We start from the raw sequence: 142756 nt of genomic DNA on the forward strand, positions 1-142756 counted from the left end.
CACTAGAAAAAGGAAATAGGGAGAGCTAAATTGGCGACGTGCATGTAGACATAGACTGCTTGCATGAGGCGTGAACCACGCCTCGCTGCTATTGATTTTTAGGGCTCGTACGAACTGGAAGTTGGCCCACATAAATGGAAGGTTGATATATATATATATTGTGGTGTATATGTAGCTGCAGGTGTGCCCCGAGTTGCCTGATCCAAATTGATCATGATGTGGTTCTATTTGGCCGTTGGCACTCAGGAAAAGGCACCTGGGGTGGGATCTTGGAGAGCTCTGCCTTATCAATGCTTGGCCTACTCGCAGCAACTCAGCAAGGGAAATAACATGACAAGATTTTCAGTGGACAAGATACGGCCTATTAATCAGACAAAGACTCCCTTTTCCATACCTTATCTCGTTGGATCTAAGATAAGATTTGGAAAAAAGATCATATGAGATTGGACCTTATATTTTATTAAAACCGAAAAGATAGATAGGGATAGGAGTTCTACTAATAGAGTCGGTCAATCCGTAACTTTGAAAGAAAAATAAAAAGGAAAAAATTGCATTCGCCGAGAGAGATCGTCCATGAAGAGACCGTTCATATTCTTTTTTTTCTCGTCAAGCCTCTTCGTCTATCCTCTTATCAACCCATCTATCCCATCAGCCAAAATTTCCTTTCTCCTTTTGAATCCCTTTTTCGTCCTTCCAAATCCCTCTCTTTTTTTTAAGGATCTTTGCACCTAAGAGTTCATGGAATCTAAAAAATGGTATACACATAATTTCTTATGTACACTACGTTCTGAAAAAATATATCGATTTATCTATATATGTGTATTTGCTAGATGACTAACTTGTTTGATGTGTCATCTAGCCATATAGTATGTATTGTTAAAAAGAGCGTTCTGCAAACTGTATATCGATTTATCTTGAAGTGTGTATTGGATCACTACTGGATGTGTATCAAATAAAGTTGCAGTATACATCAGAAAATCAACGAGTGTGGATACTAGTGATGTAGCATGTGCTAATGAATATGATGTTCTGAAAATTATATCAATATGCTTGGAGTCATGTGTTGGATTACTAGATAACTAATTTGCTAAGTACTATCATCTTATCGTGTATTATATATTGATGAATGCTATGTTCCAAAAACTGCATATTATTTTTTCTAAATGTGTGTATTGGTACATACTACCAATAAAAATTATGTTTTGAAAATGAGGAAGAAAGAAAATGGCACGCACTATTTTTTCTTTCTCCTTAGTTTTCTTTAGTCATGGAATTGACGCCTACTTTAATAAAAAGAGCACGTAACTTTTGACTTTGTTCTTTAAAATGGGCACTAGAGAAGAAAAATAGAAAGCCGACCCCCCAAATATACTTGGCTAGTAAAGCACGAACTAGTTCATAGGTCTTTGAGACTTGACAAATAAATGTATTGAGATTACTTGGTTCAATGATTGGCTTGATATAAAATTTAATTGACCTTTCGCAACTAGTTGTGTGATTCACATAATTCTTTTATGATGTTTCCAGGTTCATTTTGGATTAGTAGCACAGCACTTATAATGTCAATATTTTTCATATTACTAAACGGCCGTGCACCATCATCTGGTATCCTTTCATCGGCTGTAATTAATGATTATCCAGACTATTATTCAGGACTATATTTGTCCGTCATCAATCAGCAAGTAGTTCTCAAAGTTTAAGGATCTTTTGCATATTGTTCAAATTTTCTATAATTGTTTCTCAAAAAAATTATTATAACACATAACATAAATGAATGAACAAAAAGAAAAAAAATTAAGGACAAAGCCATATGCCATTGATGAGCAAGTTCCTCATCCTTCTTAGGTCCAACAAACACTTGGGGCCCATGGAAATACTCAAACCAGATACGTAAAGAGAAATGCTGCCATAATAAATATCAACTTCATGCATGTAATCTCATATTAAATGCCTTGACCCAAAACATGGACCTGGAAAACAGTATTTCCTGGAAGAGCCAAAAGTTCATCAGACTATAGAAAGTCTGGTCGTTTTCATAGCTTTTCTTCTATATTAATTGCTTTGTCTGCCCAAAAACAAGTTAATAGTTTTTGGTAAATCTAACCATTCTCTAAGGAATTACTTGGCGTCAACCCTACAAGCCTTATATTGATGGCCGGCACATTTTAGAATAAACTGGACAGGGATCCGCCTTTTCCTTTCCTCTGCCTGTTTTTGGTTTTTTATTCATACGATTTCTTCTCGGCTTAAAGAGGTGTTTATGCTGCAAATATTATGCAGAACGAGATCTTAGGATGAGAGAATTTATGAAACCAAATTGTCAGGGTAAATGTCAGGAGCTTTTTCAAATTGTATTGCTTTTCTTTTTCTTTTTTTTTTTTGAATATTAAACTTAACTATTGGAGAACTGAGATAATTCCATTCTGTTCCATTATGATGTGACAGCTTCCAGCCAACATAAAACTTATGAACCTATGATGAAGAACAATTAGAAGGCCACGCTGAATACTTGGGTTCAACCTTGTTTGAGATTTATTCATCTACCTTTAGCTTAGTTCCGCAGAATAAATTAAACAATTAAATTATTTATCCAGCAAAAATTATATAATTCAGAGAATTTTAGACTATGCATCAAATGATGAAAAAATAGATATAAATTAATTTAATTTTATATAATTTTTGGTACTTAAGCAGTTAGAGGTAGTAGATAATATTAAATGATTCGGATCAGATCATCTAATATAAATTTGACCGAATTTTTGTGTGTGCGTGCGTGCGTGCGTGTGTTCAAAGTCCAATTATCTTTTCCTAGCATCTAACAAAAATTAAGTCGAATTAGGCTTTAGACTGCACAGGAGGCATATAAAGCATTTCCCTTGTTAGTCAAGCAAATGGATCTTTCAATGGCCTATCAACTTAGATAGGAGGATGATAGGACGAACGAATCACACAAATCTAAAAAGAGTATATCTATCAAAGTCCAAAACAAAATATCTCAAAAAAAGGTGGCAAGGCTACACGTTACAAGTCTACATCCATAGCATTTCGTTAGAATGATCAAAAAAAAAAAATGTAATCCAATCTATAGTTCTATTAGACACGACTCATTCTGAAAATAGTATAATTCTTTGCACAGTGTCAAATATCCTAAAGTATGTTCATCCAATTATAGTAGCCGAGTCTATCTTTCAAAAAAGGTCATATCCGCAGAAGTCGTCCTTCTCAAACACATTTTTGAGTCCACGCACTGGGCTGACCTCCCTAATCGTGAAAAGATTTTGGCACTAGGTAAGGCAGCCAACTTTGTCTTTAAAAAAAAAGGGGGGACAGGAAGGCACCTACCTTAAGAACAAGAGGGTGGATTTTATTTTTTAAATCAACGTTCATCACGTTGCGCTTCAAATCACCGACTACCTCAATATGACGGCGTGCATGGTCATCATCCGTACTCTTTGGTCTTGACATTGCAACAAACACCTGTCGTTGCAATCAAATTAATGACTGCATTTGTTTCTTTCCTGCCGTTCCACCAGATACTAGACTCCATGAGATGGGAAGGCCAAATTAGAGCGTAATTAGGTGCCACCAGGATGGTAGTACGATGAAAACGGAGCCTTAATTTTATCAGCGTTATCTAAATTCGAAATGCGCAGATGCCGATTAAATATGAAAACTAGATTCCTCCTATCTGATTTGTCGAGTAAAATCGCTATCTGATCTACCGGTACCGAAGTGGTGTTGGGATGACGTACTCACACGTGAGTGTTGATCCCAGTGGAAAGAGCTCACGGGTCGGAGAAGGCATGCGAAAACTTGCGATCCGCATCGAACATTTCCTAATGGAAGAAGGGCCCAGTGGGGCTGCTACGCAGGTGGGTTCGTCCCTCCTCCTTATTGTTTCAGCAAAAAAAGAGAGTAGTTAGTTATTCAATCATGGCTCGAAAAATTTTTATAACAAAATTGGATAAAATATTAAATATTTAATTTTCAGAATTTTTTAAAAAAATCATATGTACATAAAGGGTTTTTTTTTCAACAAAAATAATATAAGGTCGCAGTAATATAATGCTCTTGTTCTCAAATAAATGCATATATTTATTTTAATCAATATATAGATAATTGATGCATATGTAACATGCAAAAAATATTTTAATAAGCAATACATATATATATATATATATATATATATATATATATATCTGTTTGGTGGTCACTCTTCATGCTTTTAGCCAAGCAATCTTGTAGTTGGGTTTATGATGCTTTTGCAACTTAAACCTAATTTTATTGCTTGCACGTGAAAAGCTGTATTCCAGCGGAGCTACTTGAATTTGTACGGAAGGGGAAGAGTACTGAAAAGGAATTGGCATGGAAGCCGTTTGTTTAGCCGTGTAATCGGTGACCTTGCATGTTCAAGGCATTAGATGCCACATGAGACTCTTTGGGATTTTTGTACCATTCTGCTTATGCTTGCATGGCCTCCATTAAAATACAAAGGGATTTGCACATATTGCACATCACAAAGTTGAGAAAAATTATTCCTTATACTACATGCACCATACGACATGCACACGAATAATCGCAACGCCTCATTTCTACAGTAGTACATTAAGATGAGCATTTGACGGGTAAGACTGATAGAAATAAGTGGCTGTGATTGACTGCATATATGGCCATATGGGTGCATACAGTGTTGAAAATAATTTTGTCAAAATAAGAAAGATAGTGTAGCTGAAATACTTTATATAGTTACTCAAATTTATCAGTTATTTGCTCTGATGTGATCTGTATCCAACCTGATTACCAACTCTACCTACCATAATAATCAAACAAAATTTAATAAAAAAATTATATTTTTTCCAGAGAAGGCCCGAGCAATATAAGACATACTTCATGCTAGATCCGCATGGTTGACTCAAAGGAGTATAAAGCAATTGAGCCATTGCTTCTTTGGATACCTCAACGGGAACATAATATAATAAAGAATGACTTAATATCTCAATAATTCATGAAATATGTGGTACAAACCGATATGTCATGGCTCGGATTTCTTTGTGGCCAAAAAACGGTAGGTGGGTTTGCAATTATCAACGACCAATTGGCCCCTCCTACCTAACCTGATACTCTGTTAATCTAATTCGAGGGAATACTGGTTTTAGGGAAGGGGGAGAGGGAAAAGTTTTTGGATCTTGCGAAAAGACCCGAAATTGATGTTTAGATGTGTCTGCCTCCGGAAAAGATGTTTAGCTGCACCGTCCGGCTGATAGATTTTTTCCATAAATATTGAGCTGGATTCAGAAGAAGTACCTAGTGTAAACAATTGAGACTGCAGCTTGTTGTCTCTTTCGTCGTCTTTTTCTCTCGCATTCCTGCGGCTTAGCTGGCTCTGATGTGAAGCACCAATGAAGTTAAAGACTGAAAATGTTACATTAGTCTAGTTCAAACAGTAACTTTGAGGAGTTTGGCTGTTGGTCTCCCAAGCATAATTTTTTCAGACCACAAAAAATAATACACATTTAATCAGGATTTTAGCATAAATCATTAGGATGCTGCATCTATTTTGGTTGGTTTCAGCTGTCTATTTCTATGTTAAATGTTTGTGAGGACAATTTCTCCAATAGCAATCTAGCCCCGTAGAGGCTTTCGGATTCCATGGTTCGCATGTGAAAGGCAGCGTCCGTGTTTCCCGGACCGTACTATAATTGAGAACGATATTTTGTGAAGTTGTAGTTTGTAACCAGGAAATAAAAAGAAGAAAAAGATGCGTATCCTCCAATCCCATGAGATTAAAAGATTATATTATCAAAAAAAATATTAGATTATGGTTTTCTTGGAAGGATAAATGAAATGCGGCAATAACTGTGGTGGCAAAAACAAAAAAAACAAAAAAACAAATCGCATGATGGTTCTAAGTAGGCAATAATTAGAGTTCTCCTATTTGGTTTGGTCAAACCGAACCCAATCCAAGCAAATGAATTCTGACACGAGACTAGAGTCACCCAATAGGCATCGTATTGGTGGTTTTAATTCATTCAACAGGACACCAACCAGATTCGACCTGATTTTTAAAGATCAAATCGTAGCAAGCTAGGTCGCTTATATTTACAAATCCGAACTCGACTCAATTTTGTCTCCCATTTTTGATGCTCTACACTAAGACCATCTGAACGTACGGATCTAAATGTGATTCGACTATGGCCTAGTTATAAAGCCTAATAGACTACAATTTTCTTTTTTTTTGTGTGTGTATGGAACTGTGTTTTTCCGACAAGATATATGTCATCCAGGCAGGTCAGACAAAATTTTGCATCCCCAGCCGCCAATCCGAAGAAAAGGCAATACCGGAAAGGTTTTGAAATGCACGTATGATAATGTATCATGAGAGCAGAGCGTAACTGAGTGGATCTAATCAGCCTAAGCTGTCACTCCATAACCAAATATGAATCAACCGGAAAAAAAAGGGAAGTAACATATTGACAAAAAATTCAGCAAAGTTTAATACGAGGATCTTGACAGCATGCAGAGCACCATCTTGTTAACATCGTCAAATGAATGCTATATTGCCTCTCGGCAGACCAGTAGAGTTTGATAAGCGTCTTCATCGAGCCTAGAAGGTGGAGCTGTCAAGCAATAGAAACGCGTGACAAATGAATGATTAGCCACAAATTAGGTCCAGCATTATAGCAGCAAGAAAAGCAGCCACAAAATGGGATCTACCATGTTGATTTAACCATCGACCTCAGATGGTTGGATTTGACATGGCATCCAACAAGACAGAACCACAAATACAGACATATATAAAACAAAGAATAGCTAAAGTCATCCAAACAGTATAGATTACAGAGCTCCAAAAACCTTCCAAATGTTCTAGCCATATATTACCGCCGCTGAATTTTATTCATTACACCCAGAACTAAGATTCGCTGTTTCAGTACCAGATTTCATACCAGTGCCATACTAGCACGGTATCGATAAGATACAATATGAAATTTTTTTGGTGTACCAACATCCATATCGATACCGGTACCAAACCGATACAGTATGCCCCATATCGTCCAGTTCGGATGGTACAATGTACCATGCTCAGAACTCGAGAAAGTAGTTTAGCACACCTCCAGCACAAATGGTTGATAGTGACATCATACAAATAGAAGAATGGTGTCTATAATAACCCTTTAACCCGCTGCACATGAACATAACAAGATCCTTTAGAGGTGAAAATCTCGCCATCTATCCACATATGGCAACCCAGAGAGGGCAGAAAACATTCCAAGGAAGGTTTCTACATCAAGAAAATAAAATCCAGTAATGTCACAAAAAATTGCTTTCTTAACACAAGTAAATTCTGGATCTCAGCCCACTCTGTTGCTTATGGTTTGGTACAGGGACCGGAGTTGAGTATTCCATTTATCTATAGCAGTATACTTCTTGGTTCCTTTTGACCTGCAGAATGCATTCACAAAGGATGTTAGGTTTGAGACTCCGCCAATGGGAGTGTAAAATATAGCCACACCAAATGATGACCTGTCACTACGCTCCAATAGCCTGTTGACTTGGTCAATGTGACCCTGAATACGGTTATCGAGAATCAAGGAGACCAAGAGCTGCTCAACATCTTTCTCTGGCACGTTCAGTTCCTGGACATTCAAATCCAATGTTAATTTAACAAGACAAATTTTGCTCGGTTAGACAAGGGTTAGGTCCAGGCATGGTCCAACTCTTAAACCAAACCAGAGAACAAATATAGAAAACAATCATTAATCTTTGAAAGCATTTCCGAGTGCCTCCTAAGGATTAGTAACTCAACAACAGTCTTATGTCTCCCTGGAACACAATCTAATACTGACTCAAGATGGCCTGATCCAGCCTTAACCTGATATTTCACTTCATTTGCAAACTTGAGACATCTTTGGGGAATTAGGCTGAATCAAGGTAAAAAGGCTTCGTTGTAACCACTCAAGAATGGGGAGAAAGGGGGATTTCTACCGAAGTCCCAACTGAAATTTCGGAAACCCAGAAACAGTCTGATTTGTGGGTTTGGAAAATACCATGATATCTTGCTTCATATGTTCAAGAAAAATGACACGTAAAAAAAAAAAAAAAAAAAGCAGAATGGCTAACAGCTTATCGCAAATCTACATTAAGTGTGCATGTTTAGAAGGCCCAAAAAAAAGGGACAAGCTTTATCAGCACAGAAGCACCATCTTTTTTTTTTCGAAACCAATACGACATATAGAATAGGTAGCAGAAAAATGACAGAAGGACCAATAAAATGGGTCAAGAGAATCACCTTTGAAATGAAAGGGATACGGATTCTAGTATACGGCTTAATGAGCTTAAGTAGAACTTGAGTTCTGATGTTCTTCAACAGATCCTCAATGTAGTTGCGGATGAAAGGATCATCCATAATAGTTCTTCTATTGCTCTGCAACATCACAACAATGTCCATTTGACAGTAAATATAACATCGTAACATTGAAATCCAGCTACTAGAAAACCATAAATTTTAATGGATATCAACCTTCAAGATTTTTTCAAACTCAAGTATCTCATTTCGCTGATATGCTGCAATGAGGTTTGTCATTGCTAAGATTTCAGGGTCATTTTTGTATCTGTTCAGAAGGATGAAGTATTATTAACAGGGTAGGAAGCAACTGTCCAGATATTATTAACCTACCGAAGTAAAACAATGTTCTAGTGATGACTTACGGCTTGGCCTCTTGCCCATCAAATGGATTCACTTCAGATTCCATCAACATGTTGGCCAGGACCAAATACCTGATGTTAAAAGACAAATGACATGTGGAAGAATGAGAGAAAAGTCAAAACAACTGATAAGATACATTTGATCTCAAGTAAATGAAGAAATGGATTTGGTATCTATATACTTGAGGCATTGGATACGACGTTGATTCCCAGCTTCATCATAGTTCTTGAATGCTTCAAAGAAATCAGTGGCGGCTTCAGCCCACTGTCGTTCAGCCATGTGCATTTTCCCACCACATTCATGGATTATCCCCATGATTCGCGGATGTGGTATTGCTGATTTTATTGAAAGGGCCTTCTGGTACAATTGCTGTCATTAACCATATTGTTAGATGAGCTCCTGTGAACTGGTTCTCCAAAAGTAACATTAAGATAATGAGAAGATGTAAAGAGTACATAAACAAGCTTCAACATTGAATAAATTCCACTTAGAATTGAACAGATTATTGATCATTTTTCATTTATGTCTTTGATCGCCTAAGATAAATGCACCACACATAAATACCTCCACCCACCCTGCATGTCTGCATGTGGTGTCTGTGCTTGGCTATGCACTTCGCAATTATATTTCCACTGAAACATTTGGTTCTAATTGCTGTGGAAGGAAATCAATTTTGGGTCCATGAAACACGCTACATAATAATCCATATTTCGGATGCATGAAGAAGACAAATGATTAGTAAAAATGCTGCACATGTGATTCTAACTGATGTACAGCAAAATTGAGTTTAGGAGCTCCAACAACTCCTTGCTTATGCAGCCACCAACCTCCGGCGTGGACCTTTCTTGTTTCCCTTACCGCTGAAGGATTGGTGGATTGGACACTTCAGGACGGAAGTGAGGCTAGGCCGGGGGGAAGCAACCATGGAGGAACAAAGGATGAAGACAAGTGAGAGGGGTCGCTCTGTTTATTGGACAAAATATCCCCCCACCCATTTCTTCACTGAGAGCAAAGAAGAGGCACCATAATTGATGGTAAATTAATAATGCAATAATCTTCTTTTGAAGAAAAGAGAAAACTCCACAGAGACTTATTCATTACAACAACTATCAATGCTTGTTACCTCTTCTTTTTAATTAAGAAAGTCAAAGACATACATGTTATAGTTTTATGACTAGGGGTGTAAAAGAACCGAACAGAAGTGAGGTAGACTTTGTTCGAGCCTGGCTCAAAATTTTAAAGGAGGAGCTCCAGCTCAGCTCAAATATAATCAAGCAAGCTTGAGCTCAGCTCGTTCAAGCTCGAAAACTAAATCAAGCAGAGCTCAAGCTTGCTCAACTCATCTAAGCTCATTGCCCACAGCTGCTCCTTGTGAACATCAATGAGCAATGTTGCTTGAAACCACCCTCATTGTGCTTGATGAGATAAATAGATATCCAGGACCATGATGTTGAGGGATGAAGCCTTGTGGCCAGTGGCTGAGTACATGCAGGAGCATGGAGACAGCAGTAGAGGAGAATGTGGTGGTGGAGACCATGCGGCTTGGGAACAAAGGTAAAGGAGAGGGCCATGAAGGGGAGATCTAGGAGACCCCTGAAGGACCCCAACTTCTCGAGCCCAAACACCATCGGATCTGCGACCAAAATCTCTCCTAGGTTGGAGACCTAATGGAACACAATTAGTTTATGCCATTGGAGACCATGAAATCTCCAACTAATCTCAATCAAGAATGAAGGGGGAGAGGAAAGGATTGGAGGAAGGATGTGGAGGCGACCAACAAGGGAGGAAGAGAGGGGGATTGAGTATTTGTGGAGGCGTGAGTAAGAGAACCTTAGGCTTCTTGGCTGTAACTGACTCTAAAGATCAACTGTTGGATTTTGATCCAATGACCGAATAATAACTAAGTGATTCAACCACCGAATTAAAATTTGACAGCTAATAATATTTTCAACATATTACATCCATAATGTATATTATTTGTTCAATTTGTATTTATAATATTTGTATTATTTTATTATAAAAAGAATTTCAAACTACATTGAGCTAAAACCAAATGAGCTGAACCTAGCTTGAGCTCAGGTCATTTATATTTCGAGCTCAAAGAGAGCCTAAACAGCCTAGAATTGCCTAAAAGTAAGACAAGACAAAACAAATGCCCCAAAAAATAGTGAAAGCCACTGTAACTGAGAAACTTCATATGCATGAACAAAGACCCAATGCATATCGATTATTTAAGAATCAATACATAATAAACCAAGAATTTAAGTGCCATGTATAACATATCAAGAATTAAGGGTCAATCAGCATCATGCCATGCCATAGAATATGTACTTTCACATACAGTTACCCTCATATTACAAGAAGAGCTTGTCATATACCAAATTATATAGGTGAGTAGCTATTGCATCATCTTACATTGTGTTGGAGAAAAATCGCCATGCAAGGCAGTGCAACTTAGTATCCTATATGAACAGACTTGTATATAACTAGAAGCTTCCAATAACTACATCATTTTACTTGGACAAGTTTGATTTCCAACACTCATCTAAAATTTTACTCAAGATTAGAGGGGACTAGGCTCAAAAGATTGGAGGTAGAAAGGAATTTAATTGAGCATTTAATCTAAGAGGCATTCTCATTTATTCTCCTTCACAGCTATTATGCCCGAATACTGTTGGTGCATCTTTGAGACAAGCAAGTCTCAGATCATTCCACGTAAGACCATTGATGACATTCGACGTTAGAGCCAGTACTTTTCTTGCTTTGCATCATTTATCCAATGATTGTGCAATTCATGCATATATATTACCCTCTGTCAAAATTGTAGTATTTTAGAGCAAGTTATATTTTACAGCTTTAGCTTTGTAATTGAATTCATTGTCTGCCTTCAATTATTTAACTTAAATTTATGCAACTTCAGTACACAAGTAGATTCTTTAAATAGCAAATTGCTATATGCACAAGTTGCGTATACCAGCAAATAAACTTGATTAATTGAGGCCCCATTTGGTATTTACTCTCGTTTTCTATTTTTGTTTTCAGAAACCTAAGAAGAAAAAAGAACTAGACTTAACATGTATAATGAAAACCTTTGTTTTTTTTAAAGGAAAATTACTTAAGCACCTCCTCAACTTAGGACCAGTCTCACTTAGTACTCCTAGAGTTTAAAAGGTTTCAAAACGATTCGTGAAGTTAGTTAAGTGATCCAATATAATCCCGGGCCCCATCCAGGCCAACGCTATTAAAACATCATGACAAAGGACAATTTTGCTCTCACTAGAATGGCTTATTTATCAAAAAATGCCCTCTCCTTTTCTTCTCAGCCTTCCTCACTCCCAACGCCTCCACTTCCAACACCTCCTCCTCTCTAAACTCTGCTGCCATCCCTTCTCTCCATCCCTCCTCTCTATCTAACCTAACTCCACCCGAGCTCCATCCACTCCCACCACCTCCTCCTCTTCCAACACGTCCTTCTCCGAACTAAACTCCATCATCTTCCTCATCCCTCCTTTCCATCGAACTTGGACCCGAGCACCATCACCTCCCCTCTCAACTCAGCCGTGTCCTCATCCCTTCTCCATCTAAACCACTCCTCACAAGGGCATTTCAGTCCTAAAAGTCTATGCGACTATCACGTGATAGAATCCCGTAAGCCCAAGTAAATAAAGATGGACGACGGGACCACATTGAACCACTTAACTAAGTTGAAGGACTACTTTAAAACTTTTAAAACTCAAGAGATACTAAGTGAAACTGACCCTAAGCTGAGGGGGTGTCTAAATAATCTTTTTTTTTTCAAATTGCTTCTAAAATCATTAGAGATTTTGATAGCAAAGATTCATTGATTTCAAAAAAAGGAGAAAATAAAAACAGGGGATAGCAGAAGTTTTGCACAAATGTTATTTTCAACATCAATCTCTGTACGATATTTCACTGATCAAGCAAGCACAAAGACAACTATGATGCCAAACAGGCCCTAAGATGCTACATTTGCATTGGAGCAAATCTTCTGCTCAATCAATTAAAGTTTGTTTATCACTATAATGCAATCAGAAGAGGTCTTGAATTAAAAAAGGGGTTCACCTCACTTATCTTAGTCACTAGCATATCTTTGGGCATATATTTTCATACTTTGTGCTTGTCAGTTTCCAACACAATATGTTATATTTTGACAGCATTTGATCTGCATGCATACTATTTGGAACCATCATGCTTGTTCCAAATGCAATACATCAGGTGCTTTTCTGTATAGGAAGTCATATTAGAAGGATCTGAATTTCATCAGTGCTGGCAATTTAACTGCAACTCGCCAATCATTACAGGAAAAGGTTGAGGAGGTACCAAATCATTTTTTTCCTCACAAAAGTGCAACTCAACTAACATAAAGAACATTCTAGATAAAGACGTGATAGTATATAATGATAGAGATGAATCAAAAGAAGAATTTTGTTAAAGCATCAAACTGGAGAACCATGATTCAGAAGTAGTATATGATCAAATTGCATTATTACGTTCCTAAAGAAATTTAATCAAGGAATCTTATATGAATCAGTGGTCCAAAATATTTAGTTAATACACCAATAAGGATATTTACTATCCACTAAATAGCATTTCTATTCAAGCTCATATCTAGCAAGCAAAAATTACATCTCATACGGAAGGGATCATGTAACAAATGATGATCTACGCACTTTGAGTCATTTGCATTCTAGAACAGTAATAGCCAAGGGAAATGGCCATTGAGTGAATGCAAATTTAAAAAACAAAAAAAACAAAAAATCAAACTGGTTGAGTGGCACTACAGTTTATCTTACCTTGAGTTTTTTGTTGTTCTTTGTTTCAGTGTACATCTGAATCTCAATAGCATAAACTTCCAGAAGCTGGGTGCCCTTCTTATGATCATCAGTGCCATCCTCTTTTCGACAAGATTTGTGAAGTTCCTTCAATATCTGGGTGTTCCCAAGGAACAAGTACTCAAACTATGCAATATTGAGAAAGATATGGAAGATATAAAAACTATAACAATACCTTGTTCATCCGTCCATATTCACCCATATCAAACCAAATTTTACATAGTTTAAGATTTGTCTTAAACCATAGTCTCTGCATAGAATTCAGGTACAAAATAAGAAATACATTAAACCCTGATAAGTTCATCTGAGAGCCTCTCTAACATGTGTTTGTGTGAGAAAGGTATAAGCTTTTGGAAAGTACAAAATGACTCCTAACCTCATTCTTTGCCTCTTCAAGAGCCTTCAGTGTAGTCTGATAGAACTCTTGCAAAAGACTGAAATTCTGGCTTGCTGAGCCAGAAACAAAATCCATTATGTTGTTTATGCATTTTTCGCTGTAGTTACGTGTAACAGCTGATTTGATGTATGTCAACATCACCCTGTATGCCTCCATCATCTCTTTATACCTCCCCAGTCGATAGTAGAGTTTGACAGTCTGCTTTAGAGCTTTGAATCCCCTGGTTGATAAGGGTAAGAAAGTTGCCAACTAAGCAAACAGCGTTACTAATAATGTATTGATTTTTTTTTTGACCAAAGAAGAAAAAGATCTTTCCAGCATCAATATTTTATCACCCACCAAATCATTAGCAGATTATTGATAAAAACAATATTTCATTATTCATACATGCTCAAGAATACATGGAATGTGAACCTGGTCAGAGTCAAATTTCTTGATGAAATGGAAGAGAAGTACATATCCAGATAGAGGCAAATTATAAACAAGAGAAAGATGAACTTCAGGTAAAGTTCGTGTTGCATCAGAGTGCACGGCTTTGGTATATGCACACATGCACGCAAATGTGACAATAAGAATTCCTGATTGATAAAAGGCATCATACATATGCTGTTGCTGAGGCAAGAGCGATAAGTCCAAATAAGATCCTAAACATGCTTCCATCATTGCGGTTGATCTTACATCAGTTAGAACCTGGGATCACGAATAACATTCTACAGTGCTCACCATTCTGCTTTCTCAGGTTCCATACGAACTACTTCAGCAAAACCAGCAAGTGCTCCCTCTGGATCTGTTTCTACTAAACCTGTACAAGATTATATGTAGGATACATAAAGGCAGATGTGGACAAAAATCTCACATTAACTTTAAAAAAAGCCACATGTGCAAAGAATGAAGCACTACATTGATTTTTAAATAGTGTGTTCCATAATCTTGACTTACACATAATCCATTATAAATAAATAAATGGCAACATGATTTTGCAATAAATATGTAATTTCAAGAGGCATCAGATATGCACACAGAACTAACAATGGTAAAAATCACTTAGCTCCATTTGCAACACTTTGAGGTAGAGGAAAATAAACCAATATATGGCAAGAGTTACCTAAGCACCTTCTAGTCCACGAAATATAAGGTCTTAATTGCTGAAAAATATGTTCACACCTAAACCAGGATCTTCGGATTGATAGAAAGACCAGCAAAACATGACTCAATATTTTCTATTTATGAACATTTAGATTAATCATGCATCTCATTAACAGACTAACTCAGGTCACTGCAACAAAAAAAATACAGCTTAAAGCACTATCCAGAAAAAAAAAATACTGTGATATTGATATATTCATATAGATAGGATAAGAAAATGTGATACTATAGTCCTTCTCCGGATTGTTGAACATGAAATATGTGAAAAAAACCTATAAATGTAACTTTAAAGATCTCCACTAAAACTTGGGTATGAATCTCAATCGAAATTTTAAACATCAATTGACACTTATCATTGTTTTGATGCCCTTGAATTTTATTATTTCCAGTTAAGATATCCACATATCCAAAGCCATGCAAGGCTTTCAAGGTCTCAAGGCAGTTAAGCTTCATTACCCAAGGTTGTTGTTGGTTAGGAACTCAGTGCCAAGTTATTAATAGTTAATGTCAATCTATGGTCATAAAAGATATCAATCTATGGTCATAAAACATTCACAAAGATCCATGAATTATTTAAACCCCTTAGATTCATATAGCTAACCCAAATAGAGGTCACGATAAGATTGACAATATGGAATCCATGTTTATTGCATAGTTTCTGATGATCATTAAGTAAATACCGCAATACAAGGTCAGATATGCAACATAAAGGATTTAATAAATTTTGATAGCACTAACCACATAGCTCACTTTTAGTTAATTTAATACCTCATTTATTACATATGCTAACTGCCACTCTCACATCTCTTATACATATATTATGGCTGCCCAAGTGAACCAAATTCTCGACCAGATACCATGTAACAACGTCATGTACTTACCATGATGATTTTAGTAACCTTTGACATCCTCTATCGCTTTTACACCTCTTCAAGATTTATTATGTGGTACCTTTACTCAAGGTGGTAAACAAAGTCTAAAGAAGCTCAAGCATGTCCAAGCTAGATGATGGTAAGATTTCTAGGAACTTGCTGACTCAGCAATTTTAAGTTGTCTTTAGTTCTCCTTCAAACTATTATAGAAAAACCCAGCCTTCTAGAAATCAATACACTAACATCATGTCCGATTTTGCTGTCATCATACAGCAGATCAACCAATGGTCACATATGGCCAAATAAGGATTATTGGATCCACTTGCAACCATATCTACTCAGTTGGAAAACTAAAGAAGTTGAGACATTTTTGAGTACCCATGAATAGACACCAAGAAACCCGACCTATAATTATATGCCTCTTTTGTGTTTTGACAGTCCTTATCTTAGTAGCTGGAATCTTCTACATAGGGCGACGCACCCACTTCCGAATCTTCTCAAAATCTCAAACTCGCACCTGCTTCCTAAGCACTTGCTTACTTCATGTGTTTCTCAAATATTTGCTACCCCACACCTACACTTGCACATGCTCCGGGACCTATTCCCAACTCTACTGACATATATACATACATATAAATATATATATATATATATGAAGACATATTTCCATCATGAATAGGAAATTCCTTGAATATCAGTACATGGTACTGATCAGCAAAAGAAAGGTTCTTTTGCATCAAATGACAGAAGAGACCAGTTCATTAAGATTAAGTTAAATTTATGAAATTGATTCAAAATATAATTGAAACATTTGAAACATCTTGCTAAGCTTAATTACTAATATGTAATTTTTTTCCTCAAGCATGCAAGGCACATGCCTACTTTATTTTTTTGAGTAACATGGTGGGGACACCACCCACTAGAGTTTGAATCCTAGACCTCTCCCAAGTGCAGATGAGTGCCAACTAGCTGGAATAAGGCTATAAATTGCCCATGCAACCAATTTATTACAAGACTAAATTACACCATAATGTTTGACCACATGAACACATCATAAATCATGTGTCGACTCATTTTGTATTCCTCCAAGAGCAAGCAAAAGTTGCTAGTTTTTGGACATTCAGAGAAACTAAAAGAAACAGACTCAAAATGATGACAATATAGGAGAGTCAATTTCAGCCAGTATGTTAAAATAGAATCTGCACAATAACTTATGGACAAAAAGGCAGACTTTAGGGTGAATCTACCAAGGGCAGATGTTCAGCTATAAGTATGAATAAGCAAGAAAAATGATGAAAAATAAAAATAACTATAGGAAAACAAATTAAGATATCAAGACATGCTGATGAATGAGGAGCACTCGACAAAATGAAAAAGATTCTAAAGGAAAACAACATATCGAATAATTGCAATCACAAATATCTAAAAATGGTACAAATACAATAAGATAGAACTATAATCAGGACAAAGAGGACAACAAAATTGATTGTAACAGTGAATGAGAGTGGGGGCTTTTTGGAGGCCTTTTGGTTATTCAGATATTTCACAGAATGCAGACAACCACATTAAACACCCTCGACCTTGATCCTATATATTGCAAAACTTTAATTTGCAAAAAAAAAAAATCTTTCTAAAACCTTCTCTGCTAAAATAACATGAGTACTCTCCAGCGAGAACAATGAAGGAAAAAGAAAACAATAGCCACTAAATGCAAAGACATTAAAAATATCAGCATCTGATAATGGCAAAAAATAATGTAGCATGGGAAACAAGATGGAAGTGAAAAACGAAATAAGAACACCATTTTAAGCACAAATATAACAACCTTTAGAATTGTAGTACTGGTTCTCGATATCGACATCCTGCTCCTCGGGTTCATCATCTGAGTACTCGAACCCATAGTCCTCCATATCTGCATCTAAAACCGCAACCAACACAAACGTCACAACAATCACCACGATTAAATTTCAAAATTAAAAAACGGACAGCAACCATCACTGCGAGATTAGGGTTCGACATAGACGTAGATATAATTATAAGTGCCAGTTCTATAACAAGCTTCACAGTAAAAGGAAAAGACAAGGATAGCAAAACCCTAACCGGTGATAAATAATTGACATCGAGAAAGATTTCTATGAGATGAACTGAATCGAGCGATTCCAAGAGGATCGAAGATGCTAGGGTTTCTCGAGAAAACTGGGGATGATGTTAACGAGGGAAAGATCCCTTACCGGAACCCATGGCTGGAGAATAGCGCCCCTACCGCCACACGAGAACTAGAGAGTCGAGAAGGAAGTAACGATCTCGAGATCTCCGACGGTCGCGTTCTTCTAGAGCTTGGAGGCGAGAAAGAGAGAGAGTGAGAGAGAGAATAAAAGGGGGAGAGGCGGGGCGGTGCGAAGTGGGGGACGGAACTCGGAGGGATGTTTAGAAGGCTAACGGGGAGGATCACGTGCGACACACGTGCATGAGTCACGCCATGAATGCCGTCTCCTGAAATCAAACAAACCTCCACCGTCCCCCAGTTGTGCTGTGATGGATGGAACTGAGCTTGAAAAATGTAGCTCTGAACTCGAAAAATTAGCATCCGAAGCTAAACGCTTATTCCGATTTTGTTATCAGGGCCGAGTTCGAGTGTAGTGGCATCTTCGGCAACTCGGTTCTAGAAGTAGAATTACCGACGATTTGGATGAGATTGCATTATGCACGGCATGTACTTCGGACGAACTCCATTCTCTCGAAGGATGATTCGGCCACGGTGACCATCTAGATCCAAAGGGCTCCGAGCAGTGATGGAGAAGTTCATCTCCTGCTCTGTGATATTTGATTGATGGTGAGAAAGGATATGCATTATATCATAAGGCTAATGGGGCGACGGACTGGATGGCGGCATATGTAGAAAGTCACTCAGGAGGCATTCTATAAGTTGGGAAGGATGCGATGTCTGATGCATTTCGGGATCTTTTCTTTACCGATTATATTTGATGTATTCGTACCATTGATGTATGATATGCCCGTCTCAGCGGAAGAAAAAACGTCTATTCTGGCTTTGTTGGTCGTACCATACACATATTGCTGTGTACTAAAAAAAAAGAAAAAAACAGCCAAATGCTTGTCACAGCAACTCATGGACCTGATATCTCTACACAACCTAGTCTTATACATGACTTACCATGCATCTTGTGCATTGTTTTTCTTGTGCGTATGATAAGGATGGCTTGCGATACAAAAATTGAAAATTAAATGGGGACTTAAATTTTTCTTGGTTGACTACATAACTATTTTTTTTAAAGTGAAATTTAAGATATAAATGAGTCACTTCATCAATCAAGTTTAGTTGAGTTATTTCAAATTGTTTATCTGGTTTGAATCAAGCTTATACCATGCAAACAAATTATTTGAGATCGGCCTAGCCCAAACTTGTAGGCAATGGCTTATATATTGAGCTCAAACCATACATTTTTGGTTGCCAAACAACTTTGATTTGAACTTTTACCTAACTATTTTTTGTAATATAAGGATAGCTTTTATTAATTATCATTATAATCTAGCATGATTAATATGCACTAATTCGTTCATGCAGGTTGTGGTGGTGTGCCCTTTGAGGAGATACCCCATTGTATACATAATGTGTTCATGTATATACATGCTTGGTTAGTCATCATCAATTGAATTTTTGAGAAAGTATATGCCATGGCTTCTAAAGCTCCAATGAAGGTGCCTTTCCATTTCACGATTTTTTCTCTCGTATGGTTTGCTTGGTGGAATCGCTATCCGATCTGTTGTTACTTAGGTGTTGCTGGTGTGACGTACTCATACGGGGATAGAGTTGTCATACTGGTGGGACTCTGCCACGGGTGGAGAGGGTATGAGTAAAAAATATTCTACCTGCATCAAATATTCTCCAACGGGAAGAGGCCAGTGGGGATTGCTACGCGGGTGAGATTCTCCTCACCCCCCATCTTCTCTTTTTTTTTATAGCATAAAATAAAATAAAATATACAATAATGAATGCCATAAGCAACAAAAACGGATTGAGGGGAAGACTAACTAGAACCTAAACATCTTGTACCTCAATACAAAGAGTTGTTTTCAATATGCATTGGCTACATGCACAAGCAACTCACACATCCACCTCTAAGGGCATAGTTGAGCAGTTCAATTGACTATGTATATGTTAGATAGAAGGACACTAGAGGAGGGTATACACAGACATAAGCAAGCGCGAGCGCAGAAAAAATATAGCTATGTGCAGAGACAATATAACCATGTAAAAGAACTATTATAAATGAGTGTAAATTCTATGTCAGTACAGGACTAAAAATTAAATGCTAATCATCAAAGAGCCGAGTGTTAAAATTTGGTAACAAAAAGGAATGGATATTAACTTCCTCTATTATATAACAGATCACCTAACTCAGATCACTTGCCATGTATTACGATTAGCACATTAGCCATATTTTCGAGTAAATTAGACATAAAGATATCAAAAGGCACAACCATCCGCAACTCGCATATTACATGGACTTTCATTTTTAGCATTTTATGGGCTGGGAAACATGCTATCAAGGCAACATGACACCAGGAAACATGTGGGTGGACAAATGCTCAAGGCAATATTCAAATAAAAAAAAGAAAAATTGAAAAATGCATGAAACAATCTTGCAAGTAGGGAGGATAGATTGATTGCTGCAGGAGAGCGACACATCTATGGTACGACAGTCATAGAAGCGGAGTTTAGAGCGGTATGGGAGGGCATCACCCGTGCGAGGAGCGTCCTAGGGGCTGGCAGGATCACTTTGGAAGGAGACTCCGCTATGGTGATCAAATGGATTCAGAACGCTAAGTGACATACAGATGACCATCCTCTTCTTAGTGATATACGACAGATGGTAAGAGATTGTGACTCCTTTCAGGTTGCTCATGTGTACTAGAAGGTGAATAAGGTGGCTGATTAAGTTGTTTCCTTTACTGCCCGTCACTCTGGAGAGGTTTCATGGACATGATTCGAGAATGTACCTACATCTTTATGCCATGTATTGTATCTTGACTCAATTGGTTGCACTCACGCCATATTAACGTGAACGGCCGGTTTACCCAAAAAAAAAAAAAAAAACTAAGGAGGATGGAAGAGTTTTGTTTTGACAGTGGAACAGATATCTCAAGCAGAATCAAGTGCAATGGTACAATCTATTGTCTGAGAACAACTCGGCTGAGTGCAAAGTTTTAAAACTCAAAAGGAAAGTAAAAAAATTCAAATAATTTGAATATTGGAGATTGATCCATGAAGGGCTTCAGGTGAGCGAACTAAACATTCGGACGGTCAGTGATCGACTTACTCGATCCAAAAGCCGTCGCCGATCGTCTGATGACTCTAATCCCCAACGCTCTGTGTCCCGAATCACGACATGATGCGAGCCTCCTGCATCCCGCCAATAAAATGCTATCCGCCTCGTTGCCACTCTTGCCTCCCCACTTATTCCCTCGAACCTCTATTTGCTCCCGGCTCTCTTCGCGTCGCCCTCTGCCTGCTCTTCGATCTCTCCTCGGATCCGGGGCTCTTCGATCATTGCGTAGGTATGCGTTATCTTCTCCTTCTCTCTCGCTCTTCGATTTTTTTTTCTTCCGGTGTCTGTGGAGTTTGATGCGTTTTATTTCTTCTTTCACGTATTTTTGTGTATGCACTTCTATTCTATATTTTTTGGATTTTTTTTTGGGATGTGATGTGGGAATTTAATGGTTCTGCTGGTTGTTTGATGGAGATGAAAGTGGGATTTTCTTCAGATCTGAATTTCTGGCGGTTGTTCAGGAAATCTGGTGTTAGGGTTTGGTATTTATGATCGCTAGAGGCTGTTGTTTGCGAGTTTTTGTTTTGTTTCTTTGAATTTAATGTCTATAGTAATGATGTCGAAACGATTGAGATAGGCGTTGGAGTTCGATCCAATGATTCTATGCTGAGAAACAACTAAATTTTTAACTATTACAGATTCAACTTTGTATTATCTTGTAATGTTAGTCAGGTTTATCTGTTACTCTCTGTTCCCCGTCCCCCCCCCCCCCCCCCCCCCCCCCCCCCCCCCCCCCCCCCGCCGCAAATCTGCATATTTTATTTTACTTTTTCTGTTCGGCTTTAGATGGTACCTCTGTTTATTTGTAGTGTCTGTGAATGATCGTTATACTATCATTTTTCTTGTCCAAAAGCGATTGTTGCTTGATTATTATGCTCTTTTTTTTTTTATTCTTCATTTTTCTGTTGTGCTTGAATTTTGATCAACCAGATCAAAGGGAAATTAGAGCCATGATAAATCTTCTTCCATCTTTCACGGTTGACTTTGGTGTAAGAACGATATTTCCTGCAACAAAACTTTTGATTTAGAATGATTGTTGCAGTGTTCCTTCGCATGCACGGTCAGAGATGCAGCAGTTTGCATTGCTTCATGCTGAAAACAATGCACAATATTTGTGTTCAGAGCTGTTTTGTTGAACTTCCTTTCATATGTTGTTCATGTTATATAACTTGCCTTTTCTTCTATTTTTGTGAATAATGCGTTCCTTGTATCAATATGTTCATTCATGATAGATGTTGTATTCATTTTTTTCATACTTGCTCACTTTTATGTCGCTGACCTCCTTTGATGTGGCCTTTTTTTATTAAAGTTGTTCGCGTTTACTCTTCTCTTTTGATACTGTCATCCTGCAGACTTTTGCAATTTGAACCCCCTTGACCCATTCAGGGAAAAGAAAAAAGAAAAGGTTTTGCATCTCTTTGCTCTTGAGGTTTATGTGGTACTGTGATTTACCTTTCAGTTATGTAATGAGGTGGCAGTCTTTCGCTTAGTCTTGTAGGCGTTAGTTTTAGAAACTGGCAGTGTAAATTGCTTGAGTAAAGGTTCAAAATGCCCCGAGAAGTTGGAAAGGCCAAATTATGTATCTGGATAGAAAAAACAATTAGATGACCTGGTTCAACTCAACAACGTTAAATTTTCATCGATGCAAAAAACATTCTTTAGCAATTCTCTGCTATCATCATGTAGTCTACCAGGTAAATGTTGCCTCTTACTGAACATGAGCATGGTTTTTTTTACTTATGCTTGTTTGAACATTAGCTAGGGCAAGTGTGATGGTTAAGACAACTGACAACGATTGATTTTGTTTTCTGATCATCACTTTAGCATTTGAGTTCTGTAAACCTTGATATTCCATTGTTGAATTTGGGGCTGCAATAGAGGACATAGAAAGTGTAGCAATTCATAGGTCAAATTGTGAGTGATTCTTAGGTTTGAAATTCAGTGATTGGAAAAACATAAAAAGTTGTAAATGTGGCACACGAGAGGGCTGACTTCTTTCCTTTTTCTTTGTTACATGAAAAAGGAAAAACATATTCTATATGAACAGTTATAATTTATGGTATCTATATGAACAGTTATAATTTATGGTTCGTGATTCAAGAGAAATTCAGGACAATATAGGAGAGAAGTAAGCCAACAAATTAGGTATGATGAGGATGAATTTAGTTATTTAAAAGGAGTAATTTTAGGGGCATTCAAATGATTTTAAAACCCTATTATAGAGACCTATTCAAGAATTTATACTTAAGAAATATGAATTAACCAATATTTTTGTATGTTACAACTTACAAATACTGCACCATTGGCAAGAGCAGCAGAAGGGGGTAGGTTTAAGATATAATAGGTGGAGGTGAGCATTTGATGACTCCAAACTAGACTTGTCTGCTAACATTGTTTAGCATGATATCTCCTGTAGGCATTTCCAAAGATACAATTCATTCATTTAGAGAAAAGGACAAGATATTGAGAAAGCCGAAACTATTCACAAGAAATAGACCTAAATGGTGCTCACAACAATAGGATAATCTAATGTATATCTTAATGAATCATGGTCCGGTAACTTACAAATGAAGATACAAAGAATGAAACACAGTAACAGATTATAGAAAAAAGGATGCACCTCAACAAGTCCACACCTATGTGGATACAATTTAGCACAGCTCAGCTCAAGTCAATGTCTATCCACTACCAGAGATCCATGGAGAACATGTTGATAGCCACAAATCTAAGGGCTAGTGACAAGTCTTCACCCTGTATGCAACTAGATGCTTGAGCAAAATATATAATAATAAAAAAGCTTGTTAGATTGATGCATGCCATGCTAATGCAGCAAAAAGAATTAATAATGGCAGTGATTTTCTTTCTTTAGTTTCTTAACCAGCCCTTAGCTCTTATAGATACCTTTAAGTAATTGTTCAGTGGTCTAGACTACCAACTTTATAAGCAGTACATTAGATTTAAAAATATTATGATACATTACTACAATAACAACTTCTCTCAGCATACCGGAGGTCTGCATTACATATAGAGCACATAGTAGTCAGATTATGGATATCATAGACAGAACGATATGAGATACGCGTTGAGTTATCAAGACAACTGAAGCCCCAACGACAATTGGGTAAAGTTGTTGCTGATGCCCCAGAAAAGACCACTGACCCACCTTTTAGTGATGTGGTAAAATAATAGTTTCCTCAGTCCTCACATCTGCCTAAAAGCCTAGAGCTCAAATCCACATTCACATATATAAGAGCAAAGAAATGTCCAAGCATACTGATAGGCAACTGTGTCGAACTTGAGAATTCCTTTTAAAACATTGAAATGAATAGCTAGCCTTAGTTCTGGAAATGTTAGAAAAGGGCATAGGATAGAAGGCAAATAGTTGTTGGGTTGCATTAGGGACATGCAAAGATTGCTAATGTGGCTCCACTATCAAATGAACACCATCCAACATATGCTGTGGAGAGTGGTATCAGCATGGTGGTGGTTCTCATGACTTGTTTTTCTATATTTAGATTGCTTTCCATTGCTTAGACCTTAATCTTCTGCTCTGGAAACAGCAATGCTGTACTTACGGGTAATTTTTGTTTGCAGCCTTCAATTTCCAGCTTAACATCATTGAAATAGAAGCAGAAGCAAAGTGATGGCTACACTGGTTTCCCTATGCGCTTCTAATCTTCTTACTGTAAGAAATAAAAGCACGCGTAGGTATATCGGACTGAGGCCGGTAATTCAACTCAGATGCTCACCTCTATCTCTTAGTCATACAAGAAGCCAAAGTCATCTTGGTCGGCAATCAAGCATACTGCTACATAGGCTTGTTGTGTTGGCTATTACTAAAGGTTCTACAAAATCAAGCCAATCTGATGAAAAGATTCCCTCTTGGGCTAGACCTGATTCTGATGAACCTCCTCCTTGGGCTCGGGATGAAGGCAATGACAGCACTTCTCCACAAACAATAGAGATACCCTTTTATGTTTATTTAGTTGCATCAGCTGTGACGGCTATAGCAGCAGTATATTTTCTACATCATCCTCATTCAAGTCGTTCCACGAATCACTCACATTCTAGGTGCTAACAGGATTTTTTTTTTTAATTTACAGGTAGGTTCTGTGTTTGAATATGTTAATCAGAAACCTGTTTTTGGGGTCCTGAGCTCTGACAGCGTGTTTTATGCACCATTGCTTGGATTCTTTGCTTTTACTGGAATACCCACATCAGTAAGTTGTGATTTTACTTTCATTTTTGTCTTGTGTTTGCATGTGCTAATGGAATTTTAGCATTGATTTATGTTTATTTGCTTGAAATTTTGGCTGTAGGCCTTCTTGTGGTTTAAATCTGTACAAGCTGCCAATAAAGCATCTGAGGAGCAGGACCGCCGAGATGGCTATCGTTAATACTAATGATGAAGCAGCTTTTTTCCATGATCTTACACATTGTACATCTTTTAATAATTTTTTGTTAAATGCCCTTGTGCAATCTAATATTTTCTATCATATAAAATGGCTTTTCCACATGTTTTTTTTGCCAGCTAGCTTGTGTTAAAGATCAGTAATGCACTATGCATTTTGTCATTTAACAGAATGCTGGATTGCATTGCATCAAAAATAGAATTAGCCTGGGGTTAATAATAGTACTTAGTGAAAAGTATAAATGTAAAATTTACCTTTAATATGCCTGCTAATACTTTCATGCTATCCACTTTTATGTAAGAAGCAACACTAAACTTGATTCACAATAATTAGAACTTTGCTTTGGTCAATCATGAAAAATCGAAGTTGCACATAAAAGATGCACTTTTTTCATGATCATCACCCATTAGAAAGGGTTGTCCTTGTGAGGTTTTTCAATGTTCTTCTGTATGATTTTCAAACAGAGGAACATTTGCATTCCACAAACTGTTCAATGGATGTTTCAAAAGTTCTTTCCTGAATGCTTGCCTGCTGAACTCAGAAGTATACTGTTACTTGGTAGTTTTCTTTATTAATTTTTTAAACTAACTCCAGATGGGCCTTTAATTGCAAACATGAGTTGCTAGAGGAAGCGTGAGGAGACTAATTGCTGCACCAAAGATCAACTCGGGACTAGAAATATTTTTATGGATGGTTGTATCCTTGCTGAATTTACTAGAAAAATCTGACAGCTTATGTCGGTTCTGATTATTAGGGTTTATTGGACTTCTAGGTACTTCTTGATTGTGGATGTTAAGGGGCTGGATACGACGCTTAATTGAACGCTGGGGACTTCTCAGTTGTATTGACTAGTCCCTAGTAGTTTGGCTGCTGACATTTTAATTTGTGGCAGTATTTTCAGTACCGTGTGATGGTAACCAGATTATGTAGTGCGACCTTGGGTTCCAGTTTCCAAAAATGAGCAGGAACTTCAAATGTTTGAAAGCTTCTTCTTTAGATAAAAAACAATTTAATGGAGTCCTAGGAGTCCCACAAGGTTTTCGTAGTATATATGTTGTTTACTAGAGTTTGACTAGGAAGAATTCAAGTTTATGTGTAGGGCTCCTCGTTTATACTCCCCATTCAATTGTTAACCTTTTGTTATATAATCATTTACTTCTTTCTGACTTTTCCTGGCTGCAAGTTTTTTCTCTTTCTTCTTGTATAAGCATTCTCAAAATTCTTTGGATAAATCCTAGGCCCATGTAACACCATACATGTAATATTAATATAGACACATATTAAGGAGTTTATGTTCCTTTCTAAGATCTGTTTGCTTCTGTGATGGAAATAATGATGTTTCCAGAAGATGGGGAAACCTGTTTCTAGGAATTTGAAAGTAGTATCAGTTAAAAAATTAAATGTCTATTTGACAGTTGTAGTGCTTGTAACCTGATTTGCATAACCATGTGGAATTCAACATGGGGCCGGGGGAAAAATCAGGAATCATGTGTCATGGACTCAGCAACTAATAAGCCATCTTGTTGGTTTACTTTTCACGTATTTGACTAGCGTTGGTAGGGGAGCAGACTCCAAAGTATGTGTTGCTAATGTTGTAATTTTGTGAAATTCTGAACTCATCGTTATCCCATGATCATGTTTGTTGCTTCCACTTCATTTTCTTCCTTCGGACTGCCTTTGTTGAAATGTATGAGTAATTTGTTTAAATAGGTTATCTGGTATAATAAGAAAATGTTGAGCAGTATGCAAGTATGATGATCAAATGAAGCAACTATCTGGCATTGTTGATCAATTAACATTCTTGCAATATTTCACTTAATTCTTGGTTCTGACAGAAAAGAAAATTATACCTGTTCTATGCAACTCCTAGTGGCATAGATGTGATGAGAATCTGTAAGACATTAAGATCGATCTACTTTTTTCTATTTTTTTTTATAGCTGGTAAAGTTGACCAAGCTAAACTCTCAGGTGCGCTGTGAAAACTGGGTAAAGAGATGTGTGACGTTCTCATCTGCATGCATTTGACCCTGTTGATCAGATGGAAGAAGAAGAAGGATTCTTGAGATTCTCCTTGTTGAAGCTTATAATTTTGAAGGCTTCTCTGGATTTGTTCTAAGTTCTAGTGATGATCGAGAGTTTCTTTAATCTTCTCATAGTAAAACTACCTTCTCTGCCTTCGTTGTCTTGTTTGCTTTCATGTTTTTATGCTCTTCGTTGCTATAAATTTGTCAATGTCGCATTTGAATAGACAACAAATTATTGAAACTACTTCTCAAAAGCGTAGCAGAGAACTCTATGCAACAGCGATGGGATGCATTCAGTTATAGAAGTCCTTGATGAAAGTAGAGGTTTCAGTTCCTTTAGAAGTGACCATATCTTTTTTTTTTCTTTTCTTTTCTTTTTTCTTTTGTACAACGGCAGTTCGCACCTTACGGATGTGGATATGTCTAATAAAATCAGAAAACAACAAAACAGATAAAAAATCCGGCACTCTAGCACGCTCCAGCCAAACGAAGCTTCTAGAGTGGTGAGCCGCATAAGAGGCAATCCAATTCGCTGCACCATTCGCTTTCCGGTAGGTGTGTGTGGCCTGAAGGGTGCCACACACCTGCCGTAGTCTGCGAATGTCGCGCAACGGTCTACCTTCGCTAGTACAACCTCGACTTTGGATCAAATCGATCACTGTGGCTGAGTCGTCCTAAAGAATAAGGTGATCTGCACCTAGTGTCCGTCGGACAACCGTCGGACAAAGGAGATGCCCTTCTAGGCGGTTCTGAGCTCAGCAGACACCACCGATGATTAGAAAATCAGCTGATCCGCCGCCGCCACCAATCTGGACTCGTGATCTCTGATGACAAATCCTACGCCGCTGACCATATCTTTAGGAGTTGAACCGACTTCATTTCTCTATCAACCTGCAGATGCATCATTTTGTGCTGCAGAACAGCCTTCACGCAGGCCTCTTCAATTTTTCATATGCTTCCTAGCCCGTCAGTTTTGACAGCACAATATGCTTGTCCTTCGCCCTTCTTCTTTCTTCCCTTTCCAACTGATTTTCTCTCTTTCTGAAGGCTCTCCAGACAGTTAGAAGAGGACCTTATAGATCCCATGCAGACCTCACAGGGGAAAGATCAATAAAGAGAAAAGATTGGATTTTAAGGATAAGGTGAATCTGTCATGATAGAACAATCAGCCACTGGTGGCATCTTTAACAATCACCGAATTTAGCCAATCAATCCAACACTAAACTCGATTCTCTTCTTTTTGTCACTTGGGAAGTTTGTCTTCAAAAATCGAGTCATTATAACAAGAAATGCGAGTAGACTCTGCTGGAAAATTCATTTTTGCTACTCATTTATTTTATAATAAGTATAAGATATACTTCTAAGAAAAAAAAGTTAGAAAAATACCATTCGGTTCGAGGCACTCTGTAGGTGGCCCTCCTTTTAGAATAGAATCTGTGCTGATCGTCTTAAGGAGAGAGTGAAATGGGGAATAGAAATAATGGAAGATTCTTACAATCTTCTTATCTTTGGTCGGTCAATTTAATGCTTACCCTATTATCTTCTGTTTATAGGTTTCAAATGGTGCAGTGCTTGCAGATGTGATGCATCTGCTCTTTATGAAGGTATATCCCTTTTCATAGCAAGAAGTCTTCATGAAATAGAACGCATCTCTTGGTAGAATAATTACTATTTTCCAATAGATGCAAAGATGCGTCTCTTCGAGACATCCCCACAAAAAAATCAGTAGAAAAAATAAAATATTTAAAATTTTGAATCATATATAAAATAAAGAACATAAATTGAGTTATAAAAACACGAATAGATTGACTAAGAGAATCTTTAATTAAAAGTGGCATTCTGAAAACAGAATTTCCCCCAAGAAGTCCTGTTCTTCTTCTAACAATCTTTCATGGTTGTTTGTGTGCAACTGCCACCTACCTGGAGCCTTTTTGTGGCATTCCAGTAAAACTAGGAGGATGAATTGGTATGTCGTCTTAGGCGAAAAACTTGTACTGTCTAAACTTTTGCCAATTGTAAAAAGATAAATCTGAAGAACCGTATCAACTCTCATTCCTCAGGTTTCTCATGCTATTGTTTGCCCTCCCGAGGGAAGGACCGCAACCTATTTTCTCTGGCCAAAACTTCAGCAAGATCCTGTCTCAATCTAACAACTATTTAGATGACTTCTCTTTTTGTCCCTCAAGATTTTTCTTTGTTAGAGCTGCTATCCATGAACTTTGATGAGTCATCTGATTTCTTGTTGCCATCTTGCAAGATTCATCAAACAAATTTGTTTCTCACAGCTGATTTCTGATTTCCATTCTTGACTTCATTCAACAATTTTAATTCCATCTATATGGTTGGCCTTCAAGTGTTAAGGTAGTTTTCATCAAGGTTTGATGAAGTATATTGTTGGTCTAATCGCCACAAGTCTACCTCTTAATTGCTGTCATTGGTAGGATCTGGGATCACTGCTTGGCCCCTCTCCTTGGTGCATGCGAAAAATGCATTGAAGAAAAATTCTCCGAGTTCGAATCCAAAAGGTGGCATTCCCGCGATCTTTCTAAACTAATCTCCTACAAATGGGTGCCATTCTCATCTCCTGCAAGCCATTGCTCAACACTTCTTGCTACTGTTTCATCCACAGCTTCTCATAGGAGGCCCATGGTTTAAACTTTAAATAATGCTCTTCCCTGCAGCATTAATTAGCACCAAACGCATGCGAATTACTTATCCATCACTGCCTATTCACATCCCAAAACATCATTTCATCTGCACCTTAAAAGACCGGCATAATTGAGATCTTTGAGCACTCCAACATGTGGTGCATTTTGTATTATTACTGGCCCAAAGCAGTCACTAACTGCCATCTTTATTTAGATGGTTCTTCTTACGTATTGTCTTTGGTTGATGTTTAAGGGGTCCAGTCCAATTTGATATGAAGGGCACGTATGAGAACTTCTAGGCAACAAATCCTCCTTTCTCTTTCTATATGGGTCTTGGATCAGACAATGTCTCAAGCAAGTAAAAAAAGAATGTCACCCACATTGAAATGGACAGCTAGCTTCATGAAATCATATTAGTAAACTACTAAAGTGCGGCATATGATTAGAATTTGGGGTCATGAACCTTGTTCTCTCTTGCACGCAATTGACCGATCTTTTTCCTTTCATCACCAAGGGCATATGATCTGATAATATCCCTAGCAATATGATTGGAGTAGCAAGAGGGTGATAATAGGCCTTCTTGATCTCATGATGGTCCCAACAATATGGCATGAATCGGTTGTTCATGGTTGTCTCCTAGCACTGTGGAGGATCCCCACATTACCTACTCAAAAGCATAGCAAACATTCTTTTTGGGGCAGCATGCAGAAAATAAAGTTTCTTCCTGTCCATGCATGTGAGTTTCGACCAATATTGTCGGAAAAGATTAGTTGAAAACCAAGTAAAACTAGCAAGCCATTTACTTCTTTGAACTAGAATATTTTGGTGAGCTTGGTTATAAAGAAAAAGAAAAAGAAAAGAAAATAATATCACATTAATCTCAAGATTTTAGGAGATTAATCTTTTCCGAGAGGGTCCATTAGTCGAACAGTCATAATGGTTAGGACTTGAATCGTAGGTATGCCTATATATGATCGAGGCCCACAATTGAAGGCAAGATTGATCCCCTGTCAACTAGATGTAATTTCATCTTTTTCATAATCTAGTGAAGTATAAGCAAAGTTTCATGAACTAATGCCAGCTGTAATTCTCCCTTCTCCCTTGTCTAAGTTTCAATGATGCTCACATCAAGTAGATGAAGTTCTATCTTTCGGTAACTCGATGAAATATTAGTAAAGCTTCAATGACATTGGAACCAATTGGATATCTTTCCATCTTTTTCTTTTTCAATTTGTAGAGTGATAGCAAAAAATTGGTGATATTGATCTTATATATTAATGGATGCTATCCAAATTGTTATTTGCAGCTATAATAAAAATAACAAATATTATTGGTCTCGACTGGTTTTTGATTGAATTACTTTTGAATGAAGTTGTTTGTCAGCTATAGTATTGATAAGTAACAAATGATAACAATGTTGTCACCATATTATATCATTTTATTTTATTCTATTTTTACTGAAAATGGAGACGTGAAATTGAAATGGGAAAGTCATTTTGATCCTAATGGCTTGGGAGGATTTGTGTTTTCGCAAACTGCTGGTGCTACTGTTAAATACAACAAATATATTACTTAGATACGGGTGTCATTATATTTGTGGCAAATAAAATTTTCCATTTCTCGTTATCAACATCCTTGAATTTCAATTTGATGGAGATTTACTAAAAATATCAAATAATAGCCATCATTTTACCATGCCCGCTTTAATAAAACTAAGCTAGTAAAAGCATAAAAGTTATGTTAATGAGAAAGTATTGATTATAATTGCCTTATCTAATTAATGAACTCCCACATTTAGTTGCTGCTCTTTTTCCGTACCTTCTATTTATTACTTAAGCAAGAGTTAATTAGTAAAGACATACTTCATTAAAAAGAGAATGTAAATAGAGCATTTTAAAGATGCATTTTTTATTAAGACCAGCAAACTAGCATATGCAATTCATATTCTATGATAATCAAAAGAAGGTACTATTATATTAGATTATTTAATAATTATATTTCTTTTATATTTTTATTGAAATAAATGTAGAAACCCCAAGGAAAATAGATAACTTAAAAATTAAAATATGATCAAAAAATTAGAATGAAAATAAAATTGTACATAAAATAAAAAAATAAATAAAACAAGAAAATACATAGAAGAAGAATGAAAATGGATCATTACAAAATATAGTAAATAATTAAAATGTAATAAAATAAACTAAATATTGAAATATAAAATACATAGATAGATAATTAAAGATGAGTGAGTTTATACTAGAGGTACAAAATAAAAACTCAGAAATTAATGTGAATAAATTGCAATCAACAAAATTAATTTAATACAATAGAATCAAATAAATTAAAAAAAATAACCAATTGTTATACTATATTAGAATTTCTAAAAAAATGATATAATAACTAAAAATATTAAAAACTTGATATAAATCAGATAACATATGTTTTTGGGGAAAATAAAACTAAATGAAAAACATGACGACTAAATTCAAGAAATAGAATAAAATAAGAAATTATAAGCATAAAGTATAATAAAAAATAAACAAAAGGTAAAATTTTAAAAATATAAACAATAGTTAATAAAGCTAAAGAAAATGAAACATCTAAAATAATAAAAGATATAATAAATATAAAATGGTACGATAAAATTTTGAAAATAATATCTTCCATATTAACTCGATGTATTATACGGAGACCGATTGAATATTAATTTGTTGAGTTATTATTAGTAGATTTTGATGAATTTTTTTATGTACCTTCAATGGGTGCTCCGAACATCTTCTATGATGCATTTGTATGTTACTATTATTTTATTTTTCGATTTAAGTGGCAACTAGAGATTTGTGTAACACTCAAATATAGGTAAATGCCGTGCCATGTCAAACCATAAAATAGGGTAGAGGAGAGCATTTACGATGCCACGAAAGTCAAAAAAAAAAAGAAGTAATAAAACGAGAGTGATTTAACACTGTGTTGCTGCTCAATTTGGTTGCATTTGGCAATGGAACAAGAGGACATAAAAGTCATTTAATCCGTTAATTCACTCTTTCAGCCAATCACTTTGGAGCATCTTGATTAAACTACTTTTTTAAAAGGACAATTTATTACATAGCAAAGAAGAATGGAAGTTTAACCCATTTATTTTGATCAACTTATTCAGCATCCAAAACAAATCTTTGTCCCAAGCGACAGTTGGAGATTGGTGCAGCACAAGGACATATAACCGTTAAGAAAGATAACTGCTGCTTTAAGATTGGTGTACCTTGCAGCTTCGGCCGGATGATACGCGGAAACGGTAGCCAGGAAGCGTGAGCGCATGAAAGCCGTTGGGACGCGAGAAGGAGGAAAGTATAAATCTCGAATATCGCGAGAAATCATTAAATGCGAACAATCTCGTGGCCGGTACGTAATCTCTCTCGCTCTCGCTCTATTAAAAGAGCCGTCACCAGGGAGCGAGAAATAAAGGCAGAAGTCGGAAGAAGAGGAGAGAGAGAGACCTCCGGAGGGAAAACGAGTCCACGGCAGAAGACCAAAGAGAGAAGAGTGGTTTGCTGATTACCACGAAGAAGAGAATTCCCCGAAGAATATTTGCGGGCAAGGACGGACGGATGTGCTTCCTCGAACCACGATCTCCACCTCCCAAGTACACCAAGCCCTAGCACCGATGGAAGGTAACTAGCTCGTCTTCATTCCTGTCTCCCAGTCTTTCTTTGTTTCCATGTTTTTGTTTCAGCGAGGAAGTTTGGTTGCTGCTGAAAAGACGGGAGCTTTGCTCTTCTTTTGTGCTCTTTTTTTTTATCCTATTGGTTTTGGGGTTTTTGGTTAAAGATGGTTTCTTTAATCTTTTGTGTTGGATTTGCTCTTCTTTCCAGGTTCTGTGGTGTTTGGTAATAATTCGAAGTTAGGAGTGAGAAGTTTGTTGATTTTTGCCGTAGGAATCAGAGGTTGGGTGCGGATGGTGGTGTTTTGGGATGTGGGGTTGGGTTCTGGTGACGTCTATTTGACGGGATTGGGAGCTAGGGTTTTGGATTTTTGGGTGTTTTTTTCGGTGGAAAATTGGACTGGATTCATAAAGATTTGATTTTTGTGATTTTGGGGGGATTTGGTAAATGGGAAGTTCGGTGGTGTAGAATTTGATGGAGATGTTTTGCTTATGGAATTCCGATGAATTGATGTATGGGGTAGTGTCGCGGAGATGTTTTGTTTTGAATACGTGTATAACCAGCGAATCGGGCTATCGTGTTATGAAATGGCCATTCCAACTGAACGTGTCGCAGGTGTCCTTAATCACTGACAGTTATGTCTTATCAGTTCTAAATCAGGCAGCTGCTACTGGAACACGACAGTGATTTTTATTCTGGTGGAATACGGTCCTGGTTGGTCATTGTATTGTTGTCAACCAACTGGATCATTGGTCTAAAGTCTAAATGATGGTGCAGACGAATTTTCTTTTTCTTTTCAGATATGTTAAATAGAAACACCTGTCAATGAAATAGAAGTAGAATAATGCTGATTCCTAGAAGTGGTGACTTAATACCGGCTCTGTATTATGTGATTCTATAAAATATTGCTGACCTGGTCCAACATGAAGGGAATTCTCGAGTCATTGATATCTGAAGATTTGTTAACATGAAGGTGTTAAACTTTATTGAAAATATAAGCACCTGCTACAATAGCTTTCTTTTACTATGAGATCAAGATTTTCAAGATCTATATCTGTTCACAAAAAAGATCTAATTCAACTTTTTTGTTGAAACGGTCAGTTATTCTTTGGTTGAAGGGGAGGAATCTACCAAAGCAACTGCAGTCCCTTTCACTAAGAAAACCATCCTTTATGATCGACATGGATCCTTTTCAATTATCTGTTGAGGAGATTAAAGCTGAGGAGTTGCGGCTGCTAATTGCATCACTGATCCTTTTCAATTATCTGTTGAGGAGATTAAAGCTAAGGAGTTGGAGCTGCTAATAGCATCACTAAGTATAAGTTGTTGCCTCATTTAATAAAGAGTGATTAACATTGAGCTTAAGGTACTAATTGTGACCTTTTTTCAGCATTTGTTTTTTCAAATTCTACAAGGTTGAAAAATAAACTTTTCTTTTTTTAAGGCAGCACATGGTTCCCATTTTTATTACTAAGTTTAGTTTCATCACCATCCCTTCCAAAAAAGTGATGGCCGTCAGACATTCTTAGGTATCATAGAAGAATGAGTATATTATATATGGAACTTTTCTGCCACAAAAGAATGCCTATTCCTAAAACATGGGATTCACATCTTCTAAGAAGGCAAAGTAAGTTCTAGACTCACGCATTGGTACTTGAGAAAAGGAAATTGACTTATTGTAGTTGATCAGAGGTTGGCATGCAAGTTTTATGCTCTTGTCATTAGCATGTCGCTACTTTTCCATATGAGTGGGTAGTTTGAATGGGCCGTTGAAATGTTAGGGGATGACATGTTGTCTTTCCTAGGAGATTTTGATAGAATGACTGAAAACGTGTTGATGAAATCTTTTGGTTAAGGTTGATAAGTGATTTATCACAATCGTGGAAAGGGGAGGAGTTGCCATAGTTGAATGAAAGTTAGTAGCGGCTTCAGGATGATTCTAGTCTTGCAATTTTTCTAAGGCCTTATTAGCCACTCACCAGCTCGAAGTACTTAGAAAAACATTGTTGTGGTGGTTGACTTGGGTGAGACAATTTGCATGATGATTTGTAGGTCTCAAGGGCCCACCTTGTGAAGGACATGAGAATACTAGTGGTAAGGTTAAATTGGCTCTTTTGTTTCATTGATTTTGAGTGCTTGTCACCTTGTTGTTTCTTGTTACTCCCTCCAACTTAACTTGAATTTTCTCAACTCCGGCACTTGCTTGGCCGTCGCATATCATCTCAATATTTGACTTATCAAGTTGGAGACGAATTGATCAATTTTTTTTACCTTTCTTGGTGCAAAACATTGCAAAGTAGGCATCCTTTATCTGGTTTTTTGTGATTCTATTGGTACCGAAGCAGCAGCAGCATAAAGGTTTGTATTCAGGTTGTTGATTGATACTTATTAGGTAGAAGAATGAACATGTGGGTCACTTTTGGTTGGTGTCTTGTGGTGGTGATAGGTGTGAAGTCCATAAATTGTACTGCAACAGGTTTGGTTGATTTTCCAAAGATCACATCATTTGCATCTATTCAAGATTTTTGTGATTCATTTCTGCTGTGTGGATTTCTAAGCAATTGGAGGATGGGTTTTGCAGGTAGAATCTTAAAAACATAGAGAAAAGGAGCATATGGTGATAAATTGAGGTGTAGAATGATCATTCTAGATCTAGGCCAATGAAAGTGTCATGGACCATCAATTCCTCAAGTGCTTAGGCTACTTGATAAGTTTGTTACAAGTAGCATAGTTGCTGAGAAAGCCTTAGGAAGTCCTAAACTTCGTTGAGCACTAAAGATAGCAGAGCCCTAAGACACTTAATTGGCCATTGTATCATATCAACCTATTATTTGCATTATATTAGATTGTTGATGTGCTTTTGCTCTATAATGAGTGATGTACCATGCAATGTGACTTACTTGGGACATCTGATACCTGCCTAGGGTAATTGATAGAGGAAATGTTAGATTTGCCAGTTGAACCTTCAAGGAAGGGTTGCTTTGAACATAGATTATGGGAGAAGAAACAGGTACAGTTTTCTTGAGGTTTAGCACAATTCGAACCAACGCTACTAGTTTTCATGCCGTTAACTAGACAAGTGTGTAGGTTGAGTTCATATTGATCAAACTTATAGGCCAGCCCCTCATAGTGAAACATGTTTGTTTTGTTGTACAAGAGTAATGCTAACTCATTATTGTATTTTAAATTTTTATTGGAGCTGTACCCATTCATCTGAAGAGATGAATCTAGTTTTCTCATCCACATGAGACAACACTGTAGGGACCAATTCATGCTTAAAGTGGTCTATATCAGGTATAGGTCTACTGAACCCACCCACACAATTCATGCTTAAAGCTCTTAATTTTACATTTTCCTAGTAATTGTAATATAAAAGCCACCAATCATTTACTTAGGCATTGATCTCCTTAATAAACAGATATCAGATAAAATTTTTTACCCAATGAAGTCAAACCGAGATTATAGAGTTTATGGCTGAATGCTGTACCAAGTTGCTTTTGATGTATATGAAGGTTTATATCTTTATACATTACTCCTCCAACCATCTAAGCATGCTTCAACCTTTTTCGTTCATCTTGGATGGTACTATTTTGTGACCCTTGTGATCTTTGAATTTTGCTTGTCATCAAGGATTAAGGTTTTGGCACACCTGCTGTATGGACAAGGTACTGGTGCTTGGCACCCCCGGCTCCAATACTGAGTCAAATCACTCGGAGCCAAGCCATAAGGACAAAGGAAAGGAAATACAGGATATAGGAAATGAAACCAGGTAGGTTTGGGTTTTAGGTTTCTTAGCTTCAAGGCTATGTGCATGAGCCATAGCTTCAGCATCTAACGAGCCAATGGATGAGATACAGTGTTGAAAAGATTGATTTTGTTGATTTAATTAAGAATATTTGAAAGTTAAGATAAGAGCGATCTATGAAGGAATATTTGGGTAGGGTTTCTATGGGTGGGGATTAGTTTCATTGTGTGGCTGACTTGGTGCACTGATGAACTGTAGCCAATGAATGACTCCTGTTCACTCGTAGATCTTAATTTTGACATGCAATTATCTGAATTCTTGGATATGGTTAATTTTAGTCTGCTGCAACATTTTTTCCAAATACTTGGAATGCTGATATGAGACTTACTGTAGGTAACTCAATCTAACCATGAAGCTCATTTTTCGTAGTAGTAATAGTTATTTGATGGGCTAAGGTTATTTGAGACCTTGCAGTCTCTTAATGCAATTGGTTGTTACATTCAAGATTTTTTGTTGTGCTAAATGTTCGTACTGGCCTTCATTATCAGGTGCTTAATAGGAATTATTGGTGAGCAAGGATCCATAAAATCAAAACCAACCAGTTGATGAGGATCGACACATTTTTTATTTTACTTTGTTGTTTGTTACCTTATTTTTTTCAAATGTAAGCATGGCTAGCACTGCCTTCCAATGATATAGGTATGTTACTGTATTTATATTTGTTCCTTGCAAATCCAAGGGCAGCAACAAGTGCATGTAGCAAGCACTGACTGGAGTATCAATTATAAGAAACTGTCTCCAGAATCATCTTCATATCAAGAAACTGTATTTAGAGATACGAAAATCGGTGTGACCTTAGTATCAAACTATCGCCATAAGTTATATTAGCATATTAGAGGATTTTGTGTTGCACCATTGTTGTGTCTTAACGGCAGCATGTGGATGCTTTTCAATGCACATTTAATCTCATCTATGGATTAACAAGAGCAGAAATTATTTTCAGAGGCATCTTTATATCAATGAGTGTAAAATACACATATGGCTGGAGAAACTATGAGATAAGCTCAATGTAGGAAAGGCAACATTACAAGGGTTTGGCCATAAACCATATATCTACTTAGGTACCACATCATGGCTCAAAGTCTCAAATGAGCAGAAGAAGGGAAGGTTGAGGAAGAGGGAGTGGGAGGGATGGAGGCTGTAGAGTTTCACTAACTAATGAAACATGTTAAAAAGAACAGAAGAACCAGTTTTGGTTGCGCAAATGACATGAGAGGATTATGTTTAATGTTTGTCAAAGTTAAATGGATCTCATGGTCACATGTTTGTAGTGATAGGTGGTGCCACTACTTTAAGTTGTTTCTTTCTGTCAATATCTAGTTTGAACCTGCAATAAACATTTTGAGATTTTGGACTTGGAATAACCTTTAAAGCTCTTTTTTTTCAGAATCGTTGTTATTTTCTGTTTCTACATCTTTAGTCATTTGGGAAGTTTATAAGCTACCATGATTTGAGAGAGAGAACTGCTGCCTATATTCAGAATTTCAATTTCATAGTCTGAATATGTTCCATTCAAATCTTAGATGCATTACTGGTGTATTTGCATTCAAGAGTTTAAGACTTATTTATACTTCATGTTTTGCCAGGCGGTTCCCTGGACCATGCTTCAGTTGGCTCTGGGCCAAAAAGGTTGAGTGCATCATCACGAGGTCGGCCCTGGGGTTCATCATCTTCCAGCTGTAAGGATTTTCTTCAGAAGTTTGTGGATAGTGAGATTTTGACGGCAAACCTCGAAGATTGGTTTTCAGGAATATCTGAAGAATCAGGTTTCAGAAAACCTGCCTTTGATGTTCCTTTTGAGCTAACAGAACTTCAGAAGTTTGATTATGCTCTAGAAGGTGCTTCTTTTCAACAGCTGATACGAATGCCAAATGCTCTCTATGCATCGACATCGGATGCTGTTGAAGCAACTGCACACCTTGCTATTGAAGATTTTCTACATGCAAGTGTTAAGGGCTTGTTGGAGACCTTTTGGGGTCATGATGAACCTGTGCCTTTTTCAGTGGCCTGTATACACAGTGCAAGTTCAAAATTCTATCCTGCTGAGAAGGTCATTGCTAATGGGAAGCTTGGAGGTCTTTGTGCGACAGCCATATTGCTCAAAAATAGCCGGCGTTCTCATGGGAAATGGGATCACATTGTTGAATTAGCTCTGCTCAGGCCTGATATTAGGAGTCTTTCAATGCAGAGTAGCCAGTGGCCTTCCCATGCTGTTCTGGGGGAAGCGCTGTTTTTTGCTCTCCGTGTTCTGTTATCACGAAGCCTAAGCAGATCATCGACTATTCTTCGCAATTCAAATTGTGTTTTTGTGCTTCTTGTAGATTCACAGTATGGTGGCGTGGTAAAGGTTGAGGGTGATGTGAGCAAGTTGGACTTCGATGTTAATAATGTTTATGAATGTGCAGCTGGATGGATAAAGCAACATGCCACAATTACTGTTTCTCCCATTGATAGGATTTGGAACAAGCTTGGGAATGCCAATTGGGGAGATATTGGAACTCTACAGGTTCTTCTCGCAACTTTTCACTGTATCATTCAGTTTTGTGGAATGCCAAAGTATTCGCTTGGAGATTTAGCTACAGAGCATAGTTCCCGTCTACAGAGTCGTAGAACGGAAAGGCATTTGGTAGAAACACATATTAATGGAAATGGTATGCTATTTTTCCAGCAACGCTGTCATTCCTCCGAAATTGTTGAGGTCCAGGAGGAATCTGTAAAATTTGGGTCTGAAGGAACCCTGAAGCTAGAAAAAGAATCGGTTTTGTGGATGGAGGACTCAAACTGGCAGAAGGGTTTCCAGATTAATGACGTGTTAACTGATGGTGAACTTCCAGTTTATATTGCCGCTCCTGTGGAAGAACCAGGAAAGACACTTTTATTATATGTCGGCTCTAGTCCTACTCACTTGGAACCTGCATGGGAGGACATGAATTTGTGGTACCAGGTTCAGAGGCAGTCTAAAGTATTGACTTCAATGAAACAGAGGGGCTTGTCCAGCAAGTACCTTCCCCAAGTGGTTGCATCTGGACGGATAATTCATCCCGGCGAATGTAACAAACCGAGCTCTGGTGGTAACTGTGGTCATCCATGGTGTGGCACCCCGATCCTAGTTATCTCTCCCGTTGGTAAGACAGTTTCCAATTTGATAAGAAATGGTTTATTTGGTACTGAGGAAGCTCTCAGGTGCTGCCATGATTGTCTGTCTGCCCTTGCAACTGCATCCTCAGCTGGAATCAGGCATGGTGACATCCATCTGGAGAATGTGATTTGTGTGAGCGATGGTGCAAGGCATCCCTTTTTTGTACTGATTGGGTGGGGTCATGCGGTTCTGGAAGAGAGGGACCGTCCATCGATGAATCTTTTCTTCTCTTCTACTTATGCCCTTCAGGAAGGCAAACTATGTGCAGCATCAGATGCAGAGAGTCTAATCTATCTGCTGTACTTTTCATGTGGTGGTGTATTCCCGGAGCTGGATTCAGTTGAAGGGGCACTTCAGTGGCGGGAAGTGTCATGGTCAAAAAGGGTTATACAGCAGAAGCTGGGAGAAGTGTCAGCAGTGCTGAAAGCCTTTGCTGATTATGTGGACAGCCTCTGTGGGACTCCATACCCAATGGACTATGAGATATGGTTGAGAAGGTTGAGAAGAACAATCAATGAAGATCATGGGAAGGAAATTGATGTGGCAAGTTAGATCGACAAAAATGAGCTTCAAGATGGAAGGTTGTCCCCTTCTAAATGTGTGTCATCATCACTGCCTGCTTTTTTGGATTGTTCAAGGTCTTCCAAGTATCTGTACTTCAGCAGTCAATATATGACTTGTTCAGAAGTTTGAAAGGGTTCCAATTACTTCCAAATATTTAATGACCGAAGATCATCAATTGAAGTAAGGGCTTTCAAGATTCCAGAGGCTCCGTTAATCTCTTCAAGGATCATCACACATATCTGCTGTTATCTGCATTTTCTGGAATTTGTCGAGTTCCAAGTGTCTCGATGAGATTTCCAGTTGACATGACTATTTGGAAGGTTCTGGGGCAGGGTTCTTTTGAGCTAATTGCTGATCGCATGAACTGCTTTATGGAGGCCAGTGGCTACTGTGTTCTTAGATTTTGGATGATTCATTCCTTTCTAGCTCAGGCATTCTCATATTATCTTGGCGAACCATTTTGGATTTGTTTGGATTAGCTCCAAAGAACAGCCCCCCTTCCATCTTGAGTTGACTTCCTGAACTTTGGATGGTCTGTGGTTTGGACAAGTTTCTTGTGATTAAATTTGTTTTCACTATTTATTTGTCTTGGGAAAGAGTAACTGGAGTGATTTGTGGATGAGTTTCTTTTTTTTTTTGTGTTTTTTGTTGTTTTTGAGGGGTATTCGATCATTCAACTCGTGTGCCGATCAGAAGCACAGCCCCCATTTCTGTAAATTGTTCTCTTGTTTGAAGTTTCCAAGCTGTGGCTGGCTTGGTTTGGATCAGCAGGAGCAATCATTTAGAGCATGTTTGGCAGCTCTATGAATGATGTGCTTATAAATTTCGTTTTATTTTTGTTATTTAACAGCTATATGAATGATGAGCTCATAAAATTTCCTTTTTATTGCTGTTACCCCTGACAAGTTGTTCTAAAAGATACTTTTCCAAGAAAAAAAATGGGGATTGTTTAAAATCAGTCAATTGCTGTTTGATGTTTATGCCCAGCTTTCCTACTGCCTTGAGCAAACCCACCTCAGTATTGCCCAGCATTGTTGTCCATGCAACACTCCTTCATGCTGCAGACTTGCCCTTGATTTCTCGAAGGCATGCATTTTATGATAGCTAGTTATGATGCATATAAGTGGTTGCGAAGAGAATCTAATGCAGAATAATTTTAACCTAGTGCTGAGTTAACACTAAAATTTTAATGGATTGACCAACTATAATAAATAGTCAACAATGGTGCATTAAGCAAGATTGTGTGAACAATTTATACATAAATAATATCAGTCATAAAACTCACTATTGCAGCATGTATCTTAGAAAAAATACTAGAATTCACTCTTCAAAGTAGAGTTCCGACGCACTCTTGCCGTTCCTAGTATTTGTCAATCATTTGTATTGTTTTTCCTCAGTTGTCTTTGTACATCTTAATTATTTTTCTACTGTTCTGTTTTATGCATTGGATCTGTTCCAGTATATGCAGGCTCACTGTTATTTCAATGATAATGATTATTATTTTGATTGGAATGATCATCTCTATATGAGTTATGATTGTTGGCGTGCGGATGATAATCTTTGAAAGCTTGTGGAAAAATTCTCCCAACACATCTCTAATACTTCGCACCAACATCTATGTTGTATGCTAAATGGCGAAGCATGTTCTCCATTCAAGGTTTGACAAAGTGAATAGTTAAAGATTTCGTCTTCTTTATAAAGACACATTGATCTATTGGTTGAATTGAATGAAGCTATGGAGAGTGAGATGGTATTGGGTCCCAAACGTAATATTACATATAAAAGCTTAAGTGGCATGTTTTCAGAAAAGTTTTTTCAACAATTTTTAATATCAAAGGAAAGAAAAAACAGAGAAAAAAAAACCAATGGAGGACCAACACCAAAAACTATATCTATACTATACACAAAGGCAGCATATTAGAACTTGAAAATATTTTATTCTGATTTTTTATTATTTTTTCCAAAAATATGGTTTCTATCTCTCTTATAATATAACTAAATATTTAAATAAATTCTATTTTTTAAAAAAGTCAAACGAATCAAAATTCTGGCTTTTTAAAAATGAGAGAAAAATATTTGGATTCTAATTACTCTTTTTAAGTGTGACAACGCAAAAAAAGGAAAACCGGGAGATTCTATTATTTTCTTTAAAATTATATAATAATTAAAAATATTATATTTATTTTTTAAGTGCATGCATTTGTGGGGATTCTTGCAGGACCCAAAACTAGAACCGAAGCAGAGACAGACGTAGAGGCCCAAACAGCCGATTTGTGTACTTGCGCGTACCCGAGAGTTTACCCGGGTGACTCGCAATCGGGTTCTGTATGCCATGGACCGGGTTTAAGTGGTTTAATTGGAGCGTTAATGCCCATTGTACCCTCATCGGTCCAGCTAAAACCCGGTTTGGGTGCATTAGCGATCTTTCTTTTCCCTACTCTTCTTCCCTTCCTGAGGCTTCGTAACTACAAACCCTCTCTCCCTCCTTCCCTCTCTATCTCCATTCGATTTGATTCGAAGAAAGGAAAAAAAAAAGCGACATGAGCAGCATCGGCACGGGTTACGATCTCTCAGTGACCACTTTCTCCCCCGACGGAAGAGTCTTCCAGATCGAGTACGCCGCCAAAGCCGTCGACAACAGCGGGTTCGATCCCTTTCTATCTTCTAATTTCTTTGAAAGTATTCGCTGTTTTTTTTTTTTTGATGGATACTCTTGATTCTACCTGCATTTTTTATTTTTGTGGATTGTTTTGGTCGTTTCTGACGCTCAAGTTGGTCGTTTTATGGGTCTGCTAGGACTGTAATTGGGATCAAATGTAAGGATGGGATTGTTATGGTATGATTCCATGGACTTGATTTTTTTTTTTTCTCTGTGATCTAGTAACTTCTGAGTGCAAGATCTTTAGGGTTTTTGTTGTGTTAGTTAAGGATTTTGATTTGGGTGGGTGTTAGGGCGTGGAGAAGCTGATTTCGTCGAAGATGATGTTAGCGGGGTCGAATCGGAGGATCCACTCCGTTCATCGGCATTCCGGCATGGTAACTTCTAATGAATCTTAAACGTTCTTTTTATTTTGATTTGGAATTTGCTTCTCGATTTCTTGCTGCTCTTTAGATTGATATTCTCCCTTTCAATCGGTGATTTATTCTTGTAAATTTAAATCTGTTGTGGCTTCTATGATCAATGGACTTACCTGTTTACTTGATAACGAGCAACTGTGTTAAACTGGCGATAAGTTTGCTCAGCAGGACTGGAAGGGTTCTGGTGTTTATAGACCATAGGGCTTGTAAAAGTAAAGATATGTTTTGTGTTACTAAATGAATTGGGTAGGTGCGAGGATCTTACTAACTGTATGATACAAACGAAGCCAAGCATTTCCATGTTGCAGGAAAATATACATGGATACGTAGCCATCCCATGACAATCCAAAATTCTGAATTACCTGAATTAGCACCCATTCTCAGGGTTGAACTAAGAATTTGCCCCCCCTATGGGGAAATACATAGTTGCTATCCCATAACAACCCAAAACTGTGATTTGAAATGCACTCATAGCCTTCTAAAGTCTCATGGATTTTTTTTTAATCTCCTAGGAAACTTATTAATAGAACAATGGCAATATGAGGCAAGAGGATATATTAGGTTGTCTTGATGTGGAATGACATGCAATTGCCTCTGTACTTATACATGCGATTTTAGCCATGAAGCATTGCAGCTGTGGCTACTCAAAGACCATGCTGCACCATGTGTGATCCATTCAGCTTGAGATGTGTTTGATACAGAGGCAACAGTTTGTTGTCCTATAACAAGGTGAGCTGATCTGTGCCTTGGCATACTACCTTGCAAAATGTAGACCATAAATAGTTATAGCCTGACTTGTAGTTTTCTCAAATGCTGATCTTACTGTCATGCATTCCATGTAGATGTCCAGTTTTTCCTCATTCACGTAGTCTGCTGACTCTTCCCTTTACGACATAATACTAAGTATAATTGCAGATTGGGGTGATTCTTAGATGGACCAGAATCCCATGCTTGATTTTTTTACGAGTAATGCATTCCCCTATTCAATTCAATTGTTGGGACAAGGCTTTATGGTTATGATTATGAAATCCACATACTCAATTCTGAACTCAGTTTATAATCAGATGTTTCAGATGGTCTAAGAACTCTATTATCTGTCAATTGATCCTTATCAACGTGTTTTCATCTGACCATCTAATTGTTTTATTAGCAATTTCATTAATAAAACATCATTATGTGACTTAATCGAACTTGTGAAGTTCATTTTAGCTACCAAACCCATTTCTCCTCTCTATGCTTTGCTATTTTTGTCCTACAATGGAATGTTTGGATCTGCAGTGAATTATGCACTACATACATCAGCTACTTATTTTTTAATTCTTTCAATTGGAAACAAGTGAAAACATCTGCTAATGAAAACATGCAGCGCTGTTAAATCTCATTAGTGAAGCTCCAAAACTAATGACACGGGGAAGGGACTCAGTCTTTGGTGGCAAATTCTCTCAGCATTAGAACAAGAATAAAAACTCACAACCAGCAAAGGGTATAGAATTTATGGTTGGGTTCAAGTCAGTTCTACTTTGGATTGGACAAAAAACCTTCAGCCCATACTCAAGCCATTTATAATTGTGTGAAAAAATGATAGTTAGCTTCAGTTCAATTTCCATCTTGTCTGCAACAAATTCATATTAAAGAAAGAGGCAACTAATTCATCTTGAAGAAATAAAACTTTGTGCAAGCTTTCATTACTGGAAACTTACGAGTTATGAGTCTCTCAAAAACATTGAATAACTCTTCCATATGGAGCCTTCTCACACGTTTCATGTCACTTTGTTCTGAATCTGTGCTAGACATACCCCTTGAAATCCTAATCATCTATAATCTCATCATGTGAATTGGTAGGCTCCTTTTGTTAGTGGAGAATTTTATATCTCATTGTTGCCGATGACTATTTATCTTTTTTTTTTAAAAAAAAATTCTAGGGGAAATGCCTTTATCTTTCTCATTCGCATCTTCTTAGTATGAAACTAGTTTGCATGTATTGGTTAAGTTATACAATCAACTACGATTGGAGCCAGGTTTTCAAGATGTTTTCTACTACAATCATGACATACTCTATTACAGTTTATTGAAAATTAAATTCATAGATTTTCTTTTTTCTTATGGTTGAGGTTACTCAATTTTTCAAATTTATCAATCCATCAAAAGTGACCTGCTAATATCTGCTGATATGTTAAAATGTCTCTTTGTGCAGAAAATCCTTGTAACAATATGCTGTGCATGCGAATAATATTAGAAATATTCAGAGATTTGATGAAGTAACTCATGCCCTTTACAAACAGTAGAAATTAATGCTTTATGAATACAATAAGATCATAAATGATAATTAGTGTAATGATGCCTGAATCTTCTTCCACGACAGAATATGATTCCAATTTTCTTGTGCATGCAATCACATATTCATAAATTATACTTGTTTTAGTGCTATCAATATTGCAAGCACGTTTTATAAATCTTGTGAAAAGAGCTCTTGAAGGGTTTGCTAAGAGAGCAGGCCTAATACCTACTCTTTCTGCGAATTATTATGATTAAGATGCTTGATATTGTCCTGTAGCTATGAGCATCTACACATTTCTATGGATGCTTGAACTGGGAGACAAGATTCCTAGCATAGTTAAGGTGTTGATTCTTTTTGCTAGTCTGCATATGTGGTTCCCATCTTAAGGTTATTTTTGAAAAATATGACCATAACCTGCAATCCTTGCCCCATGCTTTTTAGATAGCATTCTGCCAAAGAAAGAACATACATTTTCTCTAAAGGGTGAAAGATATGTTGATAATGCTATCCCTTACTGCATTTAAAGCCTCCTTTGTTGTACTAATTAAAAATCTATTGTCAAAAGTGCTGTGGATGTCTTTTATTTACTGTTCCCATCCTGCTACCCATAATTAATTTTATTTTTGACTTTCTCCATTGCTAATTGCAGGCTGTGGCAGGCTTGGCAGCAGATGGTAGGCAAATCGTTACACGAGCTAAGTCTGAAGCAACCAGTTATGAAAGGTTTACAATTTAAACACCATGTAACCCTGTGCCATGAAGAGTTTCTTTAGGAAAAATAAAATAATAATTAAAAAAATGCAAAGGATGGTTACCTGAAGCAAATGGTTTTGGTTTTCATTGTTTGAATTGGAAAATTAACATAATATTCTAATGGTGATATTGTGTAGAGTCTATGGCGAGCCCATACCTGTGAAAGAACTTGCAGAACGTGTTGCTGGTTATGTTCATCTTTGCACACTTTATTGGTGGCTGAGGTTGGACATTTGACTTGTGTTTTCACTTGTAACCTTGTTCGGTGGATATAAGTTATAAGATGGATGCGCACATTTCCTTCTATTTGTCCAAAGTCCAAACCTTAAATTGCAGGCCTTTTGGCTGTGGAGTTCTTCTTGGAGGTTATGACAGAGATGGACCGCAGCTGTACATGATTGAACCCTCAGGAGTCTCATATGTAAGTGCTCATTGTGGTGTATGAAAAAAATATGCAAGAAAATTGGTGCCACTTCTATATTTCTTTTGTAAGTCATAACTACATGTAATTTGTCCTTGGTCATTAATAATAGTGATAATCTAGAAGTGCATATGCCTATGGAAGTCCATAAGTGAGGATAGGGTGGTTGTGCACATGTATGTGCGCACATGCCTGCGAATGTGCAAATCTGTGAAAGCAGTAGATCTAGCTTTGTTTAAGTTTCACTTTAGAGTTTGAGTTATTTGCAATTTATAATCCTTGATAAGTAAAATTTGTGCAGAGGTACTTTGGTGCTGCAATCGGAAAGGGAAGACAGGCTGCCAAAACGTGAGTTAATGCTCACCTATTTATAAGCTTCTTTATTGCAACTATTTTACAAAGGTGCAAATTTTTTCATTCCTCGATCAACTTTGAAGGAAAGTAAAATGCAGACTCATCCTACAATTGCACACACCACTTGTGTGCATGTTTTGTATTTATCATTTCAGTATTCAGATTTTAAGCCCATGATGTTGCATGTTTACCATCTTGTTTTCATTTTACCCTCACGTGAATGCATGTTGACTATTCATATTTGTTTGATGCTCATGCTCAATATCTTAAGTATGTAGGTCATGCAAATTCTATTGTGTGGCTCAAAATAACTCTGTTTTTATTCTTCTGTTAAATCTATATGATGACATGGACATATTGATTTTATATCCGTTATTGACATAGTTAATTGATGGTGTTACACAGAGACATAGAGAAGTTGAAGTTGTCTGAGTTAACTTGCAGGGAAGGGGTTATCGAAGTTGCCAAGATGTAAGTTCTTCTACAATTATTCCATTGTCTTGTTCTGACAGTATATTACCCCATAATATTGTGTTCTCTTGCTGTGTTACTGTGAGGTGCTTGTTCTCGTCTAGGCCCTGTTTGGATGCTTGACCCTCCTAGCTGCATGATAGTCCCCATATTTGTGGGACTTTCCAAATAACAAGGCCAAAAAAAGAAGTGAGAAGAGAGAAGCTGGAGGAATTGGGGAAACCACCAAGTCTACCACTAAATATTCTTTTTGGATATGACTCCATCTGCAAAATGATTTTTAATAGCCTGGAATGTCAGTGTTTTGGGATCGTCACTTTCATTGGCCTTTTCCCGCCTCTTGTCTCCCTTTTCTTTCTTCATTCCTTGACACCCATTCTGAGATGACGGACAAATAGCCTGCTCAGTCATCTGAACAGGCCATTAGTGTATTCACGTAGTTATACCTGCTGTAGCAGGGGCAGCAGCGAATGGTGTTGGAGGTGTGTGGCAGCAATCATGGTGATGTTGGTTGCAGTATCAGCAAGAATGGGTCGGTCGTGGTGGTGTCAGTAGATGCAATGACAGCAATGAGTCGTCTGAAAAGTTTAGTTAATTCTAGTGAAGTTGGGAAGTCAGAGCCCAATCATCTGTTCCATTAGTTTTAAGTCTTTCAAAGATCCCAAAGTGCTGTGCTTTTCTCAGAGAATGTGGCATGTGGAAGAAAAGAAAACATTAGCTAATATTTTCCTATTGTTTTTACCTTTCTATTTTCTCTTCACAGCCAAATGGCGGAACATAGTTTCTCCTGTGTATTCTTTTCTTGTGCAGTTTCTTGACAGCTGAGCACTCTTCTAATGTTTCATGGTGTTATATGGAAGGTAAAGCAGAGGGTTTATTGGGGAAATAGGTTTTGTTGAGTATGGTTGCTATAATAATAGGAATCTTATGGAAAAATCTACTGAGGGAATTTCGAAATTGGGAGCTTGGATTCAAAATATTCAGCAGGGATCAAACAACATAGAAGACTTATTAACAGGCATTAAGAGATATGACTATGGGATCCAAAGAACTTGGCTTTTTAAAATTGCATACCTTGTGTGTGGGAATTGATCTTTGTGATCCATATTTATTTGTGAGAGACAATTGTTGTTTCTTTTGGAACCATTGGGAGATGAAAAATTCAAACTATAGGTTACAGGGAAATAATATGCTACCCTGCCTAATATATTGTAAACTTAATAATTTTGCATGGCTCACTAAAACAATGCTCCATTAAAGATATAGCTGGTTTATTTGCAAGTGTGGTTCATGTTGTTGCAGGTAGTTTCAGTTTAGGCTGAATTCATCTCTTCCTGCAAATTAGAAAATGTCATCATTGGTTATTAAATATATCTGATCTATCCAATGATGATACCTGGTATGAGTATAAGGGTCCGCAAAGTCTGGAAATATTATGCTGATTAGCTTCCGAGTGTTCATAGTTTCAGACTCTTCCAATCTGATGGATAATATTTCTCACAATCTTTAAAATTAACACCCCCCCCCCCCCCCCCAACACACACACACACACACAAAAAAAAAAAAGAAAAAAGAAAATCCTACTGATTTCTGGGGTTCAAGCAACAAGAAACTTATTCTTTTAAATTTTATGGTTTATTGATGTAATAAGGATGGCAGATTGGAGGTTTGAGTTGGAAACAGTATGTTGTCATCACCTGATCAAGAGAAATTAACCAAAGATTGCAAATATAGGATGTAGAAATACATGATACCCCAGAAGATAGCCGATCTATTATGCTAAGGGATAAAATGAGTTACTCCATTACAAATAATTCATTCCTTAGTTTTACATCTTTGTTTACTTTGGATTCAGTCCTTGTTTGTTGTCCTAGCCTAATCATCAGTTACCTTTCATCTCTCTGCTACATGTTTTGTTGTGTCTGGTCCTATGGTACTGAGATTTAAATGTGATGTTGTAAGGTGATGTTTCAATGCCACATTTGAAAAAGATGAATGCTTCTGAAGATTTAGACTAATCTCGACCTTTTAACTATATATTAAATTCAGTTACTTAAAACGAGAAAATGATATTCCTATTCCTTTACTTTGGAATAAGTAAAAAATTGGCAGGGAGAATATATAAACAGCTGTTTCCACCTGATTCTTCAGAAAAGAAGGCTTAGTCTTTTTCTACATATGGTCATCAACTTCTGCAACTTTGATTTGCACTCTTTCACCGTATGGTTTACATTTCTTTGTTGATATGCAGAATATATGCAGTACATGACGAGGCAAAAGACAAAGCCTTTGAGTTGGAAATGAGCTGGGTCTGTTATGAGTCTAATCGCCAACACCAGAAGGTAACTATAACAATGTTGACCATTGAATGGATCAGATGCATGAGCAATGTTTTAATAAAAAAAGATAAACTTTTTGATGAAATTCGGTTTACTTACAGGTTGCAATGCCCATATTCTACATTATCATTGGTTTTAATATGATTTAGATAGAAGTTGTCTTACCCCCAAACGTTGAGGTCCATAATTGATAGTGCAATGATTTCATCATTCACCACAAAAAATGCTCATTTTAGTGATTGCCACTTCTTTCTTTCTTTTTCTGATAATATGCTTCATAAGAATGCAATAGGTACCTTTCTGGTGCTGGTGGCTGGATTGCCTTATCCATCACCAGCAAAACATGCCTAAAAAGGTTTGTTTTACAGATTTTTTCTTGAAATTAATTCCTACCAACAGTGAGCCCTCTTCCAATGCTAACCAGGTCTAATCCTTCTCATGACTCAGAATTGGCTTTTTGTTGTTCTTACTCTCCACTTTTCCAGCTCTTCGCAAATCTAAACCCTAAAGGTCCTTGTGCAGTATGCATTGCAGAAAATCAAACGATTTTATTCAATTCTCTTTATTGTCATATATTTGTATATTTCTAAGTGTTTGTTCCTAGGTTACCATTAGACTCAGCATTATCCTAAAAAAAATTCTGAAATATGCTCCTCAGAAGGAAGTGCTCTGGAATTGATTATGTTGTTTGTCAAATTATATTTTCTATTTTACAGCCAGGTGATATTAAGAAGAATATCATTTTTTTTTGTCGATACCTGTTTTGAAATATGAAGAAACATTTCTCCTTGTTAGTTATTAATAACAAATTTTTTCCCTAGTACCCCATCACTTATTTCCAAGCATTCTCCAAAATAAATGATACAACTGAAGACTCACATCTTTACTATTGTGCATGCTGATTTGTTACCTTGATCTTTATTATTCTTTTCTATCTAGTTTAGTCCCTCAATTCTCTTCTTGTACTTATCACCAACCTGATTTACGTAGCCAGCTTGAACTCAAACTTTTAAAAGTCATATTGTTTTCATAAGCGCATGTTCATTTTGACGTATGTATGCTTGCGTTGATGTGCATACCTGCTCATGGTCTGAGGGGTGCAATCCAGTTTAAGTTCCAATATTTTCCTGATGTCATCATTGTTTGGCACTTCTATCATATGTTGCTGTTACACAAAATTGTTGCCTGTGATCTCTAAGGTTTACCATGCCTACATACAAAATTTTATATGTTTTGAATCTTTCTTACATATGCGCCAAATCATCCCAAATAAATAATTTTGATGGCAAAACATACCATCTTGATTTTTAGATGACTTGATGCATATGGAAGAAGTAACCAAAACGTATAATTTTTGGTTATAGACATTTTAGCTTGTGGATCACATCTAGGAACACAGATTTTCATATTGCAACTCCTGTTAGATTTATCTTTTACTTCCTGTGTATTATAATTGCACCCACATCGGAGGCACGATGGTATTTAGAGTTTGCTTGATTATTGAGAAAATAAGAGAGGAAATTTTGTTAGAGAGGATTTTTTTTCCCTGCTGTCTGGTAATAAATTGAGAATATGAGAGGAAATCAGGGGCTAATGTTTTCTGAATGAGGCCTTAATTTTTTTCTTGTTTAATTAGTGAATTTGAGAGAAAATAACCAAAGGCTATTGCTGCAAGATTACCAAACCGTTTCCCATCAACTTTCTGTACAAGTTCCCTTGCAATATTCTCAATTTCAGCAAACAAGAGAAAATTCTGTTTTCCTCTTTTTCCTTTTTGTTTTTTTTTATTTGTTGATTTGCTTTTCTTATTTCATCTCCTTAGCATCCAAACAGAGCCTTACCGTCCAGTGGCTCTGGTCTTTGATTTAACTGATTATAAAATGCTTGGCGTCCAATGTGTATGGGACTTCACACCTTTTCAATGTGTTGCTTTTTAAGAGCCTGGTTGTACGACCTAGATGAGTAGGGTTGTGTCAGGCTCTATTACTGTAGAACATTATCATGTCACGGTGGTCATACGTGGAATCACATTTCGGAGTCTAGCTATCATTGCTTATAGCTGATAGGTTTTCCAAAAAATTTATGCGTGTCTTGGTGGGTCTAGAAATAAACAAGGATTGTGGGTGTTTGTGATTTTTGAAGCTACCTAAAATGATTTCTTTAATTATAACAGGTTCCAGATGATCTCCTGGAGGAAGCCAAGGCTGCTGCAAAAGCTGCATTAGAGGAAATGGATGCAGATTAAGTGCGCTTGCCGGATGCTTCATGTTATATTCGTTTTCTATTTCCTACACCCCATCAGTGGATTCAATTTTCAGGTTTTATCTGTTGTCAATGAAACTCGCCCTCCGCATGGGGAATTGCCCAGGAAAATCAGGTTGCGTGTAATCTTCTTTATATGTTGCCATGAGCATTATTTTGTGGTGACAGAAGGTTATAAACTTAAATGACCTTTTCATAGGTTGCTTTCTGCATCAAACTGTTGGGTCCTAGCACAAATGCAAACGAAATCTTTACGTATTTTAGTTGCTTGGACGTTGGTATGTCCAAGGCTTCACTATTTTAATTATTCTAAAGAATTCTGGTGGGGTCGCCATGCATTTTGAAGCGTTTTGGGCCATCTAGCAGTATAGCTCTTTGCTTATAATCTGCCCTCAGCTGCCTTCCGCTTTTTTCTGAAGATAAGGCTCATTTGAAATGTCCTATGGATATAAAAGTTTTAGCTCCAGACAATGCCAAAGAACATTGGGTGAAGGTTTTTGCACTCAAGAAGATGTTAATATGATACATGGTCCCTTTCATCTTACATCAGTCCGGCTGTGGATCTGTAGCATCCAGAGATCAAACAAGATGCTGAACGAAATTTCAGGAATCTCCCTCTATTAGAGGTTAAACATTTTGATAGGGATACCCTGGTAGAGTAGGCCTGTCAAATGTTGATCATTTGCCTTAAATTTTAATCACAGATCTTTACAATTTAAACACTGATCTTTACTTGCATTTCCATCGAGTGAAGTTCATAGTTTTCATGCATAAAACTAAGCCTACTTAAGAGATATAGATAGCATAATGCTCTAGACAAAGCACTTTTCTGTTGTCTATTGTTGTACTTCAAGGAAAGCAGGTGTAACTACTGGGGCTATAAAGTGGCCGTCTAAAGCCACAACTAAAGTATTTTATTCATCCAACAGCATGAAATACTGCATTTAGCAAACAGCAGTGGCATGTGAAAACAAAGATTGGGTACATCAGTTCAGGAATCCAGATTTGAATCAGCATTAGGATGACTTCAAATGAAAAGAACACCTAAATCTATCACTAAAAATGTTCTACTTGTCATTTACAGTTGCACCAAAGGGCATGTATATGTAACAATAAAGTGAAAATATATAATGAAAAATGATGCATCTAACACATCCTACTCACTCTGATTTAGTTCTGGTTTCTTTCCGACAACGCCTCCTGTGCTTCTGGGGCCGATCAAACAAATTGCATGTCCATACCCCCAATAGAGTTCCCTCCATGGGTGCAAGCCAATACACACACACATGCTCGTGTGTCCGATGCTTTCCTCGAGCATATGCCCAAGCAAAGGCCTGTAGAACAGTGAATCTCTTAGAACATCCCCCCAAAATATAAGAATACTTAACTGCAGATCTGTTCAAAATGCAGGCCTCACTTGATTTTGCACTGCAATTAAAGCATTGATTTTATCTCCATCTTATCAGACAATAAAATTTCAAAAAGATAAGTGCAGATTTGATCAGAAATTGCTTTTATTTGATGGATTTTTAAAGCATCCAGATCCATCTAGCATGCATATCCTGAAGCTTTTGTTACCATAGCGGAAGTGGCATCAAGTGCCACCAAATGTTTCATCAGCAGAAATTCTCTACTGTATGCTGGAACAAATTGCATATTAAAGTAAATCACAAGTTATAGGCATACTGGGAGAAAAGCTAAAAAAAAGTAGCATATTAAAGTTTCTCAATCATACAAAATAAAGTCTAACCAAATTTTTTGGCTTTGAAATCGGCACATTATAATATAGTGGAGTTCGACATGCCTAAATGACTAAACAGAAAATTTTATAAAATGGTAATAAAGCTAAAGGCAATGATCTTGTACCGTTTAGAATATCATTTAGAGAACAAAGAGAGCCCAAGCAAACGAGTAAAAATTGTTGTATGGTAAGATTAGAAAAGATAGGAAGGGCACACACAACGAAGATTTGTGTAGAAGAGTCAAGAAAAGGAAGGGAAAGACCTAAGCTAACAAAGCTGGAAAACATGAAAGAGGATTTGGAAAATCTTGCAATAAACTAGAGATGGCCATCTAAATTGGCAAGCAAGGACTTATGAAGCAGCCCAAAATTGTTAAAACAGGACTTGATTTGATTATGGTTATACAAACTTCAACATGAAAACCAAAAATAATTGATATATTTGCGACTGTCTACAATTCATTTTATGATATCTTCATACAAACGATCAGATTTAAAATACAGCTCTACCTTCTTCTGCCATGGGTTATATTCAAGTCTTATAGATTTTTTCAATGTTGTCCTTCAGCAACACTAGTCTGCACCAACAATTTCACCTATCGACCACTCAAAAGAAATACAGAAACATCATGATTTTCTATATGTTGGTACTTTTCACCTAATGACAGCCCAAAAGATTATTATAGATTTCTTCATCTTTGTTTCCTTCCAAGCTTCACATGTACTTGTAAGGAACAAGCAGAATAAAGCCGAATGATATACCAAAAAAAGGCTGCATTTTGAAGAAATATTAAGCACTTACAGTGGCAGGGTTCATGATTCCACCAGTTATATCAGAAGCCAGGATATGAAATATCACTTTGAAAATGCTTGATATCCATCTTTTCATAGAAGAACTTTTAGGAACTTTCTTCAGGCCTAGTGAAACTATCACAATGAAGAATGTAAGCAGTCCTTCTATTAATGCTCCACGATGAACATCAACATTCAAATGAGGTCCATGAGCTGCTGCAGCAGAGGTTGTATTGATTAACCAAACCCCAATAATTGATCCGATCACCTGAACATGTTGAGTTTAGGTTCAGAATGAACTTGTCAAGAAAGAAAAGGTCAAGAGTTCTAACAATGTTGGATCAGAAAACTGGGATATCGCAGTTGCCACAATGGGTCTTGTTAGTGGCAAAGAATCAAAGAATAATATGTAACACCAAAAGCACCAAAAGTTTGAGATATCTTTGTAATATATTGCTTCATGTATGCATTTTCATTTACATGTGTAGAATTCATGCACTGCTAGTTAAAAAGAACACATCCAATTCATCTATACATATACAACAAGCCATTAGCAGATTCTGCAACAAATTATCTGAAGGTTTCCATGGCCTTGGAGCTTCAATTTTACTTCACCTGCCCCAGGCATATTGCTAGAACTTGGAGATGAGACATTGTAACAATAGCTAGCCAACTCATGTCTATCACTGCACATGAGAGTGTACCTTTGTACAAGTAGTAGTACCTGCAACATCAAATGCTAGACTATCACCCAAAGCAGCTGCCTGGCCACCAGTAATGGCCAAATCATTAGTTAGACCTGGTTTTCTTAAAAAGAATTTTGTTTGCCTTCTTTTGAAGATCATAGCTCTCCTTCCACAGCGGGTCACTGCCAGAAATTTGGATGCAGAAAGCCCTCTTGTTTTACTTGTGAATGGTTTGAAACAGCATTATTCTCGTATATTCTTCATTTTCTGGTGAGAATGAGACTAGACTGGCCTTCAAAACATTCTACCACCCTTCTACATTTGTCTTATCACAACCCTTTCTTATTGGTGAGTAGAACCACCTAAATGGCGCTTACCTACCCAAACCTCCTCCTCTCTCCCCAACTTTTTTTTTCAAAAAAAGGAAAAAAGAAAAGAAACTCAATAATAATAGTTTTGTCATTTATTAGCAATTCATTTGAATCGCTACCAGTTTTTTGGTTTCGGAGTTACAACTCTAGATGGTCAGCATTGCAGTTCTTAAATGCTCATTACTTTGTTCCCTCACCCACTCTGACCTGTCGATTCATTTTTGTTCTCTTGGCCATTATTTGAACCCACTGGGTTATTGCCACTATTTTGCTCGACTTCTACACAACTAGGGATCAGGATTATCCTCCTAGATCAATATCATTACCAACTTTGGGATCATGGTTGTCACCCTGGTTATCTTATCGAGCTGTTTGGACCTCAAAGCCTCAAATCTTCCTTCAATATTTCTGTTCCCATGCTTCACTCATGGCTTTCCACTGTAGTGATACCATTTGTGAGGCCTCATAGCTTCCCATATCTCTAGAACAAACAACTGATGGTTCAATTAGTTGCCATTTGAGAGCAAGTCACCTGGCATGGTGTGTGAAGCCACCCTGATGAGTCAGATCCAAATGTTGATACGCCAGTGGCATCTCCTCTTATGATCACAGTCGCATATAAGTGGCCAGTGGGTCTATGTTATAAGATGATTTGGTGGAACATTCTAAAATCCTTGGGAGAGTTTTATAGACATATATCCAACTCTTAGTTACAATCAATCAGTGCCTATCGACTAATGCAAGACATCAAATCTGCTCAAAGAGAAAGCAATCAGTGGAAGGGTTCTAATCTGATATTGTCATTATCACAAGGTTGTTTATATGCTTCTTAGTTTCTATTATAAAATTTATAACACGTATCTTACAATTCTTGATTTCATCATTTCATTCCTTTTAATCTTTTAGTTGAGTCTAAGTTTGGTCAAAGGCTGGGAGGTCATACATTTAGGTGACTTTACAGTAAATTTTTTTTTATTTTACTTTTGGCTTCTTCCTTCACTCTTAAATTTTTGGTGCAACTGACATAGTTTTGTGGCAGCAAATGCAAGGTAATTTTTCTAGATTTGTCCTCTTAAGTGTTGTGATTGATCCTTATCTAATTTGTTAGAAATACTAGTAACGATCAGCTAAAACCACATAGCCTGCCTTTTTCATCTAGTAAAACATGTGTTGGCCCCTTTGACCTGGTTCACTTTAATATCTGAGCGCATAGTTCATTACCTTGAATAAGTAGTTATTTATGATTTCTTGTGCTTTACTTGGGCCTGTTTGTGCATCATCCATTCAAATGTTGGCACAGCAATGAGATACTGATGGTTCAAACCAACGATTAAGTAATACATGTCATAACTGTGTTGGTCCCAAGCTGGCAATATGTGTTGAGCCAAGCCATGCCTTGCTGAGCCATGATGGACACATGCCCAGGCTACCAGTAAACAAAATGAGCATGTGCTGACCCGTATTGATCTATGTAAGTGTGTTTTGGATCAATGGAAACCTATAAGGCCAATGGGGAGCAGCACACAAGATACATGGGCCCCTCCTCTTTTATTCCACGCATACCTTTCTAGAACTTTACATACCACAATCCATGGTTCAAACCTGGATTGGCAACCAATTCTGATAGGTCAAGTGAGTAGCTTTTGTTTTCTATTCATGACACATCTTCTGATTGCACTATTCCCTATCAAGCATCTTGTTTCACCATCTTCTCAGACTATAATGTGCCTTCTGAATATGAGAATCTTCCATATTCTTCTTTCCTAATGTTTTCCTAAAATATCTCAATTTTTTTATACTATGGACAATTTTTGCCATTGCTATTCTTCCATTAATGCCCTCATTATTGCATTAACCCAGTCACCTTTGAAGATGGTCTGACCATACAACTAGACTATCATCCAAAGTGCATGAGAAAATGCCTTCCCAATTGTTATAGTTGGCTTCTAACTAAAATCGACTCTTCCCAATTATGGTCATTTCTTACAAAAAACCCATAATTCATTATGCCTAAGTCATGAAGCAAGATTGGAAGGCTATCATAGCTTGGAAGCTTTAGGCTTTTTAAAAACCAAACACGTGAATCTTGTTTCCTTTCCTAAATTCAAGGTTCATATTGGTTGCAAATGGGCCTAGAATATTAAGAGCAAGAGGACTTCACCTAGTTTTATTGTGATTAAGCTTAGGTTGCAGATTTTTTACTTTGTCTTGATCATATGATTATTTTTGATGATGACACTTCCTTTTGTTCTAGCATAAGTTTGAGATGAACCTTGGTGTTCATTCCCAATGTTGGATCTCTCTATGTTGCCTTTTCTCTCCCAGGCTGCTTGTTATAGAAGCATAACTGCACCTCTAATAAAAGTAACTCTGCTTACTAGCCAATACTTGCACCACTAAAATACTCATGTTGAACTGCATTTGGATACCAACTGGTATTGCTAACTCAAAGTTGGTCTTACTATTAAAAATCTCTTCATGGCTTTGTCTAACTAGTAGGGTTTCTCAGTTTGCAACCATCTTGCTCATTCTTCCATGATAACTCCAATATGGGGATCTAATAAGGGGAACTAATGTCAGATTTCTTGGATAATATTGGCTTGTCATTCACATACATATGATCAGATAGATCTTAAACAAGAAATTCATAGAAAAAAGGATCAGACTTTAGGAGCTTTTTAGATTTGAAGGGATTGTGGATATTAGATCCAATAAAAGCAAGGGTTTGCCGGGTGCTAATTTTGATTCACGTTGATTCTAAGGATGGTCATCAAACCAAAAACAAAATTAAGATATTTAACTAGGTGAAAATTTAAAACAAATCCAAGGTCAAATAGAGCACTGCAGTGCTAAAATTCTGGGTAGTGCTTGGATGGTTCTAGATTTAATAGAGAAGGGTCCTAAGGGCTATAACATTGGCCGTAAAAACAAAGTTCTTGTTCATGGAGTGATTAAATCAAGTAAATCTGAAATGAGTTCCCTAAAGGTTAACACAAAAATGAAATTTCTGTTTGATGTGTCCGAGCCTTATGTCCTCATCTAACTTTGGTCATAGAATCAAACGAAGCCTTAACAAATAACTGACTTTCTTTAGTAGTCATCCTTAACCCTCCCCAATCAATTAATAATCAAATAGATTGTTCAGACATATAAGATATAATTCCAATCACTTTTGCTACTATGACCTGCCAAGCCATCTGTTTACTCCTTCCAAAATTCTTCTAGATTTTTTTTAGTAACAATAACAAATGGAAAAAAGTGCACTCCCTTGTTTCTACAGTGATTTCTCAGAAAACAAGGTCATCTTTATATGATGATCTAATGTAATTTTGATTTTAAAGTGCATCTGTTTTCAATACGCATTGGAATATGGATGTGGCTATTCTCGAGTAGTTGTTCAACCTATGCATCACACACTACCTAATGCAAAATTAGTTCAAGTCCATAGGAGAGTATATCTAACAAATCAAAATCAAAGAACACCTGGTCGAATATCAATCAGAAGAATCAAGCTAATTCATATATTAAGGTGCAGTCGCTAAATCCAGCTCAATCTAAAACATACAGGAAAACTATGGAGCAGTAAGAATAATATACAACCAAAAAATATCAATATTACTAAAAAAAGACAAACTTTCCACATCAATACAAAAGCGAAAAACAAAATTCGGATTAAAAAAGCAAATGAGCCAGATTCCCACATCATCGAGCAACAAAATCGAAACCTAACACTCATTTCTAACCATAAACACAACAATTTTAGGGATAAAGAAAGCTCACCTGGGCAGGGATCCTCCCACAGACTGTGAAAAGAAACCCTGAAAAATTCCCAGAAATGCCATAACAGAGCACAATCAGAGGGTTATACGACCCGCCTCTGGTCGCCTTCCCGAGCCACGAGAAGCAGTAGACATAGACCACCGCAAAGGACCCCTTGATCATAAGAGCAATGGGGTGCATTCCCAACCCTAGAATCCCACACGCCAGGTACCTCAGAACAGATCCCGACCAAACCCATAGAAAAGAGACCAAGAAATCCGAGACAACGAGCCTAAACCGAGCCATTACTCTATCGAGCTCCACCTCTTCATCCGTTCCCTCTTTTCTTCCTTTCCGAGGCCTCGTTAAGGTTGGAGAGAGAGGGGTTTGGGGGGAGGGAGTCGAGCATTTCCTCGTGGTGTTAGAGGAGGAAAGACGGGGTCCTCTTAGCGGTACAAATCGGCGATTGAGCTCATCGAGCTCGAAGCTTTGGAATGGGAGCTGGGGAGAGCATTCCTTGCGTTGAGCAGAGAACTCCAGGACTTCGGAGACGAGAGAGACCAGAATAAGAAGCTTGGAGAGCCCACCTTTGAAAGCATAGAAGGAGGAGGGCAGGAGAAGAACGCTTGCCGGTCGCCGCGGCCCAGTCCGCCGCCCTTAGAGGCTGCCCGAACGCCGGAAGTCGCGGCGGCGAAACGGTGGCGACGGCGGGTAGAGGATGGGAGGAGGGAAACGAGAGAGAGAGAAGTCGCCATTTTTGGAAGTTCCTTGGGGTAATTATTTTAAAGCATTGTGAATTAAAGATTATTATTGTTTTAACTTCGGAAACTAATAATAGATAAGCTGTTATCTCCACTACGGCTGCAGGAAGGCGGGTAGGAGTGCCGTCTGTGTACAAATAAAAAAATAAAAAATAAAAAAATAAAAAAATCGAAAAAATGTCCTTGACTTGACCATAATTGAGTACGGGCTGAGTCAGGTACTTGTGCTCGGTGCTCTACGTCGCCATTTTTCATGCGCTCGGATCTCAATTTTGTAGCAATTTTAAATAACACATTTATAGATTTATAGCCGTTACAACAGCTATCGTAACAATTTTGGCTAACCCCATATGCACCTTTTTCTGGATAAAGTATTACACGGATTGAAAGTATAATATTTTTTATTCAACGAAAACCGGGGGAAAGGAAAGCATCTTTGCCTCTTTTACTGTGAATTATTTTTTTGTTATAATCTTAATATAATAACTGCTATGGTAGTTGATTGGTCTCCATCGAACTCCCTATGAAGCCTTTAATTAATCAACCAAAATCTACCGTATGGTCGACCCCAGAAATGGGTTTCAATCTCTTCTCCCAATTGGTGACAGTTCCATCATGATTATAAACGATTTTTATTACTGCATGATGAACGAGCGAGATGCATGAGCGTAACGCTTGCACATGATCTTTGAGGCACACTATTGATTATCAAAGGCGGTTGATTCGCATTCTTGATTTCCTTAGCAACAGGTTCCGACCATTGCTTATATAAACAACTTTTGAGTGACCTTCTAGGTAAGTGCTCTTGAGCTTTTTTATTTCCTCACACTACCACTCTGCTGCTCTCACAACACTTCAATTGTTCCTTGAGAGTTTGTTTGTCTTAGGTATCAGAAGGACTCTCTAGGTAAGTGCTCTTGAGCTTTTTTATTTCCTCACACTATGATGCTCTCACAACACTTCAATTATTCCTCGGGAGTTTGTTAGTTTTAGATATTGAAAGGTCCATTGTCGGATATTCTTTGGTAAGAGAACTTTTATGTCTTTGATATTTTAGGCCGGATTCAGCATTAGAGCAAAAATTCAAGCACAGTCTCCACCGCTCAACATCACCGCGTAGGGGTAAGAGTGAATCAGATAATAAATCAACTTAGGTTGGCTCAAGCTTCATTACATACTGGTGCAATCCGTGTAGATAAATGACAAATCTCAAACGATGCTCGTGATTCCTTTCTCGAAATTTGGACAATTTAAGCCTTTAAGCTAGCTGCTTCATATCATCAAGGAGATGCATGTCAATGAGATTTAATTAGGAGGAGACTACTCCATAAGTCTTGTAGATCAACAAATGCCCATCAACTTCTATGGATTAGCCAACCATTCTAATGGATACCTAGCTAGTATTTCTAACATTACATTCCTAATTTAAAGGCAACATGTATCATTAGAGAAGATAATGGCATAGTGTGCATGAATCCTTCCTTGGATATTGTTGCGGGGATGGCGCTTTGGCCGGAGCCTCGCGTAACAGCATAGCCCACATTGGCCGAGCAGGAAAAGACCACGTCTCCTCGCGAGGTATTGTCCGCTTTGGGCTGCGCCTGCCACACCAGGGGGTCCGCGTAGGTACTGCCCCTGGGCCGTACGCTAGGGGGTCCGCGTAGGTACTGTCCCGCCCTCACGGTTTTGCCCTTCAAAAGGCGCCTCGCAAGGGAAAGGGCTTCGCCCCCCATTTAAGGTACGAAACCTTTTCGCTCTAGCCGATGTGGGACTATGTTCGGCCCCCTCCCACAATATAGCCCCCCAGCGGAAAGGTTCAGTGCGCCTCCCAGTCTACGCTACGGGGTCCGTGTAGGTACTATCCCGCTCTCACGATTTTGCCCTTCAAAAGGCGCTTCGCAAGGGAAAGGGCTTCGCCCCCCATTTAAGGCACGGAACCTTTCCGCTCTAGCCGATGTGGGACTATGTTCGGCCCCCCCCCACAATAACCATTCTAATGCAGCGGAAAGGTTCAGTGCACCTCCCAGTCTACGCTAGGGGGTCCGTGTAGGTACTGTCCCGCTCTCACGGTTTTGCCCTTCAAAAGGCGCCTCGCAAGGAAAAGGGCTTCGCCCCCCATTTAAGGCACGGAACCTTTCCGCTCTAGCCGATGTGGGACTATGTTCGGCCCCCTCCCACAATAACCATTCTAATGGATACCTAGCTAGTATTTCTAGCATTACATTCCTAATTTAAAGGCAACATGTATCATTAGAGAAGATAATGGCATAGTGTGCATGAATCCGTACGCTAGGGGGTCCGCGTAGGTACTATCCCGCTCTTACGGTTTTGCCCTTTAAAAGGCGCCTCGCAAGGAAAAGATCTTCGCCCCCCATTTAAGGCACGAAATCTTCGCTCGGCGGGTTGGACCGGGGAACTGCCAAACCTAATGGCGACGAACCGTTTGGCTTTTTCGGTGAACCGTTGCCTCGACCGGTTCCAAGAGAACCGGCAGCAAAGGAAGCCCCTAAACCCTCTCTGTATCTCTTTCTTTCCCGTTCCCTCTGTATTTATCCTCTCTGATCGCTCTCAGCTCTCCCGTCGGCGGTCGGCCGGCCGGCCAGTCTCTCTCTCCTCGGCTGTTAACGAGGTTCGTTCTGTCTCTCTACACATATGCTGTTTGCTTTAATTCCTCCTTGGTTTTGGGTTCGGTACATTTTTATTGTATTTTATTTATAATAGTTTCAAATCACAACCATCATACTTTTATCTGTATCCGCTTTGATGCTCCGGTGCTCCATCTTCCTCCTCTCTCTCTTCCCCAAAACCCTCGCCATAGATCTCGTTTCGTGGCGCTTCTCCTGATAAAACCACCACCACTCTCCTCCCAGATCTCCGAAAGCGTCCGCCAAAAGGTGAGCTTTTCCCTCTTAATCTTCTCTGCCATCGTTTCATCTCTTCTCTGACCGATTAGGGTTTCTTTTCATCCTCTCAGAGCGTTCTTTTGTTTTTTTTTTTTTTGGGCCCCGAAGGGATATGGAGCGCTCTCAAGCTAGGATCCTCCCCTAGAATTTTGGATTCTGCAGTTAGGGTTTATGCATCGAATGGCGTCGAACAGCAACAACGAATCGGGCACCCTTCGCCCCTGGGGAACCCCGGAATGGCGTCGCCGGCGGCCAACTGGCTCTCCCATCTCCAGGCGTCGGGGGTTTCCCCTTTCCAAGGCCTCTTCCAGAGCGCGAGGGTCAATGGATCGGGATGTTGATGGGAGTGCACTGGGCGGCGGCGGCGTAATAGGCGCGGTCGGGGAAGAGGATGGGGTGCGCTTCGTGGAGGTGGAGTATCACACGACGGTGGAGAGGAAAGGAAGACGGAGAAGCTAAGAAATAGGAAAGGAAGAAGGAAAAATATAGGAAAAGATTTTATTTATTTGCAAAAAAGAACTCAGCTTTTCAATCGGTACTTCCGGTCACCCAAACATCCATTTTTAGTCTATCATTTGAAAAACAAACGGTGGAGATCACGTACTTCTTCTATTAGTAAGAAGCCATTCATTTTTAGTCTTATCATTTGAAAACAAAAGGTGGAGATCACGTACTTCTTCCATTGGAAAGAAGCACAGTAGCATTTTCCTTTATTTTTCAGTATTTGAAGCGGTCTTAGTTTAGTTTAGGCCTCTGCATTGTTAGCCATTTGAGTTGGATTTGTTGTTAATTTGAAGAAAAAACTCTCTTCGGTATTCGTGGTTGCCGGCTTGCAACTCTGTGTCTATCACCAGGAGTTTAAATCTTGAAATTATTGGCCACATACACTATCCACATGATACAGATATTTTCTGTTTTTATTAAAACATTCGGATTAACTCTATATCGGAATGGAAACAGAGAAGTCATTTTAATCGATATCAATTTTTTAGAGCTCTAGATTTAGCATACCTTTACACTATTTTTTATCAAATTATCCGTACCTATTTTAGCATGATATCCATTTTTTTGCAGTTATTTTGATTCATTAAAGTCACCAGTCCGAGCCATTGTTCTAGCCGCTCTAGGATGCTGGTCTGTAGCATTCTTGTAGGCTTCTGGTCTTTACTCTGAGGTTCTTCCATGTGTTTCAACTTTCTATGCTGCTTATCTCAACTTCCTCCAAATATGCTCTGGTCACCAATTAATAGTTTGCTAGATCTAGTCGCATTCGAAGCAACTTTCACCAACTTGCACAATTTTGATGTAAACCAGTAGAAGTAAATGGTTGTATGCCATCTAATCTGGGCAGGTGACAGGGCCATTTTTTATTTGTTTTTTCATTAGTCACCCATGAAGATGGAATGTGGATTGAGGACTGTACATGCAGCCCAGAATTAAGGTGCCCAAGATTCCCCAAATGTAACAATTTAACTGGAAGGGAGACTTTAAATATAATTCAATAGAGGGAACTTACAAATTGAACGGACAGAGGAAATTAATGAGGAAGATATGTTTAATGAGGGTGATATAGGACACAAAGCAGTGATTTGCAGGCTTTGGAATTCTGGGCTTTGGAAATTATGCTTTCTTTAAAATAAAAAAGAATTAGTGGAAATGAATTGAATTTTTCATTAGTGCTGGTATCATTTCACTAACTTTAGGTTGGTTTCAGGAAAGCGAGGAAATGAGATTGGAGACCATGCAAGTTGCCAAGGTATATCGCCAACTTCTCAAAGCTGTTGATAAACATATTGGTAAAGATGGAGACAAAAGACATTTCAGGGATTACATAATCGAAGAGTTCAGAAAGGATACTAATTTATCAGATCAAGCTGCTGTTCAGAATAAAGTGAAGCTTGCTCGTGATTATACTTTCCTACTTAACAGCGTGCATCATCATAAGGTTAATTTTCAATGTCTCCACAAATTCAAAGATGCCTTCTTTCTTGATTCATTAGAAGCATAATGCATAACAGTGGAAATTCATATAGACTTCCATATGTCTCAATAGATGAATAGATAAATCTATAGCTTTTCTGTTCATTTATTTCATTGTAATTCATGCCTTAAAGTTATGCTTTATTTTCCATTCTATCTTAAGTTCTTATGTGTTCTACTAATGAAATTAAGGAAGATTACTTTTTTTTTCAAGATTTGCTGGTAATTATCATTTTTCTGTGTGCATTTGTCATAATTGCATGTAAGTGGACTCTTCTACAAAATGAAGTTCTTGGACTGATCAGCAAGACCTATTGAAGAGTTTGAAGTATGGAGCTTCAGAGCATCATCTAAACCTTGGGTTATGTGCTTAATATATTTTTTTTCTTTGTAGAACTTGAGAACATGATCTTGGCGAGCTGGTTCTTTATGTTGTCCATCCAGATACCTAAGCCTATTAAACATGGAAACTTCATTGCTCCACTACAAAAGCCTGAAGCAGCAAAGCCACTGAAGTTGTAAATGCTCTGTAGTCAAAAAGCAAGAGACCGATTCTTATGGCAACACATGACAGCTTGACTAATCTAGTAGCTGATAGTTATTTGCATAAGTGGCTGTTTTTTTTCTGAAATGGTAAGGCCTGAGTAACATCATATTGGCATGAAGGAACATGACCAAATGACTGAATGAATGATAGCAAAATGAAATAAATGCTTGTGTTCAACGAAAAGTAAAAGAAAGAATAATCATCGCCAACAACTATTATTCCATCTCTCTCTTTATCAATTTTGTCAGTCCTTTCTGTGTCCCTTGTGAGTTGTATATGCTTTGATCATTGCAAACATTTCAAGGTTCTTGCTCCTTCTATGCAATTCCCTCCTCCTTATCTCATCTGACCTGCATGGAAGTCAATTCTTTCAAGTTATATTATATTTTTCAGACCTAAATGCAATTTTTTATGTCCAAGTTGATGAGGTTTTTTGTACAATATAGGATGTTTTCAAGATGGTGATTTTGTACCATTTAGGGTCCTTGGCCTAAATTTGTGCTTTGGAAATGAATGAATGATGAATAAAAACAGATAAAGTTTGAAATTCAATGAAAGGAAAGTGAAAAAAATGAATATTAAACTAGGGAGGATAGTGAAAAGCCACAGCTACGAAACACAATGCTAAGGAGTTGGTTAAAGAATCGCACAAGGGGGCCTGATACAGTTTGATTGCTTCTAATCGTGGCATGAAGTCCAGTGTAAGGAAGTGTTGATGGTAGTAGCGGCTACTTCATCTGCATTTCTTGTAAGGGTGTCAAAGATATGACCATGTCACTCTTTCTGAAAATGCTAGATGGTAGATTGTGCAAGAGAGTCCCATCCAGCATGAAGACGTGCTGGAATGTTGCCAAATTTCCTCTCTGTCCAAAGTAGATGAGTCTTCATTAGGCATGGGTGCATCGATATGTATATGTCTGAGAAGATGGTGCTGCCCTGATGAAGAATATGGACACTGAAGAAGGTGTGTGATGCTTTTAGGCTTCAAGGTACCGAGAGGACAGAATATTTGTAGGCCACCCACCCACGCTTCTGTAGGTTGTCAGCTGTAAGCAGTTTTCTCAGATAGCAACCTAAGTGAAGATAACCACCTTGGGAATTTGCCAGATATGGGTAGCCTGGTTGTACCTTCTACTGGAGAATTTGAGAAATTGATTAAGTGTAAATTTCAGGTTGGAAGTCCATCTCTGGCGGATGTAATTGTCAGGCTGTTGTCCAGTTATGATGTCTGCTAAGGTTTCACAAAGATCAATAAATGATTGTAGTAAATCCAGTCTAAGTTCAAGACGGAATAAGGAGAGAGAGGATGGCAACTTGAGCAGCTTGTTGACTGTGATATTCGGTTTTGAGCAGCTGGAAAATAGAGAGGAGAAAGTGTGCTGAAGAGTGGTAGGACCTGTATTAAACTTTGCCTTCTTCCTTCTTTGTCTTGGGATCCAAGATTAGATGAACTTAAGCTACATTACTGGGGTGCAAAGGCTTCCATTTATATACATCTTGATAACTAAGAAAATGTGATTGTCTTGTCCAAGTTGTCACGTTCTCCATCCCTGATGTTTGTTAGTGCACACTGGTTGATTGCTAACTATTATTCTTTATGTATGGAAATCATTTTCTTTTTATTTTTACCAACATATTAATTTTCACAAAGTACTCCCATGTGTGCTAATTTATCTAAATTGTTGGCTGTTGTTCAGGAATTGCTCCTCTCTTACAATATAGCAGTGGATCGGTCAGATGAAATGACAAAGATACTAAACAAATCTGCTGGTAGTGTGGGTCTTCGGCTTCCTGAAGTTTATCAAGCTTGACGGTGGGCTATACAATCTATTCAACTATGGAGCTGACATTTTTTTTCAGTATGCTGAAAAAGTTCAGTATAGCTTGTTAAAATTAGACCTGTCATTTGATAGGTTATGTTGCCGAAGAGAACATATTCTGTTCTATTCTACTGTCTTTCCAGTGGTCTATATGTAAACTGGTGGATCACACTTCTATGCATGCGAATAATAAGAGGTCCGGTTGGGCATAGAAATTTGTCTATGCAGGGACGCTTTTTTAAGAAAATTAGATTTTGATGTATTGGACAATCTTTAGTCTTCTTTGCATTCATTGTGAAAGCCAAACCCTTAAACTTGAACCCAGGAAAATAAGGTTCCGGAGGCTCATCTTATTCTTGAAACTCCGTCGTCGACGGGGTTTCGGGGCGATGGGACTTCATCCATGATATTTTTTCCATGGACGGTGACGCCTTACTACTGACTGAATCTGAAAGGTCATTTGCAAAACATTGCTCTGAGATCTAGATTTTCTCTTTGCTTTGAGACAGGCATTAATTGAAATGCTTTTGCAAGTGGTTGTGGTCGACTCTAGATTTCTATATTTTGTATTTAGATTTTAATTTGATTGTTGAAATTTGTAAGACGAACATGGTTTAAATGTGATTTTGCTAGGTGCAATTGTCCGTCTTGAATTTTGCTGTTGCCACCTGCTGTATGCCGAGTGATTCAACCTTGCAAGGGCCTCAAAGAGCATCCAAAAGAGCCTGGATGTCTTTTATTTTATTTGTTCTTTTTGTTTGGATTAGAGTCCGTGTTTAATTCCTTTGTTTTGAATGGCATGAAACTCTTTGAACAACAATTTTCCCCAGTAAATACGGACATGCTAACTTGGTTTAGAGCCTGGATGTCTTTTATTTTATTTGTTCTTTTGTTTGGATTAGAGTCCGTGTCCAATTCCTTAGTTTCGAATGGCATCAAACTCTTTGAACAACAATTTCCCCCAGTAAATACGGACCTGCTAACTTGTTTTTGATTACGGAGGGGGGAAATTGTTGTTGAATGGCAGGGTTCATGCTAACTTGGTTTTGAATGGCATGAACAATTTCCCCTGCTTTTGGTGCTAAGATCTGAAGTATTAGTGTGATAAGCCTTGCCAGAGGAATGAGATCAGTGAAATACATTACAAGATTGATAGCTACGATACAAAAGTGTGTAGAAAATGTAATCAAAACAGTAAAAGTGGGACAGGAGTTGTATGCCATTACCGATTGATTTTTTTTTTTTTTTTTGAAGTAATGATTCTGCCAAACATGGCAATACAATTTAAAGGAGGCAATCATTAAATGTTTTAGAAGCCTAACATTTCCATGACATGGCAATTATAAGGTTGATCAAGCTATATCATTGTCGCCTCCTCTACCAAAATAACTCACTTCATCCTGAAAACCTGCAAACTACATGGTCTATATGAACTTTGATAAAATGCTCCACAAGCTGCCGGCAGGCATTCGATGCTTGGCTAAAAACTCCTTTCGGGTTTGAAAGGAAACATCTGACTAATGCCTCAAGTGTGTCAAAATAAGTAATGTGGCAATTGGAACATCAACTAACTGCCGTTATATCCTCATAAAATAATTGTAAATCAGGATGTCAACTAAATGCTGAATTTGTCGCCTATAACCAGTTCGGGTCTTCAGTTGGACGGTCGGTTGTCGGATAATTTCTACCTTAAGATGGTCAGCTGGTGTGCACTGTCATTTGTTCACATAATCACTGCACTTTCCGGTCATGGTATGTTCCAAAAATGAGATTATGATTCAGTAGTTATCTTGCTCATTAGCAGACAGTACTAGCTCATCTACAAAATAGACAAAATACAGCAGATCTCTGAGAATTGTTAAAGCAATCTATCATCCCTCTCATTTGGTGCCCCAATTATTTTGACCTCAATATATTTTGCTTACTTGGTACAACAAATGTGAGTTCAAAATTTGAGCTTAATTGAAAAGAGGAAGGAATGCATCTGTTCTCTTTCTTTTTCAGGATCTATAGCAACACATCTTGGAGATAAACTTCACATTTACAAGATCCAAATCTGGCATTTCAGGATCTGAGAACTTAAAGCATGTATCTGAAGTCTTGGAAGAAACACTTGGCCACTGCATTCAAATATGTGAAGGCACTTATTTATTAACAAATAGAGTATTTAAATCAGTATAGAAATTAAACGGAATGCAAAGTAAAAGAAACAGGGGGAATTGTTGTTCAAAGTCCTGTATAGCATGTACTCTGCCTGAGCTACTGGCACAACAAGTTACTCTGCATGTGGTACAACAAGTTACTCTTTCACAGAGCAAATAGGTCATGCAGTAACTCTTATTTCATCTTCTTCGACTTTTTGTCTATGTGGTACCCTTTTTAGTTCTTTGATGCATGTGCTCTTGTAATATAACTGTTTACTGTCCGTTAAAAAAATTATGGGCTTGAAGGTATCCCTTGGACTAAGTTCTGATGGAGAAAATATGGGACACCTCGACCTCAGGCCAGACCGACCCTTCTGATCTCGGACATAAACCAAGGTGAACGACTTTAGCTCCGACCAAGGAGTCGCCAGTCGAGGAGAACCATCGGCACGTGTCGACCAAAGTTGACAGTCCTAACAACCGACAACCTTGACAATACGCAGTCGTGGCATCCCCACGTCCCGCATCAGACTTGCGCTGTACTCTGCCCACGTGGACTGATTCTCGCGCCACGATCGTACCACCGGCTGTTGTCCGGCGTAATTGCACGTCCCGTCGGCTCAGGTAACAACAAGTCTGGCTTCCTTATATAAAGAGGGCAACCCGGGGGACTTGAGGTATGCTCATAATAAGAAGCTACCATCACTCATAGAGACTATCCTCTGCTGAGATCTCTCTCTTCCACATTGTTGTCTTATTATTCTGATTTAGGCATCGGAGGGTCCTCCGCCGGAAACTCTCTAGAAAGTGGACTTCTTGCAGGCCACCTAGCGGAGGAGACCAGTGCCTGATGCCTCAATCAGCTTGCTCAGCTCGCTTCTAGCCGACATCAGGGTCGTCCAAGCTGCACTTCCACCTTGGTCTGAATTCGGCGGCAACAAGTTCAACAATGTTTTATATGTGCTAGGAATTAAGCTGATGCTCCATTTATCATCGAGCAACAGCTTGAGAGTTTGCAAACTATATGTTTGTCAAAATATTGTATTGATCTTCTCAGGTTGCTTCACATCAAATGAGCAATACCCTAAAAAGGAAAATTTGCAGGGGAGGCCTATTTTATTAGCATGTCAGCTACAGATTTTTGCCGTTTTCAACTTTCACTAGATATTTAGGTGAAGAAACAAATTCCCTTTGAGAAACTAAAAAGCTTACCAAAGAATCAAAATTTAATGAGAATCACTTAATGAATCAAAGTTGTAATGGTTTTTGAGTTTTTAATATTATAGAACATAGAATACTTGTTAATCCAGAAAAGAGAGCCAATCTAGAATTGAAATTCTGGTGTGTGGTGCAATAAGCTGTAGGTTTTTTAAATGATCTTTCCTAATGTACAACTGGACTTAAAAAATGAAGTTACTGTTTCAAGAGAATTGAAGTACCCAGTACATTGGCACTTGTTCTTTTCTAACTAATCATTTTGCACTTTTTACAGAGGTACGGATTTTTTTAAATAAAAAAATTAAGCTGCAATGCTGAGAATGGTTTCCAGTAAGCATCCCAACTTCTTGTTCAGTAGCTCATCAAATTTTCATCTCGTATCTGCCATCATTTCAAGGCTATATAGTGATACCTATTATGTCATTTGCATACGATCTATTGAGTTAAATGAGTTCTTTCTACTCTGTTCAGCATTCAGCTCCATGCTATAAAACAACAGAAGAACAGTTATTGCTCCAAACCTAAAAAAGAAAGTTTTTACATAAAAAATGTGGAATGTATAAAGTTAAATTTGAGTAGTGAAAAAAACAGGGGGTGGTAACAGTATTTGTGCAGTTTACTGAGGAACCAAGGTGTTCAATATGAGCTGACAAAAGAAAAGTCTTTCCAAGTTCTCTACTTGGGATAGTTGAGTAATATGTTAAAAAAGCTGAACATCATGCTCTTGTTAGACGTTGTAAAGCTCTCTACATATGCTGAAATAAAAATTCTAAAGTAGAAAATGCATTGAAACTTTTTCCTGAATGAGCAATCTTCTCTTGTTTTACTCCTCCTCCTCCCCCCTCCTCTTTCCATCTTTCCTTTTTTTTTAAAAGAAATTGGAACTCCTGAGTGCTTAGCAGTCAATACAGCTTCAATGTAAGATGAGACTGTTTGGCCTTCTAAATGACAAATCAAGTTCACCAATTTCGTATTACACTGAATCTATGAGCTCTAGTTGTTAATGCAACATACATGTAAGACACAGACTGTCCATATCTACTATTCATACTAAATGGTTCAACTCATATTATCTAAATTTTCTAGAAAAACAGAATCTGCAGTCCACCTGAAGATATGATTTCATAATGCTAATTAGCTTTCACAATTAAAATGAGTACACATTGTGAGAGTGAACAAGGAAAATGAAGTAAAATTTTCACCTCATGTCTGTGGTACATGGATAACATGATCAATAGGAGCTGAGATTCCATTTGAGCAAGTTCCGTCGTCAGCCCTGTCATCTACAACCATTTTAATTGCTTCCTTATCTGCTCCTTCCCAGATATGGTTAGATTCTCCTGGTTCTCGAACTATAGACTCTGGAATCACATGAAGAGCCAAAGGATCAACCACATCATCCTGATGCCTATGCTTGCAGTTTAAATTTTCATCAATGGCATCGTAATCCAAGATCTGCAATATGCTTGGTATTGGCAAATTGCTGTCTGACTTGTGTCCCATTTCTACATCAACCTTGTCCTTTGGGTTGGTGATATCTGTTACAATATTTGGAGTATAGGATCCAATTTCTGCTGTGTCCTCAAGCACCCATGACCGGAAGTCATTTATTGAAGGTGGGATGTTTGAGAAAAACAACTCTTTGAAGTTTCCCAAGACACCCTTATTACAGGGATTCTCCTTCTTATCAAAGCGGTATCGAAAGTTTTCATAGGTTGTCTGCAGTTTTGACAGCAAAAGGTTTTAGACATAAAAAAAAAGGTGCAGCAATCCATACGTACAGCATAAATTAAATCTACACTATTCAAGCAGAATTCTATGGATATGCTAAACAATCACTTAGAGAAGACCAAAGTTGGGTATGAAGGACCAGTCTCTTCCTGCAAGAGCATTCAGATGCATACAAGGTTTTTATCTTTCCAAAATTACAAGCCCCCCCCCCCCCCCCCCCCCCAAAAAAAAAAAAAGAGTGCTCACAAGAATTTGGACATACAAGCTTTCCGTCTCAAAAAGAATCTCCAATTTTAATTCTCTTTCAATTGGTGATATTACTAATCTGTTGAATATTTGAATAATCAACGTGCTAATATCAACAAGCACATTCCAGTAGTAAAAATGTTACCTGATTTGTACTAATTAAATAGAGATGAAAAACAGTGAGGCCGCCAACAAACCAGACTGCAATGAAAGTGTATATAATGAGCACAAGCGACAGAACCTCGCCTGTCATGGACTTCCAAATGGAGTTATGATAGTTTTTCTTTTCTCCAATAATGTTCAGCCATGAAAAGATGAAGACATACATGCAGAGAATAGTTGATGTCGATATGAAAAAGAAGAAGAACCTGTAGTTTCTCTGCAAGGCAACACAATATTGGTTGTCAAAACTAAGTAACACTGAAGCTAGTCTACCCAGTCATGATTAGGCTGATAGGTATAAAATTTGCTTTATAAATATTTGAAACAAGGACAAAAAGGTAAAGATTTAGTGCATCCCGAACACTGTGATACCACTTCCTAACCCAGGTAAGGAAGATATGGGGCTGATTTTTGGTAAAGATAAAGGCTGATTTGTCATAAAGATAAAGCTTAAACTCTGACATGAATTTTGATATACCTCTGCGACATTAGGATGTTGAAAGAATTCAGAAAAGTTTGGATATATGGATGATGCAGCAGCTAATAACAAAAAGTGGTAGAGTAAAAGACTAAACCCGATGATCGGGATGAGGCTATTAGTTTACCATCGTCCATACATACAATTCGATCGATACTCAAATATTCAGAAATCTGTAATCATCAGAGCTGCAGTCCTCCTGGTGTTTATCAATGATTAGCTGATTAAAAACAAAAGTGATCCTAGTTGTTGAAACTTACTAGTCCAATGCATTGACCAACCCATGGGCAATGGTGATCGAACTTTTGAACACAGTTGTTGCAGATGGAACAATGAGAAGCACGGGGTGGGCGATAAAGCAAGCATGTATCACAGTACTTTACTTTTACAACAAAACCATCAACAAAAACTTCCCTTATCCGAGGCAATCTTAAATGTGGGGTTCTTCCACTTATCCATTCCATAGATGGAGTGGCCATATCAAATGCTTCATCTGCTTCTGGTGGTCGTGCATTTCTTGGTACTATACCTGGATCTCTACCAGATGTTGTGAAGAGAAAAACCAAATCCTGCATCACCAATCAGACAAGCACCCATAACATCAAACAAAATTTACAACATCAAATGACAATAGGTGAACAAATGCAGCTGACTGTTTAATCATCACTCACCGATATCAAGATGACTATTGTCACAACTAGTACTGGGAGCCCAAGTACTGGACTTTGATCATCCTGGACCCCAGTCTTCTCATAATGGAGAATTTTTGAAATTATCTGGTAACAAAATGTTATCGCTGGACCAGCTATTAGAAGTGTAGTTAGAAATATTGAAGCAACATCTGGACCAAATATCAGTCTCCCACCACAGAAGAACCTCTGAGAAGAATAAAACGAGGTTTCACAATTATTAATGTGTTATACATCTCATCACACCTGATAATTTTTCGAACATCAGTGAACCTTTGCAATATAAAAGACATTACTTTGGAAGTAATAAGTAGTTGTTTCCATTTCATTTACTTATGTCAAAAGCATAAATAGTAATCAGATAAGCTCAAAACAAGCATATAAGTTTTAAGAGTTGAGTTTCTGAACATCTGAAAGGAGTCTGATGAAAACGACTACATGAGGAAAAAAAATTTATGATATTCGATCCTTCAAATTAGTTTTCTCCAGAAAAAAAAGATGATCTAACAACATCATGAGAGGAAAAACTTTAAAAGAAAACTATTTTTAGGATAGTAATTAGCCATACACTGCTGTATCGTCAATCGTTTGGATGGTCCTAACACAATGCAAGCATCATGGAGAAGAGAAAATGGAGGTATATGTGTGATAACACTGAAAAAGGGTATAATTATACTTTCACAGGAAAAAAAAAGATAGGGTTCACATAAGAAGCTTAGGAATTGTAATTAAAAAAAATGTTCAGAAGAGATCAAAATGGTACAGCAATGTGCAATGAATCTCCAAGCCTTCTGTAAGAAGGGCTTACAATTGCATTCATGAAAGAGGTGGTAATGATGTAACAAAATCTTGATGGAAGTGGTGAGATAGAAATTAATGGTGAAAAAGGATGTATAACATTAACTTCAATTAGATGGGATAAGATTTGTTGGTTTCCTTTTTGTGTGCATTTTGGAATGAGGTGAGATTTTCTAAAAACACCAAGTTTTTGTAATTCCTTAGCAGCATGTCCTCAAGTACACAAATCAGAGTCCATTTGACTGAAAAGACTATATCTGACTATGAGTTTGTCCCCCCAATTCCTTATTGGAATCAGCTAGCATCCAATTTACTATCAGCAGTGCCTTCACAGAACCACAATCTATCTAGAAGAGCAAGTTTACTGAAACAACTGAAAAAGAGAATCCATAGCTCTCTTTAAACTTTATCGATAACAAAAGTAAAATGAATGATCTAGTTTGCATGTCTGATGATTCATAACATAAATTCAGCAAAGAAAATAACTGACAAATAACAAATAATCAATATATTTAACAAATAAAGCATGTGCAACTCATATACTGAGGGCAGTAGCTCCAAATTAAAAGTTTATAGTTACAGTCTTCAGAATACCAATATATTAAATATAATTGAGTGAAAGAGGGGGCTGCAGCCCAGCAGCCCCATTCAATCCCCTTATCATATTGAAACTTGATTAATAAACACATCCGCAGATCCAGTTGCAGAAAATTGCATTGATGATGGTGGTGGTTGTTGTTTTATATCTAGAAACTGTTGTTACTAATCATTATGTCGAATGTGGCGGTTTAATATTGTCAGAGAAATTTCACATGCCTTTCCAAAACCAATCTTCTTTCGAGAAATCAATGAGATCGGAATCATATCTATCAATAATAAGCAGGTTCTGATATAGCTGATAGAGAGATGAAAATTAACTGAATCTCTAAATGCATCATAAATGAGAGAAAATTTATATCATTCGAAAACTAATTTTAATAAAATAAGGTGCAACAATTAAAGAAATTCATAATGATGTGCCGAAATTACGAGGCAAAGACACACATGTCCAAATCCAGTCTTAAGATAAAAACTCTCATTACACAATTCGTTCATCAATTGAAACATAGACGATATTTGGCCAACAACAACCAAACAAGAATCCCCCAATGGAGTGACTAAATCCAAAAAACAATTTAACATGAAAATGAAAAGAATAATAAAGAAATGAAGATAAGAGATCCATACGTTGCTTCCCTTCCAGACTTGATAAAGCCTCTTCGGCTTTGGCTGCATTGACATATCTTCCGCCGCGAAACCAATCAAAAAGGAAAGGGAAAAAAACCAATCAAAATTCTAAGAGGTACGGACTCTTGAGACCTCGTCAGGAGAGACTTTCTGCGATGGTTTCTTGAAGGAGGGGCAAGAGAGAGAGAGAGTAAGAGGGGGAGGGAGGAAGGGATGTGAAAGAGAGAAGGTGAGAAAAATTCAATCTTTCGTCAATCTTTGCTCTCCCTCTCAGTTTCAGACCAGCTGCTTCCCATCTCTCTCCCTCGGATCAAACGAAGAACATCACGCCCTTTTCATCTCTTTCGCCCCCCCTCCCAAAAGGAAAAAAATAAAAAAAATAAAAAAAAGGCTGTCTTTTTTGGCGCGTTGTGACAGACACCACGGCGGCATTCACAATCGCCCGCGGCTTTTTCGCGGGAGAGAATCCTCCCTCTAACGGCTCCAACTGGAGCGCACAAAATATACGAATTCTGAAATTATAAACGTTGGAATATTGGAATATATGATATGTGGGAACCTACCACCATGATTCATGCATTAAATTTAGCTCCGATGATTGAATCTATTAGAGCCGGACTTCTGGTCGTTGGCTGATGATTCGAAAAATACGATGAAAATGCCACATGGAACTTTCGAGTGCCAACCAGCTGAGACGAGGATTATTAAACCGGCCATGCTCGTGAGTGGAGAGGATGTAGATTGATATAGCATGCATGGTTGTGGGTGTTAAAACTTTTCTCGACTTAAAAATGATATTTTATCAGAGTTGCTGAACCATACATGCAAGCAAATATATATATATATATATATATATATATATATATATATATATATATATATATATATATATATATATATATATATATATATATAAAATAAGGCGACAAAGAGGTTGGATTAACCCGTGATCTGGCCCAACCGTCTTGGAGGATCCATGGGGTCGGATTGGGTCGAGTCGGATACTAAAATGGGATCCATTCCATTTTTTGGGTTGAGTCTGAGTTTACTGAATTCAGACCTGGCTCGATCCGAACCGATTTATTTGAAATTTGGATAATTTTAGGTTTTTGATCCTACGACCCGATCCGAATCTGTAAAATTATTTAGGCCGGTGGGTCGCAGCTTGTGCGGGTGCAACAAGTTCTGAAGCTATGGATTGGTGACCCAAACTAGATCCAAATTTTTTGAATTGGACTCGAGTTATATACATGGACCTGATCCGACCCGATGACCTGTTGAGTCAAAAATTATAGTGTTGGACCCGATCCAACATAATTTTCTATTGAGTTAGGTATGGGTCAAAAATTAGGACCTAAACAAGAAACCGAATTGGGTCGAAGTCACTCGTGACCCGACCCGACCCATTTACACCCCTAATCTATATATATATACATATATACACGCACACGTACATTGAGAAGATTACCTACACAATAACATGGACCACAAATAATTCTCTTAATCTAGACCCTTTTGTTAACTTACATGGAGTGAGATGATCTTCATCCATACAGATGTCAAAATTTTTTCCTTCCGTTTATGTGTCCTACGGATCGAATTGTGCTGGATGAATGCTAGGTTCTAAATTGGAGCAGTAATTCTACAAGTGGGACCTATTTAGTCTACGGGTTCAAAATTTGGGGTTATAATTTTTAGAAATCAGCTTTTTGCTTAACCATAATGTCACGACCCCCGCCCCATTCCGGCGGGCTGCCGCGACGGTCCTAGGGTGCGGGTAGGTATAAGGCCATCAGCCACCACGTAGAACCCTATTATCTATCAATCATCAATAAATCTTAAAAATTTTGGCATGATATATGCACAAAATGATCACCTTTCCTATAGTGATCTGTCAGGATTATCTCAATACATACAACAACACTACCTGTCAGAGCAGCAATCATATAATTTATCACATAATGAACCTGGACAATATATATCAATACATCATCACAGGCATATAACTCATCTGTATAACAATCTGGTTCACATTCCATCCATGGTCAAACCCATATCCACAACAGGATCTATGACTGTAACTATACACTATATACAATAGAAGGTTTATAATACACCAAAAGGGTATAAACCTCTATCTACATTATACTATACTATGGAGCGGCACAGCTAGCAGGCAACCACTAATCCTGCTCCTCTCTATACAATACCTGCCCTGCAATCAAAAACACCAAACTGGGGAGTGAGTATATGAATACTCAATGAGTGGAGTAGAGAGTACTATGCATATGAGACAAGATATAATCATGGCTCGAGGTGAAATCTCAAGAGCATATGAGCAGCCATCAATAATAGGGTGTACAAAACTCAATATAAGAAATATGGAGTAAATCATCATAATCACAATCAACTCATCTAGAGCATATATAGAATAATCAGATAAACATGAATGATACATCATGAATATGCTCAACAGATTATAACACTGAAATATGCAAATCAGGTGTCAATACGCGAAATCATCACTAGACAGCTGTCGGGAGGTAGGTTTTACGCCCTAGGCGAACCAGCAACAACTTCCTACTGTCACATGCATATGCAGGATAAGACACCATACTGATAATGCAAATGCTGGACAGCTATCGGGAGGTGGGTTTTACGCCCCAGGCGAACCAGCAACAACTTCCTACTGTCACAAGCAAATGCAGGATAAGACACCATACTGATAATGTAAATGCTGGACAGCTGTCGGGAGGTGGGTTTAGAGTTGGGCACTGGGCCGGGCCGCCCACGGCCCGGCACGGCCCGGCACGAAGAGGGCCGTGCCTGGCACGGCCCGATAGCTACAGTGCTGGGCCGTGCCTGGCACGGCCCATTTAAAGGGGCCGTGCCGGGTCACAGGTTACTGGCCCGCGGGCCGACCCAGGCACGGCCCCTTCGGGCCTGGGCCGGCACGGCCCGCTCTAGGCCCGCGGGCCAAGCACGGCACGGCCCGCGGGCCAGCCCGGCACGGCCCATCAGGGCCTGGGCTGGGCTGGCCCGCGGGCCTGGCACGGTCCGGGCCTGGGCCCGGCCCGGCCCGATAAAAATTAATGTTTCATAAATTTTTTTAATAAATTAATAAATATTGAAAACTAAGGATTTATGAATATAAAGCCACCTTAATGGTGGGGGGTTTGGCATAGACCCCTACCAGTTTATTAATTTAAATCAAAATGGTACATTAAGGGAGGTTTGGACCTTGGTCTGACCTCCAGAATACAATAAGAAAGGGGCCAAAGGGCCGAGGTTTGGACCTTGGTCTGACCTCCAGAATACAATAAAAATGTACAATTATAAAAAATTAAGAAATCTTACTAATCATCAGTGATTCAGTGAATCAGTATTCACTCTTCAGTCTTCAGTAGTGTTTGTATCATCATCATCAGAGGATGTTGTATTATGTCCACCTTTATCTTGAAGTCTTGCCTCAGCATCCAACCAATCTTTGAAGCAGAGAAGCATCTCCACCGTTTCGCCCGTCATCCTACTTCTCTTTTCGTCAAGAACACGCCGACCTGCACTAAAAGCGGATTCCGATGCTACCGTTGACATCGGCACAGCTAAAATATCGCGTGCAATTGCAGACATAACAGGATATTGATTTCTAACACTCTTCCACCAAGATAATACATCTAGATTCTCTATTTGATTTTCATCATATGCAGACTGAAGATCATTTCGTAAATAAAATTCTAGTTCACTACTTAAAGATGAATAAGATGAAGATAAACTTGAAGCATGTGTGTGTCTTCTCTGTGCAATGAATGAAAAAATAGATGACGAACGAGAACTACTAGAAGAAGGAATAGAGGTTTGTATTTGTGTTCTAGATCCACGAATTTTTTTATCATATATAGCATAAATATCATAAAGAAGTTGTTTTACCTCATTTTTAGCAGGTTCAGGATCTTTAATCATATTTTCACAGTATGCATCAAGTAAAATTAGCACGCCATTTAATTTAACTCTAGGATCAAATACAGCAGCTAAGTTATGCATAGGACATATCTTGTCCCAATACTCATTCCATTTAGATTCCATTAGGTCAATAATAGACATTAAAACATCATCATATCTATGTTCTGCAAATTTTTGACTAATTATATATGCTTGTTGTAAAAATGAACATGAAGTTGGATAATAAATACCAGAAAAAATATTGGTAGCATTATAAAAACTAAGCAAAAAATCTTCCAAAATTTTTCCTTTATTCCAATCAGTTTCAGTCAATGTAAAGCCTAATCCACGATCATTAATATATGCACTTAATAAGTTTCTATATGGGTATGCATCATGTATCATGCTATATGTTGAGTTCCAACGAGTAATTACATCAAGTTTAAATTTTTTAAAATGTTTACCATGATTTATACATAGTTCCTTAAATTCTTGAAGTCTTGATCTTGAAGCATGAATAAAAGAAACTGCATTTCTAATTTTACCAATCACATCTTGAATCATGCCCATGCCAGCTTGAACAGAAAGATTTAAGATATGACATGCACATCTAATATGCAATAAATTTCCATCTAACATGGGATGCAATGAGTCTTTTAATAATGCAACAGCAGAATTATTATTAGATGCATTATCAAAAGTAATAGACATAATTTTATCATTAATATTATATGAACATGTAGTTTGATAAATGATATTTGAAATTTGTTGCCCAGAATGTGGAAAATCAAAAGCACGAAAAGCAAGAATACGTTTATTTAATTGCCAATCATTATCAATATAATGAGCAGTAATGGCAATAAAACAATTACTACCTACAGATGCTGACCAAATATCAGAAGTTAATGAAATTTTTACATTTAAAGTAGAAAGTGATTCGATTAAACTTTGTTTCATTGCTAAAAAGTTAGTCATAGCTACTCTTCTAAATGTACGCCTACTAGTTCTTTTGTAAGCAGGTTGTAGGTTTAATTGAACATATTCTTCAAAATTAAAAGATTCACATAAACTAAAAGGTAATTCATCCTTAACTATATATGGCTTGCCGCCGGGCAAAGTAAGACCCCGCGAGGTGCCATTTAGTATATAGATATGAGATATTACCATTAACTTTTGATTCCTTCCAATTTTACCCCTTATATCAATTTTAAAGGACTATTCTATCCTTTTTATAAAAAAAAAAAATTTGGGGTTATTACACATAAGAGGAGAAGTTCTCTAGAGGATGTGATATAATAGTGCCGGTGTTTCATGTTGTCATAATACAACTTATATTTAAACATCCTCTCCATTAGTATGAATTAGTTGAGAATACCTGTACTTTCAGAATACAATTTTTCTATGCCGCTAACCTTTCCTAGTAGGTTGCATTTGTAAGCATGTAAAATCTTAGAAAATCGACCTTACATGCTCCTTTCATTCCTTCATGGGATAGATTGGAGAAGGAAAATGAGTCTGGAATGATGCACGAGCAGACCCTTATGTCCGAACTTGAGAAAGGATGTATGATAGTGGGTTCTACTATCTTGACCTTTAAGGATTTTCGCTATATACATAGTACTTTCTTGAAAAAGAGAACGGGAATTATAGCGTACTAATGACAATGAGCTAAAAGTTCATCTTTATTTATACAATTTAGTATAAATTATACCTTATTATTTATACATCTCTTTATTAACCATCAGATAGTTTCCCATGTCTTGCATTGACACCTATTATCTTCGATTACGATTACCTCTTGCTCTTAATGGTTACCATAGTCAGAAACAATCATATGTCCCAATTTTCATGTCCTAGTCCTTCGGTAATCACATCATGCTTTGTCCCCACATCTTCGCCATGTATCTAGTCTATGACTTGGCCGCATGAATAATCCACATAGCCTCTCAAATAGGCTATTGCTCATAATTAGCCTATGCTCTCGTCTTCTTCGAGACTTGATCTATACGTTGAGTAGTCACTTAGTCCAGTTCGATCAGCTCTTTTTAGATATCACTTGGACTATCTTATATAATGCAACATGGTAACTAGATCGGCCTACTTGATCTATTTGTGGTCTATTTTAATTGCTTCGGCTTTCCTCAAATTTGATCAAGTGACATCGTCCAAGCTAGAGCTGATCACGGGCCAGGCCTTGGGTCTAAACTCTATTCATTTTTAATCGGGCTTCAAGATGAGCTTATTTAAAATTTGTTATTTTCTATGCCCAAGTCCAACCTATGATCAACTCTAGTCCAAGCCGATCTGTATTATGATGTAAGATGTCTTATCCAATACTTTCCCTCAATAGCCTCCACACTTGTTCGATTAAATCAAACTTATAAACTAGGCCAATCTTTCATTACCAATGTTAGAGCTTATTATTACTTAGCTTTTGGCACTGTCACATATCTGTTATCTAACTGGTCTTTGTGCCACCATTATGGGTTAGAATGTGGTTCACATTGTATTACTTTAGAATGCATTTAGAAGGAGAATAATGATGGATAAATGTTATTTAACGCACTTATTGCACCTCTTTTCAGCTAAATAGAAATTTAAACCAATCTTCAAAAGGGTAGAATTGGCATCTCAAAAATATGCTCTACTTTTTCTTTCCCTAATCTATTTACCCCACTTAACCTATTTATTTTATCTATGTATATCCTAGTAGTATATTCTTCTTATCAACCTAAACTTTCTAGGGCCTGCTCTTTGATGGCAAAAGTTATCAAAGAAACATTAGCCATAGAAATATATTATAGCAAGATCCCAAAAGAATTAGATACATAGCAGGAGCTCAAGTATGCAACTAGTCTTTCACAACTTGAAATCATTTTTGTTTCGAAATTCATCCATCTTTAAATGTCCCCGAAGTCAAGAAATTGTATAGAAAAAGAGGTGGGAATTAAACTTTCAGATGACAAAGATTAAATGATAATTAATCAAGGGACCAACTGTCAATATATGGCAGTTATCTCCTTTACCGTAACATTTTGGTCCATAAATGAGAAAAGTAGTTGGGAAGAATGTCATTTATTCCTTGAATATATGTACATATAATCTCATTTAATACAAATCCCAAATCCAATAATTTTTGGGACAAATAGACATACAAATCCCATGATCTCAGAATATCTATATAGTATGTATAATAATAAAAATTAATAATAAAGAACATTATGATTATATAGAGTACAAATATGGAAGCGAATAAATGTTTATTCATAATTATAAAATACATAAATATAAAAATAGATTCCAACAATTATTTATTATTATAGAGTGTATAAATTGTATCAGAATCCTATAAATTGAAATAGAGATATTACAATATAAATTTATTAGACTAATTATAAACCGATTGTAATAGTTATGATTAGATTTGAGCCTGGAGAAGATATCGGAGGATGGTGCATTTAAATTATTTTTTTATTATCATTGCAAGGGTATGACGTCATGATTTTTTTTGAGCCTGTACGGGGTAGAACAAAAAATATTGTTAATTGCCGTCATGCAATCCGACAAAGACGTTTTGCAAACAAGCATATCTCTCCGGATCCGACGGCGACCGACGACGCTTTCCACGAGAATACCGCACCAGGAGAACGGCCTCCACCCAAGCACGCCGCGTATAAATTATGAATTATTATGCGACAAAAGGGAACGGAAGATGATTCCATGTGGCAAAAATGGACGGAGGGTTTGGTTATCGCATAGGGTTTTGTATGGGGACGTGCGAAGGGAAGCGTTGACGGCGAACGACTCGAGGCTTGGAGAAGGGGACCGAATCGCATATCCCAATCCGAACCCGAACCGCTCCTTCCTCTCCTCTCTTTCTCTCTCTTTGGAGGAGGCCTCCCCGCTTCTCTCTCTTCAAATAAATCCTCCCCCGCCCTCTCTCGCTCGATATATCCATTACTATCGGAGACGACGCAAGAGTCGAAGAATAAATAGGAGAAGCGATCGATCGATCGGTTGAGGGGAGATGTGCGGCATCTTCGCGTATTTGAACTATAATGTTACGAGGGAGAGGAGGTACATCTTCGACGTTCTCTTCAAAGGCCTGAGGCGGCTCGAGTACAGGGGCTACGACTCCGCCGGTATCGCGATCGACTCCGATCGTGACTGGCCTCCGGCACCGGCGGCGGGGGGAGAGAATGGAGGGAAGGAGGCCGGGAGGCCGCCCTACGATTCGCCCTCGCCCCTTATTTTCCGGCGGGAAGGGAAGATCGAATCTCTCGTCGGATCCGTGTATGCAGGTGAGTGAGGTCTTGTTCTGTTTGGTTGGGTAGCCCTGTTCTTGTTCCTGAGTTCGGCCTTTTTGCCTTTTGATTTTTTTTTTCGGGTTCTTTGGTTTTCTTTTCTTTTCCTTTTTTGGAATTCGATGTATTTTCGGCTTATGTTGGCTTATTGATTTATCCGTTGTTTTCTTGAATTATTCTTTCTTTGCTATGGAAGATTTGTTCTTCATAACGAGAATTGAGTCAAGAATTTGAGGGAAATTTGTGATCTTAGGGTTTGCATGTTTAGATTATTATCATGATCTTCTATGTTTTGGTGGAATTAGGTGTTTCTTTGATGGCGATCAATTTAAGATTGAGTTAATGAAACAAAAAAAACTGTTTATCGTTATTATGAAGCTTCGGGTGGATAATATGGAGAAGAGAATTGCTAGTTGTATAAATCAATAATCATGAGAACCTCGTAGTGAGATAGTGTTTCAGTGCATTGGGAACCATTAAGTGCTGGAAAAAAGTATCAAGTGGGGCTTTTCCTATATTGCATTGGTTCGGTAAAGATGCCTTACTCGCTATACTTACCATAACTCTTCTTCATTTTTTCAGCCATCCATGGAATGGCTTTGCATGCAACGTCGTTGAATCTCTGATCCCATTTGGACAAGTTTTTGGCTTAAAGGCTTCTACCAAAACCATCGCTATATGTTGTTTCTCATGCACATGTATTCATTACATTACATGAAATAAGTTCTTGCTGTTGTTTTTAGATTGCATGATCTAACATCTTCATGCTTTTAGGAGATTTCAGATTCTCAATATCACACAAGCAATGTTTTGGTACAGACAAAAACTTGAGCCTTGTGGGCAACAATGTTCTTATTATCATAGTTATTGCCAAAGAGTAAAAGAAATCTTACATTTTTTGTCATTTTCTTAGGTTGTTCTAGTGACAAGTTTTTTTTTTCCTGTCCTATTTGTTATGCCAGAGAAAACAAATAACACTACATTAACCATGATTGGAACATCTGTCATTCATGTTCATATGTGGCTGTTAGATGCAACTCCTTTATAGCGGTTGTGATATGAAGACTAGAATATTCTCCCTCTTGTATGTACTTGTCTGACAATGGGTAGGTGGGAGTTAATTACAGTTTTATAGCAAGTTTGTTAATTATTATTGCAAAATAAAAAAAGATGGTACTCTATTGAGGAGGATCCAAATGTGGTTCTGCTCAGGTTACTGGAACCTGTAGCTTATTCTTTGATCTTATATTTACTGCAAGCATAATAATTAGTTACCCACATTTTGAGTTCAACACCAAGGTAGTTGATCTTTCACTTGGTTGTAAGCATGTGAACTTTATAAATAAAGTTACCATGCATATGCAAAAAAAGTCTTCAGAATTCTTGGGGATGTAACTGCAATAGGTTGACATGAGGTCATGTACCATGCAGTGTCCAAGAGCCTGAGCACAATTGAGATAGGCCCTTTGCAGAAGTACTAATTATCTATGACTATAAATATCAATGAGCATATCACCATCTATCACATAATAAGATCAGGTTATCACTTGAGTTTAACCAAATAAGCTCCTAAGCAATTTTTGGTTTGCTTGTTGTTCCAGATGACATATGAAAGATTTTCTTTAGGTCTGACCTCTTGTTGTTCCATGTAAGGGAACATACTCTTGAGGAATGTGTAACATGCATACATGTCCTCATCCCATATATGCTCGTGAAGAAAGTACCCCTCTTGGAGAATCTGAATCAAGTTTTCGTCGGTCCAGCAAGAGTTCCTACATATGCTTATAAAGAACTTTTAATGACTTTGTGGGTTGGTGATATCGAGTACTTGCTTTTATATTTATGTTTAAAGGTGGCGATTGGGATTGTTTTCATGCAAAAAAAAAAAAATTAATGGCATAGGAAAGTTTTATACATGGAAGAAGATGGTGCTAGTGCCATGTATGCTTTTTTGAGAAATACATTGGGGATGCCATGCCACCATCAGGATTTGCACTATGGACATCTCCCAAGTGGATAGGGATGCCAACTCAGGACCATATATGCTTAAGCAGTTAATTTTCGCATAACTTAATACTTAATCCTAGATAACTTCATACCTTCTGTTCCTTTTGGATTAGGATATTATGGGCAATGTAATTTATACACCTTTCCTATCTTCTAGTTACATGAAAGTTGGTTTCCTGTTGTTATCCAAGGAGACTATGCAAATTGAGGTCGTGTTTCTTTCTTATTTCATAGGGCTATAAAAAGTCATGCAGATCCTTTAATTTCCTGTTTTTCCTATTCCTTTCTCTTACAGTTTGAGGTTATTTGTGTTTATAGAGGTGGATGCAATGGACCTAAATTTGGAGAAGTCTTTTCCTGTTCATGCTGGAATTGCACACACACGATGGGCTACTCATGGTGCACCTTCTCCAAGAAATAGTCATCCACAATCATCAGGTCCATGGAATGAGTTTGTTGTTGTTCATAATGGTATTATAACTAATTATGAGGTTCGTTTAAGTGCTCAGTCTCTTCTTCTTCTTTTTTTTTTTAATGAATACGAGTAAATATTGCTGATATGAGCTTATTTCTTGAAATAATTCGAAACTGATTGAGCAGAGTAAAATGAGTAAGAATTTCACTTCTAGGTCATTTTCTTTTTTCCTTCATAATGTCATTTGTAGTTGGTGACATCTTTGTGCAAGCCCTCCCTAGTTAATTCGTTGAAGTAATACATTAGTGAGGTCAAATTATGTATTGACTATTTATGTCAGCTTGTGTAATTAGTCAAACCTGTCTATCTGGGAAAAGGCCTGTTTATGTTCATTGCTTTTATTGCTTTCTCTTGATTTAATTATCTGCAGTGTCTGTTTAAGAATATGGTTCCTGCTCATATATTTTATTCAGGCTATTTACTGTTTCCTTTTCTTAGTGAGCTTTTGATGATAGGGAGGCACAGAACCACCCAGCTTTTATTAATGAACCGATATTAGATACAAGAGAACTATGCACAAGGGAAGAAAATACAGTCGAGCAGCTCTTCATGAGAGTTGCTTGGATACAGACAAGAAATGGAAATATCAGTCAGAGTAAAGAAACAGAGTAATGAAACAAAGCAATCAGATGAAGTGTTCAAATAGAAAATCAGAAATACTGATGCCTATGATGCTAATAATAAACCGAGTATTTAAACAACCCAGATCTGAGACTGTACAGAACTTTTAAGGATTCTCCAGGGCAGCAACAACAGACTCTTTAAGACTGCAGATAAAGCTTCTAAGCAATCCATTGGTTACCTCTCCTTGGTGTGTAGATAACCTAAAATTAAACATCAGTCAACGTCCTGTTTACCTTCTTGATTTTGATCCAACTTTGGGTGAATGCCGAGAGATGCTTGCTGTGGCAAAAGATTGACCAATTATTGAAGAGATTTAACATTGCTTGATCTTCAATATGAAAGATTTCTAATTAGAGAAATCAAAATGTGACAAGAGTGCATAACGGCACATTGTTATATCAAATTGAAAATGTAATTAGGTACAAAATCATTCTCCAATAGAGAAAGAGGAACAACTTTTCTTCCTGATATTCTATTCACAAGAGTTCATCAAACATACAAATGCATGAGTTCTGTGCTAGGCCAAATAAAGACAAGCAATTGAGCTTTTACCTACCATAATCTCTGTAAATAACAGCAGATAATTCAAAAGCTCCTGATTCCTCTAGAAAACAACCTGGTGTTCCCCGAGGAGCACATAAATTAAGATGCAAATGCAATAATAAGGCAAATTACCGCTAAACCTAGGTATGGAGAAGAAGAAGACAAACAAGAAGATGACAAAGAAAGCGAGGAGAAATCCCAAAGACTGGGGGTAAGATCTACCCTTAGGGACCTAATGTTAGAGATTCCCATGACGACTCCACTTCTCCATTGGTTTCAGATGATGGGAGCAACTACAAGTACTGCTACGGAACGATGTCTGGAAGGAGATTGTGGCCGCATAGAGGAGTGTCTGTGCTGTGGTTGATGGCATAGAGGAGTGTCTGTGCTATGGTTGATGGCATAGAGGAGTGGCAAGCTGGCATGGTGGCGATGCAATTGATGGCATCATTGTGGCAATGGATCCATTGGAGTTAGGGTTGGATAAGGGAAAGGGCCCAAATGGGAGAAGAGGAGGAGGAGAAGGGTGGTTGCCACAACTGCAATGGAAGAAGAAGAATAGTTGAGGGGCAACTGCCAGTTGCAATCAGAGACGATGAGGTGGAGGATGGGTTCTTCACAAGGACGAGGAGGAAGAGGAGAGGAGAACCAGTGTTCTTCCTTGCAATCTCTAATAAGCGGCGATAGGTGATATATATATATATATATATATATATATATATATATATATATATATATATATATATATATAATATCAGGCGAAGCTGGGCTCGGGTTAGGCTTTAATGTCTAAACCTGAGTCCAGTCTGTTTAACAAATGAGTTTATGCTTTAGGCTTGGCCTAGCCTGCCAGACCTAAAATCTTTGTCCAAGCCCGCCTGAAATGCTTCAGGCTTATATATATAATAAATCAGGCCAGGCCGGGCTCGGGTCAGGCTTTAATGTCTAAACCCGAGTTCAGTCTGTTTAACAAACGAGCTTATGATTTAGGCTTGGCCCGGCTTGCCAGGCCTAAAATCTTTGTCCAAGCCCGCCCGAAATGCTTCAGGTTTGAGCAGGTCTCTCGACTCATGACAGGTCTTGTGATGCAATGTAGACCCTCGTTTGATTCGATGCAATTTTAGCATATGTTGATTCATTCCTGGTCCAATGAATCTGCATGTCCCTTTCATTGTTGGACTTCCTAGCCATCAATGAAATGGGACCATAGGAAGCTATTCTGCAATACTTCTAATAAGAAAAACTCAAAATTAAGGACTAAGAAGCTCAGAAGCTTTCCCAAAGCTCTTGAGCATAAGAAATATAAACTCACATCCTTAATATTCTTCTATGTTGGATGAAGAAAGTTTACAAGTTTTGGTGTCCAAAGTTAATTTGGAAAATACCAAATACATAGAATTGTAGTTATACTTGTTACTTCCATGATCTTTACTATGGATCCACATTGCTTCCTTTGAAGATCAAAGCACCAAATACATCTGATAAAAACTAAAACTATATGTTCCACCCCTGAGAGGTTTCTAATTCCATCATACAACCTTGCACAACATTAATATTATGGAAATTGGGTGTCACCATTGCATTTATTGATCTAAGACTTAACAATTACCTTATGGAGTTAGACTAGGATCCAGTTGAACAGATTTCAGGTCAAATCTAGTTAGGTGAAATCGGAAGATGGGGATCCGATGTTGATGATCCTAGTTGTTGAATGCTATTTGCTACCTCTAGGTGCATATGCTAGGGTCTCCAAATCACATGATTTTTTAGTAGTTTAGAGGTAGTAGAGCATATTCAGTGGCTTGGATCATCAATATTGGACCTCCGTCTTTTGCTTTCACATGATTGAGTTTGACTTGAAATCTGGTGTTCACCGCTTATCTTATGATATATTTCAGCTTCAATAATTTCATTATCTCATAAAAAGATTTGTCATGTCATAGTTGCCCTTTATCATCTTATTTAGTTCCATTTTTGGTTTTTCCATTGTGGTATTATAGGAAAAATATAGTCATGAAAAGTTTATTGTTCTTAATTATTCTTTGCATTTCGTGCTTGCACTAAGCACAATGTCCATGTTTCTCCTATTAAAGGCATTCTTGTAGTAAGCTAAAGTTTAAATCCCTTTTGTTAGTTTCTTACATAAGCTTTGGATCTCCTTAGGTTTGCCTTCTCTTTATATGTATTAAACTTTCTCAACTTTGGCTGAAATTGTAAAATGTGTGTTTGTTATGCTGCCAATAAGATCTTGCATAAACATTATGTTTTACTTATTTAGAAAAATCAGCAAAGATCTAAGTCTTTCTCAAATATAATTTCGTCTCCATATTTGTCTCTTCAGGTTCTAAAGGAGACATTAATTAGACATGGGTTTACATTTGAATCAGAAACTGACACAGAGGTTATTCCAAAGCTTGCTAAGTTTGTATTTGATAAGGCTCGTGATGAAGGAGGTATTGTTTGTTTTCCTGATTTAGTATTAGTCACTAGTAGAAATCTGTTTGATCTTGTGAAAGCTTGTAGGTAGGAACTCCGGTTCAGCCAAATGTCATTTGTTTATCTTGATATGCATGGGTTCACCATTATCAATTCGTGAATGAATATATTGCTTTCTGTCTACCTACATGGAATAACACAATATCTAATGTTTTTCAGATGTGTGATATCTTGTAACTTGATCAGGCAATTCTTGATGCACTTGATTCTGTATGTGTATGCATATCATTTTCAACATTGCATTTGCACCATGTGAAAATTTATATTATGTTAGCTAGCTTATACACAAACAAAACCTTGTATTTACTTTTCCCTGTAGATGATTTCGTAAGCTTGATATTTCAGAGAAGATTTTGATAAATTGTTTAACATGATTAAATAGAAATATTGAAGTACTAGTAAATAGTCAAGTTTTTAAGAAATTAGTAGATAATTGTGAAAATATTGCCATTTCCAAGAAATAGGATCGGCTACCCATCTCTTCTATAGAATGTTGATAATTGATTAGGTCTCAAATTAAAAGAAATTTAGTTAATGCAAAACTATGACATTTTAAATTTGCCCACTCATTCAGCATTGCCACAATTTTGTTCTTGGTAGTGGCCAGTGTTTCTCTTGACTCTTTGATACATGCCTTGCATTTATTTCCATTTAATTTTTCCATTTTGCTTCCCATTATGGGGTTCCTCATCATCCTTGCTCTATTATTTCTTTGCAGTGGTGTGGATAAAAGGTACTGGTGGTTGTATTGGTTGCATGTCTTCTCATATTCCTGTGCATGCGTGTGTTTGGTTGTTCTCATGATTACTTCTATTAATCAACTAAGAAAGAGAGAGAGAAGGAGAAAGAAAAAGGATATGCAATTATAAGTTCAACTCACATCTTCTTCTCCCTCTCTATCCTGCAGGTGAACAGACTGTCACTTTTACTCAAGTTGTTACAGAAGTAATGAGGCAGCTTGAAGGAGCATATGCACTTATATTTAAAAGTCCACACTATCCAAATGAGCTAATTGCCTGCAAGCGTGGTAGCACATTGATCCTGGGTGTCAAAGTAAGTCTCGCTGATATCCTGCATCAGCCAGAAGAAGTTTTTGTGTTAAACATAATGATTTCAACTGGTTTTTTGTTATGATCTTATGGGGCTTCATGATCTCTTGAGAAGAAATGATGCATATTGCTGCATGTAGTGCTACTATAGACATGCGCTTTGCTCACTGGAATCAAAAGATGCATGCAAGCATATCAATCCAATACAGATTATAGGCCTGTTTGGGAAAATCTGGCAGGATAGGCTTAAGAGAGTGTGCATGTTTTTGGGAAGAGCCGGGGGGGTGGGGGTAGTTGGTGGGGCTGGGTTGGTGATAAGCGGGAGAGGGAGAGGGCAGGGGGGGCCTAATCACCTCGAGAAGTCCTTTTTTAAAATAAAAAAAAATCCCATGGCAATTGGGCCACACTATGCCCCAATCTCTTCTGCTCCTTCCCCCCCTTGGCCTATCCTGCTGGATTTTCCCAAACAGGCCCTACATGTGATTGCAATCTTGGAGGCTGCTGGTCCTTTTGATGCCTTGCATATTATGATGCAACATAAATCTCTTTTTACTTGTTTTAAAATGGCTACCCTTTCCGTATTAATTATTAAAAACCATAGTAGCAAGCTCTGCGTGGTCATTCAATTTCAACAAAAATCATTAATTTCTGCATTTATCATGAGCTTCACGAAATAGCTTTGATATTGCATACTAAAGTCCCTATAGATTGTTTGAGTGCTGAAATTTCTGGTGATTGTGTTGTCATTTCCTGATATTACCTTGCTATTTGTAACAAATTGTGCATCATTATGTGGATTTATCACTACAAGTTTTCTTTGTTCTCAGGAACTAGCTGATGCAAATTGTGGAACATTATTTCATGACGACAAAACCCTCACAACAAATGGGAAGCCAAAAGAATTTTTCTTTTCCAGTGATTTATGTGCTATTGTGGAACATACTAAAAACTATTTGGCTATTGAAGATGATGAAGTTGTCCACATCAAGGTGATATTTCACTTTACATTCTCTCCTGTTAATAACATTTTCAATATTTTTGACTTTCCTGTTCTTTTTTGTTCATCCTAGTTATCATACAGATGATTAAATTGGAACTTACCCCTAACAAAATAATTTGTGTTCTTCCCTGTGTTATTTATTTTTTGGTGCTTCACTACTCAATAACTTTGTACTTGTTGCGGGGTCATGAACCCTTTAGTACATGTATCTTTTTATTGTGAAGTTTCATTACAGATCCCACAAGAGAGTTTTTGTCACTTCAGGTCTCAATGCTGAATTTTCTTGGTGGTAGTAACTAATCCATTTCAAGACAATGGATCATGTTATTTTTTATGTGCTTTATCCAGTACAAAAAATAGAATCAATTCTGGTTACTGTTTCTGTTTCTTGAATTTGTGGATACAGTTTAAAGTTACAAATTCCTCTGAAGTATTTTTGTGAATCTTAGTGATGGTTTATTCTTGTTGTGTCTAATATGAATCAACTTTCTTTTTGTTCAATTTAAAAAACTGAAATGGATATAACTTTGAAAAGGATGCAAAAAGATGAGGCATTAGGACCAAATGAAATGCCAACTGAGATTTGGAAAATCATTGTGATATTGTGTTGAGTTACGAATACATATAAGATTTTTGAAAACTAGGAAAATGTTAAATGTTGGAGAAGTACCGAGGTGCTTATTTATAAGAATAAAAGAGATGTGCAAACTATTCTAATTATCGTGCAATTATATTCTTGAGCCACTCTATTAAATTATTGGAGATAATGATTGAACAAAGACCAAGAAAAATGATGAAAATCTTGGAGAACCATTTGGTATTTACTAAGAATGTCAGAAATGGAGGCTATGTTCTTTCCTAGGCAATTCATAGAATAATATGAAGAAGAATCAGTTTGAAGAAGGCATAGCATAAAGTCTAGGAAAGTTAATCTCCTAGGTTTTGCAATGCAATGAAATTATTGAGGACATTAATGCTAAAGCATTGCAATTGTGACAAGATGTTACATCACAAGGGCATGTTCGGACTGTGGGTTTACATTAAGGAGCTGCATTAAGCCCGTACTTTTTACACTAAACACAGATGAACTTCTCATATTTGGAGAATTTACATTGGTTAGTTTTTTTTATTAGTGGTATATTATAGTTTGATGAGAAAAGAAAAAAGATTAAATGTTCAATTGGAATTATGGAGGAAGAACTTTGCTCTCCTCTCAAAAGGAGAGGTTATCTACTCCTCTCGACTCTGAAATCAATAATGGGTCATCCAAATTGAAAATCTACATCATTGATCATGATCTATACCACCGAAATTGCCTAACAATCAAACAACACATATTTTAGTGGTCCCTAACTTATGCATCATGTGGATATAAAAATGAAGGGTTAAAATAATAGGCGACCATATTTTGCTATGATATAAGCATTAAAATCTAGTAATTTTCAATTTGTATATATTTTAACATGTGCATATCATGATAGGTCATGATCAATAGTGTGGGTCTTTGATTAAGTTTTCAATTTTTGATTTTGGAATCATGTGGGATGTAGTATGGAGTGATTTGGTACATGCGGAAAGAATGAAGAGGGGTAGAGGTAGATTGAACATCATATAGGATAAAGTGGTAAAAAAAGGACTTGATATCTTAACGTCTTTGAAAAATTATGGCCCTAAACTGAGCGAAATAGAGGAAAAGGATTCATATAGCCGACCCCAACTAGTTTAGGATAAGGCTTAGTCGGATTGAGTTGAGTTTCTTTATTGATTTCGGAATTGAGATGATTAGATACCCTATGCTCTAGAGATGAGCAAAGTCCATCTCATATATCATGTAAATTCTCAATTTAAATAGACGGACCTGAGACCATGACTTCGTCGGAATCGAGCGAAGGAAAGGCCTTGGCTTGACTTCCTATGTCCACAGTTCGTAGGGAAGACAGAGCAAGAAAGAGGGGATTCCCCAATGCCGGCCTCTAGGAGATAGCAGAGAGAAAGAAAAACCTCTTATCGTAAGAACCTTTTGTGTACCCAATCGATTGTGGAAATCTGATGTTCTCCTAAGCTGTTCTTGAAAATCCTAATACCATTATATACGGCAATGTTGGATTAGGATTTTATAGCTGAAGTCGTTCACCACCAGGTCTAGGGCCCTAGACCAGCCAAGGGCAGTGACGGTGTTAGATCAAGATTTTTTGAACTTGATATAAGAAGGTAATTCAATTGTCTCCGGACTGGTAGTAGGACCTGGGCTAGAAGTCGTCCGGTTTGGGTACTTCTTGAGACTGGTGAACCGGAGCGTAGGCCATAAGAAAGTGACCAGAAGAGTCTTTTTGCACAGTACGCATCAGAACTAGTGTCTACGTGATGCATAGTTTAGAGACCTCAAAATATGTGATTTTTTATTTTTAGGCATGTTTAGTGGTAGAGATTATGCTCAACAGTTTTCATGTTCGATTTAGATGTCCCATCATCGATTCCAAGATCGAGAGGAGCAGATATCCTCTCCTCTTGAGAGGAACAAAAGTAGATTTAAGGAAACATGGATAAAAGTTGTTAAAGAGGATTGCTTAAAATAACATTAAAGGTTGCCCTAAATAGGAGTACTTAGTGAATGAGGTTTCGTAAAGCTAGTTGCCATTATTTTCCTCTTCCCACCCTTTTGTATTTTGTGTCATATATTCACACATCTCTACACCATCTTCCCATATATGTCCTTGTTTGGCAACAAGGCTAACACTTCTGGAGATGTGTTAATGTCTTTTTCCTGTCATTCACTTCTCATGTATATATTTTTTTCTGTTTCCTTGTAGTAGTACTCTTAAGAATTGGAATTTAAGTGACATCCTGTGATTCTCCTGTTAATGGTGCTGGTGCTTATAATATTGGTGGGATTGAAGCTTGGAGTTGATCTGCTTTATCCTTTTAAATTTTTACATACTGAATCTCATATTTCGTGTTTATATATAAAGTAATGGTTAGTCATCAATGTTGTGATTGGACCAGGATGGTTGTGTATCAATCCTCAAGTTTGACTATGGAAAAGAGAAGCCAGCATCAGTGCAACGTGCATTATCTGTTCTTGAGATGGAGGTTGAGCAAATAAAGAAGGGAAACTATGATCACTTCATGCAGAAAGAAATTCATGAACAACCACATTCTTTAACTACAACAATGAGGGGAAGGCTCAGAGATAATGATGTGGTCTTGGGTGGTCTCAAGGATCACCTGAAAACAATCAGGCACAGCACAAGGATCATCTTCATTGGTTGTGGTACAAGTTATAATGCAGCTTTAGCTGCAAGACCATTTATGGAAGAGCTATCTGGTAAGGATGGATTGATATGAGACTTTTCTTGATGGTCAGATAAAATAATTACATAATTTTTATATGTTGATTGATGTTTTATCTTAACAATAAAAGGTATCCCTGTTACTTTGGAGCTTGCAAGTGACTTGCTGGACAGGCAGGGTGCGATGTATAGAGAAGATACGGCAGTTTTTGTTAGTCAGTCTGGGGAAACTGCAGATACCCTACTTGCCCTTGAATATGCCTTAGAAAATGGGGCATTGTGTGTTGGCATAACAAATACTGTAGGTAGTACATTAGCCAGAAAAACACACTGCGGTGTTCACATAAATGCCGGATGTGAGATAGGTGTTGCTAGCACGAAAGTGAGAACTGTTATCTACTTTTTTTCTTCCTGCTTTAATTATGTAGTACTCTGGCTTTATTGGTTTTCTCTTTATAATGTCTCAGGCATACACGAGTCAGATAGTAGTTATGGTCATGATGGCATTGGCTATTGGAGCTGACAAAATATCCACACAATCTAAAAGGGAGGCTATTATTAATGCTCTTCCTGACCTACCAAGTATGTTTTTATTTGGAATGCTTCACATGGGATAATTTGCAAATGTGCAGCATAGCTTTTAAGAGCATTTTGTTCTGAAAACAAAAATGATTCAGGAAGTAGATAGATGGAGCTTTTCTTTTTTACTTCCTTTTCCTTTTTGCAGATAAAGTAAGTGAGGTCCTGAAACTGGATAATGAAATGAAAGATCTGGCTGAGTCATTAATAGAGGCGCAATCACTTTTTGTGTTTGGTAGAGGTTACAACTATGCCACTGCTTTAGAGGGTGCTTTAAAAGTGAAGGAAGTAGCACTCATGCACAGTGAAGGTATGCTTGCGGGTGAAATGAAACATGGTCCATTGGCACTAGTGGATGAGACTCTCCCCATCATTGTTATTGCCACACATGATGCTTGTTTCAGGTCAGTGTCTTACAATGTAAGGGAGCCCTAGTTGGAAAGCATCTATTTTACTGAATATAGTTCTGTTTTATTTGTCAACAGTAAACAGCAATCAGTAATTCAGCAGCTTCACGCACGTAATGGTCGCTTGATTGTTATGTGCTCAAAGGGAGATGCATCCTCTGTATGTCCTAATGGATCTTGCAGAGTTATTGAGGTCCCTCAGGTTGCAGATTGCCTTCAACCAGTAATTAATATCGTTCCTTTGCAGGTATGAAAGCGTTGAACAATTCTTCTTGGATTTCTTTTTTCATTCTTAACAAATTTCATATAATCTTTAAATCTAGCCTGTAGGCTTATTTCCAGATATAAAAGATATTCATCTTATGAAGGCTTTCTGTCTTGCTCCGATCGTCAATTTGTTGAATTTAGATGAAAATGCTCTTTCTTCGGTTTACATCGATCCCTTCATTTATGTTCCTGTCAAAACACAAAGTGGCCTTTTGAGAAGGCCAGTTTGTAAAAATTGGCACTTGATAGTAGATTCCAATTAAGTACTTTTTGTAAAAAGACCTGGATATTAAAGCAAATGAATGTTTGATATAGTCCAAACTGGTTGAACTAGTTGTTCATTTTGTTTGATCCACCAAATAACTAGAAACAGTAAGCACCACCTAAACTGTGGGGACAGCAAAGCCCTGTGAATGTACTATTCACTTTGTGTGTTTTAACTAACTTTATTACCTGTTGCGACTTCCATGACCCTTCCTTCCTGTTTTAGGGCTTTATGATCCACTGATTGATACAATCATGCTCCATAAACATATATACTGCCCCTCCCCCGCAACACGCGTGCGCACACAGAGCTGCTTTGTTATTATTTTGTCCAATCAGTCATGTTGCAGCCTTGAAATTCCTGAAGTTAAAGAGGCCAGTCAACCCCTTTGCAGTGCTCGGCTTCATACTATTCCAGATAGATTAAACCCATATTCTCTGCAGTTCAGATTAGCCTGCTGGAAGTCTTATCCTGCCTTCGTTTGGTCCCTGAACTTCAAACCTGCAAGCTTTACGAGAAGGATTCCTAAACTTTGACTTTGGCCATCATACCTCAAATTCTGATCCTTTCGTCATATTTTTGATTCTGAATTCCTTGTAAGGGTTTTGAACAAGGTCCGCCATACTGGTGGCAGGGGGTACCGGAATGGCTGAGTTTTGGGGTTCCACTTACCGGTTCTGTACCGGTCTCGTACCGGTTTCATACTGATTCTCCAGCGATAAGCTTCCGGTACCGAATTCTACGCTGATCCGATATCGGTTTAGGGCGGTACCGGAACGTACCGGCTCGTACGGGCCGGTATGGCAGACCTTGGTTTTGAACATCAGAAATTATTGCATATTGGTCAAAAGACTGCACCACCACATGATACAACATTTTGAAACAATGGTTAGATGGATAGAACAACACCAATACTTGGTAACAAGGTTTGCTGAACTGGTATTGGAGGGCATATGGGCTAGTGACTGGTTTAGCATAGTATGAGTCCATACTGTACCGTCCTGTGGCGAACCGAAATAGGGAGAGGTAGAGGGAGAAGGGAACACGGAGGAGAGGGGGGGGCGGGAAGAGAGAGAGAGGGATGCTGGAGCATCAACACCTGAAACCCTTTCGGACACGAGAGAGAGAGAGAGAGAGAGAGAGAGAGAAGACTTACTTTCTCAGTTTCGGCTTTGAGAGAGTTCAAGCGATGCTGCTAAGATAGTCTTCAAAAGGGATTGTCTTCTACCACTTTGGGTCTCTGAAGACTATCCACACTACTTGGACTTATTTATTTGACATGATTATTGTATCACTTAAAAAGTCTAGCTTCTTGTCTTATATTTTGTAGATTATAGGATTTTAATCCCTTATATTCACTTGGATTCGATGCAAGGATTCGTAAATCGTAATTAAGCTAGACACTAACCAGATGACTTAAGCTGAGTGAACATCAACCTAGTGAATATATGGAATTTTCCCAGACAGCATTTCTGGGACTGGGAGTTAAATACATTCATGATGATGTGCCCATGAATGATAGGCCACAAAGTTTTCCAGACAGTCATAGGTTCAACATCTGTTTCATATGCCTTGTTTTTCTCGGCCGCATACTTTGTTTACATTTGCCAACATTTTTGATAGTCCAAGCAATGAATAATTTGTGTGTTTTTGCTTCATCTGAACACTACGTTACTTGTAATAATCACCCTTTATTTGGTGCTGTTGGTATATGTGTGACTTTTGGTCAACAAATGCCAGTTAAATTGGAGGTGAATGGCTTCTCCGACAGGAAGTGTATGAGTTTGCTCATTTATTTCTGCTCTTCGTCTGCAGCTGCTAGCATATCATCTAACAGTTCTACGAGGCTATGACGTGGACCAACCAAGGAATCTTGCAAAGAGTGTGACGACACAATGAAACAAGCCTGATTCTTTGTGCAAATTCTTTTGAGTCAGAGGAGACTTGATCATAGTCGGGATTTCAATTCTTTGTAGTTCACCGTGTAGTCTGTTTCCCCAATATGTTAATATTATGTAGTAACATACTGGGATGCATAAAATCAATTCCCTGGGTGTATAAGTTATCACTTCCGTTACTAACTTCTGGAGTGCAAATTGGATTTTAGTGAAAAAGATGCATTGATGTTGGCGATTCAGCGGAGAGAGAATTCATTTGTCTAGTAAGTGTTATCTTGTAGTGTTAATTTAAGTGTTTATTTACAGTTTGTCCTCCCAAAACCCTTTATTTTACACACTGAAGTCCACTACCTTTCAGTTACTCTACCAGGCAGAATGTGGTATACAGTGCAGAAACAAGTGCAATTGCTGCTGTGGCAAGGGATACTACCAGGGTGCTCACAGACTTATTTCCTTCATAGTTCATGCGGAATAATAGGGAATTGACTTTCAGGTTACACCTCAACGCGCATGGATGTGCTTTAGTGAAGCTGGTGCTAATGGACGGCGGTATGACCCCATTTATTAGTGATAAAATCTCAAATCTTGGCTTCCAAGGATTGCTATTTTATCTGGGTTTTGAAATCCTTCGCATCAATGGAGCATGGCTTTCCATGGTAACCAGAAATAACTGCTGCCATGGAGGCAGGACATGATCTCATCCCTGGAAAAATGCCCCACAATGATCCATTTCGGTTCGGAGCTAATGCTTCGAATTTGCTGCATTGCATATCAGATCATCCTGGCGCTCAAGTTTATCATCCTGCAGTATATGCTAATTAGCAGGTCCGCAACACTACAAAATACAGGGTTTAGGGTTTAGGATGCGATATGTATCATCGTCATGTTATTCTCATGAATCCTCAAGGCCTAACTGAGCTCGGTGGACAGGAAAAACTCAAATTCTTTTAACCTTTATGCTTTCCAATGACATGAAGGCAAAACTGACCGAGGAGCTTTAAAAATAGAAGCTTTGTATTGCGGTCAGCATTGTGGAAGTTCAAAGTGACCCCCTAGTCATAATCTGTATCAATTCTGACATTCATCGTACGATGATCAAGGACATGCAAAGCATTCGGCACAAAATTAAGGGCCTTGAAAGTTTAAGACATTAGATCCAGCGAAATCATTGGTTTCGGCATAACCTTTGGCATGAGCGTATGTAACGGAAAGCGCAGGAGCTCCTCTTAAGCGGCCATAGCGTTTTTTCCCTTCTGCCGAGTAGCTTCCGCGCCCTTCCTGCCCCACATAAACAAGGTACGACGACATGTCTTAATTAATTCAATGGTCAACAGAATTGATATCAGCAGTTAATTCTCTTTTCTTTTCTCTATCATTTTTTGGTCATACCATTCATAACTTCTATGATTCTATAACTAGATATCTCTCCAAAATCGCAAAAGATCATCAATTTGGAACAAACCGAAAAGTCCTTTTCATCAAAGTCCCTTACTAGCTTCCTCTGTTGAAAAGAGAGAGAAAAATCACAGGTCGGTGAAGCAGAATAATTATAGAAATAGGAGCAATGAACCAACATCAGCTCTCATCTATACCATTCCATTCATTTTCATCAATCCATTTATCCCAGTTCACTCTGAGAAATCTAAATAATACTTTCCAGCCAGCCTTTTTAGGTGAGGTTGTGGCTTGTTACACTTTGAGAACAAAATTCTGCTTACAAACGGTACATTTAGATGCTCTATGGCAAGAACAAGTATAACCTATCTTTTTTCATACTTGTTTAAGATTACGAATGCATAATATATGCTTGTATCGTGCTGTAGTCGTAGATAACGAATTCATGGGAGAAGGTTAGCTAAAACAAGGAAAAGAGTTTGGCACCAACTGAAAAAATATATTCAGCATATGTATGGGAATTAGACAATCTTCTACAATCATACGTATGTTATTTTCCTTGTTGTGATGGCATATACAAGTGGATAAGTTGGTTTCACAAGGTTAACGAGGCTGATAGATTGGATGGCTGTATTGTTCTCCACTGTTGATCAAACAACAAGCCTTTCTGCCAGGTGAGGCAACTGTAAATAGCCTTTTAATGTAGCCAATAATTTTCTTAGCTAATGATCAGCCCGACCCTATGTCAAGAGGTAGGGGATGGCTTGCAGGCTGGAGGAGCATAAGCCATTTTGCCAGCGATAAATTCTGTCAATGAGTGTGATCTTACCTTGCTTTGGACTAACTCATTAGATCTAACACATTTTCAAAGACTTAAACACAGGACTTACCCATCGACAACCTTAAACAGACCACTAAGTTTAACTAGAGATGTACATTGGCCTTGTCTGAGCTTGGGCCATTTGTTGTTGTATAATATATAAGCATATTAGATATCATATCTCATACGTGGTGTATGTGAATACTAAAACTAATTTAGATGTAAGCATTGATTGGTTTTTTTAACTTTAAGAAGTATTCCAAAAATCATGAATGAAAAAAGGAATGAGAGAACTCTCCAATATTTGTCATCTTGGCCCAGCTTAATTTCAATCAGATCTTAATTGTTGTAGCTCATTGGGCTTAGCTTCATCTAGCTATGTACTAGTGAATGCCGAGCCCAAGAGCATGAGCCAGTCGAGCTAGTTGCTAACAAAGAAATCTTTTTATTTCTCCCCTTCTCTTTATAAGCTGCATTAAGTAGTATGAGGAAGTCTAGACACTTCAACTAATTTGATCATTTGAAGTTATTTTGGTGGACACCTGCACTAGTTTTAAATTTTTCTATTGGTGTGTAAGTAGAGTATATATTATCCTTTTGAAAGAGAGCATAGAGCTATCCATACCACCAGGTCCCTAGACAGAGGAGACCAGTAATTTATTCATCTACTTGGTTTCTTATATATATATATATATATACATATTTATCTCGCATGCATCAAACAACATATGTAGCTCCATACAGACTACAGCATATGAAAGGCCTGATGCAAACCAATTATGAAGGGGACATGACAGCCTACAGTAGTTCCATGGTTAAAAAGCAACGCTCTCTGTCTATCTTTAGAAGTCTAGAAGAACAATTTATAGAAGATGAAAGAGACTGCATCATGAAAAGTGACTATGTTAACAATCTTTTGAAGAGTAAGGTAGCTGATATGCTTATGAAAGAGTGAGATGCATCCAATTCTTTAGCATCTCTGTCATATATGAAGTTTCAACAAGCAAACAGTTTAAGCTTAGAACTTAGCTGCTGAGTTATTTTGACACAATCCATCGACAATAAACCAAATCAATAGTTCAACTTTTGAAAAGGGAAAAAATAATAAAGTACACAAGGAAAAAGCACAAAATAGATTGATATACTGGAGACTTGCATAAGGCTATCTATAATTATAGGTTAAATTACAGATCCAAATTAATCGGTTGGCTCTCTGACTTGCACAATGCAAGTAGTCTATATATACAAAGCCAACCCTTATTTTTCTTTCAATCGTTTCACTCTCTTCATCTCCTTTTTTTCCCCTCTACTGTCATTTCATATTGCAGATCTGTACTCTGCCTGAGCAAGTGATAAATCAAATGAGGTGATAGAATGTGGAGAAATTGCAACATCCATCTGTGTTCCTGCATTAGGTAATGAAGTCTGTACTGGCACCACCTACATTATTCAACAAACGGATCAACAAACACAACATACTGTGCTAAGGGAACCCACCAAGCTTAAAATCAGACAAAACATAAGCTACATTAGTTAAGCATGTATAACAGTGAAAACTGACTAAAAATGCATGAGAAATGATAAACTGAATATTTGTTGCATGAAACCTCTAGTGCATTTGATCTCTTTTTTTACTTTCAGTGCCTTTTCCCCCTTAATTTGTTCCCTTTCTGGTGGTCCACAAAATATACAAAGGAGTGCATGGTTAAATTCTCCCATGTCCACTCTGATGTGTAGGACCAAACTGTACATATGCATATGCACGAGGAAAAAAAATCAACCAAGCCCAATGAAACTGATACATTGATGCTTTATTTACATAAAAATTTGTCGATATGTCCATTTTTTTGCATCTATGCTAACATCTTTTTCCTTTTTTTCCTGGCAAGATGCATTCATGGTGAATACAGAGGGAAAAGAAATTTTGCCACTGTACCTTATTTGGTTCTGTGAAGGAATTTTCATCCTTTAAATTAGTGGATGTAAGTATGGTTTTTGTTGATCCACCTGAGTTGAGAGCATTTTGTAATCCACTCACAGAGATATTAAGATTCACAGTATCATTCCCAAAGTTGACAATCTGCACAAAAATTTGGATCAGGAATCAAACTAAAAAGTAGATTAGCATACTTTGCAATCTAATGAGTGAAGATTTTGGACTTTGTGTGGGGCACAATACATGGATAGACAGACACGCAGAGAGACAGAGAGAGAGAGAGAGAGAGAGAGAGAGAGAGAGAGATGATTCAATAACAATACAGCATGTGTTGGTTCATGACTGATTTCAAGTGAGAATAGTTAAAAAAATATTTGAAAGGTCCAGCAGAAGTTGGATTTTTTTTCCTTGCTCCGTTTTCCCTTTGAAAAATAAATGGTAGTAAATTTTATTGATTTGAGCATAATATTAACATAGGATCCACAAAGTACTGTAGGACACCCTAGAAGCTTCAACAGCCTACTCCTTTTGATTTGAACTAAGCAGTAAACGGTTTTCAGCAACCTTCCAGACAAACAAGCCCTCAGTATAAGCAGGAACAAGATGATTGTGTGTTGCTTCCCTTCCTAAACAATAGATGATCAACAGAAATAACTTGGGCATATTAATAGAAACTGTAGGTAAATTATCACCACCATCCCAATTGATTCATTAGAGGCATCTATCAAATTTAAAAAAAAATGAAATAAGAAACCTAGAAATGTTAACAAGAATTTTACATAGAGAGTAGGAAAAGATCAAATTGACCTTTATTTTTAAGTAACTGCTGTTGTCTTCCAAACTCTGCCAAGTAATTGCAGAAGCAACCAATGAAATGGAGGCATTGGTTTGAATTGTGGTAGGATGACGGGTTGCACCACTTGATTCCTTGAAAAAGTGTTGCATCCAATAGCTAGGAGTTCCATACTGCTGCCATGAGTTGAAAACAATAGCGTCTGGGTTCCACCTATGCAATGTAATTACAAACCATAACCACAATTCTGTAGAGAAAGAAAGGAGTGCAGACTGGAGCTGAGTATGGGCATGCAAGTAGGATTATTGACTGAATAAGATACCATAGTTGAATCTGAAAAGGGACAGGGATTTTGTTCCAGTTCCAATTGGATGCACTTTTTCCATCTATATGCCATATAGCAAAATGAATACTTACCAAGTATTCACTCAACCAGGGAAATTTAATTAATGATTATATATAAAATGAACCCAAGGTAACTATAGGAGAAAAATAGCTCTCTATATAAAGAAATATAAACACTGACCTGCGATCATTGGCATTCACAAAAAGTGGTGCATAACTTGCCATTTCAACGACATCACTGCATGGGGAGCAAGAATAAAGGCCATCTTATCAACCACCATGGTATGTGAAGAGCAACTTTTGTTGATTGTCCACACTTCACAAGCTTAAATTCAGTAATATCTAAGAATAGTAGCATTACCAACCAGATGTTCAGTTATAGTAAAAAGCATGTTTCATTAGTACCCATTGTTCACAAGTTAAAATGGAGCACATTTTAACACAGCCTGCATGGATATTCCATAATCATCACATTATCACATAACCAACAAACTTTGATATCATGCTTGGGAAACCATTGCCACTCACCGTTATGAACACAAGCTTGCTCTATTGAATGATATGCACCAAAAGCAAATAACATGAGCATGTGAAAGACATAGGAAATCATTCATTTCCACTAATGGAGTAAATTCGATATCAGAAATTAATAAAGAATTAACTTCTCATCTCTGTAAAGATTTGGGTTTCTTAAGAAATTGAGAATGTCTTCTCAAGTAAATAAGGTTAATTATTATTACATGAACTGTAAGTTTTAGCTGTTCCTGATGTGTCAGATACATTTACAAGTGGATTAAACTTTTTAAATGCATCATCAACTGATCAAAATATCTTCAGAATATCAGGTATTATGTCTTGATAGAAAGTTAACTGGACCAGAAAAAATGTCACAAGGAGGAAGTTGACACCTTGTGATGCATTCTTACAAATAAACTTTAGGTACATGGAAGCACATGGGGGGATGGATAAACAAACCTATTTCTTTCCAACCCAATGAGGAATCCAGCTTCTGCTAATGCAGCTAAAAGGCTTCCTGTGCCAGCATCTGACCCAGTCACAGCATACTCACTAACAAAAGCCTGGATTGCATCAAAAAAAGATTAATATACACACCTATTTTTGTTCATCTACAGCAATATGTGATGACTCAAAAGATATTGAACATAACTCAGATCAAAACTGTCTTGAAATTCAACATCATATACCTTGGGGCCAGTACGTGATGTGCCGTCAAATTTTCTATTCGATGAAAACATATTGCTAGCAGAGGTATAAATCTATCCAAGAAACAACATCATTAGTGACTTTCAAATTACATGACTTAGCAGCAATTACACAGATCATGCTATAAACAAACTGAAACTAGATGATTTGATGATAAAAAATTAAAAACTGTTCACGTATTCTTACATGAAAGTCGTATAAGTCAGCAGGATGATCCAATTGTCTAGATGACCCATCGCAATTCGAAATAACATTAATGTCTGGATAGGCAGCTTTTATTGCATAGTAAAACTTGAGGTAGTTTCCTATCCAATAATGAATCAGGACAATTGTCAGCTATCTATTTGATCTTATTGTCCATGAACCATTTAGTATAATAATACAAACTGTAACAGAGACTCTCATCCCAACTACAACACTGAAATAATATCTGCAGTGAATTATATCACAACCTAACTTTTATGTTAATAAAATGAAAGCATAGTACTAGTCATGAACATCAAATCCACATCCATACCTATGAAATTTTGAGGTATCACTGATTTTTCTTTAATAATTGATATAAAGTAATTGTCTTTAATGGTTTTCTTGTTTGGGAAAACTTTAAATGTAAGCACCAACAATCCATTTTCTTGACCTTCATAAACCATGTAGGTTGATAAAATAGCAGACAAAAGGATAAATTGATGCAGTATATCCCAAGACCCATAAAAAAAAAAAGAAGATAAAATGAAGACAATGGTAAAGTTGTAAAAATATATAAGTTTTGAGAATATGAGTCAGCATTACTCCAAAATCAGGACAAGATGTGGATGCATGTATTTTTTGTTATGCATTGATGCAGTTAGATTTGGAATGGTAAGATAAAAACCTTTGATCTTTAGGTAGCTTCACAAAGTAGCACAGTTCATTTCTCTTTGCTGGTTAGTATTATGAAGCAGGTTATGATGAATAATATCAACATAATGAAGCAGCATGTCTAAGTGTTACAAGTGAAGAAGACAGATATCTAGTACAAGAATTTGTGATAAAAGTAGAATACAGAGAGAAGAATCATAAACATATATGATTTGTTGCATTAACAAGAACACTGCAACCTGAAGTAGTCAGAAACCGTATATCAGCTCATGGAATATGATTAGAATAATAATGTGTAGTCATCCATTTTAAATCACAAAACAGCTGGAAAAATGATCTGAAGACATAAAGACCTTGTGACATGCTACTGAAAACTATTGGTTTTGTTTCTACTAATACAAAATGTCAATAATAAAGAACCTCTGTTTTTATTTGTCTGTGAGTATCATTTAACAGACATCCTGTTTCTCTGTCTATCCTGCAGATCATATTATGAGTTTTTTCAAGTTTTTGGGTCTCAAGTCCTCATCTTTATCTTGGAACTATGATAGGAATTCCCGGAAGCCCGCCCAGTCCTTTGGGCGGGGTAGACACATACAACTAAAATTCTCCACTATGTTCTCCTGAACTTTGACTAATATCCCAGTAGTCATATTTTGTTCACAAATTGGAAAACCAAGTCTTGTATACATCAGGCATGAAATATTTTCAAACATGATCATCCTGAGACCAAGATGATTAAAGATGACTAACAGTTGGTATAATGACAAAATATATACTACGAGTATGACAATGTCTTCCCACCACATCCCACTCTAGTTTAGCTAGCCCATTAGGCACTTGAATTTATTCTAGTCGCCTGGACTTGTTTCGGCGTGCATGCTTGATTGTCTTGACATTTAATTGCAGGATCAGAAAAATGGTACTGCAACTTATCTTTTCTTTGGATCAATTTGATAGCAACCTATTAGTACCAATATTTGGTATGAGGGACATTATTTGATTTTCTTTCAGATGCTGCTCATATTAAAGTAACATAAGCAATGTACCAGTAATTAGCCAAGGATTCATCTTATAATCAGTTGGTGTAAAGCCAGATTCATCCACGCTTGTCCTTTAAAGCGAAAACTAGCCAATCTGCATACTTTTCAAGTATTGATTGTTGAGAAGAGGATAGAAGAAGTTTTATTTTCTTCTCTTTGGATAGAATCAGGTTGTGTATATGTAACCAATTTGGTAGTTGTTGCACCACTTGGCTTGTGCTTCTTCCAGTATTTACTCACAACTAACAGAACTCATCCCCCTGTATTTGGGAAACATGACCTGTCCATTATATTTCATATAAGTTGGAAATAATTCACAAGTCCCCTTTTTTTTTTTTTTTTGAAGGAGAGAGATGGATGGATGAGGTAGTTGCATGTGTGATGCGTCTGATTCTAGGATTATGATTCATCTGCACAAGTAGATTGTTAACTTAACATTCAGATCAGATCGAGCTCAACCACTGCAGCCACCAGATGCGGACGGATAGCTACTGATTCATGACCTTGGGGAAGCGTGCCAAGAAGACGAGGATGGGGGGTGATTCTCTTTTATACCTTAGTTTTCTAGTGAAGATTGATTAGATTGCAGACCTACTGTAATCATGACAAATAACCCCTTATCAGGAGTATATTGCAAAATTAAAATATTATCAATTGGACCATCTTCTTTCCTTTAATAAATTCAACTAGATGTAGAATGCATAAATAGTAAGATTAAGTTGTCAAATTGAAACCCTTCTACTCTGTTTTACCGTCACGTACCAATAATATTAAGCAAAAGTAACGACTTCAAGTACTGATGATATATTTTATGGATCATGATTTTTCCATTGAATGTCACACAAGCTAAACAATAAAGAAATGGAAGTAGTCACTACTATAAACCAAGGCAAATATAAGTAGGGTAGGAAACTTGACTGCTGAAGTGAATGCTACACGCAGACCTGCATTGCTACATATTCATAGCTACAGTCTGAGCAAAAGAGTGACACACAGTTAGAGATAGTTACATCAACATCTATTCTAATAATTCAGCAACAGCTATCTATTAAGCAAAATAATAATCTTGAGTCTTGCAACAGTACATGCTCTTGTACTTTTAGGTTTAATTTTATATATTGATAGCATAATACAATTGCAGGATTAATTAGTTTCAACCACTTATACCAATATATTCCAGATCCAGTAAATCTCCAGAAATCGTTTACTTCAGGAGAAAAATATGTTAGCAATATGTCACTAATACTTATAAAATCTTCAATGAAGACAGAAGTCTATATCTGATGAGATAATTAAAAAAAAACACATTAACAGAACCCGCTTTAAATTATACAACTGAAAAACACACCTCGATAATATTTCAGTCCACAATCTTCATTTCCAATTGCAACATAATTCAATTGAAAAGGTTCTGTGTGTCCCATTGCTGCTCGAGCAGAGCCCCATGTTGAGTTAGGACTTCCTCTAGCAAACTCAATACTATCAAGAATTTCCTGTACAAAAGGAAAATCATAAGAAGGAATTGCATCAAACAGAAGTTTGATGACTCATACCAGTTCGTATGGGACAAAATCATGAACCATTCCATGCATGAGAAACGTAACAGGCACAAGAAATCAAATTACTATTTATATACTAAAAAAAGAAGTCAAAGAATAAATGCAAAATTTTCTCTGGCAGTTACCTATTAGTCAAACTATGATTAAGGTAAAATATGCCATACCCTAAACCTAAAGCCCAGGCAATAGACATTGTGGCATGCATGCGTGTGCGCACATGCACACAATTGCAGACAAGCACTATGTGCATATGCATGGCGCACAGACAAAAATCTAGATGAAAGTGGGGCAGGGGGGAAGGGAGGACTCTACTATCCTAGTGATAGGATTTGAGCTCACAATTCAATGGTTCAATATACAAGGCTAGCCATAGTCTTCTAAATTTAAGGATCCATGTTAATGATCATGACCTACAACATTAAAATTTCTGGAAATAAAAAGGGAACCTTTCTTGCTATGGGACGAGTGGCTACAAGCTTGAAAATTATCAATGTCAAGATAAGTTTTATTTAATTTACTGAGTGAAGTATTTCATCCGTCTGAATTTTGGTCCATACAGGGTACATCATGATAAGAAGTGTTGAATTTTTTTTTTCTGGTTAATACCCTTGTTCTAATTATAGGAGGGTTTTATCGGTAGCATTGTACCTTAATTCTTTCTTCTCTCATCAACACATGCACAGACACAGAAATTTTTCTAGATCAAACATGATCACTCATTAGCGGATATCATGTAAGTGCTGAATATAAAACACATTTGAAATTTAACTAGAGGTTATGCTTGTGGATAGATTGATATTAGATGGATCCTTAGTAAGATATAAATTATCTTATTTAGCTGACGATTTAATTTAAGTGCTCCCGATAGGCAAGGCAGGTAACAATTTATTTTCTTGTTTTATGTAGGATTTTCTCATAGTGAACTATGACATTTGAGCATGTGCATTCTATACAATCATCAAAACAAGGGGAAGCAAAGAATCTACAAGTAGAAACATGTAGCGTTACATTTAAGAGCATGCTCCATTACTGTTGGAAAAGTAATCTCCAAATGTTTCTGCTTTCAAAGCAAGACTCACATTTCCAACATGGGTGTGGTAGAGATTAGCAAGTTTCCTACGGCTAGTATCTAGAGAAAACTTTCGCATTTTCATTTAGTAAGGTTACATTAACAAGTATCAATGACATGAGGTTGACATTCTGTCAACAATCTGGATCTTACAATCAAGGTCAAAATGGCCCTAAATCATCAAGATCTCATACCTGGTTCAGTTTCATCTAGGGTCATGGTCTAGTTCCATATTATGGATCATACAATTTCTTCCAACACAAGATCCAACTTGATTATGTTGTTACATATTAAATCATATAGAAGTCCATTTTCAAAAATTAATTGGACTTTATGGCCTCTAGAATCATTTATTTACTACTAACAAGCCTGAAGCATTTAAAACGGCAAGTCCACTAGGCGTTTTAACTTCAAAAAATAAAGGAAAAAAATTCATGGAATTAAAGTTAAAAGGCCAAGTTTCACTTTCTACAACCATTTGTTAAAATCTATTTTTGTAATAGGAATTATATCAAAATTGATTATTGAATTGATAGGTAGCATATGATTATCTTGAATAATTGGACAAGACGTTTGTTTATTTAAAATAACTATGTACACACTAACAATTGTGGAATCTAGACTTCCTATATGTATGTGCTAGGATGCTCTTTAAGGGTGAGCCATGGCAATGGTAAGGTTGCTCCATCATGACCTAGAGGTTATGGGTTCGAAACACAGAAATAGCCTCTCTACGCGCAGGGCTAAGACTGCATACATCTGAACCTCCCTAGACCCTGTAATGGTGGGAGCGTTATGCATTGGACCACCCTTTTTTCATCTACTTTATTATTAATTCATTTTCACCATTTATTTTTCTTATATATGTCTCAAATAATAAAAAAAGCCTTACAATCTTTGATACAATCCGTGATCTGATCAAATCTTTGCCCCTCTATGATTCACAATTCAATCCCAATCCTAACAACTTTCCTCCTCACTAATGTGAGTTGACTATTGACTATTGAGAGGAATTCAATGCTATCAAGACAATACTACAGTTATCCTTCATGCTAAAGCCTTTTTACTATATCTAACCTTCCTAGACCCTATAATGGTGGGAGCCTTATGCATTGGACCCCCTTTTTTATCATCTACTTTATTATTATTTCATTTTCACCATTTATATTTCTTATGTATGTCTCAAATAATTAAAAAAAGCCTTACAATCTATGACACAATCCATGGTCTGGTCAAATCTTTGTCCCACTATGATTCATAATTCAATCCCAATCCTAACAACTTTGCTCCTCACTAGTGTGAGTTGACTATTGACTATTGAGAGCAATTCAAGGCTATCAAGACAATGCTACAGTTATCCTTCATGCTAGAGCCTTTTTACTACCTGTTGTTCGTATTATCGCTGTCATGCTGTCTAAATTTTCTCTTAATGATACTGTAAGTAAACTTGAGTGGCCTTGAGGACTGTTTTCCACAACTGACGATATATGTGCATTCTCGAAGGTCCTGTTTGACCATTTTCAGCTTAAAGCTTCCAACTGTATGCCCCCATTTAGTCTTTTCCATATAGCCTAAAATAGCTAACTTGCAAAGGAGTGCTAGCAATTAAGCAAATCCTCTAATGAAACAAATCATCTACTCTTTTTGATTGTATGCATTATCAAGCTCAATTTGGTTTCCTCCTATATAAGGGGTATGTTATTACATTTAGGTGATGAATTTTCTTTTAGCTCACTTTAACTTATCTTATGTATCATCAATCTAATGTTAAGCTGTAACTTTACCAAATTGGAAAATCATGTTAACCTGACAAACCTAAGAAGAAATTTTGCACAAATGACATCATAAATTCATGAGATTATGTTCTCTCAAGATTCCTTATCAATCAGTTACTTCCTTAAATTTACAAGCATGAGTCCCTTACAAAAGAACAAAACAACAAATTGCCACATGCTTCAAAATGCTTATGCTCCTTGTTTCTTTTGGTTATAAGCATCTTAATATCTTCGTTAACATCTTGAGATATACATGTTTTGTCCTTCTACCTCCTATGCACGCACTAAGATCTCACCCAGATTTGCAAAATTCATTCACCTTGGAAAAAACATGAGAATAAGAGTTATCTGTGATTTGATACCATCTAATCTCCTGTGTAAGTAACTTACCGTTGTGGCCTTTCTCCTGTTGGTGCAATTATTCATCCATGTTATTTTTTTGACCATTCAAGGCCTTCCGCATTTCTCTTTCACAGGATTTTGTATCATTTGTTGTTTAAACTTCCTCAACAATTTTATCTTAAGTACTCACCTCTCTTTGAATTCATACATACTGAGCATGAACAGCTCTCCATCCTATTTCACTTCCAATTTTCATTATAAGGAATAAAGGCCAAACAAAACTAAGAAACTTTAATGGGGACTGTAAGATTGTGAATTTAGAAAAAATTAAATTTACTAAACATGGATGCAGATTATCTATTGATAGAAGTAAAGTAGATCCACCTCATGAAAGGAGAATCTATTTTAGATCTTAGGCAGTATCACAGTACTTCTCAATAAAAAAAAGGAGTGGTCCAATGGACGAGGCTCCTGCCATTGCAGGAGCCTCTGGGGAGGGTCACATTTACACAGCCTTCCCCCCATGCGGCATTATCACAGTTCTTCTCAATCTAAGTTACAAAAGTACAACTATGGTGATGCTACTAGAGAAATGCTATATGAGAGTGACAGTTTAATTAATTACAATTGGTTGCAGAAAAAAAAAGCAGTTAAAGAGATCAACACAACAAAAGCATTGAAATTATATAATATAAAAAATATTAGAAGCATGTGATGCTTATCTAAGATTTGAGGCAGATATATAAGCACATTATATGTGTGTGTGTGTGTAAGTATATATATATATGTATATATAAGTATATATATGTGTGTGTGTGTGTGTGTGTGTGTGTGTAAAGTTCCATATGTCTATCTCTCTCCAGATCATGCAAGTTTCACAGCATCACAGCTTCACAACTAGTGACAAAATAATCCCAGTTAAATATATAGCAGATATTATCAGTAAAACACATACTATTATGATTCAAAACTTAATTTAAATAACTTGGTGTAACAATTAGTAATGACTAATTGATACCATGAATGGTTATAAAAAAGATAAAGTAGAAATTTCAATACATGCCTGAACAAAAGGTAAGATGTCACTGGTATCAACTTCATCATTGCGACTAATTCCTGGAATATTAAAGAAATCAAAGCAAGCAAATAAGAGTGGAAGTCATTGCCATCAAGCTCTTAGTTTCACCAAGCAGATGCTAATACCATTGTTAATCACCCAAACTGGGGAGGCACCTAGATCTTCCGCAAGCTGCAGTGGATCATCAAAAGATCTAAGTAGCCTTCCTAAAGGTAGACATATCAAAAATCTTCCTAGCCCTAACCAGAATTCTTAAGTAACCATCAAATATCTACCTGAAGAAGCTCAAAGTATCCAAGCCCATCATCAGTCCAGTACTGCCAAACATCACCAAAGTGCCCAGGCCTCTCTTCCCATGGTCCAATTGTTGATTTCCATCGGAATGCATTTCTTAGCCAAATACCTTCAACAAAAGTACCTCCTAGAACAATAGAGAAATTCTAACCATGTAAGATTTTCCATAAAATTGTTCATGCTATAAATAAGAAGCAACAAATATTTAGAAAAGTACAGATCTCTGAAAGTTACCCTGAAAAAAGGATTTGTCATATATCATAAAGTGGCAATTAAATAATCAAGCAGCAACTTTAAGTATAGGATGACAATAAATTGAAGAAGAAAATAACAAAGATAACCTAGAAAATAGTAGGCTCAATTCCTGATTTAAAGAGTCAGAATCCGATAATTATGGATACAACTTAAGAAGTCAGAGGCAAGTATGATATATGTAAGTCAAGCATACAACTGCAGCAGCCAAACACAACAAGAGAACCACCACTACCAAGTACCAATATTTCATGCACTTGTAGACTTGTAGTCAAGCTTAGTGCATTAAGATGCTTCAACTAGATCATCTTAACAATTGATATTACAAGAGAACAAGCATAAATCCATGGATGAAACTCAAGTTGGGTTAGCCAGGCATCTGATCTTCCACTTGCTTGCTTCCAAAGTACTACCATCTGCAAGTGCATTGCATCAAATTTCTCCGACAATGATAAAAGATTTGACATGATGCCTAGAAAAGGAAAATTGCAGGAGCGATGAAGATGGCATGTTAGTCACCAATGTGAGAATACCTATTCAGGCCATCCAGAATCCTAACTTGTGCATGAGATAAACAAAGAATGTATTAACATCATTGATGAGGCTTAAAGACATTCTATGCTTTCTTCATTATTTTGATTTTATGAACTGGTTTGCATTTGTAGTCCAGTGACTCAGATGCATGTCCACTTTTTTCATTTGAAGTGCAGTGTGAGTCCAAGGTGCAAAGCAAGGAATTAAGTGCTGCTGGCACAAAACCCACTGCACGTGACACCAACATAGTGCATTGGTCAGCAAGCTCTGGGCATAAGCATGCTAAAAATAGCATCAGCAAATTCAATTTTTCTTTCAGAGATTGATAATATATATTGCCTCCTCGTGCAATTAAGAGTTCTTTCATGAATTAAACAAATATTCCAAACCCCAAAACAGTGTCAGAAAGTCAATAACGTGGTTTTATGCATGTTGAATACTATGCAGTGTGTTTCCTAAGCTAATATAAACTCCTGATAATGCATTAGTGTTAACCTAATGACAATCATATATTAAAAAAACAATAATCATTCATAAAATTTGGATGCAAAAAAACTTTTGGAGAGTAAGATTGCAAAGAATTAGGCATGTATGCTTATTGAAGCATTGTCCGCTAATTAACATCACCAGAAAGAAAAACAGAGATTGAGATATAAGACCTTTCTTACTGGACCTTTGGGTCATAACTATGTTAAGACATAATAAAAGCAACTATTCTGATCCAACCTTGAAAATCTGGAGTTTGTTCTTGAATTGGAAAGTTTACCTTCTTATATTAAGGGAGTCTTAATTTAAACTATTCTTCTCAAACTCCAATTTGGGGGAGGGGGTTAGTACGTTATTTAAAGGTAATATCTTAAGTAAATAAAAATTAAGAAAGAAAACAAGAGGACATTTACTTAAATGATATTCATGTAAATACGGTCTGTTAGCCTGCCATCCCTAGTTTTATCCCAACCATGAACTACCTCCAACTCTTCAAATGGTGTCGAACAAGAAACAAGATAAGTGGGCCCTAGACTCTGTAGTCTGTACCACATGGTAGCAATTCGTATTGAACCATGCTAGTTTGACTTTTGATACAGGCTGATGCCAAGTGGTCTAACCGATACTTGATACTGACCCTGTGCCTAGTGCCAGCATTGACCCAGAAAAACACATGCTAGGTGGCATGAACTGGCATCGGTTGGCAATTAACTCTCTGATGCAGAAGCAAGTCAAGTGAATATAAATGCCGTAATAACTCCTCATCATAGTATGGATAAAGACAGCTTGCTCGTTTGTCAAGGTATATTTTTATCTCAAGATTATAATCAACAAATGCTTCATGGATCAATAAATATTCTAGCAGATTTTCACAATCAAAGTTGAAACAGGTTATATCAATAAATAAATTAAGCTCTCTAATCTAAGTTCCTTTCACTAGTTAGAACATATATATGAACTGCAGCAGCATTGTTTCTTTCAAGAGTGATGTACAACCATATGAAGCCAGGTGTTCTAGCATCTTCATTATGCTAGTTGTCATCACAAACCTAAAGAAAAACATTCAAAACAAACTTAAGAGAAAAACATTCTTTTGGTAAATTGAATATATTCATGGCTGGTTCTGTTCATAATTTATTACTAGTAATGAGAAATAAAAACCAAATCATACCAGGAAATCTCATAAACCGAGGTTTCAAGTCTGCAAGCATGGAGGCGAGTTCCTTACGGAAACCATGTCCCTGTATTATTGGCAAATCACCAGATAACATATAGTAAATCCATATATAATATACAAACTTGAAACTATCACATCCTGTCCACTTTAACTCAACCAAGTCTACACTTAAAATACGTACGACAAAAAGTTATATGAGAATGGCGACAGTTCATGAATATTACACTTAAGAAAGGCGATATCCCCTCATGTTTAAGAGCTGAAACTTAATTCCATGTGAATCTCAGACATGCATACATGCACCAGGCAGATATTATCATTCTAACACAACAGCAGACAATGAACCAAGCCTGTCCAGAAGTAAACTAAAAGAAAGTACATAAGGGTGTTTGTGTTTGTGTGCAAAAATCATATTGTTACTTTTTATGGTTGTTGTTATATAGACAGAAGCTCTATAAGGATATATGAGCTTCTATATATTGCTGCTATTGTATAGACAGCGACAACCATAGCTATAACATATTAGGAATAAAAGTATGAAATTGACATGCATCCTTGTTTTATTGAATGAATAGAGTGAACGACTGAGTCCATATTGTGTATAATAAGAGGTTATATATAATGGTGGGTAACCTCTAGTATATCATGATCATTTACATAGAAACAGCAAGAGTGTTTCAACTGAGAGGTGGGAAGACATATCCTACAGCTAGAGCCAAAAATCCTCGCTACATTAAAGGCACGGACAACATACTGCAAGCAAATTATTTTGTAAAATCAATGACTTACTATTTCCATATAAGAAACAAAAATTAGGTGTTTTGACTTTTGTGATGTCGTCCATAACAACTCTTCATGTTGGAGAGAGTGTTGTTATCTTAAAAGGGAATGAATGAGCATGACACAGTTGAACCAACTTTTCTTTCAGTAAAAAGAAGAAGTATCATGTGAATCTATTGGACAGAGATGATGAGAATGCTACAGAGTCCCTATGTTTAATTGAAGATTCCTATGCACAATTTATCTCTTTCTACAGAAATTTTAGACCACAATCAAGATGAAAAGAAGTGCAAAATAAATCATAAAACTCGAGGGCAAGTCTTCAGGTGTTGGAAATTCTAATTAAGGATAAACAGATGATAATCAAATGCAACACTCTGGTGAACTAGGGATTGCCCCAAAGGCAACGCCCCTCTACTTTGCAACTAGAGATTCTGGGATTGAGTCCTAAGTGGTACATGGCCAAGCATCCAGACATAGGTAATTATAGTGTGGATGGATGTCCCTCTCCGTCTCTAGAAAATTAAGAAAAAAAAAATAAATGCAACACAAAATGAACCTCTATACTTACATAAGAGAGGGACCAACATGGGGGCATACCAAGCCATATCAGAGGTGTAAACAGCACGGTTCTGTCCCTCAGTTCGAGAAACCAATGAAGGAGGGGGAGAGGGAGAAGGAAAGAGAGGAAAAGAGAGAGAGAGAGAGAGAGGAAGAGGGAGGAAGGGAGGGAGAGGTGGAGAGAGAGAGAGAGGTGGAGGGAGGAGGGCTGCTGACTTCACTTTTAAAAAAAAATTCAAAAAAAAAAAGGGCCAAAGCCCCTATGCCGGCACCACGGAGGAGAGAGGGCCACGAAAGCCCTCTCTCCTCCCTCCCTCCGGCTCTCTCGCTCTCTGCCGCCCTCTCCCTCTCTCTCCCTCCCTTCCTCCCTCTCCCTCTCCCTCCCTCCCTCCCTCCCTCGCCCGTTTTTTTTTTTTTTTTTTTGTTGGTACGCGCCATAACATCACAGCACGACACGGTACCACCAGACTACTGGCACGGGTGCCGGTTTTGATGTTGCGGATCTTTATAAGACATTTTTAGACATATAACTATCGGATCTTGGTGAACTAATTTGCAATATTTTTTTAGACCTACAAGTTCAATATCCAAAGCATTTGTCAAATTACAATGTTTCAGGAGTACGGTATCAGATGGAAGTTCCTCTAAATCTTATGGGCATGCAACTTAGTAGAGTTTTATTACACAAGTTTGGTAGATTTGTGCCCCCCATATAAAGGTTTTAAGATTTTGATTTGTTAGAAATATGATATAGTGAATGGATTCTTCTTTGCTTTCTTATTCTTCTTATATCTTTATTTCTAGTTTCTCCCTCTCCATTAGGACTTGTTCCACTTTTTCTTCTTGTACTTGTAGCAGCTAAAATGCAAAACTAACACAGTCGTAGTCAAATATGCCACATGTACCTTGTAAGTGTCCAAGGGCATCACTGACACTTGATCAAACCAAATAACACCTTTGTTGGTAGTTGTCAACTGAAGTCTTGAGCTCCTATTAGTTCCTTCAGATTGCAATTGAAACTCCATCTTAGTCCAGTTTGAAACATCTGAAGCAGCAGCTCTGCAGGAAGAATGAAAATTGATTCCTAACATTAAGGCATCAAACAACAGAAATATTATAGTTCAAGTATACAAAAGATGCTTACAGCATATTGGTAGAAGCCAGTTTTTGCAATCCATCCGAACTTGTCAGTGAGACAGAAATATTAACTGCTTCAGATGATCTAACATGCAATATCACTTTATAGGTCTTCCCTTGTTCTATATTCTGGAGCATCATAACAACGAAGAGATATAAACTGAATGGAAAAAGAATCTAGGCACAGGTTGAAAAATAAGAAAATTAGGGTGCCAAGCAAAACCTAGTTACTTAAGATCAAATAAAAATGACCAACTGAGACATCCGCACATCATAATAACAACAAGCACAAATCAAGAAAGCTATGGTGACAAGGACATGCTGTAGTGATTAAAATGGTAGCAACGATATAAACATAAAATGCTCAGTTAAATATGAAAGGCATCTGCCACGTGAACTGCTGATCCCTTGTGTGTCCAAAAAGACTACTCAATATTTATAAAACTCAAAATACATTTTTTTTTTTAGTGTTAGTTTCACAGAGAATCAATAGCATTGTTGTTATAGCATTGCAGCTACCATAAGCACATACCATGCCCCAATACCCAGGGTTATATATGCCAACACCATCAGGTGGACAGATAACGGATCCCTCACTGTCACATAGTACATCCATCCTAAGTGCAACCTTATTACGTTCGAAACAAGATGTGGTGTCAGTTGACACATATATGAAAGATTCATTCCCAATTATGGACCACGGATTGATGTTTGAAGGAGTGTTGGTGCCTCCAGCTTCAAAACCTGGAAAAGAGATTTCGTAAGCAATGCAGAAGTGAGCAAGTAATGCATCAAGAACCAATTAAACATGTATCAATGTGGTTTCTTTCTTGTTAGCTAAAAGTCCTATTCAGATAAGAATTCTTGAAGAAATATATCATATGAAAATCTTCAACTTAAAATGTAACCATAACACAAAAGATCCTGACCACAAATATTTCTGGTTAGTTTACGAATTTGCCTTATTCCTACATATGACTATATCCACATTTTCCACCCAGTCATTTCGGTTATCTAGTCCTAATTGATGGCCCTTTGACCTAAATATCATCCCATCCTTGCAAAATATGAACATTGCTTTTCTTGGAATGATCAACGATCTAAATTAACCTCCATCATCCATTCCTTTTGAGGCTGTTCATAGGCCTCCTTGCATGCAACATTACTATTGAGCATTAGTAGGAAATGCAAAAAAAAAAAAAGATGGATACAAAATAATATTAGATAGTAAAGATGATTCATTGTTGTGATATAAGTAACACAGTGATAAAGACTTCATTTTGGGCCTCACATTGAAATGTGATTGCATGTGATACAATAAACAAAATAACATAAGATAATATAGGTGTTCACTTGATTGCATGTGGGTTGCCACCTATTGACATGCACGTATCAAACACCTGCCAACTTTCAAACATCCACAGTAGGTTGGTTAAGTCCAGGATGACTTAACTTGGGTTTGATTCAGTCCACCCACTTCAATAATGAGATTGGATTAATCTGGTCCAAATTATTGAACATGGATGTGTGACCCAATATGATCTATTCTGCATTGGCTCCTAAGCAAGTCCATGAACTTATCAGCCAAGGAGACTCAAGAAGAGTACTAAAGGTGGGTTGCAGCAAATAGAATCTAGAACACCTATGTGACAAGAATTGCTTAATCACATTACTAGCATGCGATGAAACTATGGCTATAATATTTCTAATAATGCCATAGATCCATATTGAAACCACCCTTTCACTATGTTCACTGCAAACTGTGAAAAAACCCGCCATCAAATAATGATGATTTTGGTGGTGGCCATGGTAGTAATAATGTTACACATGACAGTAATACAGTTGCCAACAATATCTAGCCATTTTATGTCCATGAAAGCATGATAAATATTGGTATCTCAACTACAACTTTGTATAGCAACTTACCTCTATTGCTTACAAGTTCTGCCCATAATCCACCAGCTCCTGCATGGTTGATCTCCTACAATTTGTGCACATGGTGATCATTACACAGTGAATCAACAAAATAAACATATAACCCTAGCTTTTTTATGCCGTAGAACAAGATACCCGATTTTAGCACCCAAAATTGTTTGTATTGGCTTATAGGTTAGAAATTAGCTTCAAGTTTAATGAACCAAATATTGTTTCCTATAACTTTAACTCAGGTGCTCGTCGCAATATCAAGATGGACCAGAAGTGTACAGACTACAGATAATAGGAATAGGTGAAGTGACCAAAATCTAAAGCCAGGGAAGCTATAGTTACAATAAGTAGTTACAAATCAACTTACATGGAGCATATTGCATGTTTGCTGGCATAATTAGAAAACCTTTTCACCAAAAAGACAGCCAACAAAGTTAAAAATGCTATTACAGCATATTCTTTATAGATTGCGAATTTGAAATGCACCTCAGGATCAAACAGGAAGAAAAATGCAGGGTTACATGTAATCAAATGCTTTTGAATTCACTTTCAAAATAAGAAAATGACATATATGAGAAGTAGAAGTCCAGTAAAAGTGGCATAAAGATCCTTTTAATTGGTGTTAGGAGTCAAGTCAGAAGCAACAATTTCAATCCAAGATCACTGACCACCACGAAGATGGTCCTATCCAAGGAAAAGAACTCAAAAAATGGCAGCGAAAGGATACAGTGAGATTAAACTGGATTAAATAAATTCAGTTTTCTCAACATTATTTCCTGTTAAATTATAACCTTAAAATGCTAGAATGCAATTTTTCAGATTTTGGCAGCCAGCTGAAAGCCATTCTTCACTCCATAAGGTGGATGCAGCTAAAAATGCCACATGGATATTTCAGTGGAGCGAAGCCCAATCAGCGATCCTACTGGATGGAACATGTATGCAAGTGTATTGCTTACCTCAAAAAAAATACCAAACAGAGTGTCCGGAGTCTCGTGGCCCGATTCTGGTGAAGCATCAACTGACAGGAGTGCAGTCCGGTTTGCCTTCAATTCATAAGCAAAGCAATGATGAATAGCACAAAGCAGAAGCAGAGCATAAGTCACGGCAGTGGAAGATGCTGCTTGATGACCCATTGTGTTCTCACCCCCTCCAATCCCAGAGACTGATGCAGCTACAAAAAGTATCAAATACAAGAGCAATCAACAAGGTAGTAGGATGAGGAGGAAAATACCAAAAAGCCTAAGAGGCACCAGATATGGAAATGGCTGCAAGGAAATGCACAACAATTACGACTGAACACCTCAAATGGTACTTCTTGAATCAATGATAAAGATATTATATATTATATTATAAAAGATGGAAGAGCAATACTTCAACCCTAGCTCAATTATAAAGTGCGATATAGTAATTTGACAGCATTGTAACTCTAAGTGCAGTTGCATGTTAAGAAACAACAAAAATAAATAATAACAAAAAGATATTAGTTTCCCTTTCCATCGATGGTGCGAGGAGCTACTAATGCATAACAATGAATGAACCTAAAAATACTGAAAAAACGATTTCAAGATTCAATTTTTTCCATAAGAATTCAAGTTGAGAGGAGAAAAGGCGCAGTCAGAGCATCAAAGTACTCATAAATCTTGCATCTTTTTAAGTGCTGTCTCGCAATAAAGCCACTAAACCCGCAATCAAAGCACCATAACTCGCTTCAAGAACACTAAAAATCAACTAATTATAACTTTCAAAAGACTAAAAGTTAAAGAACATAAAGGAGACATCTTTAAGCGCTCATTCACACATATTATCGAATAGAATGCCGAAATTCAAACTGATTGGCAACAAAGACGGAATCTTTTACCGATTCCCGACCAGCAGAGCGAACAAACAATCTATGAGCCAAGAAATCAGAGTAGAAGGGGTGAGGGTGGGATCGAGAGCACGGAGGATCCAAGGGGGGGTTGTAGGGTTTAAGTAGGCAATTGGGGAAGGAGAGTGATTGCTTGAAGGGATGTCAGCGGAAATCGTGCCACGGTCATGGAGGCCAGAAGACGACGGGTGTCGTGGAGGCGCTCTCATCCCGATCGGCGATATCTGAACAGTACGATCGGATCGGACAGGCGGACGCGACGATCGGCACGCAAACTTCCACGCTCCCTGTTTCGTTGCTTGCAAGGCTTGGTGATGCCGAGCCAGGCGCATTTGGCTTTTCCAATAACTTTTCTTACCGCCGGAGTTATTTGAAAAACAGTTTGGTGTTGCTGTCTTCTATACGAAACTGTATGTTAACATAAATTGCTCCTATTTGTCTCTTTGCAGTTCCTCCAAGAGTTTTGGGGTTTTTTTTTTATTTTTGATGATATGAGTATGATTTTTCCCATTAATACAGTAAATAAAGTGTAATTTTCTATGGTTATCACTGATTCAAAGGTCAAAGTTGGCAAGTAAATAAATTTTAGACCAATGCGAGGCTCATATGGTAGTTCTTTGCATCACCGATGATATAATACCTAAGAATAATATATTTTGAATATTATTTTGATAATTAAAAAGAATAATTATAGAGATGATATGTAATAACCCCAAATTTTTTTTTTTTTTATATATAAAAAGGGATAGAATAGTCCTTTAAAATTGATATAAGGGGTAAAATTGGAAGGAATCAAAAGATAATGGCATAGTTGTAGATGCATTGAAGTGGTAAGGGTAAAATTGGAAGGAATCAAAAGTTAATGGCATAACGGTAGATATGTTGAAGTGTTAGGGGCAAAATGGGAATTTAATAATATTAAACAAAGGGTGAATAGTGTTTTGATGTGATTTAATTGGAGGGTTTGAGCTGGTGAAACCGAGAGAAAGAGGGAGGGGGTTCTCAGGCGTGAAACAGAGGAAAGAAAGAAAGAAAAAGAGAAGAAGAAGAAGAAGAAAGAAGAAGAGGAAGGGGATTCAAGGAGGAAAGGGATCCCGGTTGCACTTCCAGCTGAAGGAAAAAACGTAGATCTCCTTCCCCTCTACGCAAGGACCTCGATTTCCAAAAAGAAAAAGGTAAATATCCATCCCTATCTAGTCTTTTGATGACATTAGGCTATACAAAGGGTGGATATAGTCTAGAGGGGTCGGATAAGGGTTGTAGAGGTGGTTAAAAGAAGAAGAATCGGATTTTGACAAATTTTTCCGGCACTACGAAAAAACTGTGTCGAAGTCCCAACTTCGGCAAATTATTTAGGGGGTCAAACGGCCTCCGATGATGATGCATGTTATCTCTTTGGAATCCTCTATGAGTGTAGAATGCTAGGTAAAAATTTCATCAATTTTGGAGTCCTGAAAGTGGATCAAAACCGGGATGAAGTAACCCACTGTCAGTTCGGGTTACTGTTCATCCGGATGGAAAATAGGGGATTTCATGCTATAATAGAGTATTAAGCCTAGATCAAGCTAAAGGGGACCTTGTACTCATGCAAAGGAGTCCCTAATACACATAAATAGTGAGTTAATTAATTAAAAAGGAAAAGAAGAAAGAAAAGAAAAGATTTAGGGAACGGGGGAGTTGAATCAATTAAAGTTCCCTATATTATAATTGGCACGTAGATTATGGCCCTTGATACAAGACTAAATGTATTGTAAATGCATGTCACAGTTGGGCAAGAAGCTAGGGAACAAGAGGAAGAAGTTCCCCACTGCCTGCTGTAGATTTTTGGAGGCGTATCAGGGCTGTGCCAGATTGACAGGTGAGTGGGAGTCATGTACTTTGCACCATGAGCATTCTTAATTCATTTTCATGAATGTCGCCAAGTGTGAATTGATTCCACTTGTGCATATTGACTGATATTGTAGTAGATTCCTCTATAATCTTGATTCTCCATGCTTGATTATTCTGTACATGCATTTGAGGGAACATTGAGAGGAATTACGAGAGGTTGATGAGTAATCAAATTGATTCCGAATTATGAAATGATTTCTTTTGTAAATTGATTTCATTTTCTCTATTTCAAAGATTTGTAGAGCCTTTTTAGTGGTATATTGAGTTGTATTGCACTTCCTTGACCCTCACTTCTAACCCTGATGTTAGTTTATGATTGGGTCATGATCAAGTGAGTGGTAGTCTTGATTATACTCCTTTTTAGTAGAGTATTGGGAGGGTGCATTATGACATTTATGCATGGCTTGGCAGTATCTGCAGGACACCTATAGTCGATGGGGGTTGAACATCGGCCTTTGTGCACATAGTAGCCTTCTGGGTGGGCGGAGCCCAGTCCCTTCCTAGGGGGGGACACGGCCCTAGGCGTAGGATCGACCGGTCCTACGACTTATATTCTGCTTGCCGCCGGGCATAGTAAGACCCCGCGAGGTGCAGTATGGCTTTCCGCGGATGTAGAATTCCCGCGAGGTGCCGTTTAGTATGTAGATGTGAGATGGATTTCTGTTCTGGATACTGGCCAGCATTTATATGATCAGTGTGGTGTCTTATCCTGCATATGCATGTGACAGTAGGAAGTTGTTGCTGGTTCGCCTGGGGCGTAAAACCCACCTTCCGACAGCTGTTTAGCATTTACATTATCGATATGGTGTCTTATCCTGCATATGCATGTGACAGTGGGGAGTTGTTGCTGGTTCGCCTGGGGCGTAAAACCCACCTCCCGACAGCTGTCTAGTGATGATTTACATATTGGTGTGGTGTCATATTCGATATATGCATATGGCAGTAGGGAGTTGTTGCTGGTTCGCCTGGGGCGTAAAACCCACCTCCCGATAGCTGTCTAGTGATGATTTCAGCATATTGACACCTGATTTGTATGTTCCAGCATTATGATCTGTTGAGCATATTCATGAGTAGCATATATGTTTACTTGATTATTCCATATATGCTTCAGATGAGTTGATATTGATTGTGGTGATATTGATGATTTACTCCATATTCTCTATGTTGAGATCATGTTCATCTTGTTATTGATCTTGAGATTTCATCTCGAGCCATGATTATATTCTGTCTCATGTGCATAGTACTCTCTACTCCACTCACTGAGTATTTATATACTCACTCCCCAGTTTGATGTTTTTGATTGCAGGAAAGGTATTGTATAGAGAGGAGCAGGATTAGTGGTTGCCTGCTAGCTGTGCCGCTCCATAGTATAGTATAGTATAATGTAAATAGAGGTTTATACCTTTTGGTGTATTATAAACCTTCTATTGTATATAGTGCATAGTTACAGTCATAGATCCTGTTGTGGATATGGGTTTGACCATGGATGGAATGGGAACCAGATTTTTATACAGATGAGTTATATGCCTGAGATAATGTATTGATATATATTGTCCAGGTTCATTATGTGACGGATTATGTGATTGCTGCTCTGACAGGTAGTGTGTTATATGTATTGAGATAATCCTGACAGGTCACCATAGGAAAGGTGATCATTTTGTGCATGCATCATGCCAAAATTTTTCAGAATTTATGGATGATTGATAGGTAGTAGGGTTCTACGTGGTGGCTGGTGGCCTTATGCCTACCCGCACCCTAGGACCGTCGCGGCGGCCCGCCGGGAACGGGGCGGGGGTCGTGACAAAGCTTGGTATCAGAGCAAAGGTTAAACAAGAGTCCTGTCAGAGCAATAGGGTGAGTCAGGATTAAGTATAGGATTATACTATGGAGCATAGGATTTTTCTGTATGTTAATTTATGAGTCATTTACAATTCAGTAAAATATATTATGACTCAGTGTGTAACGACTGCCCTCTCTTTTTAACTCTTTTAGAGACATATAAAGAATACCTCCAAGGAGAGGATCTGCTCGTCCTGGAAGGAGGATGGAGCCAGATATAGCATTGGATGCGGGTTCTGCACATGTCGAGCCCCAAAGAGAAAAACCTCCTCCTGCTAATAGACGGAGGGTTGATGATCAAGGAGAGGTAGGAAGTAGAGATGCATTGATGGAACAGTTACTGACGGAGAATCAGGCTCTGAGAGAGCAGATTGCTCGGGGGAAATCTCCTGCCCCGTCAGTAGTATCCATCCCACCTCCTATACCTGTGCCAAGAAGTTTGGCCAGGCGGGCTCTAGATGATGAGGGGATTACTGTACAGGAATTTCTGAGGCTCAGAACCCCGGAGTTTAAGGGGGAAGAAGGTGAAGATCCTCAGAGATTCCTGGAGGAGACTGAAAAGATGATACGGAGACTGCCCTGTTTTGATGCAAGAGCTATAGAACTTGTAGGGCTTACAATGAAGGAAGATGCCTGGGACTGGTACCAGAGACAAGTGGAGGATAGATTGTACAGTAGGAATCCTCCAACCTGGGAAGAGTTCAGGCAAGCAGTGATGGATGAGTTCTTGTCTCCGGCTGAGAGGCAGAATCGGGCTCTTCAGTTTGAGAGGCTGAAGCAGATGCCCGGAATGAGCGTAGCTGAGTACGCTCGTGAGTTCACTAGATTGGGGAAGTATGCTTCTTACATCATCCCCACTGAAGCTGCCAGGATAGAAAGATTCAGGCGGGGTCTGATTTCCCCGCTTTATAATGCAGTACTGGCAGTAGAGGTCCCCACCTTGTCTAGGCTGATTGATAAAGCAAAACAGTGGGAGACTAGAAACAAAGAGGAAAGAGCTGAAAGAGAACAGAGGAAAATGAGTATGGGGAAAGGGCAAAGCAGTAGAGATAGATCTGAGGGAGTAGATCTCTCGGAGGGCCCGATGGAGCAGTCTGTACGCTCAGCTCCACCTGCCCCACGTAAGAGGAAATGGAGGGAAAGAGGTCAATCACAAGATACTTTTCTACCATCAGTACCTCGTCCTCCAGTCACTATGGCCAGAACTGAATCTAAGTTCCAATCATGGCCAATGTGTGGCATATGTGGGAAGCAGCACCCTGGCAGATGCAGAATGGGTCAGGGAGTGTGCTACAGATGTGGACAGCCGGGTCATTTTGTCAGAGAATGCCCGCAGGGTGCCACCCAGCAGTTTGTGCCTTTAACATCCTACCCTTCTGTGCAGATGGACAGGCCTAGTAGTAGGGAGCCTGTAGGCAGAGGTAGAGGTCAAGCACAAACATCACAGCAGAGTGCTGGACCATCTCAACTGTCAGCTCCAGTAGGCAGAGGGCAAGGAAGGGTGTTCACGGTAAATCCACAGGAGGCACAGACATCGAATGCAGCTATGACAGGTAATTTACTCTTTTAAATTCGAGGACGAATTTTATATAAGGGGGGGAGGATGTAATAACCCCAAATTTTTTTTTTTTATATATATAAAAAGGGATAGAATAGTCCTTTAAAATTGATATAAGGGGTAAAATTGGAAGGAATCAAAAGATAATGGCATAGTTGTAGATGCATTGAAGTGGTAAGGGTAAAATTGGAAGGAATCAAAAGTTAATGGCATAACGGTAGATATGTTGAAGTGTTAGGGGCAAAATGGGAATTTAATAATATTAAACAAAGGGTGAATAGTGTTTTGATGTGATTTAATTGGAGGGTTTGAGCTGGTGAAACCGAGAGAAAGAGGGAGGGGGTTCTCAGGCGTGAAACAGAGGAAAGAAAGAAAGAAAAAGAGAAGAAGAAGAAGAAGAAAGAAGAAGAGGAAGGGGATTCAAGGAGGAAAGGGATCCCGGTTGCACTTCCAGCTGAAGGAAAAAACGTAGATCTCCTTCCCCTCTACGCAAGGACCTCGATTTCCAAAAAGAAAAAGGTAAATATCCATCCCTATCTAGTCTTTTGATGACATTAGGCTATACAAAGGGTGGATATAGTCTAGAGGGGTCGGATAAGGGTTGTAGAGGTGGTTAAAAGAAGAAGAATCGGATTTTGACAAATTTTTCCGGCACTACGAAAAAACTGTGTCGAAGTCCCAACTTCGGCAAATTATTTAGGGGGTCAAACGGCCTCCGATGATGATGCATGTTATCTCTTTGGAATCCTCTATGAGTGTAGAATGCTAGGTAAAAATTTCATCAATTTTGGAGTCCTGAAAGTGGATCAAAACCGGGATGAAGTAACCCACTGTCAGTTCGGGTTACTGTTCATCCGGATGGAAAATAGGGGATTTCATGCTATAATAGAGTATTAAGCCTAGATCAAGCTAAAGGGGACCTTGTACTCATGCAAAGGAGTCCCTAATACACATAAATAGTGAGTTAATTAATTAAAAAGGAAAAGAAGAAAGAAAAGAAAAGATTTAGGGAACGGGGGAGTTGAATCAATTAAAGTTCCCTATATTATAATTGGCACGTAGATTATGGCCCTTGATACAAGACTAAATGTATTGTAAATGCATGTCACAGTTGGGCAAGAAGCTAGGGAACAAGAGGAAGAAGTTCCCCACTGCCTGCTGTAGATTTTTGGAGGCGTATCAGGGCTGTGCCAGATTGACAGGTGAGTGGGAGTCATGTACTTTGCACCATGAGCATTCTTAATTCATTTTCATGAATGTCGCCAAGTGTGAATTGATTCCACTTGTGCATATTGACTGATATTGTAGTAGATTCCTCTATAATCTTGATTCTCCATGCTTGATTATTCTGTACATGCATTTGAGGGAACATTGAGAGGAATTACGAGAGGTTGATGAGTAATCAAATTGATTCCGAATTATGAAATGATTTCTTTTGTAAATTGATTTCATTTTCTCTATTTCAAAGATTTGTAGAGCCTTTTTAGTGGTATATTGAGTTGTATTGCACTTCCTTGACCCTCACTTCTAACCCTGATGTTAGTTTATGATTGGGTCATGATCAAGTGAGTGGTAGTCTTGATTATACTCCTTTTTAGTAGAGTATTGGGAGGGTGCATTATGACATTTATGCATGGCTTGGCAGTATCTGCAGGACACCTATAGTCGATGGGGGTTGAACATCGGCCTTTGTGCACATAGTAGCCTTCTGGGTGGGCGGAGCCCAGTCCCTTCCTAGGGGGGGACACGGCCCTAGGCGTAGGATCGACCGGTCCTACGACTTATATTCTGCTTGCCGCCGGGCATAGTAAGACCCCGCGAGGTGCAGTATGGCTTTCCGCGGATGTAGAATTCCCGCGAGGTGCCGTTTAGTATGTAGATGTGAGATGGATTTCTGTTCTGGATACTGGCCAGCATTTATATGATCAGTGTGGTGTCTTATCCTGCATATGCATGTGACAGTAGGAAGTTGTTGCTGGTTCGCCTGGGGCGTAAAACCCACCTTCCGACAGCTGTTTAGCATTTACATTATCGATATGGTGTCTTATCCTGCATATGCATGTGACAGTGGGGAGTTGTTGCTGGTTCGCCTGGGGCGTAAAACCCACCTCCCGACAGCTGTCTAGTGATGATTTACATATTGGTGTGGTGTCATATTCGATATATGCATATGGCAGTAGGGAGTTGTTGCTGGTTCGCCTGGGGCGTAAAACCCACCTCCCGATAGCTGTCTAGTGATGATTTCAGCATATTGACACCTGATTTGTATGTTCCAGCATTATGATCTGTTGAGCATATTCATGAGTAGCATATATGTTTACTTGATTATTCCATATATGCTTCAGATGAGTTGATATTGATTGTGGTGATATTGATGATTTACTCCATATTCTCTATGTTGAGATCATGTTCATCTTGTTATTGATCTTGAGATTTCATCTCGAGCCATGATTATATTCTGTCTCATGTGCATAGTACTCTCTACTCCACTCACTGAGTATTTATATACTCACTCCCCAGTTTGATGTTTTTGATTGCAGGAAAGGTATTGTATAGAGAGGAGCAGGATTAGTGGTTGCCTGCTAGCTGTGCCGCTCCATAGTATAGTATAGTATAATGTAAATAGAGGTTTATACCTTTTGGTGTATTATAAACCTTCTATTGTATATAGTGCATAGTTACAGTCATAGATCCTGTTGTGGATATGGGTTTGACCATGGATGGAATGGGAACCAGATTTTTATACAGATGAGTTATATGCCTGAGATAATGTATTGATATATATTGTCCAGGTTCATTATGTGACGGATTATGTGATTGCTGCTCTGACAGGTAGTGTGTTATATGTATTGAGATAATCCTGACAGGTCACCATAGGAAAGGTGATCATTTTGTGCATGCATCATGCCAAAATTTTTCAGAATTTATGGATGATTGATAGGTAGTAGGGTTCTACGTGGTGGCTGGTGGCCTTATGCCTACCCGCACCCTAGGACCGTCGCGGCGGCCCGCCGGGAACGGGGCGGGGGTCGTGACATGATATGTATACTATGCATATGCAAAAAGTTATAAACTCGAGGTATAATGATAAAAACGGTTAAGCTTCACAACACTAGACACTTGCATGTATTAATGTTGCGGATGAATGCCTCCACCATCTTCACTTGTGTAATAACTGAAAAATCTTTATCCATGATAAAATTTGGTCGCAGTGTTGTAGGGTTTAAGTAGGAGATTGGAAGAGAAGAGTGACAGCTTGAAAGACTGTCAGCGGAAATCATGCTAAGGTCATGGGGGCCAGAAGATGGCGGGTGTCGTGGAAGTGCTCCCATCCTGATCGATAAGATTGGGATGGTGAAATCGGGACCATTTGATCGGAATGGATGGATAGGAGTGACAATTGGCACTCAATCTTCCACACTCCCTGTTTTCATTGCTTGCAAGGCTTGGAGATACCAAGTAGGGCCCATTTGGCTTTTCCACTAATTTTTCTTCTCGATGAAGTTATTCGAAAAATAGTTGGCATTGGAATCTTCTATACAAAACTATATAGTATATAAACTTTTTCTATTTGTCTATTTGTAAGAGGGTCTTGGTTTTTAGATGGAGTAAGTGTGATTTTTTGCATTAATGAAGTAAATGAGGTGTAATTTTCTACTGATAGTATCCCTGATTCAAGGGTTGATATTCGCAAGTAAACAAATTTGAGACCAATGCAAGGCTCACATGGTAGTTCTTTGCATCACTGGTGATATAATACTTGAGAATAATACTTTTTGAATTTTAACAGAATAGCTATGAAGATGAAATGTACTCTATACAAATGCAAAAAAATCTATAAACCTAAGGTATAATGACATAGGCGGTTCAATACCACAACCCTAAACACTTATATATATATCAATGCTACAAAGGAATGCCTCCGCCATGTTCACTTATATAACTATTGAAAAATCTTTAATCTCAATAAGATTTGGTCACGAGCCCTCCTTGATGGTGCCAGTTAAGTTATGTCTTGATTAGTGTTATGATTTGATTAGTATTATGACTATTGGCTTGTAAAATGTTGCAAATAAGAGAAAATCCACAACATAGAGTAATAGACACTTGACAGGTATATATGTATAAAATATTATTGGCTTTTGTCACACGTATAAACGCAGGATTAGATGTGACCATCTGAGTCTTATACAAGCATTCTTCCGTAGAAAACAAAAGTTACGAAAGTCTAACAAATAATAGTTAGACTAACTATATATCGAGTTCATGTGTAGTTAGCTATCTAGCTTGTGCACCGAGACGGTAGGAAATGAGACTCTCACACCTGTTGTGCACATAAGACATGTTCATTCTTGCCTAGATGTAAATTATTAAATGGTTTCGTATTGGTTAAGTTTATATATTTGAAGATAAAGGGCTAGATCAAATCGATCAGTGATTATGTTGTCGCCCTAAGTTACATATGTACCACAAATAAGCTGTGTCTGCACTTACAAATTTGTTTGATTTTGGTATGAAGAGAAATAGTTGTATGCTATATTGAGTAGGGATACATGCTTATAGTTAATTAGAACAAATTGATAGATGCAACCAAAGATGGCAACATCTAGAACTTGCTTTATTAATTCTAGTGTCAATGCATGTGCAAACGATCAACAAGTGATGGATAGTGGATCCTAATATATTTACAGATGGACACTTGAAATATTGCTGTTAGTGTAAACAGCATCCCTTTAATGCACCTTTCCTCACCCCTGAAAGCTTGCTCTTCAGGAGGTCTATGCTTCAGATGTTAGGTATTGCTTAAAAAAAAAAATCCAAACAATGAAAATAAAAATAATCCTGTTCGAATCGAATTTGAAATATGTTAAAGCATGATCTATATATCTAATGTGCCAACTGATAGGGCATATTATGTCATCCTTCTGGTATGTTTTAAAAGCTCATTTATATGCGATCATCTGTACTTTTTCCACTAGAAAGACTGAAGAACCAGTAATAACTTAGTTACTTTCCAGAGCATGATTGAAGTAAGAGAGTGGGATGGCTTTTCCTCTTCTTTTTTTTTTTTCTTATGATGTAAGTTTTCCTGCTTTTGTTAAGGGCAGTGGAATGACTTTGAAGACAAAGATAAAACGGCTCTTTTCTCATGTGTCCAGTTCCTATCTCTTCGTTTGATATAGATAGAAAAGGATGGGGGGAGGATCCAAGAACTTGGACACATTATGTTGCGTACTTGGTTTTGTCGTCACCTATCAGCAAACAAGCATTGCTATGGTCATTTGTAGACGTTTGCTGAACCGGACGCATCAACTTGTGAGTGCTCTCTTGCTTGTGCTTGCAACGTCTGCTTGTGGGGCCTGCAGAGAATGGAGGTCCCTCGGCTTAGATCTTTTCTGGATATGAAAGGTCTCTTTCCTGGGATTCAAAGACAAGCTTACATAAAGCTACAGTAAACAAATCTTATCACTGAAGCAAACTAGGTCTCATAATTCCATTTTACTGCCATTCAAGGCTATAAGATTTATTAGAAGGCACCCTCAGAATAGTAGTAAAAATAATGCAGCATTAGTGGACGAAGGAGCTTGGCTAAATAGTAAAATTCTTCTCCTTCCTTAAGGTAAATGTTCTATAAATATCTTCGGCGATGTCTGCCTGCTTACAGAAAAGAGATTGGAGTTGTGGGCTAGTTTGTGTTCTCTGTAATGATGTTCTTGAAACAGTCTAGCATTTCTTTATTGGACTGCAGTTTTACTTAAAAGACTTTTTCCTGCTTAAGTTACAGGCCATTGTTAGCCTGGATTTTATGCCTTTTTGGATCATTTGGAAAAAGAACTAGAGCAAAATATCTGAGATTGGGATGGTCTTCGTCTTACCCCATATATCAAGGGTATTGCTATCCTGTTCAAGTTTCAAGAAATAAATTCTTGTTTGTAATACCTTTGCATTCATTTCTCTATCTTACTGAAATGAATTTTTAATGGACTATATGTTGCGAGACAAAGTAAGATTCCTAGCTCAAGTCTCACGCAAGATGAATGGAGAAGGAAAAGAAGAGCTTCTAGTGACAATAGGAATGAGCCTCATTTAAGATAACATAGAACTAATGCTGAAATCCTGATAAAAAGTTAATGTATTGCTGTGGCAAATCATCTTCGTGCATGTGAGTTGTGCTTGTAATTTTCATCAAGGTAATGAGGATTGTGGTAATCGAGGTCGTTTAGGGACCAACCAAAGACCATATTCAAATGATCCGCACCAGTAAAACATGACACAATCATGAAGCAATCTCTACGTTTAATTCAAACTCGTCAAGTTTTTCCTTCTTTGAGCGTTAATTATATGTTGGTCCTAATGTATTTGCATGCAAACATACCTTAGTAATATAGATTGGCCAAGCCCAATCAACCAAGTTCTACCATTCATATAAGCATACGCTATGTATCTTTTTAACAAGAATTATCACCCAATCATATTGCTCCAAAGATTAGGAAGAGAAGAGTGATATATGATGTTATTAATGTTATATGAGTACCATCTCAGGGGCTTCTGCAGGATCGAAGTGACCTTTCTCTCCCATCGCAGCTCCTTTCACCAACATCTTCTTGCTGTTTTTGAACACCTGATTGCGCGTGCTGTCCTTCTGTTACTGTTGAACTCCGTTTCTCTATTTTTTATCTTCTTGCCATGTAAATTCTTCCTTCTCTCCTGTAAATATATATCATGCTCTTGAATAAAAACAAGTGACTAACGTGACTCCCCCTTTGTCCCCTTTCTTCTCAGGAAAAAGAAAAGAAGTTATATGAGGTTTTTTCTACAAGAAATAGAGAACAAAATAATATGTGTTGCATATGTTACATATATACATCTGAATAAATGTTGTAGTTAATGTTTTTTGAGGCCATGCATACAAGGGAAATTCCACATTAATGTTAATTCCAGATCTAGTTGGGGGACAGGCTTAAACTTAACAAGTTTTAGTTCGAGGTAGCTTGCACTCATGGCATGATTTGGCCTTGTCCAAGGTACGGAAAAATTGAACCCAGACCAAATTACTTATCCAAACCAACCCATTGGCCTCATGCGTTCATCTCTTGATCCAGGCTGTTTGCATATCCTTAGCACCTAGTTTAGTTGCACTTAACAAATTCTTTTGTCCATAATTTCAGAAACTCCTCAACTTGATAAGGGCTTTAAAACTCAGATTTTCCATATGGATGCCTGCCATAAGTCGTCATGATCGGCTGATTTTATATGAAACATGTATATTAGGACTAGAAAATAACTGAACAGAAATTTTAAGTACATTTGAATGATTTTTTTGGTCATCAAGATCTACTGGCTATACATTGTGTGTGTTTCAGGAACCAGAGAATAAGCTAACATGCAAGTGGGGATATTTGGTAATTTTTATTCAACCTCGGACTAAAAAAGAGGCAGCCTTCTAGTCACGGTGGTCCACATATTTCATAATGAGCAAGATTAGATAGGCCCCAAATTATTGTTTTTATTATATGTTATATATATGAAATAACTTCGGAGGTTTTACTAGTTTAATTATCTTGGATGCGTGGAGCCATCCTGATTGAAATCCGCTTTTAGATGAGAATTGACTAGATTTGTAAAAATATTAAAGGTCCGTTTGAATATTTCAGTAAAACTGGATTAAAAATTCTATATAATTTGTAGATTGAGTCATCCATTTAAGCATGATCTTGCATCAACCAAACACCATCCAATCCAATTCCATAAGAAGGAAAAAAAAAAAAAAACTTTCCATAGAGTTTTTTAATTTTTTCTTCATGCAGCCTAAAGAATAGTAGCTAGGTTAGATTCTGATGTGCCCTTGCAAAATACAAGATGGATGTGCCACTAGATTCGATTTCTATGACATTTTCAGCTTATCCGGCGGGGATATTCAGACAGGCTAAACCTCCCCACCGTACTCCCCCAACATCCTGAGGCTGATGTGGCGTTCGTAGAATGGCCAGAGTCCACCGGTGCCCCACTTGATACCACCGTACACCGAGTCCTCCACTGCAACGTCGATCCAGATAACGTCAATGTGGGAGCGCGGGGACTGCTCGTCACCTCTGTGGTTATACCGCATGTTCGTATGGGATAAGGCGAGAAATAAATCGATTATTATTCACATCTTTGGGCAGGAAGTTCTCAGATATATTCCCAACTTGGAACGCTCCTATTCCCAGTTAATCCCAAATGGCTCTAAAATTAGGCAGCTCTGTCTCGAATCCAGCTTCGATTCTGTTGGATTCTCCGGTTCATAACTTTCCCTCGAGCAGAAGCAGCAGTTGGTTCCTGCCACCTTCTCTTTCACATGGGATTTCAGGTAATTCTTCAAAGTTTAGTCATGTTCTTTTTATTTTTAATGCTTTTCCCTACTTAATAATTTTTGCCGCTATAGTTGTGAAAATTTAGGCATAGAACTTTTGTTTTCTGAGTGTTAAATCATCATAATACTTATGCAATTGGTGGTTGTTTATGGGACTTCTGTTTGAGTTAATAATTTTGTATGTTGAGATATCTGCATGCGGAAATAGGCCTAAAGTTGTGGGGCTGATTAAAGATTTCTTCATAAAAAATTCCGGGGAGTTTTGGGGAGATTTGGTTCTTTTACTTTAAGCTGGAAGGAAACTCACAGCAAACATTTTTCACTGATTGTAGAAGTAATTCTCAAAATATTTTTAATTAGGCAGAATGATTCTTCTAGAATAAATTCCATACTTGTGATTCCTAGTCAAAGCACGTTATTCTTTGTTATGCTGCATTCTATTTGGTATATGCCGCATGTACTAAAAATTTTGATAAATTCAAACTTCAGATGCAACTAAGTTGTCGAATAAAAAATGATTGCAGAGGAACTAGAAGTGTGAAAACTGAAAAGCGGATGAATATTTACGGATTATCAATCATATACTTATGAACCATATGTCTCTTTTATAGCACAGATGAATGTTGACTGTTGCAGAAACAATTAACTTTTTCATGAAGATTCTCTTGGCACTAAATTTGGGGATGATATGGTGGCTGCTCTCTTTAGATGTTCATAGCTAAATATGCTCTTCAGTATCAGGTTAATCATGGTCTGCATCTATGTACTACGAGGTTTTTATTTTCAAATTTACTTCAGTCATTTTTGTCTTTATAAGGTGTATTAAAATCTGAAAAGACAAAAAGATATGTCACTTGATGACATTAGTCCACTCTTAATTACTCTTCGATTCCTTGTATGCTTCATCAGATAAAAAAGCTTGTGTTATGTTGGTGCTTTACTTGTAGTTTGGGATAGTTATTGTCCTTTAGGATGATATTGAAATTTGTAGATTAAGTATGCTTGTGAATACTGCAGATCAAAGTGAAACTCTTCAGTACGATGCTAGCACTAACTGTACCTTTTCAGGAGTAGTCACTTCTCGTGGTGCAAACCAAATCAACACTGCCATTTTCTCCAGAAAACTTTCCCCTGGATTAAATACTAGAGGTACATTTTTTAAATTGCCCAGAAGCAGCGGTACATCATCCTCAGAAGGTAGTCCAGAGGATTCGAAGTCTTCAGACCAAGAGAAGGTATACTGAACTATGATCTATGTGTGTCGTACGGGTTGAAAGCTAAAAGCTCTTGGTCATGCATCTGAAGTTGATTTATTTCCATTTCTGTTTTAAAAAAATTGTTGCTTCTGATCAAGATGCACGGAGTGGCTCCTCTAATTTGTTAAAAAACACCAATTTCTGAACATGCTAACTAATTGATCAATGTTTGAATTATCCAACCTAAGCGCTTAACTAGCTGCTTCAGAAAAAAATTCCCCATTGGATGTTCTGGGATAGATAGTGCAATTAGAAAGATCCTTCATATTTTGGAACCTCCACATTGGACTAAGACAAACCTTATGATAAGCAAAAGCTGTAACAGGGTGTCACACACGTCAGTAGTCAACTGAGAGACAAAGATATTCCATGGCATCATAGATCTTTTCTTATAGAAATTACGTCGATTAGCACCATTTCCTCACATAGATATTCTTCCAAGGATATTGTGAGACAACCAGAAAGACTTTTTTTGATCCACTTACTTTCTCGCTTGACTTGAAAACTCGGCAGCTATCAGAAAGAAAACAAGGAGTTTACTATGCAGGCTTTTTTTATAGATTAATCGGGTTTAAAAAAGGAGCTTTGAAGCCCTTCTTCCTGGTGCCAGCAAGGAAGTGATGCAGCCTCTCGGTAGGCCCTTTTCAGGTAGGGGGTTCATGGAACGAGTGAACCAAGGCCAAACTAAAAGGCCCTATGACCTGGAGAAAAAGAGTAAACGGAAAGAAAACGAGAAGGAGGAACGGAAAGACGAGAGGAACGTGAACCGGCGGAGCAGAATAGGCTACTTCCATTAGTTGCTTTCTTCAATTTATTTCAACCTTATATAGATACCTTCTCTTCATCTTAATGACATGATACTTTATCCCACATATGACAATATTAGAACATGGAAGTGGGAAAAATGTAGGGAACTCCATTCTAAGTTTCTCTGGTGTCATCAAAGATGGGGATGTGATGAATGCTTATGCATTTTGAATAAGTCACTAAAGGTAAGTTGTATTTAAGGCTCATACCATAGCAGTAGAAAAGAATCTGCTAAGGAGGGGGGCAATAGGGAATACACTATATGCTAATATTTGTGGCTAAATAAAAGGGTGGTGTTTGGGTTGACAGTGCGGTGGATAGTCTGCTTTCACTATAAAGACCTTGAGATCCATGTTTGGCTAGTGATCATTTTCTCATGCACCATCAAAAGGCATTAGTTATATCATGTGCCAAACATGAAATGTGAAGTCTTGTGTAGAAAAGTAGGCCCTGCAGTGGAGCTAAAATTTCTGTCAAGCAGAAGACATAGCCCACATCATGAAGGAATGACACTATGAGCTGGGGCCAGGTTATTAAATTGTACTATTAAACTCTTCTAGAACCACACTTCCATTCACTAGCCTCACCTCGTTTACTTTGCCAATTTAACTCTGAGTCTGAGCAGTGTAAAATTTGTCTCTTTCTTTCTTGTCGCATTTCCCCCTTGCTTCCATTCCCCTTCCGGTCTTCTATGATATATGCATTAGACACATTATAGAAAATTTATGTCTGTCTGAGCTGATCTACTGCACTTCCATCTAGACCATTCATGCAATATCCATGCATATCCAAGTAACAATCCTGTTGCAGAATCTTTGAGTCAACCACCTAGCAAATTTCAAAAAACTAGAACTGATAGAACTGAACTTTGTTTTTTTTTTTTTGGCTCATAGAAAAATCTTAACATTTTTGTTTTGCATCAACAAAGGATGAGAAACTGCTTTCTTGCACTTTTACAGTTTGTATGCACTGTCTCGTATTTCATGATCAAAGAGTAAAATAACACTTATTAACACGCAGGTGACTTTTGGATACACAAGAAAAGATGTGCTACTTATTGGTCTTGGAGTAACTGTACTAGGTGTTGGTTTGAAATATGGGCTGGAGGCAAGGATGCTGTTTCAACCTATTTCCTCACTTCACCTCTTATAAATGCAGTAACAGTTTTTTTTTTTTTTTTTGGTATGGCCTATCATACAAACTGCTAACATGAGCACCTCTCATTTTTCTTTTTCTAATCCTATCGCAGTTTGTTGGAGTTGATCCTTTGCAAGCAGGCAATGTTGTTCAGTTAGTGCTGGTCTTGGGGCTAACAATTGGATGGATTTCCACTTACGTATTTAGAGTCTCAAATAAAGAGATGACATATGCGCAGCAATTAAGAGATTACGAGAATAAAGTCATGCAGGTTAGTGGACTTAAATTGAAAAACCACTTGTCATGGAAGTGAGTTTGCATATATGAGTATATAATGCCAGTAACTGTATAGAAGTCATCTTCTTCTTTATTTATGATTTTCTTTCATCTGAAAGTTTAACTGTTCTAAAACAATGGTAGCAATACTATGAAATGCTCGGAAATACTTTGAAGTCAAATAATTTGCTAAAGTTCTAGGACTACTGCTCCCAATATTATATTAATGGTACCTATGGTACACTCCCCAGCAAAAGGCCACACAGTGAGAATCTGCATAAAAACATTCACTGAAAGTACCTACCATGTGATACTAATGACTTATCTTCGATGGTGAAAGAGACCAGACACTTATCTGTTTATCATTTCTTCCTGAATAATCTGGATATTGCCAAAATAATATTGCTTTCATGACCTTCACAAATATTTACATTTTACAACCTTAAGAAAACAAAAACATGGTCTCAGAGTTCCATTTGGAAGTCATAAAGATATGATTGCCACTAGGCTGTAAAACTGCCAATAGTCAAAATATATAAAGATGGTCCCTTGGTGCCCCTATGTTCATTGACTTCAGTTCATCCACCATTCTCTGTACTGCAGCATATATGTTTCGGTGAGATTTCAATTATTTTCCTTCTTTTAAAATGTGCCGTACTATTTTTATCAATTCTCTTCATTATAATTAGGAGCTATATGGATTAGAAAACGGCCATTTATTGCAAACATTTGTTCTTGATGCAATGCAATATACTTCCTCCCTTTCTTGTAAAAAGGATTTGATGCTCTTCCACAAAAGAAGGATGTGATGCAATATTCATCATGGGAACCTTCTGTTAAAGCAAATGTTTACTGTGTTTGTTATGATGACTATGCAAGGAAGGGAGAGCTATGAAGCTGAAAAATCTTTGAATGACACCTGCCTATATTTTTATCAATAAGTGACTTGGATTCTTGTTTCTCCCAGAAACGATTAGAGGGTCTCACAGAAGCCGAGCTAGAAGCACTGCTCGAGCAAGTGGAAGAGGAAAAAAGACGCATGGCCAGTGGCAAGCAATCCTGAGCGAAATTCTTGTGATTGCAAGGTGAGTTGTACTTCACATAGCACAAGCAAGAGGTTTGCAGTGTGCACTCTGCGGAGAGAACAACATTATGTACTCTCTCATTTCTCCAATCATGTGATTGTGAGCCCTTATGTTCTGAGCCCATTTTTCATCTGATTTCTCATGTTTCGCATAGCATGACTATGTTATAATCTCAAAAATAAGGTTACCGATTTCGACTGAACAAACAAAAGACACCAAATTGCAATGTTGTGTCATCTCCTTGAATTATTTCAGACGGAGATGATATTTCATTGTCCACCTTTCTTCTTGTTTAGTAGCCATGGATGGGTGGAATTTTATCATGGCTACAGACAGGTGATTCAACTATATGTATTGACATTCAGTAGCATAATGGCTATGACTTGAAATTGCCTGCAACATTGCGGTCACAAGATTTCTTTGGACTTGCAGTTGAAGGATTGAACAGAAAGAAGCCATCTGCAAGGCTAAATGTAGACCCTTTTGGAAATACAGCTATTGAACAGGGGAGGGAAGATTTGGAGTTGGATCAGATCAATGTAGCCATATTAACATCCGCCTGATTTAAAAATCTGCTGAAT

General features: G+C 37.6%; 10 protein-coding genes across 28 annotated transcripts in view; 6 read left to right on the forward strand and 4 right to left on the reverse strand.

The window, feature by feature from the left end:
* Positions 1-7145: 7145 nt before the first annotated feature.
* FUS12 (proteasome family protein) lies at positions 7146-18540 on the reverse strand. 4 transcript variants are annotated; one of them, XM_008788579.6, is made up of 12 exons: positions 18204-18540; positions 17798-17890; positions 14678-14756; positions 13934-14174; positions 13733-13807; positions 13519-13653; positions 8886-9073; positions 8707-8775; positions 8519-8609; positions 8288-8422; positions 7522-7634; positions 7146-7440 (listed from the first exon to the last, which is right to left on the reverse strand). In XM_008788579.6, the coding sequence occupies exons 1-12, from the start codon at positions 18211-18213 to the stop codon at positions 7350-7352; spliced, it is 1320 nt and encodes a 439-aa protein (XP_008786801.1). In that variant the 5' UTR covers positions 18214-18540; the 3' UTR covers positions 7146-7349. The 4 variants fall into 4 exon arrangements, with proteins under 4 accessions (XP_008786801.1, XP_088566610.1, XP_008786802.1 ...); XM_088710484.2 differs by having other exon boundaries at positions 14556-14756; positions 18204-18375; XM_008788580.6 differs by having other exon boundaries at positions 17798-17884; positions 18204-18368.
* Positions 18541-21399: 2859 nt separating this feature from the next.
* LOC103705013 (uncharacterized) lies at positions 21400-27909 on the forward strand. Of its 2 annotated transcripts, XM_008788578.5 has the most exons (5): positions 21400-21549; positions 24915-25335; positions 25424-25540; positions 25640-25758; positions 27701-27909. In XM_008788578.5, exons 2-4 carry the CDS (start codon positions 24964-24966, stop codon positions 25715-25717), a joined length of 567 nt encoding a protein of 188 aa, XP_008786800.3. In that variant the 5' UTR covers positions 21400-21549; positions 24915-24963; the 3' UTR covers positions 25718-25758; positions 27701-27909. The 2 variants fall into 2 exon arrangements, with proteins under 2 accessions (XP_008786800.3, XP_008786799.3); XM_008788577.5 differs by having other exon boundaries at positions 25640-27909.
* A 5928-nt stretch (positions 27910-33837) lies between these two features.
* Positions 33838-42413, forward strand: LOC103705012 (uncharacterized). Of its 3 annotated transcripts, XM_039132317.3 has the most exons (3): positions 33863-34072; positions 35165-35429; positions 39455-42413. In XM_039132317.3, the coding sequence occupies exon 3, from the start codon at positions 39733-39735 to the stop codon at positions 41557-41559; it is 1827 nt and encodes a 608-aa protein (XP_038988245.3). In that variant the 5' UTR covers positions 33863-34072; positions 35165-35429; positions 39455-39732; the 3' UTR covers positions 41560-42413. The 3 variants fall into 3 exon arrangements, with proteins under 3 accessions (XP_008786798.4, XP_038988245.3, XP_088567221.2); XM_008788576.5 differs by lacking the exon at positions 35165-35429 and having other exon boundaries at positions 33838-34072; XM_088711095.2 differs by lacking the exon at positions 35165-35429 and having other exon boundaries at positions 38357-42413.
* A 1582-nt stretch (positions 42414-43995) lies between these two features.
* On the forward strand, positions 43996-53744 carry LOC103705011 (proteasome subunit alpha type-3-like). The gene is made up of 10 exons (XM_008788575.6): positions 43996-44215; positions 44368-44407; positions 44524-44607; positions 47577-47650; positions 47818-47904; positions 48017-48101; positions 48403-48449; positions 48861-48926; positions 51178-51268; positions 53439-53744. Exons 1-10 carry the CDS (start codon positions 44112-44114, stop codon positions 53508-53510), a joined length of 750 nt encoding a protein of 249 aa, XP_008786797.4. The 5' UTR covers positions 43996-44111; the 3' UTR covers positions 53511-53744.
* Positions 53037-61629, reverse strand: LOC103705010 (putative aquaporin SIP2-1). The gene is made up of 3 exons (XM_008788574.5): positions 60898-61629; positions 56071-56328; positions 53037-54861 (listed from the first exon to the last, which is right to left on the reverse strand). The coding sequence occupies exons 1-3, from the start codon at positions 61180-61182 to the stop codon at positions 54688-54690; spliced, it is 717 nt and encodes a 238-aa protein (XP_008786796.4). The 5' UTR covers positions 61183-61629; the 3' UTR covers positions 53037-54687.
* A 2479-nt stretch (positions 61630-64108) lies between these two features.
* Positions 64109-69134, forward strand: LOC103705009 (complex 1 protein, LYR family protein). Of its 3 annotated transcripts, XM_026803837.4 has the most exons (4): positions 64129-64266; positions 64456-64531; positions 66255-66485; positions 68765-69134. In XM_026803837.4, exons 3-4 carry the CDS (start codon positions 66267-66269, stop codon positions 68876-68878), a joined length of 333 nt encoding a protein of 110 aa, XP_026659638.1. In that variant the 5' UTR covers positions 64129-64266; positions 64456-64531; positions 66255-66266; the 3' UTR covers positions 68879-69134. The 3 variants fall into 3 exon arrangements, with proteins under 3 accessions (XP_008786793.3, XP_026659638.1, XP_089783306.1); XM_008788571.5 differs by lacking the exon at positions 64456-64531 and having other exon boundaries at positions 64109-64266; XM_089927180.1 differs by lacking the exons at positions 64129-64266; positions 64456-64531 and adding an exon at positions 64938-65075.
* A 1508-nt stretch (positions 69135-70642) lies between these two features.
* On the reverse strand, positions 70643-78390 carry LOC103705008 (putative protein S-acyltransferase 1). 2 transcript variants are annotated; one of them, XM_008788569.6, is made up of 7 exons: positions 78144-78390; positions 77581-77636; positions 75538-75744; positions 75127-75435; positions 74372-74605; positions 73452-73968; positions 70643-71007 (listed from the first exon to the last, which is right to left on the reverse strand). In XM_008788569.6, the coding sequence occupies exons 1-6, from the start codon at positions 78154-78156 to the stop codon at positions 73453-73455; spliced, it is 1335 nt and encodes a 444-aa protein (XP_008786791.2). In that variant the 5' UTR covers positions 78157-78390; the 3' UTR covers positions 70643-71007; position 73452. The 2 variants fall into 2 exon arrangements, with proteins under 2 accessions (XP_008786791.2, XP_088566634.1); XM_088710508.2 differs by lacking the exon at positions 77581-77636 and having other exon boundaries at positions 78144-78297.
* A 6965-nt stretch (positions 78391-85355) lies between these two features.
* LOC103705007 (glutamine--fructose-6-phosphate aminotransferase [isomerizing] 1-like) lies at positions 85356-100962 on the forward strand. 3 transcript variants are annotated; one of them, XM_008788567.6, is made up of 11 exons: positions 85356-85820; positions 88149-88321; positions 91814-91925; positions 92876-93021; positions 93845-94006; positions 97021-97342; positions 97439-97689; positions 97775-97889; positions 98035-98290; positions 98372-98540; positions 100641-100962. In XM_008788567.6, the coding sequence occupies exons 1-11, from the start codon at positions 85547-85549 to the stop codon at positions 100722-100724; spliced, it is 2064 nt and encodes a 687-aa protein (XP_008786789.4). In that variant the 5' UTR covers positions 85356-85546; the 3' UTR covers positions 100725-100962. The 3 variants fall into 3 exon arrangements, with proteins under 3 accessions (XP_008786789.4, XP_038988248.3, XP_026659634.3); XM_039132320.3 differs by having other exon boundaries at positions 85366-85820; positions 100566-100962; XM_026803833.4 differs by having other exon boundaries at positions 85398-85820; positions 88149-88268.
* Positions 100963-104048: 3086 nt separating this feature from the next.
* On the reverse strand, positions 104049-124346 carry LOC103705006 (alpha-L-arabinofuranosidase 1-like). 7 transcript variants are annotated; one of them, XR_005514332.3, is made up of 19 exons: positions 123966-124346; positions 123064-123278; positions 122108-122162; positions 120714-120925; positions 120189-120310; positions 119950-120103; positions 117698-117767; positions 115236-115381; positions 115086-115131; positions 114946-114998; positions 110486-110630; positions 107423-107541; positions 107218-107289; positions 106988-107091; positions 106194-106250; positions 105990-106053; positions 105682-105880; positions 104875-105018; positions 104049-104378 (listed from the first exon to the last, which is right to left on the reverse strand). XR_005514332.3 is itself a non-coding variant. In XM_088710869.2 (19 exons), the coding sequence occupies exons 2-19, from the start codon at positions 123238-123240 to the stop codon at positions 104256-104258; spliced, it is 2088 nt and encodes a 695-aa protein (XP_088566995.2). In that variant the 5' UTR covers positions 123241-123278; positions 123966-124346; the 3' UTR covers positions 104049-104255. The 7 variants fall into 7 exon arrangements, 5 of the variants coding, with proteins under 5 accessions (XP_088566995.2, XP_088566994.2, XP_008786787.3 ...); XR_015973202.2 differs by having other exon boundaries at positions 120189-120358; XM_088710869.2 differs by having other exon boundaries at positions 105990-106079.
* Positions 124347-137334: 12988 nt separating this feature from the next.
* Positions 137335-142756, forward strand: part of LOC103705004 (uncharacterized) — a 5555-nt gene continuing 133 nt past the window's right edge. Inside the window, exons 1-6 of one of the 2 annotated variants that reach the window (XM_008788563.5) lie at positions 137335-137611; positions 138683-138849; positions 140698-140784; positions 140927-141085; positions 142058-142175; positions 142608-142756. The exon at positions 142608-142756 is cut by the window's right edge and continues 133 nt beyond it. In XM_008788563.5, the coding sequence (XP_008786785.1) occupies positions 137482-137611; positions 138683-138849; positions 140698-140784; positions 140927-141085; positions 142058-142153 (639 nt within the window). In that variant the 5' untranslated portion in view covers positions 137335-137481 and the 3' untranslated portion in view covers positions 142154-142175; positions 142608-142756. The remainder of the gene's footprint in view (positions 137612-138682; positions 138850-140697; positions 140785-140926; positions 141086-142057; positions 142176-142607) is intronic. The other variant, XM_088710389.2, reaches the window with a different exon arrangement.

Source organism: Phoenix dactylifera, chromosome 14, assembly GCF_051530095.1.
Source record: "Phoenix dactylifera cultivar Ajwa chromosome 14, Ajwa_hap1_PhDact_Kaust_v1.1, whole genome shotgun sequence".
NCBI lineage: Eukaryota > Viridiplantae > Streptophyta > Magnoliopsida > Arecales > Arecaceae > Phoenix > Phoenix dactylifera.

Excerpts from the sequence above, each read along its gene's own strand:
- LOC103705008 (XM_008788569.6), bottom strand. Across the intron at positions 74,606-75,126 it reads TTGGTCAATGCATTGGACTA|AGAAACTACAGGTTCTTCTT; the intron begins GTAAGTTTCAAC and ends GTTGCCTTGCAG. Across the intron at positions 73,969-74,371 it reads ATTTAATTAGTACAAATCAG|ACAACCTATGAAAACTTTCG; the intron begins GTAACATTTTTA and ends TCAAAACTGCAG.
- LOC103705013 (XM_008788577.5), top strand. The coding sequence starts at position 24,964 with ATGGCTACACTGGTTTCCCTATGCGCTTCTAATCTTCTTACTGTAAGA. Across the intron at positions 25,336-25,423 it reads CTGTGACGGCTATAGCAGCA|GTAGGTTCTGTGTTTGAATA; the intron begins GTATATTTTCTA and ends TTTAATTTACAG. Across the intron at positions 25,541-25,639 it reads TTACTGGAATACCCACATCA|GCCTTCTTGTGGTTTAAATC; the intron begins GTAAGTTGTGAT and ends TTTTGGCTGTAG.
- LOC103705011 (XM_008788575.6), top strand. The coding sequence starts at position 44,112 with ATGAGCAGCATCGGCACGGGTTACGATCTCTCAGTGACCACTTTCTCC. Across the intron at positions 44,216-44,367 it reads AAAGCCGTCGACAACAGCGG|GACTGTAATTGGGATCAAAT; the intron begins GTTCGATCCCTT and ends TGGGTCTGCTAG. Across the intron at positions 48,927-51,177 it reads GTTATCGAAGTTGCCAAGAT|AATATATGCAGTACATGACG; the intron begins GTAAGTTCTTCT and ends GTTGATATGCAG.
- LOC103705010 (XM_008788574.5), bottom strand. The coding sequence starts at position 61,182 with ATGGCTCGGTTTAGGCTCGTTGTCTCGGATTTCTTGGTCTCTTTTCTA. Across the intron at positions 56,329-60,897 it reads GTGGGAGGATCCCTGCCCAG|GTGATCGGATCAATTATTGG; the intron begins GTGAGCTTTCTT and ends CAACATGTTCAG. Across the intron at positions 54,862-56,070 it reads GAATCATGAACCCTGCCACT|GCCTTTGCTTGGGCATATGC; the intron begins GTAAGTGCTTAA and ends ACTGTTCTACAG.
- FUS12 (XM_008788579.6), bottom strand. Across the intron at positions 9,074-13,518 it reads AGAACAACAAAAAACTCAAG|CAATTGTACCAGAAGGCCCT; the intron begins GTAAGATAAACT and ends GGTTAATGACAG. Across the intron at positions 7,441-7,521 it reads CTATTGGAGCGTAGTGACAG|GTCAAAAGGAACCAAGAAGT; the intron begins GTCATCATTTGG and ends TGCATTCTGCAG.
- LOC103705006 (XM_088710868.2), bottom strand. The coding sequence starts at position 123,240 with ATGGGTCATCAAGCAGCATCTTCCACTGCCGTGACTTATGCTCTGCTT. Across the intron at positions 115,132-115,235 it reads GATACTTTGAGCTTCTTCAG|CTTGCGGAAGATCTAGGTGC; the intron begins GTAGATATTTGA and ends GATCCACTGCAG. Across the intron at positions 107,542-110,485 it reads TGGACTGAAATATTATCGAG|GAAACTACCTCAAGTTTTAC; the intron begins GTGTGTTTTTCA and ends ATTATTGGATAG.
- LOC103705009 (XM_008788571.5), top strand. The coding sequence starts at position 66,267 with ATGAGATTGGAGACCATGCAAGTTGCCAAGGTATATCGCCAACTTCTC. Across the intron at positions 66,486-68,764 it reads ACAGCGTGCATCATCATAAG|GAATTGCTCCTCTCTTACAA; the intron begins GTTAATTTTCAA and ends GCTGTTGTTCAG.
- LOC103705007 (XM_008788567.6), top strand. The coding sequence starts at position 85,547 with ATGTGCGGCATCTTCGCGTATTTGAACTATAATGTTACGAGGGAGAGG. Across the intron at positions 94,007-97,020 it reads ATGAAGTTGTCCACATCAAG|GATGGTTGTGTATCAATCCT; the intron begins GTGATATTTCAC and ends TGATTGGACCAG. Across the intron at positions 98,291-98,371 it reads ACACATGATGCTTGTTTCAG|TAAACAGCAATCAGTAATTC; the intron begins GTCAGTGTCTTA and ends ATTTGTCAACAG.